The sequence below is a fragment of the Microcebus murinus genome, chromosome 3 (genome assembly GCF_040939455.1).
Source record: "Microcebus murinus isolate Inina chromosome 3, M.murinus_Inina_mat1.0, whole genome shotgun sequence".
Taxonomy (NCBI): domain Eukaryota; kingdom Metazoa; phylum Chordata; class Mammalia; order Primates; family Cheirogaleidae; genus Microcebus; species Microcebus murinus.
The window spans coordinates 72,645,614-72,789,792 of record NC_134106.1 but is presented as its reverse complement, the minus strand read 5'-3'; the positions used below and the strand labels follow the sequence as shown (position 1 = coordinate 72,789,792).

At 40.4% G+C, this 144,179-nt stretch overlaps 2 protein-coding genes and 1 pseudogene across 5 annotated transcripts; 1 reads left to right on the top strand and 2 right to left on the bottom strand.

The window, feature by feature from the left end:
• Positions 1-13,172: 13,172 nt before the first annotated feature.
• Positions 13,173-13,238, bottom strand: LOC142870337 (uncharacterized; annotated as a pseudogene).
• A 9,814-nt stretch (positions 13,239-23,052) lies between these two features.
• Positions 23,053-93,150, top strand: EIF2AK3 (eukaryotic translation initiation factor 2 alpha kinase 3). 2 transcript variants are annotated; one of them, XM_076000962.1, is made up of 18 exons: positions 23,053-23,598; positions 34,526-34,655; positions 54,643-54,837; positions 57,039-57,172; positions 58,862-59,096; positions 59,306-59,468; positions 61,658-61,798; positions 62,426-62,548; positions 64,294-64,514; positions 66,476-66,588; positions 71,455-71,577; positions 74,816-74,965; positions 76,507-76,855; positions 77,132-77,287; positions 81,257-81,424; positions 86,855-86,956; positions 90,893-90,955; positions 91,934-93,150. In XM_076000962.1, the coding sequence occupies exons 1-18, from the start codon at positions 23,279-23,281 to the stop codon at positions 92,132-92,134; spliced, it is 3,087 nt and encodes a 1,028-aa protein (XP_075857077.1). In that variant the 5' UTR covers positions 23,053-23,278; the 3' UTR covers positions 92,135-93,150. The 2 variants fall into 2 exon arrangements, with proteins under 2 accessions (XP_075857077.1, XP_012629806.1); XM_012774352.2 differs by having other exon boundaries at positions 76,507-77,287.
• A 16,058-nt stretch (positions 93,151-109,208) lies between these two features.
• SPMIP9 (sperm microtubule inner protein 9) lies at positions 109,209-113,785 on the bottom strand. Of its 3 annotated transcripts, none has more exons than XM_012774349.3 (4): positions 113,558-113,785; positions 112,682-112,718; positions 111,873-111,965; positions 109,209-109,751 (listed from the first exon to the last, which is right to left on the bottom strand). In XM_012774349.3, the coding sequence occupies exons 2-4, from the start codon at positions 112,706-112,708 to the stop codon at positions 109,329-109,331; spliced, it is 543 nt and encodes a 180-aa protein (XP_012629803.1). In that variant the 5' UTR covers positions 112,709-112,718; positions 113,558-113,785; the 3' UTR covers positions 109,209-109,328. The 3 variants fall into 3 exon arrangements, with proteins under 3 accessions (XP_012629803.1, XP_012629801.1, XP_012629800.1); XM_012774347.2 differs by having other exon boundaries at positions 113,481-113,564; XM_012774346.3 differs by lacking the exon at positions 113,558-113,785 and adding an exon at positions 113,439-113,548.
• Between the last annotated feature and the right edge of the window lie 30,394 nt (positions 113,786-144,179).

Below are 144,179 nucleotides of genomic sequence, written 5' to 3'. Positions count from 1 at the left end.
AGTAGAGTGTGGACCATACCCTGGCTGGGTGCAGCCCTGACCTGTTTCGCTTTTGGTAGAATTGACAGTATTAACCAGTCAACCGTGCTGCCAAGAAGGAACACTGCAGGGGGTAGGGATGCAAATAGATGCACATGTAGAGCCACATGACCTTTGAGTCAAAAGGGGGCTATCAAAATTATCCCTCTGCCCGCCCCCTTCCTTTCCTGATTCCCAGTCCTGGGTTGTTTTTATTATATTGATGAAAATGGCACTACTGACTCATAATCAGTAGCATGTACACTTTGAATGATTTTTCTAGTTCTGGATCAGCACTGATTCAAACTCTTTTCACCAACTGCATTACTTTTTGAGTTCACTAAATGAGAATTATCTGTAATCACAGAACAGTGGGGCAGGTGGGCAAGCCTTTATTTTTCCTACTGTGAACATTCAAAGCTAAGAATTAAACTAATGTCCTTGATACCATCAGTGCTGTGGTCTTGTCAAGATAAATGTAGAAGTGATAGGAACAGAAGAGGTAGGGAGGAAAAGGAGAAAGAAATGGCACTAAAGAAGCCAGGAGCTTGCCACAGTGACTCAGTAGGATTGTGAATAAAGACAGGTTGGAATTGAGAAATGCTGTTTCCTGGGCATCTCATAATGACTGTGCCAAAGGTTTTCTATCTTTCTCAAGACTGCTTAGTAACAATAACAGCCACCCATTATCCAAATCTTAGCAACCAAGCTTCAGAAAGTAAAAGCCAAGAATTATGCAATTGTGGCATCAAAACTATAATTGAAAGGCACATTATATTTTATATTTTTACATTTTGGCTCTTAGAGAATAAAAAAGAGAATAAAAAGCCTTACGACTGGAGGTACCCAGAAAAGCCACCTTGACATTGGTATTTAGCTAGAAATCTATTTTATTGTGTATTTAAAGATATCCAAAAACAAAATTCTAGGCCAGGCGCGGTGGCTCACGCCTGTAATCCTAGCACTCTGGGAGGCCGAGGCGGGAGGATTGCTTGAGCTCAGGAGTTCGACCAGCCTGAACAAGAGCAAGACCCCCGTCTCTACTACAAATAGAAATAAATTAGCCAAACAACTAAAAATAGAAAAAAAAAATTAACCAGGCATGGTGGCATGTGCTTGTAGTCCCAGCTACTTGGGAGGCTGAGGCAGGAGGATTGTTTGAGCCCAGAAATTTGAGGTTGCTGTGAGCTAGGCTGATGCCACGGTACTCCAGCCTGGGCAACACAGTGAGACTCTGTCTCAAAACAAAAACAAAAACAAAACCCAAAAAACAAAATTCTATAGCTTTCTGAATAAATTACTCCAGTGTTGGGTAACTTCTTTCACCTAAGTCTAGCCTCCTGAGTTTCTCCAATACGCTCTGGTTTTATATCAGGAGTGTTACTGTTCTGTATTTTCACAGTCCAGCATCATGGCATGACAACTCTCGAGAGGCAACATGAGCATCTTAAATAGTGGGATTTAGGTGAGCTGGTGGTGCAGGTGGACTGGGAAAGACAAACAACAACAACAAAAACAACAACAACACAACCCTTACAACTCTCTGTAACTGGGCAGATGCATGGAACCTTCTTTGGCAGGAGCAGGTAGCAGAGCTCTTGCACATCTTGCACATCTTCCTGTCTGTCTGAAAGAAACACCTTTCATGGTGTTTATTCTCTTTTATTAGTTTAAAATATATTTTAAATATAGTTTACAAATATTTTAATGTATTAAAATATATTTTTTAATGTCTAGGGAGTTTTAAAATCTCTATTGAACAGGAAAAAGCAGGAGAGTCAAACGCCCTCCATTTCTCTAGAGTGGCCCTTGTGTCTCAGGCTACACCAACTACGAAAATCAAGGGTCTGGGTTACCCTCTAAGGCCCAGCCAGTCTTCCCCCAGCGCCACGGCTGGCCATGATGAGGCCCCGCCCCAGGGTTCTTCCTGTCCTCAGTAGTGAACATCTGTTGTTTTTGTCTGCTCAACATCTATATCCCTATTTAGCTGATAAAAGAACCCTGATTTCCCCACCCACTATGTATAGCCACGAGAAGACTGTTGACCAAGAGGCCCAGCCCTTCCCTAACTGGGAACAGACCCATAATTTAAGCTAGGTAAACTGTACCTTTCTCCAGGGAATGTGAACTTTGACAGTGTGACTCCAGGAAAGAAAACAATTCAGGTGATTCACTCCTGATGTTATATCATTGAAGAGTATGTTCACTGGGTCCTGCTTCCTAGATTACAAAGCTGCCCTGGTTCCTATATTTTCAGAGACTTGGTTGTTTAGCTTTTCTGTTAATTCTGGGAACTATCCTATATTCTTCCAACAAAAATGTATCTTTAAAAAATTTCTCTTAAAATGGTTAGAGTTGGATTCTTGTGGCTTGAAATATTCTTCGAAGCCTTAGGGGCAGTTATCTTAAGATAGCTTAAGTACCACCAGCCACAGAATGAGAACACCATGGAGAGATAGGCCTGTGGTCCCTTGGCTGAGAAATTCACCCCCTCCAGTTTCTCAAAGGCCTGGAGACCCTGGCAGAATAGTGCTGCTGACTCCTGTTCAGTCCACTCCAGACCGATGCTTCTGGACACAGCTCTAAACCCTTGGGTCTCCTGTGGCAATAACAGTCTTCCTCTACTCCACAGTGTGTCCTAGCTCATTTTGCTTCAGTAGGATGTCCTGTAGGAATCACCACATTTTCCACCTGGTCAGGAATGGCCAACAATACAGCCCTTTTATTTTGTGTGTGTGTGTTTCTTTTTTTTTTTTTTTTTTAGCATATTATGGGGGTACAAGTGTTAAGGTTACATATATTGCCCATGCCTCCCCATCCCCTCTCGAGTAAGAGCTTCATGCCTGTCCATCCCCCAAACGTTGCACATCTTACTCACTGTGGTTGTATATACCCATCTCCTCCTCTCCCCTCCCACACTCCCGACACCCGATAAATGTTACTCCTATATGTCCACTTAGGTGTTGATCCGTTAATACCAATTTGCTCGTGAGTATATGTGGTGCTTGTTTTTCCATTCTTGAGATACTTCACTCAGTAGAATGGGTTCCAGCTGTATCCAGGAACATACAAGAGATGCAATATCACTGTTGTTTCTTAAAGCTGAGTAGTACTCCATGGTATACATATACCACATTTTATTAAGCCACTCATGAATTGATGGGCACTTGGGTTGTTTCCACAGCTTTGCATTTGTGAATTGTGCTGCTATAAACATTCGAGTGCAGGTGTCTTTTTCATAAAGTGACTTTTGATCTTTTGGGTAGATGCCCAGTAGTGGAATTGCTGGATCAAATGGTAGATTCACTTGTATCGCTTTAAGGTATCTCCATATTGCTTTCCACAGAGATTGAACTAGTTTGCAGTCCCACCAGCAGTGTAGGAGTGTTCCTCTCTCTCCGCATCCACGCCATCATTTGTTGTTTGGGGACTTTTTGACAAAGGCCATTCTCACACTACAGCCCTTTTAAATTAATATTTATTTTGGTGATTTGGGACAAGCCTCCAGAAGCTCAGCTGAGAAGCGGTTCCAACTGGAGCTGTTCATGACATGAGGGTAAGGTTCTAACCACAGTACCAAAGCAAATCCACATAGGACTGAAACCACCCATACGATGAAATACTCTAATGCAGTGAAAAAAATTGAAGCTTTATGGGCTGAAATTAAAAAATCTCCAAGATACATTCCTTTTAAAAATTTTTTCATTTTGGAAAATTTCAAACATGTACAGAGGAACATAAAATGGTACAATGAAGCCCCATAGCAACACCTCCAGCTTCAACAGCCATTAACTTCTGGCCAGTCTTTTCCCATCTATACCCTCTCTCACTTCCAACCCTTCCCTCCAGATTATTTTGAAGCAAATTTCAGACGTAATGTTATTCTATCCACAAATATTTCAGTACATCTATTAAACATAATCACAATAATATCACACCTAAAATTAATTATAATTCATTGCTATCATTAATATTGCATTCAAATTTCTATGATTCTCTCCTTTTCCTCCCCCCATTAAAAAAATATTTATTTATTTATTTTTCAGACAGAGTCTTGCTCTGTCGCTCTTGCTAGAGTGCCGTGGCGTCAGCCTAGCTCACAGCAACCTCAAACTCCTTGGCTCAAGCAATCCTTCTGTCTCAGTCTCCCAAGTAGCTGGGACTACAGGCACGCACCACCATGCCTGGCTAATTTTTTCTATTTTTGGTAGAGATGGGGTCCCACTCTTGCTCAGGCTAGTTCCAAACTCCTGACCTTGAGTGATCTGTCCGCCTTGGCCTTCCAGAGTGCTAGGATTACAGGAGTGAGCCACCGCGTATGGCCTGATTTTGCTATTTTTAGTAGAGACAGGATCTCACTCTTGCTTAGGTTGGTCTCAAACTCCTGAGCTCAAGCTATACTCCTGCCTCAGACTCCCAGAGTGCTAGGATTGCAGGCGTAAGCCACTGTACCTTGCCCCTCCACCCATTTTTTTTTTCTTTGTCAAATTCCAAATAAGATGCTATGTCCAGAGTCCCCAAGACCATTCTCAGGCTCAGTGATTCACTAGGAGTACTCACAGGACTCAACATATGGTCATACTCATGGCTATGATTTACTACAAAAAAAGGGTACAGAACAAAATCAGCAAAGGGAAAAGGCGTATGGGTGAAGTCTAGCGGAAACCAGATGTAAGCTTCCAAGAGTCCTTTCCCAGTGACACAGTTAATTTCTCCAAGTGTCAAATTATAAAAACAGCATGACGATGAAGTATTGTCCACCTGGGAAGCTCATTAGAGACTCAGTACCCACGGTGTTTACTGGGAGCTGGTCATACAGGCCTAGCATGTCCCTAAATTTCAGATTCTCAGAACAAAAGCAGGTATTCACCATAAACCACGCTGTACAATAGTTTAGGCACAGTGATCCACTCTTATCATTTGGGGGATGGTGAGAACCTTCCTGAAACCCAAGTTTCTAGAGGCCAGCCCAGGGCCAACCTTGCAAGTAAGTAGCCCTCTCCCAGGACAGTCTCAGGCCTGCTGTGTTGACTCTTTTTTTCACAGGTACATTGCAACTGGTTTTTATCTCTTAAATCTCTTTTAATCTATAGAATCCTCTTCCATGTCTTTTTCCTCTTTATAATTAGTTAAGTTTCCATAGTGTGGGTTTTGTTTATGCAGCCTTGTAGAGTCATTTAAAATATTGCCATGTCTCCTGTCTCTCCTGTGAGCTGGTAGTTATATCTACAGGTGTGATCCGATGTGGGTTCTCTTTTTTCCCTTTTCCTGGAGGTAGCAAGATGACTTCTTAAGTAGTGTTGCCTACTTCAAGAGGTATGTCACATCAGGTTGTCTTTCTATTGTGATGCTACTGCCTCAGCTCTAGGCCCTTTCCATTAATTCATGAGGGGTGCAGAGCAGTGATATTTTATCACTCCTTCTTCATTAGATAGAATAGTTCTATAAAGAGAAACTCCCCTCATCATATTTGATTACTAAGTGGTGTAATTTGTACAGAAGTGCTCAATTCACTCACCTCTTATTTTCCAGTTTTAAAAATCATGAGGTTCTCTAGACACCTCCAAAGGCAATGTATTTTTGGGATATCATGAGATTATGGATTTAAACATATTGGATGGTTTTCAATCTGTCAATGCTCACGTTGTTCTATCATTGCCCACAGTAAGCCTCTGCAGTTTGGAACCTGGATCCTGTACATGTGACCCTACTGGTACTTGAGAGCTTTTCTCCTTCCTCATAAGACAAGTTATTCCAGGATCGTCTTGTACATTTTCTGTCCAAATCTGGAAAAGAACAATTTCTCCAAGAATTTCTGGTTCATTTAAGTGAAAATTACTATTTAGTGTTTACAATCTGGGTGCTAGGATGCCTAAATAGTTTAAAAAAATTTTTTTAAAGGTGAAGAATAGAACATGACATTAACATTTGTGCAAAAAAAGTGGAAAAAATAAATATTTTCATTAACTGAATTTGCATAAAAAGCTCTGGAAGAATTCACAATAAACTAATAGAAGTGGTAACTGTATGGGGGTAGGAGGGGGTAATGCATGGATTTTTTAAAATCACCTTTGAAAAATCCCTCAAATACCACAAAGAACAGTATGAAGACATATAAACTCTTAATAAGTCAAACACGGTTGACATTGCAACAGATTGCTTTTTCCTCAGATGAACACCAGAGGAAGTTACATGCTTAAATTTGGGGGTCATTTTGAGTGACCGATATGTGTCTTTGAACACTAGGATTGCACTCAGCAGAACATGAAGTCACACTAGGAACAGTGAATTAGGAAACAAGACCAACTGCAGAGATTCTCAACATGGGCTGCACACTGGAATCACTTTGGGGAGCTTTTGCAATCCTAGTGCCCAGGCCCACCTCTGGGAGTGGGGTCCCCTGGTTATCAAGTGCAGTCAGGCTGAATGCCACCCCACTAAAGGTAAAGTGATATCACTTCTCCCTTCTCAAGCTCATCAAGAGCAACCCTGAGTGGAACGATGGCTAGAACTACCTGCACATTAATAAAAACATAAAAACCTGTATTATTTAAACAGTTCTCTTGGATCTCCTTTTCCTACCCCTTCCACTTTCGATTGTTCCCTTCCTCCTGCCTTCCTTTCTGCCAAGTATATCTAGTTGAGTTTGTGTAAGTTCAATGCTTTGGGATGCTGTCCCGCCTCTGTCCATCCGTCTTCCGAAGCAGAGATTCCTGCCTTCACCGCCTTCCTACTGCCCAGTCTCAAGAGCTAGTTCTAGTCATGATCCTTGCCAACACCCTTTACCCTTCATTCCAGAGGAATGTGACTCTCACCTAAATAATATGCATAAAGACTTGCCTTGGGGCCAGGCATGGTGGCTCACGCCTGAAATCCTGCACTCTGGGAGGCCAAGGTGGGCGGATTGCTCCAGGTCAGGAGTTCGAAACCAGCCTGAGTAAGAGCAAGACCCCGTCTCTACTATAAATAGAAAGAAATTAATTGTCCAACTAATATATATAGAAAAAGTTAGCTGGGCATGGTGGCATGTGCCTGTAGTCCCAGCTACTCCGGAGGCTGAGGCAGGAGGATTGCTTAAGCCCAGGAGTTTGAGGTTGCTGTGAGCTAGGCTAATGCCATGGCACTCACTCTAGCCTGGGCAACAAAGTGAGATTCTGTCTCAAAAAAAAAAGACTTGCCTTGACCTACAGCATTCCTGAGATGGGTATGCCAATCAAGACCCTCTGAAGTCCTCATTTCCTCAGATTCATTGAGCAGTGTGCGGTACTCAGGGCTTAGTAAGGTGTGTCAGTTGGTTGGAGGTAAGAAGCCTTCTTTGATTTCTCTGAGAATAGGTATTGCAGGGTTAGCTGTTGACTGAGTTGGGTGTTAAAGGCAGAAAACTTAGGGGAAACGGGAAGATGAACGCTGTACTGCTGTACCCTAGGCCCCATGCCAGGCCCTAGAGACCAGTTATAAAAGGCATAGCACCTGCACCATAGCACAGTCTAAGGAGGAAACAGGTAATTAAACAGGCGACTGAAATACACTATGGCAAGTGCTCTGCTAGAGGTGAGCATGGGTTTTATACAAATCAAGAGAAAAAAACAAAGCCACCATGGGCATGTGGGGCAGGAGTCAAGGATGGCTTCTATAGGAGGCACCATGAGGAGTGTGTTTTATTTTTAACTTAAAGATACACAGATAATGTACACTCCTTGTAGAAAATTAGAATGAATTAGGAAGAAGATAAAGATTAAAAGCATCAGAAACATTAAGAAATGTTTTGACTTGTGCCAAGTTGGAAGGAGTTATGAGACTAAACATGTAATCACTCTCTTGTACGTGATTCTGTCCTGGAATGCCATGCTTGGTGACAAGTGCCTGAAGATGCTGCCAGAACACTGTGCTAACATCAGTGCTCTGCAAAGAGCCTGGGAAGGAGAAAGGGGAATGACTTGGATCCCAGGCCCTGATCTTTAGTGACACTCCCTTCCCCTGTTGTTGCCAACAAAAGTTACCCAACCAGTGAAAACCTTGAGGGATCCTTGTGTTTGGGGGTATGCCTATCTTATTTTTCACCATAACTATTCCATAAATATCAAATGTGTGTCCCCACTACCTGAGGGGTGCAGAATGCAAAAGGAAATACAGATGAGGTGTACCTCCAAGGAACTGCCAATGTCACTACAAACATGGAAGATGAACACTGTATTGCCCCATGGACAAGGATACTTTCTGCCTGAGTATGAAACTTCAGTGCCTAGCAGGTCAGCCAAGCCTAGGCATTTGAAATATGTGTTGAAGAATCGAATGAATATATGAAACAAGTAGGAAGCACTGAGTCAATTTACAAGCTACTGCCCAATTGCATGATAGACCATAAGGGTAATAGAAACTTCGGTCGCTGTTATTTATTTATTTAAATTGTAGTAGTTGATATGCTATCTTGGTTCCTAATTCCAAAGAGGTAAAAGGATATACAGTGTTCCCACAGCATGCATGGAACCCTCAACTATCCCAAAATCCACAAATACTCAAGTCCTTCAGTTGGCCCTGCAGAACAGCCTATAGGAAAAATCAGCCCTCCTTGTGCTCAAATTTCTCATTTCCCAAATGCTGTATTTTCAATTCAAGTCTGCAGTTGGTTGAAAAAAGTTTGCCTACAAGTGGACCGCACAGTTCAAATTCTTGCTGTTCAAGGGTCAACTGTACATTTAGACATCTCCCTCCTGGTTCAGAAACTCTTTCAATATATTAATATTAAAAACCTTTGAACTGTATACTTTAAATAGTTGAACTGTATACATATGTTATATATCCCAATAAAGCTGTTAAAGAAAGAGAAACTATAAAGAGTAAAAAGATCAATGGTTGTCAGGGGTTGTGGGGAGGGAAGGATGAATAGGTGGAGCACAGAGGATTTTTAGGGCAGTGAAACTACTCTGTATGATACTATAGTGATGGACACATGCCATTATACATTTGTCCAAATCCATAGAATGTACAACACCAAGAGTGAACGCTAATGTAAATGATGGACTTTGGATAATAATGATGTGTCAATGTAGGTTCATCAATTGTAAAAAATGCACCACTCTGGCATGGGATGTTGATAGTGGAGATACTTGTACCTATGTAGAGGGAAGAAGTATATGGAAAATCTTTGTACTTTCAGCTCGATTTTGCTATAAACATGAAACTGCTTTTTAAAAAAGTCTATTAACATTTTAAAAGAGTTATTAAAAAAATCAACTTTGCCAGATATTATTATAGCTACATCAGCTTTCTTTTTGCTATTGTTTGCATGTACATATTTTTGCAGGTACACCTTTACCATTAAGGTATGTCTCTTATCTTTTACTTTTAAAAGAAGTGTTTACCACATACATGTTTAATGTAATTATTGACATTTTGGAGTTTAAATCTACAACTAACTATCCTTTTTGTCTTCTTCCCCCACCTGTTTTTTGTTTTGTCCTTTTTTTCCTCCTTTCTTGACCACTTTGGATAAATCACATTTTTAAAAAATTATTCCATTTTTCCACTCCACTAGCTTGGTAGTTATACAGCCTTTATACAATCTTATTCTTTTTAAGTGATTACCCTAGGATTGTAACATGTATCCTTGACCTATTAGAGTATAAATTAATAGTACTTTACTTTCCTAGGCAATGCAAAGATCTTTGACTACTTTAGCAACATTTGCCTACTCTCACCTTTCGTGCTGTTGCTATGTAATTTAATATTATGCACATTTAATATTACACATATTTAAAAATCCTCAAAGGCATTGTATTGTTTTATAAAACAATATTTTTTCACTTATATTTACCCCCAAATTTATTCTTTTCTATAATAATCTTTAGTTCTCCTGCCCTTTACTTTCAAATTTGCATCTTGGATCATTTTCCCTCTATCTGAAAAGCTCCCTTTAGTTTATGTGATCCTAAATCTGTAGGTCTGTTGGAAACAAGTTCCTTTGTTTGTTTGTTTTTCTTTTAAATGTCTTTTTCTCAATTTCCTTTTTGAAAGACATTTTCACTAAGTATACTATTATAAGTTGCCAGTTAATTTTTTTCCAGTATTTCATTAAAACAATGTCCCTTCTTCGTATATTGGAAAGTCATCTGTCAATCTCCCTACTGCTCCTTTGAAGGCAATGTATATTTTTTCCCCCTATAGCTTCTTCTAAGATTGTCTCTTTGGTCTTTGGGTTTCAGCAGTTTCACTAGATGGGTCTACAGGTGGTTTTGTTTTGTATTTAAGTTGCTTGGGGTTCAAAGAAATCCTTGAGTCTGTTGTTTGATTTTTTTTTTTTTACCAATTTTTGTAAATTATCAGCATTTCTTCAAATATCGCTTCTGCAATCGCTCCTCCTGGAATACTCCAATTACACATATATAGACCTTTTCACAATGTTCCCTGTATCTCTTAGGAGGTCATTTCTATATTTTCCTTTATATTTTTTCTTTGGAATTCAATTTGGATATTTTCTCAGAAGTCTTAGAGTTTGCTAATTCTCTCTTTGATTGTTAAAATCACACACTAAATTCTTAATCTGAATTAATTTTTCTTTTAAATAAATAATAGCTTTATTGAACTGTAATTCACATGCCATAAAATTCACTCCTTTATAGTATACAATTCAGTGGTTTTTAGTATATTTCCAGAGTAGTACAACTACCACCGCTATCTAATTTCAGAACATTTTCATCATCCCCAAAAGAAAGTTCAAACACATTAGCAGTCATTCCCTATTCTCTCCTCCCTCCAGTCCTTGACAACCACTAACCTACTTTCCGTCTCAATGAATTTGCCTAATTCTGGACATTTCATATAATATGTAGTCTTTTATGACTGGCATCTTTCACTTGGTGTAATGTTTTCAAGTTTCATCCATGTTGTAGCTTGTACTGGTACTTCATTCCTTTTTATGGCTGAATAATATTCCCTTATATGGATATATCATAATTTGTGTATCCATTCATAGGGTGATAGAAATTTTGGTTGTTTTGACTTTTTGACTATTATGAATAATGTTGCTATGAACATTTGTGTACAAGTTTTGTGTGGACATATGCTTTCAATTTTTCTGGTTATATACCTAGAAGCGGAATTGTTGGGTCATTTGGTAACTTATGTTTAACATTTTGAGGAACTTCCAAAGTTCCTGCACAATTTTGCACCCTCTAGCAATGTATGAGAGTTTAAATTTTTCTACATCCTGGCCAACATTTGTCATTGCCTATCTATTTTAGACATACTGGTGGGTACAAAGTGGCATCTCATTGTGGTTTTGATTTGCATTTCCACAACGACTAATGATGTTGAGCATTTTTCATGTTTTTATGAGCTATTGGTATAACAATTAATTATCTTTAAGTTCTAAAATTTTCACTTTGATTTTTTTAAAATAGATTCCAGGTCTTTGATAAAATTATCTACTTTTTAAGGATATAAATCATTATTTTATAGGCTATGTTTGATAACATCAACATTTCGATCTCCTGTGGATCTGATCCGTTTCTGTTTTTTTGTTTTGATTTTCTATCACTTGGTTCTGTTTATTGACATGACTTGTAGACTTTTGTTTGACTGTTAGACATTGTATATAAAAACCTGTAGATGGGCCAGGTGCGGTGGCTCACACCTGTAATCCTAGCACTCTGGGAGGCCAAGGCGGGAGGATCGCTCAAGGTCAGGAGTTCGAAACCAGCCTGGGCAAGAGCAAGACCCCGTCTCTACTAAAAATAGAAAGAAATTAATTGGCCAACTAAAAATATATAGAAAAAAAATTAGCCAGGCATGGTGGCACATGCCTGTAGTCCCAGCTACTTGGGAGGCTGAGGCAGGAGGATTGCTTGAGCCCAGGAGTTTGAGGTTGCTGTAAGCTAGGCTGACACCACGCCACTCTAGCCCAGGCAACAGACTAAGACTCTGTCTCAAAAACAACAACAACAAAAACCCATAGATGTTCTATGTGATGTTTTCCTTCTCCAGAGATAATTTTTAATTTTCTTCTGGTAGACAGAGTAGGGCCAGGCAAGTCACTCTAATCCAATTAGGAAATGTGGCACTTTGAGGCTGAATTTTGGGTTTTTCCACTTTTCCCTTACTTTTATCTGTAGTCCATCAGAAATCTCAACTGAAAGCCTGGAGATATTTTTCAGAGCTCTGACTCCTTGCTAGATTTGACCTCTAAATTTTTATTCCTTAGCACAAGAAGACTGTTTCACTTTTTGGCCTCTTATCTGACTCTTTCTACTTGAGTATTTGATCTCTAACCTGCATGGCTTAGGAATCAGCAAATGCCTTGATGAGAAAAGTAGGGTGGAATATCAGCTTTACTTTTCAGCAATTCTTTTTTTTTTTTTTTGAGACAGAGTCTCACTCTGTTGCCCAGGCTAGAGTGCCATGGCATCAGCCTAGCTCATAGCAACCTCAAACTCCTGGGCTCAAGCAATCCTACTGCCTCAGCCTCCCAAGTAGCTGGGACTACAGGCATGTGCCACCATGCCCAGCTAATTTTTTCTATATATATTAGTTGGCCAATTAATTTCTTTCTATTTATAGTAGAGACGGGGTCTTGCTCTTGCTCAGGTTGGTTTCGAACTGTTGACCTCAAGCAATCTGCCCGCCTTGGCCTCCCAGAGTGCTAGGATTACAAGCGTGAGCCACACGCCTGGCCTAAGTTGCACCTTTCTACATGGTCTCTAGACTGTGCACTTCTTGCTTATAATTCAGCAAATGTCTCAAGGGGAAAATGGTCTTATTGCTTTTTCTTTCTTTCTCATTCTTAGCCCCTCAAGTCCTGGATGCCTTGGTTGCTCTTTGACACTTTCAAAGAGTTTTTATTTTAATCTAACTCTACAGTCAATCTCAGTGGGATATGTGGTGTAAAACCAGGTACTATGTCAGAACTGGGAGCAGATGCCCAACAGATAATAATTTAATGAAACTATAAGACAACGCTGGAAGCAAATAGAACATTGACAGCTAAGATACAGGTTGTTTTCAATCTGGCCCAGTTACAAAACTAAATGCTGTGTGAGGACTTTATTCTCCTACCACTTTCTTTATTTGAACCACTATGGAACACTTACTTGCTCTTAGAGGACACCAGTCTTTTGGTATTTATTAGGTAGGAATGAAACTTTTTTTTTTTTTTGCTTGGGGGTCGTCTTCTGGTGAGGACCAGAAAACCTGCTAGACAAATTCTAAAAGAGCTATAAACACCAGGAAGGAATCTTTTCTATATAAATATGTAGCTTATTTTTTTCTCAGCTGCTTGTGATAATTAAAATAGCATTACTTGTCTGGGCATGGTGGCTCACGCCTGTAATCCTAGCACTCTGAGAGGCCCAGGTGGGAGGATCACTTGAGCTCAGGAGTTTGAGAACAGCCTGAGCAAGAGTGAGATCCTGTCTCTACTAAAAATAGAAAAATTAGCAGGGCATAGTGGTGCATGTCTGTGGTCCCAGCTACCTGGGAGGCTGAAGCAGGAGGATCACTTGAGCCCAGGAGTTTGAGGCTGCTGTGAGCTAGGCTGATGCCACGGCACTCTAGCCTCAGTGGCAGAGCGAGACTTTGTCTCAAAAAACCCCCAAAACATTACTTGGTACCAATATGATAGACACAAATGTCAGTTTGGGCCCTGAAATGCCAGATAGATTTAGCCAAATGATTCTATGATCACATTAAATTAAGAAAATTATAATCCAAATAAAAACACAAAAATTTTAGTAACTTTATTCTATACTTGCTGACCATTAATAATATATTAATACTAGTGGCCCCAATGTGAGAAATAATTTTGTCTAATGTTAGTGATATAAAGTAATACCTTGCATTTGTGCTTACTTGCTACTACCTGGTTGTTTGGATTTTTCTGATTATAGAATTATGTGAACTTTCTTTAATAGGGAAAAGAGACATAGCATTATAGACAGATGGAACTGAAGTAATGTAAGAAAGCTCTTGGTGTAAGTGCCCCCTGAAAGCACCTGGAGAAAGTGACGTCAGAGTACACCTGATACAAATGGCCACTGAGAGTCCCTGGTGTAAGTGACCAACACAGTGCCTGGCACAAGATACCACATTAGGCATTGTGAGATTGAGAAGCAGAAGCAGAATGTCCCAAAGCACACAGCATGTTACTTGGCAGTTCAAGGTTAGTGCCACATTGCCTCTACTTCTTCCTGAATTGGAAGAATTGCATGCAATTGGAGGTATAAAATTACCCCCTCCCTTTCCCCTGGATAGAAAAATGAAAGCAATGAAGATGCTGGGTAAGAATTTTCCAGTGGCATTCTCAAAGCTTTGTAAGAGTCTTGGTGCATAGAAGGAAATGAACCAAGGTCCAGAGATCCAGCTCCTGGCTACTTTCTCATTCTTGGCAGGCCCACGGGGTTCCATCATAAAGACCTTAAAGGTAAGGTTGAAGAAAAGGCACCGATGTTTCTCGGCATAATGTGAAGTCCTGATATCATTACGAAGTAGGATTCTTTGCAATTTATAAAGCAGTTAGGAAAATCCTCATCTTTCCACTTAAGAGTTCAGCCTATGAAAATTACTGAAACTAAACTTTTATTCTTAGAAGAAGGGCTTGTATGACTAGACAGGTACACATGTACACAAGCTCGTGTATATATGCATGCATGGGCACACATGCTGGCATTTGCTTCTACATTTATGCATACATGCTTGCAAATCCCCTTATTGGAGCACTCACCAAAATGACCAGAATGGATCATCCACATTGGCCCAGGACTGAACCAGATTATGTAAACTGAGAAGTTGATAATTATCAGTTACTGTCCTGGTGAGGCACCAAGGTACTTCCCTAGTCTTAGTCACTCAGACAGGGAATAAATACTCACAAAGGGTGTGGCAGACTGAGTGAATGGTCACAACGCTTCTCTCTCTTGGGGTAGTAATACACATTCACACTCCATCCATCGCCTTGTGGTGTGTGGAGTGTGCTTTCCAACCCTCTGTACACTTCGGACTTTGCTTTGTGGTGTACTTTGGCAACGGGGATCTTAGCAGACATATAAAAGCAGAGATTTGAAATATGCATGTGTGGTGGGCCTTGCCCTCTTGTGTTTCTATTAGTGCTACGAGAAGAATATGCCCCAGGTAGCCCATTCTCTTAAGGAGGATGAGAGACCAGTAGAGTAGACCTGGATCCACTTTAGTTTGGAGCTTAACGCCAACTGACATGCAGATGTGTGAAGACAAATACATTACTATTGTCAAGCCACTGAGTTTGAGGGTTCCTTGTTATGAAGAATTATTATGTCAATAGCTGACCAAAACAATGGAGGAGGCAGTGAGTCGGGCTGAGACTGATTTCTGTGAGTGAGAAGGTGAAAAGAAGTGACAGTAGGTGTGTCCAGGACAGAGGAATATGAGGGCAGGAGAACCAGGTTAGGAAGAGAGACATACATATGAGGAGTCTTCCTAGGCCAGGTTTAATTTGGGGGGTTCCTTCCTCTCTAATTAGCCCATCATTTTGGCAAAGTTTGATATGCACATGCAGTCTCATGTGGTGGGTATAGAGAATAAAGTCTGGCTAGAAGCTGTGGGTAAGAGCAGTTACCTAATTAGGAGCTGTATCCAGGAGTTCCAGGCAGTGGCTACAGTGAAGTGGCCATGGCCCACAGTTGAGCTTCAGACAGCTGAGATGAACTTGCAATGGCCAGGAAGAATTTTCTAGTACGTTAAAAAGGAGAAATTTAAGCCCTTTTAATTGGAGGGGTTGGTGGGAGGGGTAGTGGATGCTTGAGTAACACTTCAATGTCAAGAATCCCTGATATAAGCTATACACATGTAAATAAATTATAAGTATGCAGAAAAATTGTGAATTTCGCAAAATCCACAATTTAACAAATATACTAACTCCAAGCCACCATGTTTCTCCAACTTTAGTATGCATAAGAATATCCTAGGGAGTTTGTTAAAACTGCAGATTCTTGGACCCAATCCCAGAACTTCTGATTAAGTCAGTCCAGGACCACACTTTATGAAACAGTGATAAACTGCTTCCTCGCTACAGCCTGCAACAACCCGTTGTCTTTAGGCTGGATTTCTCGGAATCCCAGACCTTTTTTACACAGGCCCCCAACTGTAACCATCCTTTTAAAGGTTGAAACAGCTGCCAGAAGAGCAGGCTTGTTGTTATGAGCGCTGCGTTCCCTAATCAGAACCACCTGAGCTCCTCTTGCCATCCTTGTTTTCCAAACAACTGCTAATGCTTAAGAAAGTTGCACCCCCAAACTCTTTATTTACATGTCATATGTCATATCAAACCAAGCCACATATAATTTTGTGTGTCTGTCTTGTCACCTAACTGGCTGAGAATCTTTGAAATTACAGTTTGCAAACAAAATCCCAATTTTCAAATCTTCCTGCCCTTTTCAGGGCAAAGTGGAAGAAAGTCTGTATTGCTTTTTGCTTGTTTGTTTTAAGTCAGGTTTATTAAGGTATGGTTTATATACAGTAAAAGTCACACTTTTTAGTTGTAGAATTCCAAGAGTTTTGACAGACTTATATACTTGCATAACCACCACAACAAATAAGATTTGGAATATTTCCATCACCCTAACAAAGGCCCCTTGTGTCCCTCGGTAGTTAATTTCATCCCCTTCATCACTATAGTTTATTCTTTTACTTTTATTTTTTGTTTGTTTGGGGATTTTTTTGTTGTTGTTTTGGGGTGTTTGTTTCTTTTCTTTTTTTTTTTTTAGTTTGGTTTTTTTGTCATCACTATAGTTTCTTCCAGATGCCATACAGATGGAATCATACAGTATATAGTCTTTTTGTTTCTGGCTTCTTTCACTTAGTGCAATGCTTTTGAAATGTGCCCATGTCATTCATGTTATCAGTAGCTTGTTCTTTCCTATTGGTGAGTAGTATTCCAGCATATGGATACACTACAATTTCTCTATTCACTAGTTGATAGATATTTGTTATAGTATCTCCAGTTCTTGTCAATTATGAAAAAAGCTGCTATGAAGATTTGCATATAGGCCTTTGTGTAGATAAATGTTCTAATCTCTCTTAGGAAAAAAACCTAAGAGTGGGATTGTTGGGTCATATGGTAAGCGTATGTTTAACTGAAATAGAGATTGCCAAACTCTTTCCAAAATATCATTTGTATTTTGGACATGTATGTTGTACCATTTTACCTTTTGACCAGCAATATATAAGAATTCCAACTGCTCTACTATATCCTCATCAGCACTTGATATACTCTAACCGTTATGGAGTGGTGTTTCATTGTGTGCATTGCCTTAAAGCAATTGTTCATGCTAGATTCAGGCACAGATACAACTGATTATTGCCATAGCACTGTGGTAGGTTACATTTTTGGTCCATGCCTTTTGTCATGTGACTTTGCAGCTTCTATCACTAGCTGCAGGACATGCTTGCCTGCCTCATTGATGTTGGTCCTGGTGATGTGCCTAGCTTTAGTCAATAGTGCTCCAGCAGTAAGTAATCCAGTTATGATCATAGTCATAAGACTCCCTGTATGTTTCTACTCAGCTTTCTTGTGTTTCTGCCTTTGCCATAAAAAATCATGCTCTGGCTAGACCAGGCAACTCCCAGGTGAAGGGTGTGAAAGTGTAGATTTTTGTAGTTTAAGCCACTGAATTTTGGGATGGTTTCTTACACAACACTGTACTGCCAATGGCTAACTGATACAACACTACAAATTTCACTGTGTGGTAAACTCTTCAGAGTGCCTTCCCAAAGAAATTCCTCTTTATAAAGACTTGGAATACCCATTTCACAAAAGAAGATATACAAATGTCCGAGAAGCACATTAAAAGATGCTCAAAATCAGGCCGGGCGCGGTGGCTCACGCCTGTAATCCTAGCTCTCTGGGAGGCCGAGGTGGGCGGATTGCTCAAGGTCAGGAGTTCAAAACCAGCCTGAGCAAGAGCGAGACCCCGTCTCTACTATAAATAGAAAGAAACTAATTGGCCAACTGATATATATATAAAAAAAAAATTAGCCGGGCATGGTGGCGCATGCCTGTAGTCCCAGCTACTTGGGAGGCTGAGACAGAAGGATTGCTCGAGCCCAGGAGTTTGAGGTTGCTGTGAGCTAGGCTGACGCCACGGCACTCACTCTAGCCTGGGCAACAAAGCGAGACTCTGTCTCAAAAAAAAAAAAAAAAAAAAAAAAAAAGATGCTCAAAATCAATAGTCATCAGGGAAATGCAAACCAAAACCACAGTGAAATACCATCACATATCTACTTTTATTATTATTGTTATTATTATTATTTGTACAAAGGGAGACTCCCTATGTTACCAGGCTGGTCTCGAATTCCTGCCCTCAAGCCATCCTCTTGCCTTAGCCTCCCAAAGTGCTGGGATTACAGATGTGAGTCACCACACCTGCCTTCACATGCCTACTAAAACAGCTAAAATTAAAAAGACTGACATTTACCAAATGGTGGTGAGGACACAGAACAACTTGAACTCTCGTACACCACTGATGGAAGTGTAAAATGGTGCCTCATTTTGGGAAAATGCTCGGCAGATTCTTACAAAGTTAAACATGCATCTACCATATGAGCCAATTATTCCACTTCTAGGCATTTACCCAAGAGAAATATTAATAAAAACCTACATTTACACAAAGACTTGTACATTAATGTTAGCAGCAGCTTTATTTGTAATAGCCCCAAATTGGAAATATCCTAAATGCACACCACCAAGTGAATGGATAAACTAATATGGCATGTATACAAAAGAATACTACTCTACAGTACAAAGGAACAAAGTACTGCTATGTGCAACAACATGCATGCATTTAAAAACATTATATTGCCAGAAAGAAGCCAGACACAAAAGAGTATATATCGTATGATTACATTTATTAAATATTCTAGAAAATGTAGACTAATCTATTGTGTCAGAAAACAGATCAGCAATTACCCTGGGGCCAAGGGTAGAAGGAAGGATTGACTACAAAGAGACATGAGGAAGCTCTTGGGGTGATGGGAATGTTCTATATCTTGACTATGGTGTATACATCTGTCAAAACTCATCCAGGTGTACACTTTCAATAGGTACAGTTTATTGTACATGTATTACACTTCAATAAAACTGATTATAGATTCTCTCTTTCATCCTCACTAGCAGAACTCCCATTTTGTTTCAAGTGGCAATGTGCTTACCTTGCAGTTTGGAGTGGCTATTTGGCATGGTCTTGCCTGTGAAATGTCAGTGGAAATCTCCTGGTGAGGTTTCTGAGAAAGCTCTTTGAGAGGGGCAAATTCAGGTGGCTGCATGTCCTTCCCCTTTTCCCTATCTGTAATAAAGAAATAATGCTGGAGTTGCCATCCCAAGACTGTGAGATGACAAGCACGAGGAACAAAAGTCATACATGAAGCCTGGAAAAACAGAAGGAGCCTAAGTCTAAATAACACTGTAGAGCTGTCGTGTCAGGAAGAAAAATAAACCTCTTACTTGTTTCAGCCACTGCACGGCAGGTTTTTTTGCTATTTATAATCAAACATAATCCCAACAGACATAGGCTTTTAAGGGGTTGAACCTACTGTTTCTAAATCTCAGACCATTTGCTGCCCTTTTGTGCTAAGCTTAGTTTTAGAACCTTAGTTGTTTGGGGCAGCCTCGGTTCAGGATACCTAAGTGCCAGCTTCTTTCCTGGCCCAGACTCACTGGCTAGGTCTCATGCCTGGTCGCCACTTTCTTACACTTCCCCGAGGCACTCAGATTCCAGAGCTTCCATGAAGATACCATGAAGCTCCATGTTGTCTTAGACAGGCAGACTCTCTTTTCCCTCCTTCAAGTTATTTTCTCAGTCAGCTGCCCTGACTCAGGCATTTTTTTCTTTTTCCAAAATGGAAATATTTGTGTGGTTTTTTTGCTGATCATAAAGTTAGACTCTCCTTGCTGGCATTTTCCACGACTGTGCTCTTCTGCCTGTGCCTTTTTCATCATAGGACTTATCTTAGTTTTAATAATATATGTGTGATTATTAATGTCTGTCTCCCTAACTATAGAGATAGTAAGCTTCAGAAGGCCAGGGACCATATCTGTTTTGTTCACATCTTTAGTCCCGTTACTTGCAGGTGGCCATGTGGTACTCCCTGAATGTTAAGTGAATGAACAAAACTTCCACTTTATTTACAGGTGCTAAGCAGAGTCCTCCTTCATTACCTTAGATCAATAGCCTTGTTCATGCCATGATCACAGTTTGAAAAAGTTACAAAACCATGAAGAGTAGGTCCACTAGAATATATATATTAACTAATTTCAAATGGGCCATTATAGCTAGTCAACAATCATTTTTCATCCCGTGTTAATTTTCTTCTCCCTTTCCTCTAGAAGCTTCTGGGATCTTGCTTTCTTAATCACCCCCTCTGTCTACAGCAATTATGATCCCTTCCCTTCTACTTATGTCTTTTCCTCTGTCCTCAGGTATTCATTCAACAAATATTTATTAGGCTTTTAGAATATATCAATGAGCAAATCCTCACAGAACTTACAAGTGTAGGGAGGCAGATAATAAACAAAACAAATATGTAAATTATAGTATTTAAGGACTTAGAGAAACAAAGCAGGAGCATAGGAAGGGAGGTGGTGGGGGTTTTAGTTTTAAATAAAGTGGTCAGGAGGGACTTCACTAGGAAGGTAACAAAGCCTTGAACAACATCTGTGGGTATCTGGGTATTATGTGCTTAACTGTGTCCTTTCAAAATTTACATGTTGAAGCCCTAACCCTCAACACCTCAGAATATAACTGTATTTGGAGATAAGATCTTTAAAGAAGTGATTAATTTTAAATGAGACCATTAAGGTGGGGCCATAATCCAAATGGTGTTCTTATAAGAACAGGAGACCCTAGGAGCAAGTGTGCACAGAGGGACAGCCATGTGAAGAGGCAGTAAGAGGGTGGCCATCCACAAGCCAAGGAGAGAGGCCTCAGAAGAACTCAACCCTGCCCACACCTTGAATTTGGACTTCTAGCCTCCAGAACTGTGAGAAAATAAACTCCTGTTGTGTAAACTCCCCAGTCTGTGGTAGTTGTTATGGCAGTCCTAGCAAACTAATCTACCCAAGAAGAGTTGCCTTGGCAGGGAAAACGGCAAATGAAAATCCCCCAGGTAGCACTTGCTTGATCTGCTATATCACAGCAAGGAGGCCAATGTCACCAGGATGGAATGAACACAGAACACAGTGGGAAACAAGATCAGAAAAGTCACGGGAGCTAGACGCTATGGCACCCTGTAGTCTATTGTAAGGACTTTGGCTTTTATCCTGAGTGAACTGGGGGACCATCTGAGGGTAATAACCTGCACTCTAGGAAAGTAGGAAAACCAGTGAAAAGTATTTCACACAGGAAAGCCTTGAGTTGCTGGATCAAATATAGCTCATAAAACGAAGACTAAGAATTGTGCTTTGAATTTAGCATCGGTGACCTCAGCAAGAACAGTTTTGGTGGAGTTGAGGGTATGAATGCCTCACTGCTATGCTTGAGAATGGGAGAAGACAAAAACAAAAGAGTTTCAAATATTGTTTTGCTATACAGAAGAGCAAAGAAATGTAGTAGGAACTAGAAGGGGAAGTGGGTTTTTTTTGTTGTTGTGGTTTAAGAGTGGGGGGTTGAGGACGGGTGCTCAGTTTCCTTGTGGTTATTTTGTTCAGACAGAGTCTCACTGTGCTGCTCTGGGTAGAGTGCAGTGGCGTCATCGTAGCTCAATGTAACCTCCAACTCCTGGGCTTCCGGGTAGCTGGGACTGCAGGCATGCACCACTAAGCCCGGCTAATTTTATCTATTTTTAGTGGAAACGGAGGTCTCACTCTTGCTCAGGCTAGTCTCGAACTCCTGAGCCTAAACAATCCTCTCACCTCAGCCTCCCAGAGTGGTAGGATTACTTATGAGTGTGAGCCACAATGACCCCGGCCTGTTTTGTTTGGAGACAAATTAGGACATGTTTGTATGCAGATGGCGGAATTGCCAAAATCTTAAAAAAAAAAAAAAAAATCTTCACCGGTTTGATCAGGTAATAGCCTCCCATCTAGTCTTATCTTTGATACTGTTCTGACTACACTGCTGCGGGATGTATCTTCTCATTGTTTCACTTATCTGCTCAAAAATCTCCTGGGTCTCCTAAACTGCTGTATTTAAATGTAGCAAATGCCTTAGCCGAACATTCAAATCTTCTTCACTTGCGCCTTTTGCAGTTTCATCAGTCTCTTTGGTAGAGCCCTTCAGTGAGGTACAGACCATGCCAGTTCAGAGTCAGAAGGCACGAATTAAAGTAATGATTTTGTGACTAGCTGTACCAATGCAAACTACGTCAATGCACCGGCGCTGGGCTCCTTGCCGTTAAAAAGGAGGCAGGAGGCGTGTCGGGCAGATTAGATTATCTGTAGGTCACTGCCATCTCCAGCTAGCTGTACTTCTCAGCACTGTCACCGCCACAAATACGATCATCTCCTGAACCTGCCTTACCGCTTCCACTTCTGGAAGTCGTGTGGTCACTTAGTTTTCCTGCTCCGCTTTTGCCTTTCCAAATAGACTAGACTTTAGAAGAGCTACAGCAGCAGCTCCTTTAAGGTCTGCCGCCTCCCAGCCACCAGGGACTTGCCTCCCACTTTCCCTTCCTCTTGGGACCGTCTTCACAGTCAGAAACCGCCACGTATTAAGTGCCGCTTCCAACCAATCAAGAAGCAGTTAGCTCAGGTCTTTGAGAGGCATCCAGTTTCGCCAATGATCTTCAAGTTTTCTCCAGCGCCTCGGTTTGAGGGGCGAGGCCAACCACCTCCAGGGCCAATCTGTTCCAGGAAGGGTAGTCCGGGAACTGCAGAGACCACCAATCGAGTAAGAAGGCTTCAGGGAAGGGGATTTCTCATTGGTAACTGTGTCCGGAAGAGGGACGGGCTCCAGACACGAAAGTACGATTTAATTGGTAAGCGTGATGTTGACAACCGGGAAAAGCCCGCCTTCCCCTGCAAGTCCAGCCTGGGACCACGGAGTGGCAGTGGCCGCAGCCAATTGGAGAACAGACGCGCAGAAAGTTTGCTCAATGGGCGATGTCCGAGGGAGGCTGTCACTCAGGTGGCGGCGGCGGAGGCAGGGCTGAGACGTGGCCCGGGGAACGCTGCTGGCTGTCCAGGCCATCGGGGCGGCGGCAGAGTCCTTAGCGCGTCCTCGCCCTGGTGGGGGCTCCGAGCGGCGGGAGAGGCGGGCGCCGGTGGCTGCGCCTCCATGCTCGCGCGCGGGGCGGGCCGCTGATGGAGCGCGCCACCCGCCCGGGGCTGCTAGTGAGGGCGCTGCTAGTGAGGGCGCTGCTGCTGGGGCTGCTGCTGGAGGTCGCCGCGGGGACAGTGGCCGCGGGGCGTGCCCGCGACATCCCCGCGCCGACGGCGGAGGCGGCATTCGGCCTGGGGGCCGCGGCCGCTCCCACCTCAGCGGCGCGGGTACCGGTGGCGGGGCCCGTGGCGCCGGCCGAGGTGACTGTGGAGGATGCTGAGGCACTGCCGGCTGCTGCGGGCGAGCAGGAGCCGCGGGGGCCGGAGCCCATCGACGAAGCCGAGCTGCGGCCGCGCGGCAGGTGAGGGGCTGCGGATGCTGGGATGCGACTTGTTTACGTGCACTAGCCGCGGAGGATCCGAGGGTCAGGGGGCGGAGATCCGGGACCAGAGGCGGGCATCTTCCCGGGCTGCGGCCTTTCGCTGGCGAAGGACAGCTGGTGATCAGGGGGCGAGCGCGGGGCAGCAACGCTCTCCCATCCCCTGGCCACTGATGGCATTGGGCTCAGCTCTCGAGCGCCCGGTCCTTGCTCGGGGGCGATAGCAGCATCCTTGCAGGTGTGAGGGGATACTCGGAGAATGGAGCACCCGGATTGCAAAGAAACATCACTTTCCCTCTTTTGTTATTTCCGGGCTTTATTCATCCTCCAAGAACCTTTTCCCCTCTTTTTTCTTACGTGTATCACCCCATGTCTGTGCTGGTGTGACAGCTGTTTTGAGAAAGGGCTTTCGAAAGAGATGTCTACGTCTTCCTTCAAACACAACTTTAGTGCCCAGACAAGGATTGAGATCGGTATTTCTGTAGTTGAATCTGCAGAACAGCCACATCAAAATAATCACTTAAGTCGTGCTGGTTAAATCCGCCGTTTTTAAGGCCCCACCCCAATTTTACTGAATCAGACCTTCTCTGGGTAAGAACCTGGAATCTACATGTTTAATGAGCACTCGGGACAATCCTTGAACACACTAAAGTTTAAGAGCTATAGTTAAGTTCTTGAATATTGGTTCTTGAACCTAAGAGCTATGGTTAGGTTCTTGAATATTGCTTAGGATCTTGAACAAGGGGGTTACTATATAAACATTTAATATAGGATTATCTTGGTTGAGTTTCTTAGCCTTCTTAAAAATGTTATTTCAAAGTACATGTTTTAACGGACTTTTCAAAGTCTAGATACAAATGTAAGGCATGTTATTGTCAAGGTATTTTGCAGAGACAGCCAATCTTAGTACAGCTGGGGAGAAAGTGATGTCCCACTTAACAAATGGAATGATAAAAGAAGCATTAGGTAAATTAGACCACAGAGAGCTAGAAATTGAATTAGAAAGTATTTTAAGCTTATAATATAGTACCTACTAAATCATAACAAGTTAGTTGTAATTTTCAATTAAATATCAGAACTTTGATTTATATACCCGGAGACTACTATATAGGATAAATACTAAAATTCTCTAGGCACCATTTGAATATTTATATGTAAAAAATATTTTTTTAAGTAACAACTATATAGCAAAATTTTCTTAGGTTTGCTAATGAATCCACTGTCCTTGAAGAGTATTTATCTTAAAGAAACTTCTGAAGCACCTGCTGAAAGTAAATTACATGGAGTAAAATGTTTTGCTTTTCTTAGAATGTTTCTTAGATGCTTTGTTTTTCTTAAGATTCAGCAAGTACTTAGTACTTCAGCAAGTACTTATCCACTGACAGGGGCCCAAGGTACCCTGGAGTGATGGAGGTTAGGCAGATAGTCCCTGCCCTCCAGGAGGAGTATGCAGTCTAGCAGTGAGGATGAAATGAGGAGATCGATAATGGCATTACAGAGCAGAAGCAGTACAAATTAAGGTTCATGTGTGTCCTCAGGTTTTTGTGGTGTTCCCTGGGTGGGGGTGAGGTAGGTGAGAAGGTAAGAAAATTCTGTGGCAGAATGAATTGGTTCCTGAAAAATGGGTAAAATTGGGACAGACAGACACTGTACTTAAGGAAACAGCAAGAGATGCAGAGGCTGGAGATTATGTTTAGAGAACATTTTGCCTCTGTATACATCTATGTGTGTGACCTGTGTGTGTGTGTGTGTGTGTGTGTGTGACCTGTGTGTATGTAAGAGATACAGATGTGCACATATGTATGCTGGGCAGGGAGAAGTAGAAGATGAGGCTAGAAAAATAGGTTGGGGCCACATTGTGTGTGTATACAGTTTTACTCTAGTAGCAGCAGCATCACCTGGGAACATGTTAAAAATCCAGAATCAGGTACCACCACAGACCCACTGAATGAGGATCTGCATTTTAACAAGACCACCATGTGATTGCCATGCACATTAAAGTTTGAGAAATGTTGGATAGAGTATTCTGAATGCCAGGCTTGATCAAAATTACGCTTAAGGAATATTTCTGTACCAACAGTGTGTACTGAAAACTTCGAGTTAAGAATACAAAAAGGAGAGTTATAACAGTTTAGATAAGAGGTAGAGTGTTAAGTGGTATAGAACACAGGGGACAGAGTTGGGAGATATTAGAGGCAAAATCTTGGTTCCTGGCAAATGAATTCATTCTTCCACCCTTGATACCCCTCTCCAAAGATTAAGACTAGGTTGCCAAAAGATGAGAGCACACATAGGAAAATAGAAAGGTTTAGGGGAGCAGGGAAGAAAAGGTAAGGGGTTTGGTGTTGGACATAGTGACTTAGAGGCGCAGACAGGACATCCAGAGGGAGACATTTGGGAGGCAAGTGGAAATGAGTGGGAGCTCTGGAAAGGGCAGGTTAAATAACTGAAGCTGTGAGAAAGAGGAGGCTCATGAGAAAACCTCAGGAAACATCTTATATCTTAGGGAGGAAGATGAGCCAGCAAAGGAGACTGAGTAGGTTGGAGATATAGGATGAGGACTGAGAAGAATGAAAGATCTGGGGATCACACTTGTAAGTAAAGCAGCAGAGTCAATACTCAGATTGCAAGAGGTTAAAGATTCATCCCTTTCTGCCCCACTCCCTCCTTTCCTCACCGACAAAAAGTAATTTTTAAAAGGAACTTCTGAACTTGTTTATAGACTGAGAGAAGGGAGCCTGTGTAGACAGGTTGAAAATGAAAGGAATAGGCAAGGAGGTGAAGGTAATTGGAGAGGATCTACTTGGCAAGCAGGAGGATCACTTCTTTCTCAGAAACTATTAATAGAGTTTTGAAAATGGGAATTTTGCCTGGAAGAGAGTCAGTGAGCTCTGGCAAACAGAATTGGCTAGGAAGAGTTAGGGCCCAGTTTTAGGGTCTGCCTGATAGTGTGAACTTGAGATAGTGTGGAATGTTTGAGAAACATCAGGTAAGTTGATAGTCAACCGGAGAGGAATATGCAAAGTATATAAAAGTTTTTTTTAAGTACTCTTTTAAAAAAGTCAAAGCCCAGAGAATGTCGGTTCCATAATAATAGACCAATAGTCTGTTACAAGGAGTAGGATTAGGGGAACAGATTTTAATTAACCAAGTGTTTATCACAAACAGATGTGAGGAACTGTGGTATTTGCAAAACTTTTAAAAGTAGGGAGATGGGGAATTAAGATCTTTATTTTTGCATATTGTCTTTTGATGCTCAAGAAGCAATATGAGACTTGCCAGTTCATTATTTTTTTTCTCTTGAGAGAATTTTCAGCTTTTCATTGGTTTCATTCTAAATGTTACTCTGCATGTCAAGCATGTGAATGAGAAAATAAGCTATTTTTTTCTTTAAAAGGTAGCTAAGTAGGCCAGGTGTGGTGTCACATGCCTGTAGTCCAAGCTACTCAGGAGGCTAAGGCAGGAGGATCAGTTGAGCCCAGGAGTTGGAGGTTGCAGTGAGCTACGATGATACCACTGTACTTTATGATGATGCCAAGTAGATCCTCCCAGGGAGACAGAGCAGTGAGATTCTGTCTCCAAAAAAAGAAAGAAAGAAAAGAAAAAGTAGCTGAAATAAACTTGTTTTTCTGGTAGCAATCTTTTTGTCCATGTTTCTTCTCTTAAACATTACATTTAATTGAAATTTAAATGTAATGGTCACTGCAGAAAGTTGGAAAGAAAGTTTCAATCTCATCTCACTGTTAGGTTTCATGAACGTTGGCATAATTTATGAATTACTGGTTTTCTGTCTCCAACACAAGTAGCAAATTGCAAAGTGTTATTTGAGATTCTTTCTATAGGTTAAGAGGATGTTCTGACAACCTCAAAAGTGAATAACTAGTCTTTTTTTTTTCACCTCCTGAAGAACTAATCTTAACTATCATGCTAATTTGCAAAGTATATATTCTTTTTTCCTCTGCCTCTAGCTCCTCTCTAAGAAAAATATTACTAAATTTGACATTAATCTCTGGTGCTTCTTTAATTTATTCATCTGTAAACTGAATATTTGGATTAAATGAGATAACATGGAAATATTTGCAAATGTAAGAGGATGTAATTCCTCTTTCTCTTTCCTGTCCTTCCACAAAGTAATCTGATGTGAAACAATCCAGAAATCCTTTAACTACTAGGACCCTTGAATAGTAGCATCTCAGAGTACCATGTTGATAGGAGGGTCAGTTGTCTAATCCCATCATTACTCTTCCAACTCCACTCTCAGAGTTAACTAAAAACTTCACATTTAAAGAAGAATTTACACAGAACTTTCAAAGCAAGTCATAAGCCAGAGTAAATATACTTTGGGCAAGTAATGAACCATCCTTCCTGTCTACAATTGTCCTTAGCTTTATTGGCTATGGGTAGGATAAGTGACAGGGATGGGAGACTGTGTTCTTTATTGGAGCTCAGCTCTCTGTGCTCCTAGGCATTTTGCAGAAGGGATCTGTCTTTATCAATTGCTGTGAGCTATTGCTTCAGTGTGGCTCTTCCATCTCTAAATGTTGCCTGGGAATTCCATTTGCTTTTCTCCTTTTTTGTAACAAAGGAGTTGCTTCTACATTTTTATTATAAATTGTTTTAAAATACTGGGAGAACTTATTATAGAGGTAAATGTAGAGAAGGAGGTTAAATGTGGGTGTTTGTTTTTTAACTCTATTTTCTTTATAAATTACCATTTGATTAAATAGGTTTCATAGAATAAAGTAGAAAAAGTGCTTCCAAAAATGTTTTAATCTAATAGGGAAAGGATATCTATCACTCTCATTTTACCTATAGCATTGAATGAAACCTTAGATTGTATTTCTTTAAGGTCTAACTAATATGTCAAAGCTATAAAGTATAATTGGTAATTTTGGACAATGTTTTGATTTGGGGCATGGCTAGTCTTGTGATATGTTTAAATAAAGGAGGTTTGACTTGAAGATTTACTTAGTAGGTGAGAACAAAGTCCCATTGGTACTAGTTTGTTTCTAAACAAGAACATATGCTTCCTTTAGTGAGAGCATATATTTGGGTAGAGGATTCTTGGCTATATAAAAAAAAAAAAAAAAAAAAAAAAACCAGATTCAATCAAATTACATTTTTGGCTTTGTGAAGTTTTCTTCCGCTATAAGAAAGGAAACTTGAAATTTTATTTTCTTTTTTTTTTTCTTTTTTTTTTAGGACCCTGGCTTAAGCATTAATGAAATTTTAAAACAGGTAGTTGTTAATGTAGAAACTGTTCAATCCGTACAATGTTCTCCTGTCGTCTGCTTCTCTTCTTTCACATGGGAACTTTACATAGGAGATAAGGCTCCCTTAAAATTACTTTATGAAGAAATTTAGCATATACTTCTCAGAATTTGATAAACTTGACTGTAAATAGGCAGGTGTTCTGGGTAACTTAAGGCAGAGCAAACACTTTTTAAAAAATTGCATATTATGGCATAAAGTCATTTCTGCTAAATTGAGGTCATAATCAGTAATTACAGGATAAATGACATCTTGATGAGATTTCTGGGAGGAATAAAAAGCTGCACATTATAGTAATATAGTAGTTGCCACGTATGCAGACTTATAGTTAACAGAATAATAGATTTAGAGTTAGAAAACCTGAATTTCTGCTCCTGTTCAAAACTTACTTGGTACATGACCTTAGGCAAGTCATGTCTTTTTACACCGTTCTCAGGCTCTTTTTTTGTTTTATATGGATATGTTTGTCCTACTAGGGTTTATTCCTTCGACAAACATTTATTGTATTTTATTAGAGGCTAGGGACTGTTAGGTCCTGAGAGTAGATAAATGTCTTTTTCTTAGGAAGCTCCAAGTCTGACAGGGAGACAATTGTGTTAAAGAATTAACTCTCCTAGAATTGATAATAATTGACATACAAGTTCTGTGTGAGTGAAGAGAATGCAAGTGTCAAGTTAGCGAGTCCCGTGAGCAGGAGCACAGAGCGGGGAGTGTGTGCAATGATCATAGGGCAGTGGTCCCTAAGCTAGGGCTCCTGGACCCCAGTGGATCTCCAGAGATAACAATGGGGATCCATGAGGCTGTTGATATTTTAAAATAACTAATGGAAATTGAACGTTTAGTAGGGAGAAGCCTAATTAAAAAGTCAAGTTTCTTTGTTTTGAACTAGAATTACCATATCATACCATACCATACCATATCAAAGCTGATATGGTAATTATTGTTGTTTCTTTCTAGAAATATTGAATATTTTTATTGGTTCTTAAGTATTTCCTCTAAAGATAAGGGAATTAATTATATACAATGTTCATTTGGCAAATGAAATAATTTAAGATGTGGGGCAAAATATAAATGAACAAGGGAACTTTTTTGAAAAGGTTAGAAACCTCCAGGGTATGTGTTTGTGTGTTTGTGGCTGCAGGGTGGGGGAGGTGAAGGAAGAGGGGACTGAGGTTGGCAGGAGAGGCAGAAAGTGAGATTAGGAAAGTACACTGAAGCCAGGTTGTGAAAGGCTTTATGAGCCATACCAAGCGGTGTGGCCTTTCTTCAGTGGGCACAGGGAGCCTTGAGAATTTATCAGATTTCTATTATGGAAACACAGTTTTTGTAAGAGTGTAGGGGAAAGAGACCTGAAGCAGCAAAATGTAATCAGAAAGCCTTTTAAGGTGTTCTGATGAGAACTGGCAATCTGTTCTAGGGCAAGATCAGTGGTGATGAAGAAGAAAGAGATTTAGCAGAAGTTTTAGAAATAGAATCAAGAGTACATGAGAGTGAGGGGGCAGGCAGAGTTGATGTCTGAATCACATGTTCTGTGAGGGGATGGATGGTTATGCTGTTAAGGGGGAAAGGAGGGAAGAAGAATAGGATGTGGGAGATAAGTTAAGTTCTCTGAGCATGTTATGCTGATAACAAGAAGATTCTGTTTAAGATGCAGAACTAGTGTAGTGAGAGAGATGGTGAACTGTATAAATTCTGTATAGGTTTGGAGGCTGTTGTACTTACCATAGAGAGAAGAAGCTGTGGGCATTGACCATCTAGATAGAACATATACAAAAATGGAAAAGTACCTGCTCTAGAGTGATTGAGAGCTATAAGAATGATAGGTGAGGACCCAGGAGGGACTGATCCTGTAGAAACCAGGGAAGAAGAATGTCCAGGTATGAGGAACTGGCCCCGACAGTGCCTTCTGTGAGAACAGACCTAATGAGGGGAATCGATCTGGCTGTTAGGAACCCATTGGAAACTTTCTTGAAAGTAGCTTCAAGGCTGGGTGCGGTGGCTTATGCTTGTAACCCCAACAGTTTTAGACGCCTGTGCAGGAGGATCACCTAAGACCAGAAGCTTGAGAGCAGCCTGGGCAACATAGCAAGATCCTGTCTCTACAAAAAATTTAAAAAAATAAAAATTGCTGAGTATGGTGGTACATGCCTATAGTACCAACTACTTAGGAGGCTAGGGTAGAAGGATCCCTTGAGCCTAGAAGTTCCAGACAACAATAAGCTATGATCATGCCACTGTACTCCATTCTGAGTAACAGAGCAAAACTACCTCTAAAAAAACCACATACACACACAAAAAAAACTTCAAAGAATTGGATCATGTGTGAGAGAACAGTGTTTGCTGTAGAATCAGCCAAACAAATGCCTTTGTAAAACTAAAACAAAGTGTAAGTGAGCAATAGAAGTTTCAAAAGAACTTAACTGATGATGAGTTGTTCAGTATGCTTTCTTCATCCAAGCCACAAGTTATTATTTTTTCTCTGTGGAAATGGCCTTCTGTGGTAAGTCAGTGTTTGCACAACTGATCTTATCATATCCATATAAAACAAACAAAAAAAGAAGCTGAGAATGGTGTAAAAAGATGTGACTTGCCTAAGGTCATACACCAAATAAGTTTTGAACAGGAGCAGAAATTCAGGTTTTCTAACCCTAAATCATTAACAAGCAGAATAGATTGGCCAAAAAGGTTGTTGACTTAGTTAAATGTACCCCCATAATAGGTTTTCAGTGAAACAATAGCTAAATAGTAAACCCCAAATTACCTATTAAAACATGTTCTTGTATATACATGTGACACACATATACATATTTTATTGTTGAATTTTTCTTTGTTGTGAAGATGAGAGCTAGAATTTTGTTATTTTTCTCTGAATATACCTCTGGCACACAAGTAGCAGCCATGTATTTAGGATAAGCATAGGGTTTTTTGGTCATTGTAAATAGAATGCCTGGGGGAATAAACAAACATTGTTGGTTCTTAATTTTAAAAAAATAGTACCTGAAGTGTTTGGTGGCCTTAATTTTTCATGGGTTAACACTGCTTACACTAAGTTTTGTTTCAGTTAAAGTTTTTCATTCAACCATTTATTTGCGCTTAATGATTATTGAACAGAAAAATGAGACAGGACTAGGAAAGAGTTAACTTAGCTCTTAACCCCTGATCTCTAACTTTACCTAGATCTCTAACTTAATAAGATTCTTACTTATTGTAAAATAATTTTCTTACTCAAATTATCCTTCTCTACCAACTCCCAGTAGATTTCTTTAGAAAGCAGAAGGAGAACATGTAGGGAGGAGAGTTGGGTGGTCCCCTTTCGTTTGGTTTATTATATAAAATTACTTGACTTTGTAGCGTGGCAAACTCTTTATTTTCACAAAGTAGACTAAGAGTTACCATTTGAAAAATTGAAAATTAGAGTTAGTGTATAGTTTGGAAACTAAATTAATGATTCTATTTATTCATTTAAGAAATTGTTCTTTGAAAAGTTTGTCTTGGGCTCACGCCTGTAATCCCAGCACTCTGGGAGGCCGAGGCAGGTGGATCGCTCAAGGTCAGAGTTCAAAATCAGCCTGAGCAGGAGTGAGACCCCGTCTGTACTAAAAATAGAAAGAAATTAATTGGCCAACTAAAAATATAGAGAAAAAATTAGCCAGCCATGGTGGCGCATGCCTGTAGTCCTAGCTACTCGGGAGGCTAAGGCAGAAGGATTGCTTGAGCCCAGGAGATTGAGGTTGCTGTGAGCTAGGCTGACACCATGGCACTCTAGCCCAGGCAACAAAGTGAGACTCTGTCTCAAAAAAAAAAAAGAAAAGAAAAGAAAAGTTTGTCTTGGTCAACTTGTGACTTGACTTTGAGTTTTTATACGTTGTGCATCAAGTGAAGTAGAAGAGAGAAAGTTGTATCTTATAATCCTAACCAGGAATATAAGTATACATGCTTAGAATTTACATGGTCCTTAAAGCAGAAATATTGTACCTAACAGATTCCTAGAATAACTGTACGACTCATCCTTTCATTCAATAAATATTTATGGAGAGCTTGCTGTGTATCTGGGAGTGTATGTTCCAGACAGAAGGAACTGTAGCTGCAAAGGCCCTGAAGGAAAATCATGCATGATATGTTTCAAGAATAGGGGAAGTGTGTCTAGGAGTATTGATTTTGGATATGTGAATTTTGAGTAGCCTGTTAAGATGATCTAAATTTGGTAGGTATTTGGATATGTATGTTCAGAGTTTAAGGAAGAGGCCTGGAATCAGAAATATAAATTTGGGACTTACCAGCATATAGATGGTATTTAAAGATATGAGACTGGATGAAATCACCAAAAAAAATTACATGTAGGTAGAGACTACTTTAAGAGATAGGAAAGATGAGGAATCAGAAAATGAAAGTGAGAAAGAATAAGGTAGAACTAAGTTCCAAAAAGGGGAGGGGGGCGGAATCAGGAGGATATGGTGTCCTGGAAGCTGCATATAGTGTATTTCATGAAGGGCAGAAGTAGCTGATCAGGTGCTGCCGATGGTCAAGTGAACTGAGACCTTACTGTGAGATTCATCAATGTGAAGGTCATTGGTGACTCTGACAAGAACCATTTCAGTGGAGAGGTAGAGGCAAAAACTTGGTTAGAGATGTATCTTTGCAATGATGAAAGCCATTAAAGTAGCATATCCTTAAAAAAAAAAAATTGGTTAGAAATGGTTGGACAGAAGGGGAGGAGAGGATTTGGAGACAGTGTATATAACAACTTTTTCAAGGAGTTTTGTTACAAAGAGGGGCAAGAAATAGATTGAAATTTGAAGAGGGGAGAGGGATTCATTTTGTTTGATCTGGTTTGGTTTTTAAATTGGGGGAAATAATAGCAGATTTTTATGCTGCTATTGATATAACAAAATACTGTAGAGTGGGTAGCTTATAGAGAATAGGGATTTATTTCTCACAGTTCTGGAAGTTAGGAAGTCCAAGATCAAGGCGCCAGCAGATTCAGTGTCTGGTGAAGGCCTGTTTCTCACAGATGGCACCTTCTAGCTGTGTCCTCATGTGGTGGAAGGGGTGAGGGGGTCTGTGGCGCTGCTTTTATAGTGACACTAGTATCATAAGTGAGAGCCACACCTTCATGCCCTAATTGCCTCCCAAAGGCCCCATATCCTAATGCCATCATCATCATACTGGGGATTAGCTTTCAACATATGCATTTGGGGGGTGGGTCACAAACATATATTTAGTCTATAGCAAATGCTGATGGGAATGTTCTAGTAGAGAGGGAATAATTGATGATGTGGGAGTGAAAGGAGACACTGCAGGAGCGAGTTCTCACATATGCATCAGGGAGAGCTCTATTTCTTTTTTTTTTCCTAATAATCTATTATTAAATATTTTTTACACTTTTTTTTTCTTTCTGTACACCCAAACGCATAGATCAAAGAGAGCTCTATTTCTTAAGGGGAATTAGTGGTGGATGTGAATATGGACAAACATCTACACTGATCAGGAGGGAAGGTGGAATTCATGGGTCCAGGTGCTGATAAGTGGTTAGAGGTGGTACTCTTTCAATTACTTCTCTTTTCCTGATATATGGAATAAGTCCCCAATATCTTAGATATCTTTTAAATTTTGTCCCTTTTTTTTTTTCAATTTACAGGTCATTATTAATTATCAGCACTTTAGATGGGCGAATTGCTGCTTTGGATCCTGAAAATCATGGTAAAAAGCAGTGGGATTTGGATGTCGGATCCGGCTCTTTGGTTTCATCTAGCCTAAGCAAACCAGAGGTAAGATTTTTCTATTAAATGGTAACTAGAAAGCTTAGTTACAATGAGTAATTTCTGATATTAATGGGCTCAGGGCCTGAGTGCCTAGGTTTGAGGCCTTTCTGCTCTTACAGGCTGTGTCCTTTTAGAGGAATCGTTTAACTTTTCTGTTCTTCAGTTCCCTTCCTGTAAAATAGGATGGAAAATAGGACCTACTTCTTAGGATTGTTTTGAGCATTAAATGAATTAATCATATAAATGAGTAGCTGAGTATACTCTCTGCAATATCAATATAGCACATTATCTGAGTTGTAAATGATCATTTCTTATTATTACAAGAGCCCTAGGAATAATAAGATAAATATAACTAAATACTTCATTGAGTTTTACCAGTTAGAAATCCATGCTGCAAAATACTGTAAATTATTATTCCCTACATTTCCCTCAAGTGTATATCCTAATTGTGAGCATTATTCACTTGCAATTTTTTTAGAATATAGTTCTAGGCAAACTTGATTATTTGCAGAAAATTTATACTTAATAATTCTGAGCTCTGTGATAGAGGGAAAGAACATAGATTCAAAAAGACCTTGCTTCCAAAACCACATTGGCATCTGACTTCAAGACTTGGACAAGTGACTTAGCCCCATAGAGCTTTCCTTAGTGTTTGAAGGTCCCTGCCCACCTTGATGGGATGGAGATGGGGGAGATTAAATGAGGGACGCTTATTCTCCTCACCTTTAGGGTTTTTTTCCTTTGAGACAGAATCTCATTCTATTGCTCGGGCTAGAGTGCTGTGGCATCTAGCTCACAGCAACCTCAAACTCCTGGGTTCAAGCGATCCTTCTGCCTCAGCCTCCCAAGTAGCTGGGACTACAGGCATGCACCACTATGCCTGGTTAATTTATTATATATATATATATATATATATGTGTGTGTGTGTGTGTGTGTATATATATATATATATATATATATATATATATATAGTTTTTTTTTTTAAGTTGGCCAATTAATTTTTTTCTTTTTTTTAGTAGAGATGGGGTCTCGCTCTTGCTCAGGCTGGTTTTGAACTCCTGACCTTGAGCGATCCTCCCTCCCTCCCTCCTCAGCCTCCCAGAGTGCTAGGATTGCAGGCGTGAGCCACTGCGCCTGGCCCTCACCTTTAGTCTTGACTTTGATGGATTACGTCTCTCTCCTTTTCCAGAGCTTTATTCTGTTGTTTAAATAATTTAAAAATAAGTCTGTCTTTTGAGTTGTGACTGCTAACATTGAAGCATTCACCTCTGTTTTCCAGTATGCCCTCAGCCTTCTACCATATCAAGATGTTCCTGTAGGACACTCCCTAAAGTAGTCTTTTTTCTTTCATCGTCGATCTTTTCCTTTTAAAAACTTCCTGGCTGGCATTAAATTTGGAAACGACAAAATTTAACATGACCTGGAGAATGACCTGAATATTGGTGATGGAACTTTCCAATGGGAAAACTGCTTCCAGCAACTAATCTATAATAGCAGACTTCCTTCTGCTTTCCAGTAAACCCAGCCTGAATCTTTTCTGGTGCACCCAAGCTGGTACTTAGGGAAACAGCACTGCCAAATTTCCATATTTGCTGTGTGCTAAGCCCTGACTAGACTTTCAGAGTGCCTAATATTTGTCAGACAGTATATTGAAAATATCTTTTGAGAATAGTGAACTTCTATTGTATTGTGAAGTATTAATGTGGATAGAAATTTGATTGTAAATTACAATAAATGTTTTGAATTGAGTGTAGTGTCCTACTCCAGTTAAACTTACTTATTTTACTTATTTGTGTTCTGCTGGGATTATGCTTGGGTGTGCATGTTTTGCTTTGTTTTTAAACTAGACATAAAAGATGATCAACAAAATGAGAAGATTGTAAGCTGCTTGCATCTGAGGTAATATTGCAGTGTGTTGTAGTGGTGCAAAGCATGTGTGTGTTTTCAGACTGAAATATACACAGGCACAAATAGATAAATTGCATGGTATGGCAAAGTAGAATGCATAATAAGTGTATTTAAGTTATAAGCATACTTGGTTTTCTTACAAATAGCAATTATATTAGCTGCTTGTTAAACTACAGTTCAACTTTCTTACTGTCCCTAGTCCTTACTATTTTCTGTGGTTTATTAGGGCTCTCTTGTTTTAAGTGTCCTCCCCTCCTACCCACCTCTAATCCTAGATTCTTTGGATAGAATCCCTTGAAATATTGAATCACAGCGTATTCAAAAAGTTCACTGTGCACCTTTACTGCAATAAATGAAAAATGTTCACTAGTCACTTTCCACACAGGAGAAGAATCCTGATACCTGTTTGAATTATCTAGATTTAAATATTCTACTTTACAGAATAAAGTGTAGAAAAATCTAAAAGCATTGAACCATCTGTGATAACATAATAAGTTAACTAGATTTTGCTGCTACCCTAAGTTCATGAGACCATTTCTTGAGATTGTATGTTTAGTATGTAGATATGCTAATAACAATAACATTGTTCCCACCATTGTAATATATGCTTCGTGTTCCTTGTACACAGTAATCTTTCTGAGGTTGATATGTTGGTCTCACTTTGTAGAAGAGGAAACTGAAGCTCAAAGAAGTTATTTGGTTGAGGTTGCTGACCAACTATATGATAAAGCTGGGACTAAACCCGGGCTTGACTGACTGTACCCCATTCTGCCGGCTCTGGAGCCCTTTCACCATCTCGTATATACCTTCCCTTTACAAACTCAGGCTGTTCATAGAGTACAGTGGGTCTCAGACTCTTTGGTCTCTGGACCCTTCTATACTCTTAAACATTATTGAAGGCTCCAAAGAGCTTTTCTCCCCGTAGGTTATGACTATTTATACTTATAAAATTAAAAATTAAAATAAGTTTTTAAAAGATTTATTTATTTATTAAAGAAATAACAACAAATCCATTGCATGGTAACATAAATAACATTTTTATGAATAACTATATTTCCCAATAGAAAAAAATTAATGAGAAAAGTAGTGTTTTACATTTTTGCAAGTCTCTTAAATTTCTGTCTTAAAAGGAGACAATTGGATTTTTGTATCTGCCTCTTCACTAAATATGTTGCATTGTTTTTCTAATTATATAAAGAAGAAAATCAAGCCACATACATATGTATTTGGAAAAGGGAGGAGTATTTTAGAAGCCTTTTAAGTAAGTATGATCATTCTTTTTTGATATTGGAACAAGTGGAAGTTTCTTAAAGGTTAGTTGCACTGTGGACTCTGAAACCATATCAGTGAACATTTTGTACTCTGTTACATTAACATCCACTGGTCTGTCTTGCCTTTTACTCATTTCTATCATTTAGAAGATCTTGACTCACTGGGTTATATAGATCTTCCAAATGTTGACATATTTCCTTATAGACTATCAAAAAAATCAAATTTGTAGCTATCACCACTGATCTCATCAGAAGTCTGTAGGTCATGGGAAGCTGTCAAGCACATGCTGGCAGATACACATTTTTCAATATTCTACACTTCCCTTGAAAACTTGAATTTTGTCACAAATACTGTGAGTTGTGTTCTTTGAAGTGAGAAGTCCACTTTGTTTATTTTTGAGACAATGTCTGCCAAATACCCAAGTCTCATAACCATAGTTTTTCTCAGTTAGTTTTCAAGTAAAATTGGATTCCAATGAGCAGAACAGCTCACAGCTCAGTTCTTCAAGTGCTTTACTTCAAGCCTTTAGTATGTGGAAAAGGGCTCAATATGTACTTCCTAATTTGTCATACAGAATAATAAAAAGATGTATACTCAGGGTCAAGATTTAATAAAATTAATCATTTTATTGCTTCATCAAGAATATTCCTAAGTGCAACTGTTTCTTTTCTTCTTTTGCTACAAGTGTATGATAGTGATGAATACAGTGATTACTGGTTTGGTACTTGATTCATGCCAAGGCACTAGCAGTTTTAGTCAGATTGCTTTTACACCATCAGTGCAAATAGCAACTCAGTGAAAACGCAAGTCATACCTTATTATGAAAACTGACTTTCTGTACCCCTGAAAAGAGTCCGCAGACCACACTCTGAGAATTGCTGATCTAATATATGATAGAAATATTTGTGGCCAGGCGTGGTAGCTCATGCCTGTAATCCTAGCACTCTAGGAGGCCAAGGCGGGAGGATTGCTTGAGGTCAGGAGTTTGAGACCCGCCTAAGCAAGAGTGAGACCCCGTCTCTACAAAAAATATGAAGAAATTAGCCGGACAACTAGAAATATATAGAAAAAATTAGCCGAGCATGGTGGTGCATGCCTGTAATCCCAGCTACTTGGGAAGCTGAGTCAGGATTGCTTAAACCCAGGAGTTTGAGGTTGCTATGAGCGAGGCTGATGCCACAGCACACTAGCACGGGCAACAGAGTGAGACTCTGTCCCAAAAAAAGAAAAGAATATTTGTGAGTTTATAAACATATTGGCAAGGATAGAGGAATGTATTGTGAACTTGAGTCATCTGTCATTCAGCAAGGTGTGTGCTGCTGGGCATCCAGCAGTTATGTTCAAAAGTTGGATATCTGTCCAGTTCAGGGTAAGAAAAACAAAATGTTGCACAAAATACCACAATAGGAAGATAATGCCATTTGAAGTGCCCTGAATTGGATGCATAGAGTAATAGCACCTTTCTAAATGCATCTGGTACAATATGTTCTGAAGGTATTTAACGTTCATGATAGTTAATTTTGTGAGAAATAGTTAATTTTCTTTGTCTGAAACTCAGTGTGTTTGCTTCAACAGGATAGTATGAGGAAGAGGGCTAGTTGCAGCAGGCAGAAAGAATTGGCATGAAAATATAACAGGTGCCTCTCAGGTGACAGTAAATAGATCCATGGCTTCATGTGGGGACCCCTACATTAGAATGTCAGTTTTCTCCAAGCTTTCATCAAGAGATATGAAAGCCGAGCATGATGGCACACACCTGTAGTCCCAACTACTAAGGTGGCTGAGGCAGGAGGATTGTTTGAGGCCAGTTGGGCCAGGAGTTAGAGGCAAGCCTGGGCAACATAGTGTAACCCTGTCTCTAAAAGAAAAAATAAGTGATACAAAGATTAAAGTCAGAATACCAGAGAAGAGATATTCTCTCCGTGTAGCAATTGATATACTTATTAGTCTGATGAGGAGAAGCTGAAGGATAAAGAATTCAATAGATTGTATAATAATTTTTAAGTTATTATTAATAGAGGAATTCATTATGGATCACATGTACTTTTTCTGGAATAATAAAAAAAGCAGCACAGGAACTTTTTAGGCTGTGTGGCATTGTGGAGGAGGGACTAGGATTCAGAAGCTTCAGTTCTAGTCATGATTCTTCCATTAACTTGCTGTATAAACTGGTTAAATTATTTAATCCAGTAGAGCTGTAATTCCCTTCTGTGTAAAATTATGAGATTGGACTACATCTCTGAAGATTGTTCTAACTTCAGGAATCAGGTACAGTCAAAAACATGAAACACTCAAAGAAACTATGCAGAGGAATTTTTGAACTTCTCCTTTTACTACATTTAGGATTCTTTTAAAAGTAAGCACAAATTATTAGGAATTATCATTAGGTGAATATCTCATTGCCTCCTGACTTGCTCTGATGTTGTTCTTAACCTTTACTGGTCCAAAAGGCATATAAAATAGTGTAGTATGTTGCTTTGTTGGTATTTTGATTATGTCAACGAAAAATAAGTTCCTGGAGGATAAGGGAGATTGACAGTTCTATCTAGAACAAGCGATTTATATTATATATAGAATGAATTGTGTGCTGCGGGAAGGTTGTCGTACCTTGGGACACACATCCCTTTTGCTGCTCTTTCCTGTCGATGAGATATTTACAAACTTCCTGAAAAGAATAATGATATAAAACCATGAATGTGCATGTGTGCATGTCTGTATGTGTTTTGCATGTGTGTGTTAGAATAAATTATGAAACCAAGGCTCACTCTGTTAGCTTTAACAGACGTGCCCTGGGTTCTAAGCCTAACATTTTTGACAGTTAATAGTAGCTAAGAATCTCGTTTTTAATTTTAAGATGGGCCACCTGAGGTGAAATCTGATTTGCTTTCCTCTGGTAATTTATGTGCAGATTCAACCTTGAAAAAGCTCTAAGGAGATTTGACTGTTATTCCACACTGATTAAAATTTTGTTCTGTAGCATATTAGCTTAGTTTTTTCTTTTGGTCTCCCGCTGGCATTTGGACCAAATCTAAGTAGATACAACATCCTTGAACTGTATATTCCTTTATGTCTTAGAATACATTTATAAATACAAAGAACTTCCTTATCTTTATTTAGATTGGATATTATAATTGTGTCTATATAACTAGTTAGTACTTAGTTGAATACCTTTATCTTTTTTTTATTTAGAGAAACCATATTTTTTTCTGTTCGAATGCCCTTGTTTTCCTCTTAAAAAGAACAAACAACTCTATTATAAGTCTATACTTAGAGTTTGGGGTTTTATCTTATTTTAGGCATGTTTCTCCCCAAGGGTGCTGTTTTCTGTTTCAGACAGGTGCAGAAACAGACAGCTATGATGCTGGTGCTCTCCAGCCTCCCCCCACACCCTGTCTCAGACGGCATTCATCCTGACTCGCTCGAGGGCCTTTGTCAAAAGAGGGGAGTGCCTTTGGAAAGGGTATACCTTTAGTTATTACGGATTTGTTCACAGAGTCCATCAGGAGAACCTTTTGAATATTGCTTTATTAAAAGAAGATCTGTAATTTCTTTTAAAGATTCTCTAACTTATCCTCAAATTTGTCCAAGTCATTTTGCAATTTTTCATTTGTACATAAACGAGCACATTTTGAGTCTGGCTATATCATCTAAGATGGTGGTTTATTTTGAAGAGTGACTGTAAATTATGTAGCAAGCCAATATTTAAATAATTGCTTAGGTTAATTGCTTTTCTTTTAATTATAGGAATGAAACAGTGCTTTGATTTAATTTTGTTTTATTAATCCCTTAGCATGGCTGAAAGCAATGCTGTGAACTAACTTATTCCAGCATGCGTGTTGCCAAATGAGAAACTGATTTGATGCTATTTTATAAAGAAATTGATTCTTCATGAGCATTGTTTATCTACTTCCTGACTGTATATTAATTTAGGTAAAAGCAGAGATAGTTATTAAAATCAGTATTCTTTCAACATGAACGTGAGAAGTAGGCTTAAAAAGCTAGTCTGGTAGTTTTCTTTGAGGCATTTTGTTTTATAGATTAACTAAATTAAGTAAAAAAATAATGAAATGATTATTATCTACTTTGTATTTCTCTGCTCTCGGTATTAATTTGCAATCTTTGAAGATAATAAATACCAAATCATTTCGGGTTTTTTTTTCTACATTTCCTTTTAAGCATGTCACTTGGGATGCATTCTGACTAATAACCCAGATCTGCTGACTGATCTCATTACCCCTCCTGTTAGATCATCTAATGGTGGTGCCCTTTTCCTGTTCTTTGAGGTATGATTCCCAGGGACCCTTGACTTTTAGCAAACAATCTTCCTTTTATTTTCAGGGAAATAAGAAAAAATATTTCCGTAATACAATGTTAGAGCATTTTTTAAGAAAAATCACAAACAGTCAATTCTGCGAGCCTGAGCAAGAACAAGACCCTGTCTCTACAAAAATAGAAAAATTAGCCAGGTGTTGTGGTGCTCACCTGTGGTCCCAGATACTTAGGAGGCTGAGGCAGGAGGATCACTTGAGCCCAGGAGTTTGAGGTTGCAGATGACACCACTGTACTCTACCCAAGCAACAGAGTGAGATTCTGTTTCAAAAAAAGTCAAATCCGGCCGGGCGCTGTGGCTCACGCCTGTAATCCTAGCTCTTGGGAGGCCGAGGCGGGCGGATTGCTCAAGGTCAGGAGTTCAAAACCAGCCTGAGCAAGAGCGAGACCCTGTCTCTACTATAAATAGAAAGAAATTAATTAGCCAACTGATATATATATAAAAAATTAGCTGGGCATGGTGGCGCATGCCTGTAGTCCCAGCTACTCGGGAGGCTGAGGCAGAAGGATCGCTCGAGCCCAGGAGTTTGAGGTTGCTGTGAGCTAGGCTGACGCCACGGCACTCACTCTAGCCTGGACAACAAAGCGAGACTCTGTCTCAAAAAAAAAAAAAAAAAAAAAAAGTCAAATCTGGCATCTGGTAGTATAGTCAGTTGTTCATTTTGTTTAATTAAGAGTTACCATTTTATGTTCCATACATAGTGTATTTCTTTTGAAGAATTAAAATATGTAAAAATATACTTGTTAACTTTTCTTTAATGTTGGTTTTCTTTATTGATTGATAAAGTGCTTTATAATCCTTTAGATCATTTATGTTATAGTCAAAGAAGAATTTTAGCCCTGATAGAGATTTCTGATAAATCAGAAGCTGGTAGCAGTTTGATATATTTCATTCTACATTGAATTAATCTTTATTTGGTTTTGAGACTTTGTTTTTAAATGGATGTTATGAATCCATGCTTGGGAAAGAAATAACTAACCTGGCATAATTAAGCTTTCTGTCTGCTTTTCCCTTGAATTTATTTCTGGAGCAGCTATTTGAATTCTGAAAGTGTTTTGAAGTTTTGTATTAATGAACCATAGTTCTTTTCTGAAGTTTCCTTATAGAGAATAAAACAAGGCTCATGGTTAATTTATAGGTAGTCAGAACTTTCTGGAGTAAAAGTTTATATTTTTGTTTTTAACTTTTTTCTTTAATAAGTATATACATGCTGGGCGTGGTAGCTCATGCCTATAATCTTAGCACTTTGGGAGGCTGAGGCAGAAGGATCACTTGAGGCCAGGAGTTGGAGACCAGCCTGAGCAATGTAGCTAGCCTATCTCTACAAAAATAGAAAAACTAGCTAGACATGGTGGTGTGTGCCTATAGTCCTAGTTACTTGGGAGGCCGAATTAGGAGGATCATTTGAACCTAGGACTTTGAGGTTGCAGTGAGCTATATATGATAAGGGTACTTCTCTCCATCCTGGGTGACAGAAGGAGACCCTGTCTCAAAAAAAAAGAAAGAAAATATACGTCTATATATACATATACATACACACACATGAATTACTTTAGAAGTTCACGTAAACAGCTCTGGATCATTACACCTACATAAACTTTTGTTTGATTAGCATTTTATAGTTTGCAAAGTGATATCAAATCTGTTCTTATTTAATCATTAACATAGCTCTGTGTAGTAAGTATTCTTATTAACCACATTTTTCCATATGAGAAATTAGGCCTTAAGAAGGTTCAGATTTATCTGATGTGGTAAAGCTGACACTCAACCCTAGTTCTTTGTATTTATTTATTTCCCTCTTTCCAACATTTCATGCTTTTTAAAATACCTCATATTTTCTCTACTAATAATTATAATTCTTCATTGCTTTATCAAGATTAATTACTCAAAGATATCATGTGTATAGCATACTTACCGTACTCTTGGGCATATTGTGAGCACTTATCTGCCTCTTAGACAACCCCAGTGAGATAGCCACAGGTACCCAAACTTAACACATACAAAACCAAATACATTATTTTGGGATTGCAGGTTGGGGTCATGTAGGGTCGTGCAATGCCCAGGGCAGATGTGATTCTTGACCTCATAGAACTTACATGGCATTGTGTGCAGCCAGCCAGGGAGACAGATGTGAAAAAAATTAGAGTGTAAATAATATAATTGAGTTTAGTAACTGCCACATGGGTCTGGTGGTCAGAATCTTCTCTTAGAATATTATATATATATTATGGGTGAGAACGAGCTGCTTAGGCAAGAGATGGATAGAGAAAAGGGGAAGGACAGTTCTGGAAGAGGAAATAGACTGTGTCAAGGCCTTGTGATAAAAGTCACCATGGCATGCTCAAGGAACTGAAAGAAATTGAGGATGGTAATGAGAACGAGAGTTGGAGGAGAGTAGCAGAAATGAGCAATTGAGGTAGGCCAGAGATAGGTTATTCAGGGTCTAGTAAGCTCTGTTGGGAATTGGGGATTTTATCCTGAGCCTTGGGAAACCATGGAAGGATTTTAAGTGGGAGAGATCACTTTTACTGTAGAGAACAGACTGGAACAAGAGTGAAATTGGAAGACTGCTTCTAGTCTCCTAGACTAGTTAAGAGACTGCATAACAGTAGTCCAGACAGGGGTGATAATTTGGCCTGGGGTTGGCCAGGCATAGTGGCTCATGCCTGTAATCCTAGCACTCTGGGAGGCCAAGGCAGGAGGATTGCTTGAGCTCAGGAATTTGAGCCCAGCCTGAGCAAGAGTGAGACCCTGTCTCTACTAAAAATAGAAAAAATTAGCCAGACATGGTGGCACACACCTGTAGTCCCAGCTACTTTGAAGACTGAGGCAGGAGGATCGCTTGAGCCCAGGAGTTTGAGGTTGCTGTGAGCTAGGCTGATGCCACAGAACTCTAGTCTGGGGAACAGAGTGAGACTTTGTCTCAAAAAAAAAAAAAAAAAAAAAATTGAACTGATGTAGTGACAGGGGAAATGGAGTGAAGTAAAGTGATATGATGGGTTTAAGAGAAGTTTAAGGAGGAAGAACTTTATGAAATTACAAGACCAAAGGAGAACTTAGTAGTAAATGTAGCACATGAATTTGTGTAGAGATTAGTTTGGAGAGACTATGAGAGCTCTCTAAGCAGAGATGCTAAGGAACCATTTGACTTTATGGGTCTTGTGCTCACAGAGGAAAAGTCTGGGCTGAAGTTAAAATTAAAATTGTTATTGTCATGGAAACTCAGATCAATCAGCTTGAAAGATAGTAGGGTGAGAAGATGACCTATGACCAAACTTTTAGAATCTAACATTTTAAAATTGAGAGAATGATGTGTGAGAGAAAACGGAGAGAAAAATGTTTCAAAGATAGATTGGTTTCAGTAGGATTTTAAGAATTTTCCTGCTTTTTTCAGAATTCCACATCTGCTACCTGGTATGAATACTTCATGAATTTTATAAATATAAATACTTCCACAGTTAGAGATAACTGTCTTATAATGTACATGCCTCCCCGAGATAGCCCTTTTATTTGTTAGAGTCTCATTGAAAGTCTCACAGCAAAAGAGAATGTCAAACCCTTTCCATTTGGATTGTGGAGGAATCAGGGGGAACTTGGAAAGGAGTGGGGAAAGGAAGGAAGCCTATGGATACCCAAAGTGGTAAAAACATTAATAATTTGGGGACCAAAAAGGCATACCTTTTAAGATAGCTGTGGAGAGTGATTATGAGAATTAATAGAAATAAGTTAAAGTGAGAAATTGTGTAAAACAGTAAAGTGTTGGCTGGGTGTGGTGGCTCACATCTGTAATCCTAGCACTTTGGAAGGCTAAGGCAGGATTGCTTGAGGCCAGGAGTTCGAGACCAGCATGAGCAACCCCCTGTCTCTACAAAAAAATAGAAAAATTAGCTGGGTGTGGTGGCACTCGTCTGTAGTCCCAGCTACTCTGGAGGCAGAGGCAGGACTGCTTGAGCCCAGAAGTTTGAGGTTGCAGTGAGCTATGATCGTGCCATTGCACTCTAGCCCTGGGTGACAAAGCGAGACCCTGTCTCAAAAGACAACACAAAACAGTAAAGTGTTAATTTTTATCAAAGATGGCATAGTGAATGAGTGAGTGACAAAGCCACGGCCCCAGGGAATGGGGCCAGATGAAGTGCAGTTGGCTCCCTGTGGATACCTCTTGATTTTGTATTTAGGATGTGTATAGTTGCCTCACCACCTTGAATTGCAAAACAAACTACTAACATGGCTAGGAAGTCATTGTTTGGGCAAGGGATTTCCAGATAATAAATGAGTCAACAATTCAGCACTTTTAATGGAATACTGTTCATGTATTTTACATCTTCCTGATCTCAGTGAGTTTTATCTTTTTATTAATTCCTTGGGATCATCATTGTAAGCATCAGTTACTGAAATATCCTAGAGATGTTCCCTGGAGTTCTTGAGGTGAGGCAGGGATATGTACCCCTTTAATAAACATTCCAGGATAGTTGGTGTTGTTTGCTACCATTTTTCTTCTTGGCGGATGTTTATTCTTCCTCATCTTTATACTGTGAGCCTGGCATCTTGACACACTCTTTTTCTTCCTCTTTTTCTTATACCCCCTCTTCTCCTTTTTAAATCTTATTGCTTCTTAGCTTGCATATGAAACTTGGCTTTTGTAACTATCAGAGTCATTGTGTTCCTTTTCCCTCTTTCCTGGTTAGGGAACATACTGGTCTCATTAAGTCTCCTGAGCCATTTAAAATTTCAATCTTATTGCGGATGAGTTACTTCTGGATACAACTTTTGGGATTTGAGAGGGTTTAATGTCTGAGTCACTAATTGAGAAAATGCTAGTGTATGTAAATCTGGCTTCCAAAGCCACATGAGAGACAGTTCTTTATACAAAAATTGTAGCTAATAAATGCAGAAAGAATGATAAAATTAGAAATTACTTTTTATTCCCCTATTGAAATAGTAGATCATCAAGTATTACTAAAATGTTGAAAAGTTGATGGGATGCTTTAAATGAAGAGATCAGGCCGACTCTGTCAAAACCACTGATTGAGAGTAACATCATTAAAAGTGGAGTAACCAAATACTATGTGCCTCCTAATATGATATAATACAGAGATCAGCAAACTTTGTCTGTAAAGAGCCAGCTAGTAAATATCTTAGGCTTTGAGGGCCATATGGTCTCTAGTTGCAGCTAACAAGTAGTCACAGACAATATGTAAATGAATGAGTATGTGGCTGTGTTCTGATAGAACTTTACAACAATAGGCATCATCAGGCTGGATTTGGCCCATGGCTGTAGTTTGCAGACCCCTAATATGATAGCAAGTACATAGCACCAGATATGAAGTATTCCTGTCAAAAAATTTGAGCCTGCATCAGATCAAAGCTCCAAGTCTAATCATATTTTCTGGGAAATACAAGAGTTAAATGATGTGCAAAATCCTGATTGTGGGACATTCTATCTAGGACAGATAATTTGGTTTCTGAAGTAAATCAATGCATGAAAAAGGTAGTGAAAGGGGCTCTTATGGGGGAAAAAGAATCAAATATAATATGTAGACTTGGAATTGTGTCTCATCATAAAGTAGATCTTTGAAACAATCAGGAAAATTTGAAGAGTGTAATAGATGATTTTACTCTAATACACAAGCATTAGTGGGTAAATGGAGATAGATAAAACAATTGGCAAAATGTTGATAATTATTGAAACTGGATGATAGATACTTGGGCATTTATAATATTACATTTATTATGTAATTTGGCTGGGCACAGTGGCTCACGCCTATAATCCTAGCACTCTGGGAGGCTGAGGCGGGCGGATTGCTCAAGGTCAGGAGTTCGAAACCAGCCTGAGCAAGAGCGAGACCCCGTCTCTACCATAAATAGAAATAAATTAATTGGCCAACTAATATATATAAAAAAAATTAGCCGGGCATGGTGGCACATGCCTGTAGGCCCAGCTACTCGGGAGGCTGAGGCAGCAGGATTGCTTGAGCACAGGAGTTTAAGGTTGCTGTGAGCTAGGCTGACGCCATGGCACTCACTCTACCCTAGGCAACAAAGCAAGACTCTGTTTCCAAAAAAAAATTACATTTATTATGTAATTATACAATTATCTTTATATTTTATATGTTTGAAATGTTCATAGTAAGTTAAAATAAAGTTGAATGTACCACCAAAAAATGTGTGTGTCAATGGGAAAGGGAAGGTTGGCTGCATAGAAAAATAGCAAAGAAGCAAATGAAAAAATATTTTTTATATAGTTAAAGGAATTTTTGTTTTTTATTGCTGGGAGTATTCATTTTGTAGTAGTACTTCCTTTATTTTCTCAATTGAGAGTTATTATTTTCACATTTTAATTTCAGATAGGAGTCCTTAATTATATGTGCCACTGGTATTCATTATGCCATTTAGATTTTGTTCAGAAACCAAAACCAAATTACTTTACTAAACTGCTTTGTGATTACACAGATAAAGACTTCGACTTAATTATTGATACTGAGTCTGCTAGCCATGACAAACTTTTATTTTATAATTATGAACAGGAGAAAACAAATAAAGGAAATAAACACAAGATAACAAGAATTTATATTTTTTAAAATGACTGAAGGGAGAAAGCCAGTCACTACTCAATTAGTTTGAGATGCAGAGCAGCGAATCAGAACAAATAGCAGCTTACATGGACGAATCAGTGGAATGTGAAAATACATCACTGTAACCTACATTTTTTTCTACCAAGAGATTTGCAGCTGACTATCCGGGTGACTCATTCCTATGCTTAGGGGGTGAGGTAATGCTATTGTGAGGGGTGATGTCATCTCTTTACCTGAACTGCATGCATATATCTATCACTTCTCAGGCTATCAAGGAAAAGCTCCATCTGCTTTCACATATGCAGCCTGAAAGACTTGACAGAGATTGGCGGAAAGGTCATCAGCCATGTGTATGACTCATAAGCAGCCAATTAGTGAAGTGCAGCTATTTCAAAGTGAACTTTTAAAATCACAATCCAGAAATATGCCATGATGATTCAGTATTGAATCATAATGCTTTTTTGTTGTTGTTTTGTGTTTTGCACTTACTGAGTTCAAATACTGTTGAAGATGTAACTTTAAAAATAAGGCAATTTTCTTAGTATGATCAATCATATCAAATCATCTTGGTTGTTGAAACCATATTTTTAATTGAAGAGTGATAAGTTTTCTTTTACTTTTGGAGGGGCATAGAGCATCCTTAAAGCACAAATGAGTTTTAATTTATGTTAGTTTGACAGTTGCTTTTTGCACTTAGGAGCCATCGTGTTCCCTAAGGACCTGCTGCTGCTTTAGGACAAAAGAGGCTGTTAATGGAAGAGGAAAAAGTCAAAATAAATGCTGTCTGTTTACTGCAGACCCACTAACTCCCCTTCCTCTTTCTTTTAGTGATGTACACCTGCTTTGCCTGGTTGTACTTTAAGCTGATACTATTGTTGAGATGACCAGACAATTGAAATACCTATTTTTTAACTTTATCATAATTTGAATCTACTGTTAATAGAATATAGAATACTTAACATAATATAGAAGGTATAGAACAGTAAATACTTGATTTTCTATCTGATATGTAATTCAAAATGGGAGATAATATTGGCTAAATACATACTGTCATTGTATTAATAGGGTATGCACACTGTGACTTAATTTGTTCTAATGGCAACTTCAAGTTGGACATTCTACAAAAGAAAAGTTTTAAATTTTTGAAAATAAAATATATTATCGGTTATCAAGAAATAAAAGACAGGAAAGAATAAAATGGTAATGCTAAAACTCTAAGGTAATATTGAGTGGGATATAGTAGGACTGTCTGGAAAGTATCCAGCCATGTAACATGAAAAATTATGAAAATTATGGCTGGATACTATCTGCACAGCCCTCGTATACCAATGTGATTAGAGAATTTATTAAAAATCAAATGTTTTTTGATAAAGAGTAATACTCGGAAATCTTTAAATGTCCAGAATTATGGAGAACATTCAACTTAATGGTATAGTCTTCTGAGCTTAATTATAGAGCTCCTCCAAGAGTTTTTTTTTTTGTTTTTTTTTGAGACAGAGTCTCACTTTGTTGCCCAGGCTAGAGCGAGTGCCACGGCGTCAGCCTACCTCACAGAAACCTCAAACTCCTGGGCTCAAGCAATCCTACTGCTTCAGCCTCCCGAGTAGTTGGGACTACAGGCATGCACCACCATGTCCGGCTAATTTTTTCTATATATATTAGTTGGCCAATTAATTTCTTTCTATTTATAGTAGAGATGGGGTCTTGCTCTTGCTGAGGCTGGTTTCGAACTCCTGACCTTGAGCAATCCGCCTGCCTTGGCCTCCCAGAGTGCTAGGAATACAGGCGTGAGCCACCGCACCTGGCCACCTCCAAGGCTCTTGATTACATTTTTTTTCTTTTAACCTCTTACTTGGAAATAATTTCAAGCTACAAAAATAAATATAAATAATAAACAACACAAAAGTGGTACCAAAAAACCCTTATATACCAAGATTTTACCTACCCCAACCTGGTCATTTGTATTGTCATTTAAATGTGCTTGCCTGTGTTCTTTTGCTCACTATTTTGCTCTCTCTTCTCCCCCACCCCTCATATATACTTTTTTTTTTTTTTAATATCTGAGGATAAGTTAAATATAGACCATGACCCTTTCCTCCTAAATACATCCATGTGTATTTCCTAATAGAGATATTCTCTTACATAATCACAGAACGGCCATTAACGTCATCAATTTATATTGATATACTACTTTATTATCCATATTTGAGTTTTGTCAGTTGAGCTAATAATGTTCTTTCTAGCATCCTCTACCCCTGGGGTAGCATCTAGTCTAGGATCAGGTATTGCATTTCTTTGTCATGTTAGCCTCTTTTAATCTTTTTTTCATAGCCTTTCTTTGTCTTTTATGACATTGACAGTTTTGAAGAGTAAGGTCTCTCCATCCTTTTATTTTTTTAAAAAATTGAAATTTTCTTGCTTCATGCTTGTCTAATGTTTCTTTGTCAGGAGATTCAGGTTGTGCATTCTTGGCTGGAATACTACATAGGCAATGTGTCCTCTCTCAGGGTATCACATCTAACACTCATTGGTGATTTTAATTTTGATCACCCAATCAAGGGATTATCTAAGTTCTCCAGTATATAATTACTATGTTGTTCCTTTTAAAAAAAATTCTTGTAACTAATAAGTAGTCTGTAGGGAGACACTTTAAGACCATGCAAATAGACTACTCTTTATCAAAATTTCCACCTATTTGTGTAGCACAATTGCTGATTCTTGTCTGATCTAGTCTTTACTGTAATGGTTACAAAATGCTAATTTTTCCAACTCTAGCCCTCTTTTCTCCCTCATATATTATTTTATCCATTTGTATAGATTGATGAATTCTTATTTTTTTGATTCAGTACTATTATTTTAGTGCTTAAATTGTCCCAGATTTGGCCAGTAGCACGCCCCTATCCTTTTTGAGCATATCCTTACCCTTTGGAATTATAAGATGGTAAATGCTTATCTTACTTATATCTACCTTGCCCCAGCCCTGGAATCAACCATTTCTCCAAGGGGCCCTGGTTCTTTTTAGTGGGGAATGGAATTAGATAACAGAATCTGGGCACCAGGTGTGAATTCGCTACTTTAGCAGCCAATGTATAAACACAAATGTAAAACATTAGCATACCTGGTAAATATTTCTTATAAATAAATATGTGATAGTGTCTCAGCTTATAGGAAAAAGTAAAGTACAGTATTAAAGAATGGGAAGATTATTTTATTCATTTATTTATTTATTTTGAGACAGAGTTTCTCTTTGTTGCCCAGGCTAGATTGAGTGCCATGGTGTCAGCCTAGCTTACAGCAACCTCAAACTCCTGGGCTCAAGCAATCCTTCTGCCTCAGCCTCCTGAGTAGCAGGGACTACAGGCATGTGCCACCATACCTGGCTAATTTTTTCTTTTTTTGTTTTATTTCTTTTTTATTTTTTTTAGAGACAGAGTCTCACTTTGTTGCCCAGGCTAAGTGAGTGCCGTGGCATCAACCTCGCTCACAGCAACCTCAATCTCCTGGGCTCAAGTGATCCTACTGCCTTAGCCTCCCGAGTAGCTGGGACTACAGGCATGCGCCACCATGCGTGGCTAATTTTTTGTATGTATATTTTTAGTTGGTCAGTTAATTTCTTTCTATTTTTAGTAGAGACAGGGTCTTGCTGTCTCTGGTTTTGAACTCCTGACCTTGAGCAATCCACCAGCCTCGGCCTCCCAGAGTGCTAGGATTACAGGCGTGAGCCACCATGCCCGGCCTAATTTCTTCTATATATTTTTTTAGTCAGCCAATTAATTTCTTTCTATTTTTTTAGTAGAGAAGGGGTCTCGCTCTTGCTCAGGCTGGTTTCAAACTCCTGACCTCGAGCAATCCGCCCGCCTGGGCCTCCCAGAGTGCTAGGATTATAGGCGTGAGCCACTGCGCCCAGCCAGAATGGGAAGATTTTTGTCAACAAACTTACACTGCCAGAATTTTCTTGGATTTCAAAGCAAAGACATAAATGAAGCTATGAAACCCACACATAGGCTTTCGGTGGGTGGAGTTGGTACAGGAGAGTGTTCCAAGGAGAAGAATGATCATGACAATGACATAACTGAACAATAGCAGTGACATTAAATGTTATGTTCAAGTAACCATGCCTGCTTTCTACCCATGTGGGGAAAAGTAAAAGATGGGGTTGAAAAGGTTGTTTGAGGTCAGATTTAGAGGACTTTGAATGTCCTCCACAGGATTTTGGATTTTTAGGCTTTGGGGTCTTTAATAAGAAGATAATAGAGAACTGTTGAAGATCTTTGAATAGTGTCATAACAAGCTTAACTCTGATTAAGGGAGATAAATCTAGAAGATACATAGAGCTTAGGTTGAGGAAATTTCCAGTTAAGAATTGTAAAGAGGCTATTATACTAGTTCAGGCATGAGATAATAAGGATTTGAACTAGAAAATGAGAGAAAGTGAATTAGAATAGTAATGTTTAACCTATCCTTCAGAACCCCAAGGTTTGGGGCAAAGGGGAGGGGGTATGAGTTAAACACCTACTTAGAACTCTCAGTGACTGTATGGGAGTTTTCAAGTAAGTATCCCTTTAAAGAAAGCATTCAGCTGCTTAAGGAACAAAAAAGTGTGTAGAGAAATTATGTTTTAAAAAAAAGTGAAGACCAACATTTGTTTGGAGTTTTCTTAAAACTCATACCTGTTTCATACTGTCTTTTTCCAAAGTTTTGAGTCTAGATGATCAGGAAGAGAGTTTTGTCGTTAATTAAAGTAGATCAAGTTATATATTTTGTTAATGCCAAAGGTCAATATCACAAAAACAAGTACTAAAACTCTTATTCGATAGACAAGATGTTCTTGGCCGAAAACCTTGGAATCACCCTGGACTACTTTCTTTGGCTCATGCCATACTTTACTATGTAATCCTTTTTAGCTTTACCATTCAATTATATACCAAACCTGACCTCCTTCAACACCTCCACTGCTATCAACTAATCTCTTGCCTGCTCTCCCTACCTCCAGCCTTGCCTCTCTGCCTGTTGTTCACTTTCCTTGTGGTTTCTTGAACGTGATGGGTAAGCTTCCACCTAAGGGCCTTTGCAAATCTTTGCAAAGTTTGGCTAACTCTCTTATGTTTAGGTCTTTGCTCAAATGTTGCTTTCTCAGTGGTTCTGTCCTGAGTTCTTTACTGATAAACCCTTCTCCACCTCACGAATATTTTCCAGTCCTCCTTTATCTGGTTCCATTTTTTTCCCTATGGCGTTTATCATCTAATATACTATATTTCTTATTTATTATGTTGTTTGTCTCCTGACACCATTATTTAAGTTCCATAAGGGCAGTGATTTTTTTGTTTGTTTGTTTTGCTTGCTGGTCTATTCTAACCACCAGAATGTGCCTGGCACATAGTTAGGCCCTTGTTAAAGAAGGAAGGGCAATCGAGAACAAAAACCACTAAGCTTAGTTACTAGGCTTCTACCTCATAGCAGATTTGAGAAAACAAGTAAAAGAAGGGATGTGATACTGCTTGAATCAACATCTCCAAACCTATGCGGTGTCTATGATGTAATTGGCCTGTATGAAATAGGCCTAGATTCTGTACTAGAAAATCATATTTTACATTGACATATTAATGTCTACAAAAACTCTTGTAGTAAGCTTTTCTTGACCTCATTTGATCGTGAAACTCTATTTTGATAACTCATCTATCACCTTCTTGGCCCACAGCAAACAAAGTTTGAGAAAAACCTTACTGGAGTATTATGTTATGGGCCCTGGGAGCGATTGGCAGTTCTTTTAAATTACTTTTGGTTGATGGACTGTGCTGCTTCATGTGCTACTTAGAAGGAGGCTGGAATATATCAGGCTCTAGACTCCAGCTCTTAATTACTACTCTTCTTTTAAAGTCATTACCCTTTTAAAAGTCATCTTCTGTTTTAGGTATTTGGGAATAAGATGATAATTCCTTCCCTGGATGGAGACCTCTTCCAGTGGGACCGAGACCGTGAGAGCATGGAAACAGTTCCTTTCACAGTTGAATCACTTCTTGAATCTTCTTATAAATTTGGAGATGACGTGGTTTTGGTTGGAGGAAAATCTCTCACTACATATGGACTCAGTGCATATAGTGGGAAGGTGAGTGAAAATGTTGAATTTATTTGGGGGAAAATCAGAATAAATTGGGGTTAGAAGAAATAATTTCTTTTGAAGCATAATTCACAATTACAAAGATGTAGAATCAACCTAAGTGCCCATCAACTGATGAATGGATAAAGAAAATGTGGTGTGTGTTTATGTCTACATTAGAGATATTTATAATATATAGATACACAAACACACACACCATGGAGTACTACTCAGCCATACAAAGGAATGAAATAATGTCTTTTGAGGCAAATTAGATGGAACAGAAGACCATTATCCTATGTGACATATCTCAGGAATGGAAAAACAAATAATATATGTTCTCACAAGTGGGGGCTTAAATGAGGGATTTATATATAGTCATAAAACAGTGTAATAGAAACTAAGAAGAGTGGAGAGTGGGAAGGGAGTGAGGGATAAAAATCTACCTATTGGTTACAATATACACTATCCTGGTGATGGGTACACTGAACGCCCTGACTTCAGCATGATGCAATTCATCCATGTAACAAAAAAACATTTGTACTTCCTAAATCTACTGAAATTAAAAAAATTTTTTAAAAAAGGAAATAATTTCTTAAACCATACTATTACTAGGTGAGGTTTATTATAATTTTCCCCTGAGGGTATCATTTGTTTTAATAAGAGAACTGTGAAGTAGAAAGAGGAAACTAAATTTATCTAAAATAACAGAATAAATGGCAGAGCCACAAATAGCAGGAGGAAGAGAATTAATAAATATGGTCTACAGTGTCTCAGGTGCTTTTTTTCTTACATTGTTTTGAAATCTTCACACTATTTCTAAGGGTAACATTTTCCCCCTACATTTTGACAGATGAGGAACCCTCCAAAGATTAATAACAATCCTAGTAAGAATAATTGCTGCCACTCATTTATCTAGTTTAATTCTATACTAAGACAGTTCAAGAGGAAAATTTATATTCATTTTACAGATGAGAAAATGGAGGCTTTAAAAGGTTTAGAAGCTTTCATACCTGTAGTATCAGCTATTCGGGAGGCTGAGGCAGGAGGATTGCTTGAGCCCAGGAGTTTGAGGTTGCTGTGAGCGAGGCTGATGCCATGGCACTCCAGCCCAGGCAACAGAGTAAGACTCTGGCTCAATAAAAATAAATAAACAAATAAAAGGTTCAGAAGTTTTCAAAGTCAGATTTGACTTAGATCTATCTGACAACAAAGTCATGCTGTTATTAACAGAGACTTTCTCTACTGGTAGCCCTTGGGATATAATCATAATATAATCTGCTTCTAAGATTGTCTCTTGTAATATATATCCATTATTAGGAGTAGATAATTTGAAACATCCTTTCTAAAAATGTACAAAATCTTTTAACCCCTTGATACCTTGCTATGTAAACATTTTATATATAAATTTAAACTAAAATAAAGAAGAATAGGAACATTTTTTTTTTTTTACCCTTGAGTTTGCAAACTTTAATGATTTCTTACCTAAGTGTTAGGTCCATAGCACCTTCTTGCTCTTGCAGATGCTTTTCTGCCTTCTCCACCAACCTACATCTGCATTGTATTGAGGAGGCCACGGCAGCCTGTCTGGCTGTTTTTTAAGCAAGCACTTCAATTTATGTTTACTTCAATACTCCCGTCTGTAAAACAAGATTGAACCTGATCATCTTGTTCTCTGATTTGATGTGCTGCTACAAAATTCTGGTATTCCAGAAAGTATGCTTCTTTTTGTGAGGATTTTAGTTGGGATCATACTAAGAGTCTGCCTTTTTCTTTTAATAAAGAAAGTGGTATTTTTAAATACAAAAATCTATTAGAAAAGGTCCAGGTTTTTAAAAACCATATACTTCTGTTATATGGAAACTCTGAGGTTGATATTTTTTTTTAACTCATCTAGAATTTTAATGATATTGTTGCTAAGATATCACAACTGGCTATCCATTTCTTCTGGTATATTCCATGGACATCCCCAAAGTAAGACTAAATTTATCTAAGTCCTTAAAAGCATTCCCTGAAATAAATATTCATAGTTCCTTTTCTGGTTCTAAATAACTCATTATAGGAATTAGTAATCTGTAGTAAGAAGTACTTGGGTACTTCTTATACATTTCCTTAATTTCCTTTTACTTTTTAAAAATTATGGAGATTATCTTAATGTCTCTGATCTCTTATGAATTCTATCCTTTACTATTTTATATCTGTCTTTTCAGGTGAGGTATATCTGTTCAGCTTTGGGTTGTCGCCAGTGGGATAGTGACGAAATGGAAGAAGAAGAAGACATACTCCTTCTGCAGCGCACTCAGAAAACCGTGAGAGCTGTTGGACCTCGTAGTGGCAATGAGAAGTGTGTATTCAGATAATGTTGCTGTTCATATTATTTAGAAGTATACCTAAGACTAAAATTCATTAGATTTTTATTTGTGGAGCTTTTGTGAACTATTTTGTTGCCCTAAAAGCATACTTGTTTTTTAAGAGAAATGTGGGTCCTAAATTAAAAATGTCCTCATGATTATTAACAAATCCTGACCAGAACTACTCACCATATGCTTCAGGATATGGTAAACAGAAGGAGTCCCCTATAATGACTATGTATTAGTTTAGTCTTAGGTTAAAGATATTTTTCATAGCAGCCTCACAGCTTGAAGTTCTTTGAATGCAGAATGATCTTAAGACAAAATTAATGTGTTTTCTTTGAGCTAGAGCCTATTTGACTCTTATTCTATCTAGTAGGTAGTTTCATAGTTTGTATGATTACTCTAATTTTAAAATAATAATCATTTAGTTCTATTTTCTTAAAGTATTAAAATATTCATTTGGTTTAATACTTTTCTGTTTCCTTCTTCAAATAATGAACCCCTTATGTAATTTTTACATTTAAATATGTGATTAAAAAGTAAGATACCTAGATTAGATATGCTGATCCTGTCATGTGCTTGATTTTTTTTAAACCTAATATTGAAGTTTTAGATTGCCTATGTAGTACAAATAACTTTAGATCCCATCTTTATCTTTTGAAAATGAACCAGACTTTCAGATTTTGTTCATCTGATGCAATATTTCCTTTTCTGAAAACTGTTTTCTCAAACTCAGTTAAGAATGTATTTATTCTTTCAACTTTCACTGGACTGTGAACAGGGCGTCTGCTGATGACAAGATGACCTTCTTTATTCCGATGGGATTTTGTTTCCTTAAGTGTTGAGTGCTCGCTGGGAGCTCAGCTCCCGTAGGATCTGGGTGTTCAACTTATACAGCATTTTGAGTTACCAGAATAGAAAGGATCTGGGGTTCTAAGAACTACACTCTTTAAGTATGAATTTTTTTTCAACAGATGTCAGAATTCATAGCTACGTCATTTTATATCTAAGTGATAAAGACATTATACTTTTGATAGTTGAGTGATTTTCTATTTACTAATTATAAAGGAGATGTTATGGCTGCCATTTTATGGATAAGGACACTGAAACTTACTTAAGAAAGGGTAAATGACTTGCCACTTCTTGGTCAGTAGAAATCCAAGATTGGAGCTGAGGTGATATGACCTTCAGGTTTGGTATACTAGATCACATTGTTTTCTTGAGGCCATGCTGTCATTTGAATCTAAAATAGATGCATTCATCTTGCCATTTACATTGGTTTATTGGGATATATTAATTTCTCTGCACTTGAATGCAGTGTGCCCAGCCTTTAATTAGGAGGTAAGGCAGATGACATGCTACCTCATTTTAAGGTGACTTTGATGTATTTTGAGAAAATCACTCTGATATGGAAGTGTCAACATTTGTTAACTTTTGAAAGGAAATCTGTCAGTCCACAACTCTTAGAACCATTGTTTCTGAAGGATCAGGACAAAGTTCTTGTGGGCCCTCTTGTGGCATGAATCAGCAGAGCACTCTTTTCTGGAAGATCATGCTGAATTGTTTTTCTCATCACTAAAATAATTTTAGTATTTGCTTCTTCAATCTAAAAGTCTTCTAAATTATTTGGTCCCTTTATTTAAATGTAAATTTCTAAAACACACCTTTATAAATTTAAGGTGGAATTTCAGTGTTGGCCACTTTGAACTTCGGTATATTCCAGACATGGAAACTAGAGCCGGATTTATTGAAAGCACCTTTAAACCCAGTGAGAACAAAGAAGAGTCTAAAATTATTTCAGATGTGGAAGAACAGGAAGCCACCATGATGGACACAGTGATAAAGGTCTCAGTTGCTGATTGGAAGGTTATGGCGTTTAGTAAGAAAGGAGGACATCTGGAGTGGGAATACCAGGTACCTAAAACCACTGAGAATGCATAAATATGTTTCTTCCTCTCCCAGTTTGACTGAACTTATTGGGTGAAGGGAAATAACTGCCATTTGGGATTCTCAGCTTGTTCTTTGTGCCTTAATAAATTTGTGACTTTAAATGGCATTTAATTAGTCGAAACGACATAACTGCTGCTTGAATTATTTAAAATCTTTCTTTTGTTTTTGTTTAGTTTTGTACTCCAATTGCATCTGCCTGGTTACTCAAGGATGGGAAAGTCATTCCCATCAGTCTTTTTGATGATACAAGTTATACAGCTAATAATGAAGTTTTAGAAGATGAAGAAGACATTGTAGAAGCCGCCCGGGGAGCCACAGAAAACAGTGTTTACTTGGGTAAGTAAATGTGTCATATCTAGTGAGAGTACACATTGACATCTGCATTGTATTCTTACATGGTGCCTTCCTACTTCAGGAGTGTCTATAGTAGTTTTGGGGGGGCGGGGTTGTTTGTTTTTTGAGACAGAGTCTTGCTCTGTTGCCCAGGATAGAGTGCAGTGGCATCATCATAGCTCACTGCAACCTCAAACTTCTGGGCTCAAGTGATCCTCCTGCCTCAGCCTCCTGAGTAGCTGGGACTTTAGGCACATGCCACGACACCCGACTAATCTTTCTATTTTTAGTAGAGACGGAGTCTCACTTTTGCTCAGGCTGGTCTCAAACTCATGAGCTCAAGCGATCCACCCACCTCGGCCTCTCAGAGTGCTAAGATTACAGGCGTGAGTCACTTCACCCAGCCTATAGTAGTTCTAATCCTTAAAACATTCTCTGATTTAGGTTGCCTTTAAGATTATACTTTGATACCCATTCCTGCTATGTTCCCATTTGTTCAGTGCTGAAAATTTTAATTACTATAACATGTTCTTTTTCTTGAGACCTATATTAGAAAGGCTTAGAAGTGTTCTCATTATGTAGCATGGTTTAAAATTACTTGTATATCCTCAAAGTCTATATCTTACTACATTTTTATTTACAATTGTATTTGTATTTTCATCCATATCAATTTGTACCCTCCTTTAATGTTGGGTTTATTATATTTTCTGTGCATCTGTACAACTGATCTGAAAAACAAAATTCTGATGTGCTTCTGGGTGACTGAAAACCTTTAATATAATAAATTTGGGGAGCCAAGGCACAATGGCTCATGTCTGTAATCCCAGCTACTTGAGGCTTGGAGTTCAAGACCAGCCTGGGCAACATAACGAGACTCCCATCTCTAAAAAGCAAAATAAAATAAAAATATGTAATACATTTTGAAAACTCTTGAGTCTAATTATGTGAACTAGTTTGGGTCATCAAATACTCATAAAATTCTGTAAGCTCCATCAATGCACCACCCACCTATCAGTCTGAATGAAAAGCAAGAATTTGCAGAAATAGGCTGGGCGTGGTGGCTCATGCCTGTAATCCTAGCTCTCTGGGAGGCCGAGGCGGGAGGATTGTTCAAGGTCAGGAGTTCAAGACCAGCCTGAGCAAGTATGAGACCCTGTCTCTACTAAAAATAGAAAGAAATCAGCCGAACAACTAAAAATATATAGAAAAAATTAACCAGGCATAGTGGCACATGCCTGTAGTCCCAGCTACTCAGGAGGCTGAGGCAGAAGGATTGCTTGAGCCCAGGAGTTTGAGGTTGCTGTGAGCTAGGCTTACGCCAGGGTACTCTAGCCTGGGCAACAGATCAAGACTCTGTCTCAAAAAAAAAAAAAAGAATTTGCAGAAATAACATATCATAAGTGTGTTACGATAGTACTTAACTCAGTTGTTAGCAATATTTCTAGTATTGTAAGTGTTTAGGTAACTTTCTTTAAGGGGAAAGTTATTTCTGCTGGACATGATGACTCATGCCTATAATCCTAGCATTCAGGGAGCCTGAGGCAGGAGGATTGCTTGAGTTCAGGAGTTTTGAGACCAGCCTGAACAAGAGTGAGACCCTGTCTCTACCAAAAAGAAAGAAAAAAACCCAGGTGGGCATGGTGGCATGCGCCTGTAGTCCCAGCTACCTGGGAGGCTGAGGCAGAAGAATCACTTAGAGCCGAGGAGTTGGAGGTTGCAGTGAGCTACAGTGACACCACTACACTCTACCCAGGGTGGCAGAGATGACTCTGTCTCAACAAAAACAAACAAGGCAACTGAACACCCCTCCTTACAACCACCCACAGCTTCATATTAAAAATTTTTTTAAATTTAAAAAAAAGAGTTACTTCATCTGAGTTATTTGTTTCATGACAGTATAATGACTTTCTATCTTTCAGTTTTTCTATTGGAATAATTTTCCTGCAATTATTAAAAATGTGCTATTTATGAGATGAATCATAGGGACCTTGTGTGTAACTTTTCCTCCCTATTTTTGTTGAATAACCATTGAGTTTATTTTTGAGTGCTTTAGGCATGTTTCTTCTTTGAAAAGAGCTAAGTAGCACATGAAGAAATAACTGGAATTAATCTAATTTTAATAAATAAAAAAACCTTTTTAAAGAAATTGCATAATTGACATAATTGACATGGCATAATTCTGGTTGATTCAGGAATGTATAGAGGCCAGCTGTATCTGCAGTCATCAGTCAGAATTTCGGAAAAGTTTCCTACAAGTCCGAAGGCTTTGGAATCTGTCAATAGTGAAAATGCAATTATTCCTTTGCCAACAATCAAATGGAAACCCTTAATTCGTAAGTGAACCATAAACTTTTATAAATATTGTTAAAGTATTCAGAGACCTAATCCTGACTGTGTTTGCCCTAGTTTTGAATATTGCAGAGATAGGAAGTATTATATGCTTTAAATTTTACTGATAAACCATGAAGGTATTTCAGATGTTAATAATGAATTATTATTTACAGCATTATTTTTTGGAAGCAGCAGTTGTTTCTATAAAATTAAACGTTAATAAAATATCTATAGAACTTAGAAAAACTCTTAACCATTCACTGACCATTCCAGAGTAACATTTAGCTCTTACCATATTTAATATTTACATAAAAATTATCTGGTTATATCATATTCTTTGAGACACATGCATTAATTGAAATCAAATACTGGGCCATGTACTTCTTTAATTATCTTTCTGTACCTTGTATGTGTTTTTAACTACGCATTTCATGTCATATTTTAATTGCTTGTTTAAATGATTCATCTTCTCTGTAATATTGCTTGCTTTTCAAAGGCAAGAACTTTGGGTCATTTGTTTGACTTACATGTTTGAACTGGACTATGGTTGACTATCAGTTTATTCAAGGAATGAGAACATGCATTTTTATTAAAGACATAACAGTTAAGATTTTATCGTTTTCTTTTAGATTCTCCTTCCAGAACCCCTATCTTGGTAGGGTCTGATGAATTTGACAAATGTCTTAGTAATGATAAGTTTTCCCATGAAGAATACAGTAATGGTGCACTTTCAATCTTGCAGTACCCATATGGTAAGTGTGATTATTCCTGGCTTAAAAAAATAGTGCATTTTATTTATTTATTTATTTGAAATTAATAGAATTCAAATGAAGGAAAGGTGATTGGAGTATAGAAAATAAAACATCTTGGGAGGCAATATTGTGAATGATGGACAAACATAAAAACTCAAGTCAGATTGCCAGGGTTCCAATCCCAGTTGTGCCATGTACTAGGTTGGGCACACCCTACTTCTCTGTGTCTCAATTCCTTGATCTGATAAAATAAGGATGATAATTCTAATATCTGTCGATTGGGTTGTTTTGAGGTGTAAATGAAATAATGCATGTAAAGTTTCAATTAACACTGTACCTGGCATATAGTAAGTGTCAGTTAACATTAGTTCTTGTTATTAGCTCTCATTTATCAGCCTATATATTATATAATAGCCTGTATAATGAAGAAAACAGGTGTTTCCCATAAAGCTACATGAAAATACTGTAAAATGAGATGTTTTGTCATCTAATTGGCACTAAAAAATGAAAGTGCAAAAAAATAGCAAAGAGGCCGGGCATGGTGGCTCATGCCTGTAATCCTAGCACTCTGGGAGGCTGAGGCGGGCAGATTGCTGGAGGTCAGGAGTTCAAAACCAACCTGAGCAAGAGCAAGACCCTGTCTCTACTATAAATAGAAAGAAATTAATTGGCCAACTAATATATATAGAAAAAATTAGCCGGGCATGGTGGCGCATGCCTGTAGTCCTAGCTACTCTGCCTCTGCCCAGGCTGAGGCAGAAGGATTGCTTGAGCCCAGGAGTTTGAGGTTGCTATGAGCTAGGCTGACACCATGGCACTCACTCTAGGCTAGGCAACAAAGTGAGACTCTGTCTCAAAAAAAAAAAAAAAAAAAAATAGCAAAGAGAAAAAAGAAAAAAAAATTTTTTAAGTGAGGTTATTTTAATTTTGTCCTAAGACAAGGGAAATTAGTATAAAAGTTAAGAACAGGTGAAATTTGACATGAATGCATTCCTGTGTAGTAAACAGCAGTTTTTTAAAATTAGGATATATTGAGATGTTAAAGTCTTAAACAGTTAAGTCCTCAAATCTGCATCTAACAAAAACATAGATTCCCTATCAGTTACCCTAGATGCTAGAACTAGAAAATTACTCTACAACTTAAATTAATATAGAAACAGAAGGCTCTGAACTAGAAACAGCAGCCTTTATCTGACATTGATCAAAAAAGAGAGATTTGATAAGAGAGATTTGTGTTGTCTGCCCATGTAGTGCAAAACAGAAGACAAAAAAAGACAGGTTCTTTTCTGGGACAAACTCATTTTGATAGCCCAAACTGAACCAAAGAGCATGATGGGATGTTTTTCTTTCATCTTATGAAGAATGATTACTGGTAAAATTTGGTATGTTCTTGATACCAAGTAAAAGGAAAGCTTAAAATATCTTGAAGGAAGATTGGGTACTAATTCTTGTATTTAAAGAATTGAACTATTAATGAAGTCATGAATGGGGTGGCCTTTATGATTTTTTTCCTAGTCTTATTATTTAATGTAAAGAAAATGTAAAATGCTTATGGAATAAAAGAAAATTTCTATATTTAAGAAAAAAATAAGGCAAATGAAGGTGTTTGAAATGTGTTTTTTTAAAAAAGGAGCTAAAACTTAGGAATTAGCATTATATAAGAAAATAGGTAATTTTTAGCAATTAAAGATGGGCCTATTTTGGTTTATCTTTTTAAAAAACCTTTTAATGTCTGTTTTTTGAAGATAATGGGTATTATCTACCATACTACAAGAGGGAAAGGAACAAACGGAGCACACAGATCACTGTCAGATTCCTCGACAACCCAAATTACAACAAGAATATCCGCAAAAAGGATCCTGTTCTCCTCTTGCACTGGTGGAAAGAAATAGTTGGAACGATTTTGTTTTGTATCGTAGCAACAACTTTTATTGTGCGCAGACTTTTCCATCCTCATCCTCATAGAGTAAGACATTTTTTAGAATCTAATATATTTCAAAGGGTTGGAAGTATAGAAAACTTGTGTGTACAGTGTGTGTGTAGAGGGTTAAATGTACTTCAGTTTTACCATGAAATCATTGTTGCTTACACTCGTTTCCACTTCCTCACCTCCAGTTCACTACTCAATCCATTACAGTCTGGCTTTCACTCCTACCAGTCCACTGAAGCTGCTTTTGCCAAACTTTTCAATGATCTTCCTTTTGTTAAGTGTAATGGACAGTTTCCAGTTCTTATCTAACCGAACCTCTCTATATTTGACACTGTCAGACACCTCTCTTTGACCTTTCTTAGCTGGCTTCCTTGACACCACGCTCTCCTGGTCTCCTTCTTGGGTGTGGTATGAATGCCTCAGGACCTCATCTTCCTCAGCCTTTCCCGATAACAACGGTGTTCCTCAGGGCTCACTCTTTATCCATCCCACAAACTCTTCTTGGATGGTCTTTCCTACTTTCCCAGCTCCAATCATCTTATATACTAATGGTTCCCAAATCTGTTTCTCTGGGCCCACTATCTAGTAGGTGCTATGCAGGAACCTCAAATGAGCCATATCTCCAAACTGCCCTTGTTTCCACTCCTATTTCCTTCCCTAGCCTGTTCCACTGGCATTTTTCTCTCTCAATGGAATGTACTGCCATACTCAGTCACCAAAGCCAGAAATCATTCTTCTCTCCCTAGTCAGACCAAGTTCTGTTAACATCTTCATCCTAAGTATCTTCACATTTATCATCTCTACATCTCAATTTTTTGTTTCCCTAGCACAAACTCCATCACACCTCTCTTGAGTTGTTAAAGTAGCTTCTAACTGGTCTCCTGCCCCTATTCCTCAGGCTGTCTCCAATCCATTCTCCACACCCTAGCTGTAGCTGCATTTCCTGACTTAAAAACTTTTAATAGCTAACTCTGTATTGTGGTTGGGCTAACATCCAACCTTTTAGAACATGCAAGGTTCTGAATGATTTGTACCCTGCCTGCTCATGACCCATCCTTCACTGTTAACCCTAATCCCTTCCTCCCCCTCCCCAGAATTCATTGAGCTTCTTTCAGCTCTTCCTGTGTAAGTCACCCTGTTGCTGAGCCTGAAAGCACTCATCCCTCTGACCTTGCCTCTGAACCGAGTTCCCCACCTCCTGTCCCTTTCCTCTCATGTGCTTAACTGCTTGATATCTTTTAATTTGAAATTAGTTGTCATGTCCTCTGGGAGTCTTCCTTAACCTCCTGTTTCTGAGTTAGATTCCCTGCTATATCTTAGAACATCCTGTACTCCCCTTACTAAAGTATATACTAGGTCATTCCTAATTTCTCTCTCTGCCACCATACTATACATTCTTAAGGACAAGGACCAGTCTATGTTATTTACTGCCATCTTCCCAGTGCCTTACAGAGTGCCTGACACATAATCAGAGCTCAGTAAAGATTTAGTGAAAGAATCAATGACTAAACAGATGACCCAGAATACCTCATTTGACCATAACAATTATTAATATTCTCTGGAAAATCTTTTAGGGGATGTTGGTGAAGAGACATTGCAAATGAGATGTTAACAAATTTAATTTCCTATTATCGAAAGCATTTTTAAAGCATCTACAAAGTTGGTAGGGAAAAAGTGACTCTAATCTTGCCCAGAGGTTTCCATTAATACTTATCTGTGTGTACTGTCTTTCTCGTTATGTATAGTTATGTATAATACTGTATGTATAACATACCGACATTATAAAGAAACAAAATCCCCTCAAAGATTAGAGGGATGGCAATAGGAAGATAAACTCTATTTCTTTAATAAAGCAAAATTCTTTATTTTGTGTTTTTATAATACTTTTATTTTTCTCAATACTACTTATTTTTCTATGTTATTTTATAGCCTAAGATTGTTAGCTAACTTCAGTTCAGCTCTGTACTGGTAGTGATTTTGTTTTTCCACCTTATCAGCAAAGGAAGGAGTCTGAAACTCAGTGTCAAACTGAAAATAAATATGATTCTGCAAGTGGTGAAGCCAATGACAGTAGCTGGAATGACATAAAAAACTCAGGATATGTATCACGGTAAGAGTCCTATAAAATATAAATATGTGTTACAGCTTCTGATGGTAACCATTTGAATCAAAGAAGAGGTGACATCTAAACCAAGATCTTGTTTACCTGTTTTTTTTTTTTTTTTGATGTATGGCTATCTAGATAAATAAAACATACACTTAACCCTCAAGTAACTTAAATTTATTAAAAGTGGTATATACCCTAAGAGGGATAAAAATAGAGTGTTATACGAGTTAAGAAATTCAATACCAAATTAAGTTCTTATCAGGTAACTTAGCTATTTAGGATCTATTAGATCCTAAATGGGATTGACATCAATAGTATCAAATAATAATTATGTTTATTAGAGTATGATATAAATCTCCACATGTTTCTTAATCCTCAGTTATTTCAGTTTTTGTTCTGTCTGGAATAGAAAGTAGAAATATGGGAAAAAACACCAATAGAAAAGATCATTTTTAAAAGCAGAAGAGGGAAATGGGTTAGCTAAAAGTAGGCAGTTCAAATAATTTGAAAGTAAAATGAAAATAGAGAAACTGTTGGCAATCTCTCAGGTATAAAATATTACCTTTGATGACTTGTAGTGCAGAAAATGGTATTATAAATGGTTTATTTTCATATTACATGGAGTATAGCTACTTTTACTTTTGTCTTGGTAGCATATTTATTATTATTTTAGAGATACAGGGACAAGGAAAAGACATGGAACTTTACTGCTTCATATCTAGGGTAATGGTTTTTTGACAAAAAAGATTGAAAAAAGTAAATGTGTGGTGTGTATTAGTCAGGGCTCTCCAGAGAAATGGAAACAAGGTATGTATATATATATATGAGATTTATTATAAGAAATTGGCTCATGCAATCATAGAGATTTAGAAGCCCCAAGACCTGCAGTCAGCCAGCTGGAGACCCAAGAGAGCTAATAGTGTACTTCTAGTCTGAGTACAAAGGCCTGAGAACCAGGGGAGTAAATGGTGTAAATTCTAGTCCAAAGGCTGAAGACCCAAGAAGAGCTGATAATTTTAGTTCAAGTCTAAAGGCACAAAAAGACCAATGTCCCAACTCAAGGCAGGCAGGAGGATTTCTACTTTCTAGTGGTGAGGGGATTGGAGATGAGGTGTCAGCCTTTCCTATTTAGGCTTTCAGCTGTGATTGGATAAGGGCCACATTAAGGTGGGCAATCTGCTTTACTCAGTCTACCAATTCCAGTGTTAATCTCATCCCAAAACACCCTCACAGACACAATCAGAATAAAATGTCTGGGTACCCTATAGCCCAGTGAAGTTAACATATAAAATTAACCATCACAAGTCCACTCCTTATCAGGTTGGCACCCATATGCATCTTTTTAAACCATATTTAATCTCCAAATAAAGGTAATAACAGGTCATAATTCTGCCTAACATGACCCAACTATTCTTCGTACAATTAAAAATGCTACACTCACCCCATCCCCAGAAGAGGAGATAAAGTTCTTGAACAATGTCTACCCTTATCCTTTATATCCTGTAACTTAAATACTGTGATAAAAAAAATTAACAATACTTAAATACTATGATATAAAGTCAATGCATCTTATGTTATATGATAAGGAATAAGAGAGGGAAGAAAACAAAGATTTGCTCTATCGGTTTTTATATAAGTCCGGGTATGGTGGCTCATGCCTGTAATCCTAGCACTCTAGGAGACTGAGATGGGAGGATTGCTTGAGGTCAGAGGAGTTTGAGACCAGCCTGAGCAAGAGTGAGACCCCATCTCTACAAAGAAAAAAATTAGCCAGGTGTTGTGGCACACGCCTGTAGTCCCAACTACTCGGGAGGCTGAGGCAGGAGGATCACTTGAGCCTAGGGATTTGAGGTTGCTGTGAGCTATGAGGACACCATGGCACTCTAGCCTGGGTGATAGAGCAAGACTGTCTCAAAAAAAAAAATTCTGTATAGATAATAGATACACACATAAACGTATTCACTGTAAAATAAGTAGGAAGTATTCATGACCGTCCTCATTTTTATAACTGGTCATATGGCCACAGCTGGTGTTTATAACTACATTCTTTCCCTACTCATTCCATTTTTTCTTTGCCTTCAGAGAACACATCAGCTGGTTGTAGTTCTTTATATGGTGGGATGACTCAAACCTTCAATCCTGAAGGGTCTGGGCCATTGGTTGTCCTGCCTGGACTGGATTGTCGTAGTTTTCCATTGACCTTAATTACAGGGTATAATAATACTAAGAGTCATCCTAAGGGATCTTTTATATTCCAGACCTACTCTTTCTTACCTCCACTGTGGAGCCTCAGTCCAGTTTCCCCTTGGTCATCAGGATTAGTCACCCAGCTAAAAAGTAACTCTCTTCTTTGCCTGTTGGTTCAGAAGCATGAGAAGTTTAAAGTGCTGGGCAGCAGTCTTAACTTCCAATTCAGTGGAATCACTTTTGTATCTCCTGGTAGAAATATTCCTTCTTCTGGAACTAAGACCTCTAGGCCAGCAGAACATAAGGTCATAGGAACAGCAAGCAAAAATTTTGCTAGTGGGTCACTAGAACTAATGGAGAGCAGTGTCACTCCCATTTTCATCCCTTGATTCCTGGACCTGTGAATCCTGGCTATGAAAGCAATGATGCCATATATTAGACACTAATTCAGAGCATATATATCTTTCTGGAGAACTTTGCCCTAGCCCTCCAATATATTTGTCACCTACTGGTGCTCTAACTGAGTCTTCAAAAGGCCTTCTACTATTCTGTCAAGCCAGATGTTTCAGGGTGATGAGGAACAGTTAAAACCAGAGAATTCCATAAATAAAGCAAAATTTACTAGATGTCTAACAAATAGTAAGGGCTACTTTATCCTGGCTAATAAAGACACTAATACGTCAGTGGCTATCAGGGAGACAGAGGGAAACAACAAGGGATCCAGCAACTCCTACGAGGTAATCCAATACTGAAGTCATTCACTGTTCATTCAACATTTATTCTCAACAGCTGTGTGCAGAATAGTATTTTAGGCTTTGGGAGGAATAAAAAGACTGGGCCTATCCTGGAAGTCTTTGGGAAAGATAATACTGAGAAAAACATAAACATATAAGAAAAAAGCCGTGAACTAAATGATTAAATCTGGTTGTGATGATCTAGGAGGGCATCATAAATGAAGTCACATTTGAATCGAATCTTAAATTGTAAGAGTTAGGTAGAGATGGGGTGGGAGGTAGAGTAAATGGAGTATCATAAATGAAGATATAGTTGCCAGGCTGTTGTTAAGAGAATTAGAATAATATACTCAAAATTGAATTAAACTTGAATCAATTTTCTTTAATTTTATTCAATATGAAGAGTACAGCTGTTGGGTGTTTTTGTTACAAGAGTTCAATAGTAATAATAATAATAACTAATTTTTAGTAGCTACTATGTCCGAGGCACTATTAAGAGCACGAACTCTGGATTCAACCATGAGTTAAAATCTCCACTTGGTCATTTATCAGCTGGGAACTTAGGCAAGACGATACTCATATTCATAGGGTCTATGATCATATATAAACTCTTTTTAGAAGATATATCCATTTTTATATAGATGGTTTTCTTAATATAGAAAGATAATTCAACTAGCATTTCCAGGAGTAGGACCTGAACTTTGTGACCATTTGCATTTGAGGAGATGCATTTGTACTGAGGTCCCTGAACTAGCTATTTTTAGGAATACAGATTATTACTCTGTAGGTAATTGGCCCATGGAGGGTTGGGATCTATTGCTTCTCCTCCTTAACTCCATGCTCTAACCAGCTGAGGCAACTACTTAATTAATATAAGTGTGTAAGTCATAAAGTAATTAACTTACTCTTATAAGGGACACCAAACATCTAATTTATTCATTTATTAATTCATGCATTTATTCAAAGACATTTGTTAGACCTTCAATTTGCCAGGTAGTGCCCAAGTTTTGGAAACACAAAGAGAAACAAGAATGCTTTCCTTCCTGCATTTATGGCCCCCACAATACAGTGGTGGTGGGACAAGGAAACCAAATAACTGAGAAATATTAAGTCTAAATATTTTGAAGTCTTATGTGCACAATGCTGTGGGGTCTAAGAAAGCTTTACAGAGGTGGTAAGATGAGCAGAATAAAGGAAGAATAGGGTTTTTTAAGTGCAAAGAGGAAGGCTGTCCCAGTAGAGCAAATAGCAGAAGCTTGAAGTTGTGAGAGAGCAGGGTGCAAATTGACTGCAATGTACAGTGCAGGTCAGCGAGGTCAGGCACTAAAGGGAGAAACAGGCCGCAAGGTGGAGGCCCCATTGTGAGTGACAGATGGTGAGTTGGCTTGTGTCTGACTGAATACCTTCAGTGGTGAGCACAGACCAGTGATGCAGCCTAGCCGGTGTCAGCTTTGGTTCCTAGGAAGGTTTATGGCCAAAAAAGTACTTGAGTGTAATAGGATTGGTTAAATTGTTTTCACAAATTTTACAGGCAATGGGATAAGATTAAAATGCATTTTCTAAACAAGTATTAAATACCAAAAAAGGAACAAGTTAGAGAATTAAGAATATGATATTTTGGTAGATGATAGGAAGTATTGGATAGTACACATCAGTTGCTGTCATAACCAGTGACTAACAAGTGATTCCCAAGTAGACAAAGCTTTTTTGTTTTTAATTTTCCTAAGAAACTTATAGAAATGTATTTGCTTTATTTATATTATATAAGCAGAAGAACTAAGAATGTTGTTAGAATTCAAATGATACTACTCTTAATTAAAATGAGTTCCATGAGCTTACTGAGTTTATACATTTTTAGGTATCATAATGTTAGGTTGAACCGATTTTTACCTTATGACAAAATTTAAACTATTATAAACTTTTAAAAAATGTATTTATTTTTTTTTAGATATCTAACAGATTTTGAACCAATTCAATGCATGGGTCGCGGCGGCTTTGGAGTTGTCTTTGAAGCTAGAAACAAGGTAGACGACTGCAATTATGCTATCAAGAGGATCCGTCTCCCCAATAGGTAATGGATGGTACTTTCAGTAAACTTGGATTTAACACTGTATAACCTAATTTCATGGGCAGAATGTCTCTCTTGCTATACTCCATAGACACTATAAAAAACATAGTTTCTGACCATCCAAGTCTTTGGTTCTAAGTGCTACAAGATAACTAGCTGTCTAAAATTTGTGATCTGTATAGATTGCTTTATATCTACTTTAAAAATTTGCCCTTGTTTTGATTCTTAACAACTCAAGACTTTGCCCTAGTGACTTATAATAAACTTTCATATTAATAAATCACAGCATTTAAAAATAATCTGTATTTATTGTGTTAAATCAGGAAAAGTATTAAAATAAAAGACATTTGAATTATATTTTCTCTACCCAGTAATAACCACTATTAACACTTCAAAGTATTTCCTTTTTATTTTATTTTTTTCCTCTGGTCATAAATTTACCTAATTGGTAGCATAGTTGCCAATGCTGTACAGTTTTATCTGTTGCTTCCCTCATTGTATCCTCAGCATTTTCCATGCTATTAAGAAAATTTCATTCAAACACTAAAATACATTCAAAGCATTTTATGACTTGGTAATAGTCCATTTAATACATGTGCCATATTTGGTTTAATCATTTCTTATTAATTTGGTTTCTGATTTTTTGAGAATAGAAATAACTTTGCAGTGTTCATCTTTTATTTAAATTTTTTACCACATCTATTTCCTTAGGATAGATTCCTAGAAGTGTAATTTTTGGCTCAGAACAGTGTGATGCTTAAGATCATAGGCTTTCCGCAATACTTTCTTTTTCCATTTATGTGGAAGGCTCTTGTTGATTTGTGATTAAATGTGCACTAATTGCTATGCTGTACTCATATTTGGTAGTTACATTTTTTCTTTTTTTAACTCTACCAGGTCTCAGGAAAGTTACAGTTTACAGGGACGCAGGAATTTGATGGTCTGGGTACTGTGAAGCTAAGTTTTTTCTTTTGGTAAAAAACTTCTGAGTAGTCTAAATATTCATGTGTGCCAGATACCACAAAGGCTATGAAAATTAAGGTTTCTGCCCTCAAGAAGCCTGTAATTTTTTGGTGCTTTTGTATATATACTCAAATAATTACAACGCTAGAAAGATTGTTGCCCGTGCCTTATCTTAGTATCTCATGAAGAAGCAGCAGGTGTAATGGAAAGGAAATCAAGCTTTGTGGACATGGTGACATTTGCTCTGGGTCCTCAAGAGTAGCCTTGCCCTCAGTAGACAAATGTGTAGGGGAGGCAAAAGCTGGATGGCAAAGGCTGTCAGCAAATATGTAGAGATGATGTGGAAAATGTTAAATGTTCTGGAATGGGTGGAGCAAAGGATAACAGGGGCATGTGGAAGAGAGGATGGAAAAAATTGGTCATACCACCTTAAATGCCAAGCAAAGAAGTTGAGATTTTATCCTGTAGACAGTTGGGTCTGTGAGTAGACAAGTGACTGACAAGTGGAGATGACTGTGGTAGCAATGCGTAGATGGCTGATACAAGGAAAGGATAGGAGGCTGGATTGTTCTGTAGGAGATTTTTTGGCAACAGTTGAGTATTAAGATAAGGAATGAGTGTAGGTATTGAAAAGGAGGACTGATTGGATTTGGTGGGGATGAATGTGGGGATCGAGATGTTGGAGAATTAAAAAATGTACCAAGATACTTAGATTAGGAGAGTGGGGAACATGAACAACAGCAAAACAGAGGGAAAAAATCAGAGTAGCTGATATTCTTGGGCTGTTCTGTTGTTTAAATTGATCATGGGGTCCCTAGAAGTGTGGGATTAGATCCATTAGAAAAGCTGTCAAGGCTGGGTGCAGTGGCTCATGCCTGTAATCCTAGCACTCTGGGAGGTCGAGGCGGGTGGATAATTTGAGCTCAGGAGTTTGAGACCAGCCTGAGCAAGAGCAAGACCCCATCTCTACTAAAAATAGAAAGTAATTAATTGGCCAACTAAAAATATATAGAAAAAATTAGCTGGGCATGGTGGGTCATGCCTGTAGTCCCAGCTACTCGGGAGGCTGAGGCAGGAGGATTGCTTGAGCCCAGGAGTTTGAGGTTGCTGTGAGTGAGGCTGACGCCATGGCACTCTAGCCAGGGCAACAAGAGTGAGACTCTGTCTCAAAAAAAAAAAAAGAAAGAAAGAAAAGTAAGGAAAAGCTGTCAAAAATTGGGGTTATAATATGTACCCTTTGGGGTGGTCTTTCTCTGTCCCCCTGAGCTGGGATGCTAAACTGTCTTCTCTTAAGTCATTCATACCTATTTGTCCTCCTACTGAAAACAAATGGTAAGCAATAATCTTTAAGAGTCTGTGGTGATTCCTTTTTAGTCAGCCAAGAAAGCTTTATTTGAATGAGCAATATGTACTTGTAGCACTTATTTCAAAAAAAAAAAAACCGAAAAGAAAAGCTGTCGGGCCGGGCGCTGTGGCTCACGCCTGTAATCCTAGCTCTTGGGAGGCCGAGGCGGGCGGATTGCTCAAGGTCAGGAGTTCAAAACCAGCCTGAGCAAGAGCGAGACCCCGTCTCTACTATAAATAGAAAGAAATTAATTGGCCAAGTGATATATATAGAAAAAATTAGCCGGGCATGGTGGCGCATGCCTGTAGTCCCAGCTACCCGGGAGGCTGAGGCAGAAGGATCACTCGAGCCCAGGAGTTTGAGGTTGCTGTGAGCTAGGCTGACGCCACGGCACTCACTCTAGCCTGGGCAACAAAGCGAGACTCTGTCTCAAAAAAAAAAAAAAAAAAAGAAAAGCTGTCAAAGGTTGAGGTTGTAATATGTACCCAAGAACAGCCCAAGAAGGAAAAATATTAAAATATATATATTTTTTCAAATGCATGTGGCTTACTATATGGCTTTTTAGAATTATACCTATGCTAACTCTTCTGTTCCTAACTTTAGATTCAACGGAGAATTCTATTTTATCATTTTTCTGTTTTCACTATTGGATCTGAGTATTTCCTCAGATATAAAACAACCTTCAGTGTCATCTTGTTTGTTCTTCTCTTTTTTTCCCGGCTAATTTTCTTTTTTAATTTTTAATTTTTTTGGATACATAATAAATATATATTCCCTTTAACAGCATGAGATAAAGGGAGAAAAAAGAGACATAATAGATGTAACATATTTTGGGGGTCGTGTGATAATTTAATACATTCATATAATTTGTAAAGATCAAATCAAAGTAATCGGGATATCCATCACCTTAAATACTTGTTTTCTCTCTTTCAGGGAATTGGCTCGAGAGAAGGTAATGCGAGAAGTGAAAGCCTTAGCCAAGCTGGAACACCCAGGGATTGTTAGATATTTCAATGCCTGGCTGGAAGCACCACCAGAGAAGTGGCAAGAAAAGATGGATGAAATTTGGCTGAAAGATGAAAGGTAACTTTTTTAGACATAGACTTAAAAATTAATATTTTCTTTTAGGCTAGTTTTTGCTTATGTGAACACAATATCATTTCTATAAATTTAGGGATTTATTTATTTATTTATTTTTTGAGACAGAGCCTCACTCTGTTGCCAGGGCTAGAGTACCATGGCGTCAGCCTAGCTCACAGCAACCTCAAACTCCTGGGCTCAAGCAATCCTTCTGCCTCAGCCTCCTGAGTAGCTGGGACTACAGGCATGAGCTATCATGCCCAGCTAATTTTTTCTATATATTTTTTGTTGGCCAATTAATTACTTTCTATTTTTAGTAGAGACGGGGTCTCACTCTTGCTCAGGCTGGTTTCGAACTCCTGACCTTGAGTGATCTGCCCACCTTGGCCTCCCAGAGTGCTAGGATTACAGGCGTGAGCTACCACACAGGCTGGATTTAGGGATTTTTTTTAAAGAAAAAACAGCAGAGTTCTGTTTCTATGTCATGTTTTAGAAAATTCTCTAGCCACTTGCTAAGTGAAATTCTGATTTAGTTTTTAGAAATATAATTTTTAAACTTTTTAAAAATAGGGTTCAATGAATTATGATTAAGCTGTATTTTATAGTGACTTTTCTCATTATCAGGTATTATCTGCTTCTCTTTGTCTCTGTTCTTTTAAAAAAATTTTTATTTAGTTCTTCTCTTAGCAGTTAAAAATTTACAACTCCCTTTTAAGTTATTTTAAACTATTTACATTTAAAAATACATAAATGTAGGTAGTCTGAAAACATTTCCCATATTAACTATGGTGTGCTATAGGAAGGAAGTACCTTTAAAAACTACTGAAGGAAAGAGCAAGACCCCATCTCTACTAAAAATAGAAAAAATTAGCTGGTCATGGTGTCTCATGCCTGTAGTCCCAGCTACTCAGGAGGCTGAGGCAGGAGGACTGCTTGAGCCCAGGAGTTTGAGGTTGCTGTGAGATAGGCTGACTCCACAGCACTCTAGCCCAGGCTACAGAGTGAGACTCTGTCTCAAAAACAAACAAACAAATAAAACTACTAAAGGAAAACAAAAAGAAGCATGTGTGGAGTAAATAACTGGATTAAGCTCCTGTCTACAGGTATCTAAGTAGCATGAGATCCAAGTGAGGTACCCTGTTAAAGTGATGCTTATTATAGACGCAACCAATAGCGAAACCATGGAAGGACCAAATGAAGTGGCCCCTGTCTCAGGGCTGTCTTAATTTGGACAGGGGCCTCAGGATCACTGCTGAGGAATCCTGTCCTTGTTTTGCACGAAAGGCTTTCGCCACTCTGGCATGACAATCCCAGACAATTGTTTTATGTAGAAAATTAAGCTTGTAAGTTTTTTAAAAAGAATAGATGGAATGTGATGTTCTTTACCTCACATAGCATGTTTTTATTTAGTCTGTATGTTGTTTTGTTGTTTGTCACTGCTAACTGGCTTTATTGTAGTTGAAACTTTTTAAACAAAGGGTGCGGTCAAATACTTTTATCAATATATATTCATTCTCATCCGTTTGTCTTTCTCCCACTTGTAGCACAGACTGGCAACTCAGCTCTCCTAGCCCAATGGATGCACCGTCAGTTAAAATATGCACAATGGATCCTTTCTCTACAAAAGAACATATTGAAATCATAGCTCCTTCACCACAAAGAAGCAGATCTTTTTCAGTAGGGATTTCCTGTGGCCAGACAAGTTCATCTGAGAGTCATTTCTCTCCGCTGGAATTCTCAGGAACGGACCACGGAGACATCAGTGGGTCAGAGGATGCAGCGTACAACCTCCAGGACAGTTGTCTCACAGACTGTGATGTGGAAGATGGTACTATGGATGGCAATGACGAGGGGCACTCCTTTGAACTCTGTCCTTCTGAAGCTTCTCCTTATGTAAGATCAAGGGAGAGAACATCTTCTTCTATTGTATTTGAAGATTCTGGTTGTGATAATGCATCCAGTAAAGAAGAGCCCAAAACTAACCGCCTGCATATTGGCAACCATTGTGCTAATAAACTAACTGCTTTCAAGCACAGCAGTAGCAGATCCTCTTCTGAAGCTACTTTGTCTATTTCTCCTCCAAGACCAACCACTTTGAGTTTAGATCTCACTAAAAACACCACGGAAAAACTCCAGCCCAGTTCACCGAAAGTGTATCTTTACATTCAGATGCAGCTATGCAGAAAGGAAAACCTCAAAGACTGGATGAATGGACGATGTACCATAGAGGAGAGAGAGAGGAGCGTGTGCCTGCACATCTTCCTGCAGATCGCAGAGGCGGTGGAGTTTCTGCACAGTAAAGGACTCATGCACAGGGACCTCAAGGTCTGTATTTGTGGAACATCACACGAGGGTTTCAATCTGGTATTTTATGATTCAGAGCAGTACTTGCAGTACTCATCAGTTTTTAACTGAAGGACCCTTAAGAGCAGAGGCATCTGGGAGCAGAGGTCTGAGAAAGTAGCCTGAAGGGGCCTGCCACAGGAACAAGAAGTCTCATGTTGGAAAACATCAGGCAAACCATGCATTCTCTATAATGTGTTTGTGTTCATTTTACTGTGTAGGTTATTCCCAGTAGTCCAGATGAGAAAAAAAAAAAAAAAGAATCCTTAGGTAAAATCTACCATAAGCAGATACACCTTGTCTTTCCTATGGCTTTGAGTACTCTGCCACAAGTACCCCTAGAGCCCTGAAACAGCATGGTGAAAGGGACCCAAATGGAAGGAGAGATGTTAGTTCCTTCATTGGCCAATTCTGAATTGGGGCAGATTTCTATACATTTGCCCCTACTCCTGAACTCTTTGGGCTTTGGGGGAAGAGGTGAAAAAGGTTGTTGGTTAACCAGTTGTCTCTAGGAAATACAGTCCAAATAATTATATATATATGTGTGTATATATATGTATATAAAATTAAAAAATAAATAAAAAAATGGTTAACCAGGTGATTCTACATAAGATTCCTACTAAAACATGACATTCCTTAGTATGTGTTTCTGCAAAATAAGTATATGGAACTTTTATTTAACTAATTTCTACCATATTCCATGTACTCATAGCAATCACTAGTAGATGTGTAATTAATGTATAAATAATTTTTCTGATGAAATTAGCCTAACTTCTTGACAGATGTGGATCCATTTGAAATATTTTCAGTTTTGTTTTATGTAACCACAAACTTTTCTTTCAGGCACCATAGTAGCTATTTAAACAAAAGTTATTTTCTTCTAAAATCAGCATTAGGTTTCTAAATTCTGGAGTATATTTTGAGAGTTTTGGGATAACAGAAATAAGAAATAGAAATAATTCTTATTTCCAATATCACTGTTATTTAGTTATATATAACACTGTGTCTCAGTGATTTTGATGTAGGCCCAACTGATTGCCAAGAATTGTTCTGCACTGAATAAAAAGTTCTGAGATGAATTATTTTTGTTGGAATGGAACAGACAACTTACAGGAGACCAGATGCCCCTAACTTGAGAGAATGCTAGCTGTTTAGGTTTGAATATGGTAAAGGATTATCATTTGATGGAAAACAACTTGCTGATAAACACATTCTTCTTGTACTTAACACTTGCTGTGCACACAGATGCCAAGTTTAAAGGCAATGAATTTATGTTTTCACTAATAATGAATATCTGCTTGCTAATTTATAATATAAATGAGATATTGGTAGATATCTGTTTAATGCTACAATGTTATCTAAAGATTTTTCTGTATTTGTCTATACATCAGAAGAATTCCAAAAGGAAAGTTAATTTCCTCTTTACTTTTTCTAGAAATCAAAAGATTTTATGCTTTTCTAAAGGCAATTCCTTTTAAAGATTTCTAATATACCAAAAAGAAAATACCAGCAAGATTTTTGTTCTTGGTTGCAAAAGCTTTATATTTTGCTACAACCGTCTAGGCCCTCTCCCCCTTTTGTATTTTGGTTACATTTTTGTCATCAGGACTCTCTGGCACCTGCCTCTTCAGACTGACTTCTAGTCTTTTATTCTCTCCAGTCTGGGCTTTTCTCGGTTCCTCTAATACACAGTTCTCACAGAACCTTGTCCTTTCCCCTTCGTCATTCTCAACACACCTGGATTATTTATCCTGTGGTTTCCACGGGGGCACAAACCATTCTGTTGTGTTCACCGACGATAGCCTCAGTACAATGGCTGACATGTTCTAGGTGCTCGTATCATTTTATTTTGAATTTTCTCTTGTTCACAGCCAAAAGCATTATAGTAGTTTAACTAGAAAAGAAAATCTGTTGGCCCATGTGACTAAAGTGTTGAGGATTCAGGTAAAGCTTCAGCTAGGATCAAGTGATTTGGCCAGAACCTGGCTTCTCTCCTCCCCACTTCTCGCTTCCATTTTCAGGCAGGCTCTCCCCTCATAATCTCAGGATGGTTGGTAGAGATTCTTAGGGCCACTTGTTTTTCTTTTATGCCTTTTAGAAGTGGTGGGGTAGAGGGTGGGGAGTAAAGTATTGTTTTTCCCCAGTGATGATCAGAAGTCCTGGGTTTCATTTCTACTTGATAAACCAAGGACACCTACCCACCCCTGAACCAATCTCCTGGCCAGGAAATGGGATTATACAAATTAGCTTAGACAACCTGTAGAGCCAGCATGACTTCCACACAAACAATGAGGTTGTTGCACAGTCAGGAAGGAGGGAGTTTCCAAAGTCAAGTCAGATGGTTCTGGTGAAAGCATGGAGGGTAGGTGCTGGAGAGCCAAACCAGTGTCTATTACAGGGTTCAGTAAATGCCAGCTGCCATCAGAAGGTGGAGAGGAAAGATGACAATTGAGGTCACATAGTCTATCATTGTCTCTGGTACAAGGTTATTTGTGGGAGATCTGCAGATTATTACATAGATTAAGTTATACACAATAACTTCATTGCTTCAAAGTCAAATTATATATTGGTATTTTAGAGCTTGGAAACAAAATGTTATTTCTGGTAGTATTTGAAGCATGATGAAATTCAATTACATGAGCTAAATGGCTTCCTTTTTCCTTATTTCAGAAGCTGCAAATGGTGGTCATATTACCTGCAGGGTAGAGTAGACTCTGAGGGGAAGATTATGTATTTCATGTAGGGTACTTTGGGGTTAAGGAGCCCTGAGACATTTGGTTATATGTATCCTGTAAACAGTTTCACATGAAAGTTTAGAACTCGGGACAGTGGTCTGGGAGTAGATTGTAGTCTTGAGAGCATATGAATTTTAGAAGAGGCAGCATAGATAGTTAAGAACTCTTATTCCTCTTGGTAGTCTATTTCCCCTTCTCAGATGCAAACCAAATGATCAGTCTGTTTCATTAATTCATCAGTAGTGATTAGCTACCATAGAGCAAGAACTGTTCTTAGTTCTGGACACATGGCAGTGAATTCCAAGATCCTTTTCTCGTAGAGCCAGACGACTTGGGCTTGAATCCCTGCTTCACTAATTGCTAACTGGGTAACCTTAAGCAATTCGTTTTAAATTCTGGGCCTCAGTTTCCACATCTGTAAAATGGGGGAATAATAGTACTCATCTAATAGGGTTGTATTATGAGTTAATAGTAGTAAGCTGCTTTGAATAGTGCCTGGCACATGGTAAGTGCTGTATATGCATTTGCTGTTATTGTTACTGTTGTCATTATCATTACTGTGGCTTAAGTCATAAATATAGAGAAGCTTGGAGGAATATATAAAATAATAAGATTGAAGATTAAGTATCGCGGCCCCTAGGGAATGTGGTTCTCTCATGGTTTAAGTAGATGTTCAATAAATGCTAGCTTTCTCTGTTCCCCTTCCATTTTCTTTACTAACAGTCCCTGTCTAGCATAGAAGAATTGTTTTTATTTTCATATTGCATTTTAAAGAGAAGTGTGGGGCTGGGCGCAGTGGCTCATGCCTGTATCCCAGCACTCTAGGAGGCCAAAATGGGAGGATTGCTTGAGGTCAGGAATTCAAGACCTGCCTGAGCAAGAGTGAGACCCCATCTCTCCTAAAAATAGAAAAAAATTAACCAGAGTGGTGGTATGTGCCTGTAGTCCCACATACCTGGAAGGCTGAGGCAGAAGGATCGCTTGAACCTAGGAGTTTGAGGTTGCTGTGAGTGAGGCTGATGCTTCGGCATTCTAGCCCAGGCAACAGAGTGAAAACTTTGTCTCAAAAAAAAAAAAAAAGAGAGAGAGAGAGAGGTATGCTTGAGAATATCTGGTTTCTTATATTTCTTTCCCTATATAGTCATTTAAATAATTATTTACTTTCTCTCCTTCTCCATGTCCAAGACTGTACTTTTGTCTGTTTTATTTTTTCCAGCCTTCTAACATATTCTTTACAATGGATGATGTGGTCAAGGTTGGAGACTTTGGATTAGTGACTGCAATGGACCAGGATGAAGAAGATCAGATGGTTCTGACCCCAATGCCGGCTTATGCCAGACACACAGGACAAGTAGGGACCAAACTATACATGAGCCCAGAGCAGGTGAGTTTTTCAGACTTCTACTTACTTAGCATGGCAGCAAGCTATATGTGCCCGATGAATCTCCTACATTCTCATTAAAATACCCAGTAACATAAAGTCTATAATTATGAAAACTGGCAATAGTGCCCCACAGGCAACACAGTGAGGGTGCAACTTCTATAACCTGAATTGAGGGTGGATTAAGAAAATTAGTTAGAACACATAAAATATGTTCACCCCCGAACCAGACCATGAAAGCAACCAGAAATTTAGAAAGAAACTTTAAATTTCACCCTCCGAAACTTAATTCCAGTTTGCCTTATGTGAACTATGTAGACACTGTTTTCAGAGTGAGCTAGAGGCAGGGTTACCGTACTGAGTATCTGTGGTAATTCACAGGCAGCTTCCAGCACGTACCAGGGCAGGAAATAGAGCTGGGTTGTGTTGCCTTGTGGGATGCTTGGTCCTCAGAGGACAAGCACTGTAATGAAGGCAGGCACTGGAAGAGTCGTGGAAACAGGACATCCTGGGAGCTTCAGATGAGCATCATGCTCAGCCTCCAACAGGCGAATGATCTTTACAAGCTTCTTTATGGGTAGAGCAGCAGGTCTCAAACTTCTTGATCTCAGCACTTATTTACACTTGTAGAAATGATTGAGAACCCAAAAGTTTTTCTTATAAAATTTTGTCTATCAATATTTGTCACATTAGAAATTAAAACAGAAATCTAAAAAGGTTTATTAAATCAATTAAAATAACAATATTAAACTGACTACATCTTAAGATATTTTTATAAAAAATATTTTCTAAAACAAAAAAAATTAGAAGAGGGGCATTTGTTTACATTTTTGCCAGTCTCTTTAATGTCTGACTTATGGAAGAGCTAGATTCTCATATCTGCTTTTGCATTCAGTCCATTGCAGTATGTTATTTTGGCTGAAGTACATGAAGAAAATATGGCCTCACACAGATATATGTAGCTGGAAAAGGGAGCAATATTTCATTTCAAGTAATTGTGGATATTCTTCAATAGTACATTAAAACTCAATAAGTGATCATTATCACTTATTGAAGTCATCTATACTGTGGAATCTTAAACTGTATCAGTGAATATTTTGTACTCTGTTACTTTTTTTTTTTTTTTTTTTTTGAGACAGAATCTTGCTCTGTTGCCTGGGCTAGAGTCCCATGGCGTCAGCCTAGTTCACAGCAACCTCAAACTCCTGGGCTCAAGCAATCCTGCTGCCTCAGCCTCCCGAGTAGCTGGAACTACAGGCATGTGCCACCATGCCCGGCTAATTTTTTCTATATATATTAGTTGTCCAATTAATTTCTTTCTATTTATAGTAGAGATGGTGTCTTGCTCTTGCTCAGGCGTGGTTTCAAACTCCTGACCTTGAGCAATCCACCCGCCTCAGCCTCCCAGAGAGCTAGGATTACAGGCGTGAGCCACTGGGCCTAAAAAGGTTTTGTTTTTTTTTTTTGTTTTTTTTTTGAGACAGAGTCTCACTTTGTTGCCCAGGCTAGAGTGAGTGCCGTGGCGTTAGCCTGGCTCACAGCAACCTCAATCTCCGGGGCTCAGCGATCCTACTGCCTCAGCCTCCCGAGTAGCTGGGACTACAGGCATGCGCCACCATGCCTGGCTAATTTTTTGTATATATATTTTTAGTTGGTCAATTAATTTCTTTCTATTTTTGGTAGAGACGGGGTCTCGCTCAGGCTGGTTTTGAACTCCTGACCTTGAGCAATCCACCCGCCTCGGCCTCCCAAAGTGCTAGGATTACAGGCGTGAGCCACCACGCTCGGCACATAAAAAGGTTTTTAATAGCATCTTTTGGCCAGTCTCGGTGGCTCACGCCTATAATCCTAGCACTCTGGGAGGCTGAGGTGGACGGATTGCTCGAGGTCAGGAGTTCGAGATCAGCCTGAGTGAGACCCTGTCTCTACTATAAATAGAAAGAAATTAATTGGCCAACTAATATATATATATAAAAAATTAGCCGGGCATGGTGGCGCATGCCTGTAGTCACAGGTACTCGGGAGGCTGAGGCAGTAGGATCACTTGAGCCCAGGAGATTGAGGTTGCTGTGAGCTAGGCTGATGCCACAGCACTCACTCTAGCCTGGGCAACAAAGTGAGACTGTGTCTCAAAAAAAATTAAAAAAAAAAAAATAGCATCTTTTAAAAATTCATTATTTAAGAGGCTGGAAATAATACTTTCATATGTTAAGTATTGTGAAAGCAAAATAGGAATGACTAAATAAAGATAATTCTATCTGGATGCTTATTAATGTAGAGCTCACTACATAGGAAGCCCTGTTTAAAGTAGATGACCCACCTTCTACTCCCTTTCAGAGTCTATCCCATTTATACTCTTCTTTTTACAGCATCTTTAACTCTCTGAAATTGTTTTTTCTTTCCCTCTAAAATATAAGCTATCAGAACAGGGACCCAGCTTATTTCTTTTTTTGCTCTAACACCTGAAACAATGCCTAGATTCGGGTTCATAAGTATCTGCTGGATGAGTGAATGGGAATGTCAGTGAAAAAATAAACACCAGGTGGTCCTGGCCACCCAGATACACTGCTGTGATGATGGTACTTTTTTGGCTTGTGACTACAGAGTGTGTGTGTGTGGGGGGGTGTTGGAGGCAAGGCTTGCTATCTGAGAAAGGAAGAGATTGATGACAAGTGATGCTATATGTTTTCTTAGAAAACAGGTTTTTAAATTTTATTTTTATAGATTTAGGGGTACAAGTACAGTTTTGTTACAAGAATGTAGTGCAGAGCTGTGAAGTCTGAGCTTATAGTGTAACTGTCACATGAATAGTGTACCCATGAAATAATTTTTTCGTCTGTTACCCTCCTCTCACTCTCCCGCCCTTCTAAGTCTCCAGTGTCTATTAGTCCACTTTCTATGTCCATGTGTGCATAGTATTTAGTTCCCACTTACAAGTGAAGTGATGCTATATTTGGTATTGTAGAAGATACTAGAAAATCAAGATAGCTATAGAAATTTTGTCATGAAATGTATAGTAGGTAAAATATGTTAATTAAAATGGACAGTGTTAATTTTATTCTTAATAATCCTCTTTAAATATAAAACCTGTCACTTTATAAAATGCCCCTTTAAAGAGTCTCTCAAAATACTTTGGCCGTATGAATTGTCTTACTTAAGACTCAGAAGCTACACTAAGACATTGTTTTACAATATTTATTATTAAAACTCTTAATTTTGTTATCTTCACCATAAATGGGCAGGGCTCACAGTTACTTTGTTCTTGGTTGTAGTTACCAAGAAATATAGGCATATTGCACAATGATAAAACAATTTAAACTCTGAAAGGATATATTATATTATGCCTCCCTTGAGACTTTATACTTAATTCCTTATTTTTAGATATTTTATAAAGATAATTTCAAGGCCGGGCGCGGTGGCTCACGCCTGTAATCCTAGCTCTCTGGGAGGCCGAGGCGGGCGGATTGCTCGAGGTCAGGAGTTCGAAACCAGCCTGAGCAAGAGCAAGACCCTGTCTCTACTATAAATAGAAAGAAACTAATTGGCCAACTAATATATATAGAAAAAATTAGCCGGGCATGGTGGCTCATGCCTGTAGTCCCAGCTACTCAGGAGGCTGGGGCAGGAGGATTGCTTGAGCCCAGGAGTTTGAGGTTGCTGTGAGCTAGGCTGACGCCACGGCACTCACTCTAGCCTAGGCAACAAAGCGAGACTCTGTCTCAAAAAAAAAAAAAAAAAGAAAGATAATTTCATGTGTTCTCGAGGCTACGTTTCTCTTTAAAATATATTTAATAATATTTTTAATAAATTTAATAATTACATATTAATCTGTTCTCTACGTAGGGAATGTAGAAAATTATAGGGATGTGTTAAAAAAGTAAATCACTTACTAAACATCTCTAAAATCTTAAAAGCAGTTAATTATTTCCTTCTTTGTGTCTAATATATATAGATAAACACATACACATCTTCAATTTTTATACTTTATTTAGGAAAACAAAATTGGGATTTCACTCTGTAAAAATTTGGATACAATATTAAAATGTAAGCATTTCCTGTATTTTTAAATATTCTGAGACTTGTGACTACATTGTATATGTTCTACTCAGCAATTTATTCCATATTTGTTTTGGACATTTTAGTTACTTGTATATTTCACTGTTAGGAATATCACTTGGGTAACTATCCCTGTACCCAACTGTCTGTCCACATTTCCATGGATGTGGGGTGGATGAAATTAGATGGGATTATTTAATTAGGAGTCAACATTTATTACCAAGTTATTTCACATGAATTTGAGTCAATTTATATTCTCCAAGTAGTGTGAGGCTGTCCTTTTCACTGTTCCCCTGCAAGCATTTTTTTCGAATGTATTTTCTTTGAATGCTTCCCAAACCCCCGGGATGAGAGGTAAGGGAGGGTTCTGTGTCCCTACAGTCACTTACAAGGAAGGAGGGTGATGCAGCTGACAATGGCCACTGAGCTTTTCCTCTGCTTTTCTGTCAGCATAGAGGCAGGAGCCAGGGAGACAGATGCCAAGTACAGCTAGAAGAGAGGTTGTGGAGGTCTCATAAAACCTGGCACTGTGACCCTCCATCCCCCAATTCAGAAATACCAATGTGGAGCATTTCCAAAGTGATGCCCTCTTCTTTGGCTGTTTGCCAAATGTCAAGTTATATGCTTAAAGAAATTTTCACAAATAAAAGGGTTCTTCTGAGCCTCCAGGAGGTCACTTTTAATTTGAATGAAGCTTTGTTTAATAGGGGAGTTCAGTTGTAATTCATTTGTTCATTTTAACAAATGAGTATTTATTGAGGCCCTTCTCTATACTTAGCCCAGTGCTAGATGATGGCAACACAAAAGCAGCAGTTCCTTCCCTCCAGGACTTTATAATCTAGTTGCGAAGAATAAGAAATATACACATGAAAAATGCAACCAAGAATGCAAAGTAGTCCATAATTAAGTGCTGTAAGGAAGGCTAATCACAGTTGATTAGTGGTTTGGAGTAATGAAGATTTTCTCATAAAAATGGGTGAGGACTAAGATGATTAGAAATGAGAGATTTGCTTTAGATAGTGTTTGCTTTGAAAACCTTCACCTCAGGGGTAGTTGAGCAGCTTTTACTGGCTCCCACCAACCTTTTTTTTTAGCATCATCACAAGGCTCCAGGTTTCTGCTGGGCCTATTTTACTGATGCATATCTCAGAGCTGTACCTGGGCTTTCCTTCTGTAATGCTGAGTACTTTAATTACCCTTAGTGGGGTAAGTTGAAGAAAAGAGGCTTGAGAGATTAACTCTTTGCTAACATTTTTACACATACATTTGAACCAAGAAGTGACTAAGTTAACTCTAGGATTCAATAAGACTGTAATATCAATTGTACTATCTCAGTGTTATTTTTTCTTAATATTTTTTCTTTATATGGGATTTCAGATTCATGGAAACAACTATTCTCATAAAGTGGACATCTTTTCTTTAGGCCTGATTCTATTTGAATTACTGTACCCATTCAGCACTCAGATGGAGAGAGTCAGGGTAAGTACTCCCATCCTCAAAAAAACAATTCTTTTAAAGGTTGAAAAAGAAAATTTACAAAATAAAGAGTTTTAAAAGAATATTATTTTTAATACCAGCGAGCTAGTTAACTAGAAGATGTCATGTGAGCAACACAGGGAGAATTTCTAGACTATTTGCTTCCATTTAAAACTCAGTCTTCAAAAAATTGTTTAGATTGTTTCTTCCTAATTTTTGCTTAAGTTCATCATAATTTAATAATATCTTGTACATAATAAGTTCGTAATAAGAAAAAAGCTAAGGGACCCACAGGGTAAGGGGGCAGGGGCAGGGAGTGGGGAGCACAGGAAAAGGGAGTGATCTTGGTCATTTGGCCAGAGAAGATTTTTCCAGAGGACAGGTGGTCCCACACTCATATAATTAAATACTGACAAATTTAATCCTAGCACTCTGAGAGGCCGAGGCAGGTGGATCGCTCAAGGTCAGGAGTTCGAAACCAGCCTGAGCAAGAATCCTGTCTCTACTAAAAATAGAAAGAAATTAATTGGACAACTAATATATATAAAAAAAATTAACCGGGCATGTGGCATATGCCTGTAGTCCCAGCTACTCAGGAGGCTGAGGCAGCAGGATTGCTTGAGCCCAGGAGTTTGAGGTTGCTGTAAGCTAGGCTGATGCCACGGCACTCTAGCCCAGGCAACAAGAGTGAGACTCTGTGTCAAAAAAATAAATAAATAAATGCTGACAAAGTAAGCATAATTAATTTTTCCTGTCAAAATAAACCATGACCCTAGCTTTTAAGGGAGTAACACTGAAAGTCTTTTTATTTTTTATTTTTATTTTTTTTATTTTTTTTTTACACCATTCGGCAAGCCTTTGGATGAAAGTCTTTTTAAAGTAGGCCTCTGTCACGTCTTTCCCCATCCTTCATAAGTGGTTACCCTCAACTCTTCTAGTGGTTGTCCCTGGTGTTTAACTCCACGTTTCCCATTTATGTTCTTAATCACCATTTCTTAATTTAGCAATTTTAGATCTAACCCACTGATTTATGGCCATGGTGGAAGAAGATATTGTTCTCACATAGAACCAAAGGACTCATATCTCTAATAACTAAAAGGACCTACCAAATGCTCTGTACAATAAATGGAAAAAAGAGGGAAAAAGTAACCAAAATAACTAAAGTTCAGAACACCAGAGATAAAGGCCCTGAAAGCTTCCAGAAAGGAAAATAAAATAGGTCCAACCTAAGTGAAGGATCAGGAATCAGATGGCATCAAAATATATGTAGTTACAAGTTAAAGAACATTATCAAGAATGTGAAAAGATAAGTCAGGTGTGGTGCCTTATAGTCAACTACTCTGGAGGCTGAGGTAGGAGTATCACTTGAGCCAAGAAGTTCAAGACTGGAGTGCACTATGATTGTTACTGTAAATAGCCACTGCACTCCAGGTTGGGCAACATAGCAAAACTCCAGCTCTAAACTCCAGCTCTAAATAAAATAAAGTGAAAAGACAGCCCACAGAATGGGGGAAAATATTTATAAATCCAGTATCTGAAAAGTGTCTCGTATCCAAAATATATAAAGTACTATTACAACTCAACAAAAGACAATTCAATTAAGAAATGGGCAAAGCAATAGACATTTCTCTAAAGAAGATATAAAAAATGACCAATAGGCACATGAAAAGATGTTCAACATCATTAAGCATTAGGGAAATGCAAATCTAAAGCATAGTGAGATAGCACTTTACACCATCTAGAATGTCTGTAACCAAAAAATGAAAACTAGCAAGTGTTGGCTGGGCGCGATGTCTCACGCCTGTAATCCTAGCACTCCGGAAGCTGAGGTGGGAGGATTACTTGAGCTTTGGAGTTCAAGACCAGCCTGAGCAAAAATGAGACCTCATCTCTACTAAAAATAGAAAAATTAGCCAGGTGCCATGGTGCAAACCTGTAGTCCCAGCTATTAGGGAGGCTGAGACAGGAAGATCACTTGAGCCCAGGAATTTAAGGTTGTGGTGAGCTATGATGGCACCACTATACTCTCCCCAGGGTGACAAAGCAAGACTCTGTCTCAACAACAACAAAATAGCAAGTGTTGGCTAGGATGTGGAGGAATTGGAACCCTCTTACTTTGCTGGTGGGTATATAAAATGGAACAGCTGCTGTGGAAAACAGTTTGGCAGTTCCTGAAAATGTTAAACGTAGGGGCCGGGCGCGGTGGCTCACGCCTGTAATCCTAGCTCTCTGGGAGGCCGAGCCGGGCGGATTGCTCAAGGTCAGGAGTTCAAAACCAGCCTGAGCAAGAGCGAGACCCCGTCTCTACTATAAATAGAAAGAAACTAATTGGCCAACTGATATATATATATATAAAAATTAGCCGGGCATGGTGGCGCATGCCTGTAGTCCCAGCTACTCGGGAGGCTGAGACAGAAGGATCGCTCGAGCCCAGGAGTTTGAGGTTGCTGTGAGCTAGGCTGAGGCCACGGCACTCACTCTAGCCTGGGCAACAAAGCAAGACTCTGTCTCAAAAAAAAAAAAAAAAAAAAAAAAAAAAAGTTAAACGTAGAATTGCCATATGATTCAGTAATTCCACTCCTAGATATATGCTCAAGGGAAATGAAAATATAGATAAAAACATGCACACAAATGTTCATAGTAGCATTATTAATAATAGCCAAAGGTTGAAACAACCCATCAACTAATGAGTAGAAAAACAAATTGTGGTATATCCATACAAAGAAATACTATTCAGCCATAAAAGAAGTGAAGTACTAATACATGCTACAACATAGGTGAACCTTGAGTACATTATGCTAAGTGAAAGAAGCCAGACACAAAAGTCTACATGTGTATGATTCCATTTTTATGAAATGTCCAGAATAGGAAAATCCATAGAGACAAAGATTATTAGTTGCCAATATTTTCTCTGTGCGTCAGTATAGCTGTTCTCTATGTGTATATATCCATATATATACACATATATGTATACATTTATGTATATCCATATATACACATATATGTATGTAAATGTATGTGTACACACACATACACAGTTGTTCCTTAGTATCTGCATGGGGATTAGTTCTAGGACCCCCCCACGGTTACGAAAATCTGTGGATGCTCAAGTCTCATATAAAAGGGTGTAGTGGCTGGTCGTGGTGGTTCACGGCAGCAATCCTAGCACTCTGGGAGGCCGAGGTGGGAGGATCGCTCAAGGTCAGGAGTTCAAAACCAACCTGAGCAAGAGCGAGACCCCATCTCTACTAAAAATACAAAGAAATTAATTGGCCAACTAAAATATGTGGAAAAAATTAGCTGGGCATGGTGGCACATGCCTGTAGTCCCAGCTACTTGGGAGGCTGAGGCAGGATTGCTTAAGCCCAGGAGTTTGAGGTTGCTGTGAGCTAGGCTGACACCATGACACTCTAGCCCAGGCAACAGAGTGAGACTCTGCCCCCCCCCCAAAAAGGGTGTAATATTTGTATATAACCTACATACATCCTCCATATACTTTAAATCATCTGTAGATTACTTATAATACCTAATACAATGTAAATAGCTGTGTAAATACTGTATTGTTTATGGAATGACAAGAAAAAATCTGTACCTGTTCAGTACAGATGCAATTGTCAATTTTTTTCCAAATAATTTTGACCTGTGGTTGGTTGAATCGTCTGCCACAGAACCTGTGGATACAGAGGGCCAAAAGTGTGTGTGTGTGTGTGTGTGTGTGTGTGTGTATCCCCCTATATTTTGATGATTTGATGGAGTGAACGTCTGTACACAGGGAGCACTTGTATATAGGTTACCTAGTTAGGAAAAACTCCTGATAAGTTTTCCATCTGGTGAATATACAACCTTTCTTCTTAGTCATTCTGTTAGAATATCAAAAAATATTTTTGTGTTTAAATAGATTCATATGTCAAGATAAATAGCACTTTTCATTTTTTTTAGATCTTAACTGATGTAAGAAATCTCAAATTTCCACCACTATTTACTCAGAAATATCCTCGTGAGGTATGTATAATCCTTATCTTTTTATTTTTTTTCTAATCATATTTAGAACTTAAAGAGTCCTCAGCAGTCTACTCAGTCTCCCCATTTTACAGATGAGGAAGCCAAAGGTCTAGAGAGGAAGGGGCCCTGCTCCCAAGAGCATGCGATTTGTTAAAACCAAAGACTGGAGCGCAGACCTGGCTTCCTCAGCCCAGTATCCTGTGCTTCATGCTGCATGACCTCCTGTGAAATTTATACCTTGATAAATATTGATTTTCTTAAATAATTAAGTGGAAGTAAATAGATAATATGTATGAATTATAAAATTGGAAAAAGTCAAAATTTATCTTTCAGTATTATAAGTATAATGAAGGATTGCATTAAAAATGAACTTTATAATATATACTTAGATATGCTTAAAGGAAATACCTTTTACTGAAAATTGTTATACTTTTGCAAAGTTGATGAGTGTATTCCCAGGAGGGCTCATAAGAGCATATATTACATTTAAAAGGCTTTTTAACAATCAAGAAAAGGTGTTGGTTGCTGATCTCTGGCATGATTTTTTTTAATTGAAATTTTGTTTGAGATAATTGTAGATTTACATGCAGTTGTAAGATGAATTTATTTTTAAAATCTTATGATGTCTGTATTTCAAAGATGTGATTTTATAACCCTTTATTGTATGTTAGAAAATCACCAATTACCCCAAAATGGTCCATATTTGTTTGGAGCAAGGGTTGGCAAACTAGGGCCCACCGGTCAAATCCAGCCTGCTGCCTATTTTTGCAATAAAGTTTTATTAGAACACAGCCATGTCCGTTAGTTTGCATATTGCTTTGGCTGCTTTTGTGTGTCAATGACCAAATTGAGTAGTTGCATCAGAGACCATATGACTCATAAAATATGTACAGAAAAATTTTGCCAGCCCCTAATTTAAAAGATTGTTTAGTGATGTAAACCTGGCCCTTTTGTCATGAAACAATTTTTGTATTTCAGTATGTGATGGTTCAAGATATGCTCTCTCCATCCCCCATGGAGCGGCCAGAAGCTACAAACATCATTGAAAATGCTGTATTTGAGGACTTGGAGTTTACAGGAAAAACAGTGCTCAGACAGAGGTCTCGCTCCATGAGTTCATCAGGAACAAAGCATTCAAGACAGTCCAGCAACTCCCATAGCCCTTTGCCAAGCAATTAGCCTTATGTTGTGCTAGCAACCCCAGTAGGTAACACAGAATAAGCCACCTCTTAGGAATGTGACTTTCCAAAATTGTAGACTTGAAAATTTTGTTTGTTGCTCAATTTTATTTTGGACTGCCTTTCCTAAGTCAGATTTAAACTGGATTTGGGAGCATAACCTAATTTGAGACAACTCCTAATTTTTGCTATACTTAGGAGAGGACTGTCTAAATCACGTGTGTGGTCCTGGTTCTTTGTTTTTGACACTGGCTGGCCAAGCTTTATAGCCCTCACCTTTTGCCTAGGGAGGTAGAAGTAATCCCTAATATATAGAGAGAGAATTAAAATGGAAATATTTTTATAATACAGAAAAATAAAATTCTACCCATGTGATAACTATATTGCTTTAGAAATATGCTTTCTAGAGGTATGATTTTGAAACTGATTTCCAAAAAGGAGATATGATTTTGAAACTGATTTCCAAAAAAGCTGACTCCATTTTGTCCCTGGTGGGTAAATTAGGAATCTGCACTGTTTTGGAGGACAAATAGCACAAATTGTATAACGGTTTATGTCCATGGTTTTATAGTCATATTTGTAGTATTAAATAGCTTTATTCCTTAGATGGTTCTAGGGAGAGTGTAGAGCTTTTTGTACTTTTACTGCCAATAAAGGGAAAATGAAGCTTTTTATGTAAATTGGTCAAAAGTTCTGGTTTGGGGAGGAAAAAAGCTGTAGTAAGAAATGGATTATATATTACAACTAATTTCTTTAATTCTGGACTTTTTAAACCTAATGAAATCTTAAATGTCTTATATGTAATCCCGTAGGTTGATAACTTCCCCCAAACTGATTATAGATAACACTTTAATCATCTAACTTGCTAACATTTTCACTGTAAATATGTTTATTTTTTATTTATAAAAATTTTGAAATCAATCCATTTGGGTTGGTGGTGTACAGAACACACTTAAGTGTGTTAACTATTGTGACTTCTTTCAAGTCTAAATGATTTAATAAAACTTTTTTCAATTATTTGTGGTTGACTCTTATTTTTAAGAGTTAGTCCCAAAATGGTAGATTTTCAAATTTATAAAATGGGATCAGAGGTCTAGGAAGAATTTTAACCCTACCCTCAAGCAAACTTATTCCTCACCTGTTCCAGACAGATGTCTTTTCCATTATTTCCCAAAGACTTGGCAGGACCTCTTCAGAATTCATAGGGTCTGTAGTCAAGGGACATTTGCTCAGTTTCTGCTCTGTGCGAGGGACTGGGAATATAAGGAAGACGCTGCCCTAAAGGGAGACCTCACAGAGAAAAAGGCCTGTGGTGATGCTCGTTGTCTTGATACCATGGTGTATCCAATGGATGCCACATGGAGGCACGTGGCCTGCTGGACTGACTAGGTGCGAATCGGCCAGACATAACCTGTAAAGGGTCAAAGTGCATGAGTATCTCTGTCTTATACATAAATAATGGCTGCCACACAAAGTTATGAGCAATCTATGAGCTGGACAAAAACACTTCCCAGGTATTTGTGGCCGACTATGTATCCAGACTCTCATGTTGTCTTCCTTCCCCAAGTTCTGCTTGGCTCCTGGCCAGCCCAACCCCATTGGCTTCATCTCTTGGCCAGCCAGGCAGGGTGAATGTTGGGGTGGGGGTGCTCAAGTCATGGGATAAGAAAGAATTCTCACACAAAGATTAGATTAGTTTTAAAGAAAGAAAGTTTACTTCTCAAAGGGTGAGAAGGGCAGGACATGAAAAGAAAGGAGACGTGTCAACAGAGAGGATAAGAGGTTTGGAGTTTTTATTAGGAGGTAAAGGGAAAAAAGTAAAAACGTGATTGCTGCCAGCTGATGGCAAAAAGCTGTGAAGCAGCTGTATCTGTTTTTCTCTTTTTTCTTTTCTCTGTGAGGCTGTCTTATAGAGTCCTTAGAATCTGGCCTGGCAGAAACAGGAGCAGGGAGTACACACCCCTGCTGTCCACTTAGGGTTCTTCAAGGCTGTGAAAACAAATTCCTAGAGATAATGAGTTGAGTCCCAGGTGTTTAATCAAACAAAACAAAGGGCAGTTGTGTTGTGAATTTATTCCTCTTTTTGTTTGGTAGTTTATATTTCTCTGTTAGCTAGTTTCTTAACAAGGCCATCCTTTCAGCAAAGATTTGATGATTTCTTCCCAGAACACCCCACTCAGTCACCTGAAGATCCTTTGACCTCCCCAACCCCCCTAGAAGCCAGCTGTGGCAGGCATTACTATTGATATTACCATTCTATTCATGGTCAAGCACAGGCCCAGAAAGTGCTATGACTTGCCCATGGTCACAAAGCCTGCAATGGCAGAACTGAGACTGAAAACAAGGTATTTGGATTCCTAGTTAGTGTTTTATCTACTCCCTTGAACCAAGCTGTCTAAGGATTTGTAAATTCTTACAGGATATAATCAGGCTTTCTTTCATTTTAATACTGGATCTGCCTTTGCTGGTTCCAACAGGGAAGCAGGTATGTGGATGGGGAGGTTACGGGGCTGGGCCGGCAACACTTAGCAAGTCCACAGCAGCAGTTAGGATGGAGCCCTTTCTACCGACTCCAAACTCTATGGCCCCTTGAAGTGCTATTGCTTTCCTGGCATCTTTCCACCACCTGTTACCTGCCCCCCCCCCAACTTGCCTCTGCTTTTAGTACTTTGTACTTAGTAATACTTGTCATTATCAGGTTACAGATAAGCCAGCAACTCTGATTTTAAGTCAGCCTCCCTTGTTCATTTCTAAGGTCCCGGAGAGGAAGGGCACACCTTCTTCCTGTAATCCAGCAACATCTAGCCTAAAGCCTGGTACTACATATTTGCAGAATTGAATTTGAGGAACATAGGTGCAGCCCTCAGGAAACAAATAACCAAATGGGAAGACATGGAATCTACCAATCACTGCAATAAAAATTTGGCAAAAGTGAAGAAGGAAAGATAGTTTAAGAATCCTTCCTAGCACTCTGGGAGGCTGAGGCGGGCGGATTGCTCAAGGTCAGGAGTTCGAAACCAGCTTGAGCAAAAGCGAGACCCCATTTCTACTAAAAATAGAAATAAATTAATTGGCCAACTAAAAATATATAGAAAAAATTAGACGGGCATGGTGGCGCATGCCTGTACTCCCAGCTACTCGTGAGGCTGAGGCAGGAGGATCGCTTGAGCCTAGGAGTTAGAGGTTGCTGTGAGCTAGGCTGACACCACGGCACTCTAGCCCAGGCAACAGAGTGAGACTCTGCTTCAACAACAACAACAAAATCTTGATGCTAAACGTAGATAAAAATCTCAAATCTAGGAAGTTTTCTAAAGGAAGGGGACCTGGTGCTTTAAAGGACAGGAGGAATGAACTTGGATGCTTGTTAACACTCACAGCGCTCTGCCTGGTACTGTCCTCTTTTAGTCTAACTCCCTGTCCTTTATCTTGGGAGGAATACCAAAGGGAGAACCACACATGCCTGTTGCACTATGCCACAAGAAAGCACATACTCAGGGCCAGGAGAGGTGGCTCACGCCTGTAATCTTAGCACTCTAGGAGGCCGAAGTGAACGGATCGCTCAAGCTCAGGAGTTTGAAACCAGCCTGAGCAAGAGTGAGAGCCCGTCTCTACTAAAAAAAATAGAAAGAAATTAATTGGCAAACTAAAAATATTTAGAAAAAATTAGCCGGGCATGGTGGTGCATGCCTGTAGTCCAGCTACTTGGGAGGCCGAGGCAGTAGGATCGCTTGAGCCCAGGAGTTTGAGGTTGCTGTGAGCTAGGCTGATGCCACGGGCACTGTAGCCTGAGCAACAAACTGAGACTCTGTCTCAAAATAAAAAAGAAAGCACGCACTTGTCTTCTGGGTTCTTCAGGGAGGCTATAGGACTGAACAGAGATTTCCTCCTAGGGATTCTAGCCCTGCAACTACAGTAACTGCCACCAGGTGGCTCATTTCTACCTTTTTCCCCAAGTACAACCCTGAGTCATTTAAGGAGGGGACACATTCTGAGAAATGCCTCCTTAGGCAATTTTTTTTTTTTTTTTTTTTTTTTTTTGAGACAGAGTCTCACTTTGTTTCCCAGGCTACAGTGAGTGCCGTGGCGTCAGCCTAGCTCACAGCAACCTCAAACTCCTGGGCTCAAGCAATCCTCCTGCCTCGGCCTCCCAAGTAGCTGGGACTACAGGCATGTGCCACCATGCCCGGCTAATTTTTTCTATATATATTAGTTGGTCAATTAATTTCTTTCTATTTATAGTAGAGACGAGATCTCGCTCTTGCTCAGGCTGGTTTTGAACTCCTGACCTTGAGCAATCCACCCGCCTCAGCCTCCCAGAGAGCTAGGATTACAGGCATGAGCCACCTCGCCCGGCTTAGGCAATTTTGATGTGTGAACATCATAGGGTATATTTACACAAACCTAGACAGTATAGCCTACTGCACATTGAGGCTATGTGGTATAGACTCTTGCTCCCAGGCTACAAACATGTAGAGCACGTGACTGTACTGACTAGGCAATTATAACAATGATATTTGGGTTACATATCTAAAACATAAAAAAGGGACAGTAAAAATATGATATAATCTTATGGGACCACTGTTGTATATGTGGTCCCTCATGGACCAAAATGTCCTTATGCAGTGAATGACTGTGGTCAGTAGGTAAGGGCTGAGATAAAGAACATTCTTCAACCTATAAAGGTATTCCACTCTCCCAAATGTCCCACGCATCATAAGAATGACAAGCATGTCAACAGGTGACTGATATAAACATGCCAAATTTACAAAATCCAACCATACAAAGTCCCATAATGCTTTTGTCATGAACCGCTTTAAATTTCTCATGTGGACGATGGCTTGAAACTAAATATAGGAATGACATATGCCTGGCTACTCCCAATAAGTCTACTTCCAACAATTCTTAGTATCCCTCATCCCTTCCTCAGTGCCTCCCTCTCTGGAGCAGCAGATTCGTCTTCATACTCTGGGAATGAAGAAAAGACTGGGGAAGGGAGAGGGTACGTAGGGAACGGCCCACGTGAAGACTTGGAGGGAGGGTAGGCAAGAGAGCTCTCAGTGCTGAGGGTGGGGAGAAGGAGATCAATTTAAGAATTATTTTTGAGGCACAAAGGCCCTGACACTGGAATTAACTGGATATAGGTGAAAGTGAAGATGGCTCCCAAGTTTCTGGTGCGGAAACTTCAAAAGAATCCAGAAGAAGGAGGCTGTGGTTTGGGTACAAAAGAAATGGCAACTGTTTCCTTTTGAAGATGATGAGTTTCCCAGGACTCTGTGGTAAAAAAAAAAAAAAAAAAAAAAAAAGTTAGGACATTATGAAAAAATCAAAAGCCATAGAAATTTTCTGAGTTGAGGAAGGACATGACAAGAGATTTTAAGATCACATGGTGGCTGAGCGCAGTGGCTCATGCCTATAATCCTAGCACTATGGGAGGCCAATGTGGGAGGATCACTTGAGTCTAGGAGTTCAAGACCAGCCTGAGCAAGAGCCAGACCCCGTCTCTACTAAAAATAGAAAGAAATTAATTGGCCAACTAAAAATATATAGAAAAAAATACCTGGGCATGGTGGTGCATTCCTGTAGTCCCAGCTATTTGGGAGGCTGAGGCAGAAGGATCACTTGAGCCCAGGTGTTTGAGGTTGCTGTGAGCTAGGCTGACACCAGGGCACTCTAGCCCGGGCAACAGAGTGAGACTCTATCTCAAAAAGCAAGAAAAAAAAAAAAAAAAAGATCACATGGCAAGTGAGGAAGAGGGTTGACTAGAGAAAAAAAGTGCTGGAGACAGGGAACCAGGCAAGAGGCCATAACCTTTATCCAGCAAGAGGTCAGAGGGCCTGAGCCAAGGCAGCGGGAGCTGCGAGACATCCCTTCCCTGCCCAGCGACTGACCATGTGCTGGCTGCCAAAAACCAGAGGAGAATCCTCTATCACTGTTCTTCAGTGTTGAGGTTTTTTTTGTTTGTTCGTTTTTTTTTATATATATACAGATCTCAGTTTGTTGCCCAGGCTAGAGTGAGTGCCGTGGCATCAGCCTAGCTCACAGCAACCTCAAACTCCTGGGCTCAAGCAATCTTACTGCCTCAGCCTCCCGAATAGCTGGGACTACAGGCATGCACCACCATGCCCGGCTAATTTTTTTCTATATATTTTTAGTTGGCCAATTAATTTCTTTCTATTTTAGTAGAGACGGGGTCTCGCTCTTGCTCAGGCTGGTTTCGAACTCCTGACCTTGAGCGATCTGCCCACCTCGGCCTCCCAGAGTGCTAGGATTATAGGCGTGGGCCACCTCGCCCAGCCAGTGCTAAGTTTTGAAAGAGTCCAGGGGGTGCCATAGTAAGGATCTGCTGCTTTTCTTAAGTGACGTTAGCTTTTAAAGAGTACCCAGAGAATGTTGTCATAAATGATAACAACTCTGGGACCAGCTCCTCTTTTGCTAGCAGAAGAATATGGGTAGGAAGAGGAGAAGAAACTGCAAGTTTACTGACATAGAGCCCTGCAGCCAGGCAGGAGTAGCCAGGAAGATTTTCACTACCCAGAAAGGTTACAAACCCACCCAGAAAGGTTACAAACCCACCCAGAAAGGTCACACCTGCCCAGAGGGAGTGAGAGGGTTTGACTGAGAAGTAATGAAAAAGAAAGGGTGTTTTCTCCCCAAGGGGTCTTTTGAAGACATATTCAGGAAAGTGGCTGAATAAATGAAGATGCATTCATACTACAGATGTTCTGCAACTATTAAAGCAAATGAGTCAGTTGCATAGGTAGAATTATTAAATGGTTTATTAAGCAGGTAAGTGACAAATCCAAGTTGCAGAGTGTGAATAGTACAATTGAAATGAAGCAAAATAGCATCTATGCCTGTTTCAATGGAATTTTTTCATGGGCATAAAGTTTTGGAAGGATTCACACCAAATGCTACACTAGAATTGGGGGAGGGTGGGAAGAGATTATTAACTTCAATATGCATCTCAATTTGACTTCTTCCCAACAGAAGTTAAGACTCTTGTGATTAATAATATTAAATTAATAATAGAAAAAGCAAACCAATAAATATTTCTAATATCTTACTCGAGCTCATATTTGCATTCTGCTTTCTAGTTAATTTGACATGTTCTCATTTAATTTTACTGGAACCTCTGCAAAGCAAATATTTTCATTGCTATTTTACATGTGAAAAAACAGAATGCAATAATTAAAATAATTACAGTAACATAACAGGAAGCTTGTAATAATCCACTTGTTCCACCACCCTTATTAGCATAACAATTCCCACTGCTCTGAATTCTCTCCAATCCAGGACATTTTAGAGCAGTGACAAGTGACAAGACCCTCTGGGCATTGAAATCACAGCCTGCCACATTGCTTCTTGTTTACAATTTTCCTTCAGCTCTCTAATCTGTTTCCTCAACTGCAAACAGCATAATACGAAGATTAAGCAATAACGTATATAACGTTTATTATAGAATCCAGTAAGTAGTTAGAATTCAATAAATAGAGACAAAATCAAATCACAACTTCAGTTTCCTCAACTCTAAAACAGGCACAATCCAGTGGTAAGGTTACAGTGATACAAAGTGATACAAAACTATGGGCAAAGAGTCATCCAAATCTGTGCATATATGCAAATCTATGATCAAATGGTCAGAGAGCAAGGTAGAGAAAGAACTTCTGGCTGTGTAACTCAAGGTTACTCAAGGAGTAGAAAGGAAGAAAACAGGAGGTGAAGGAGGAAGGAAGAACAATAAGTGCATAGTAAAATATGCAGAATATAAAACGTTGGTATCTTTCTGCAAAATATAGACACTGACATTTGATTGGGTGAGGATAAGGTGTCATGCAAATATGAAAGTATGATTATTATTCTAGTAGTCAAGACCTTTGTTATCTGAGGAGCTTGGGGATCCCATGAGGGGTGAGGCAGAGCTGGGAATGCCTCCTTTCTTCCAGGCCTTTGACCCTAGGCTGCGGGTCAAGGGGGAAGTTAGCCAAGAGTCTTCCCTCCTTTTGACTCGGCGGGGGGAGCCCGGGCACAGCGTAGTAGCCCCGGGGTTTGGAGATGAAAGATAACGGGATGCCCAATGCGTCCTGTCTTGAGAGCAGCCTGCAGCTGCTGCAGGAATTGTTGGTGCAAAGATCCAGCCCGGGAGGAAGAAGAGCTCAGGCTGCCACGTGGGGACGACAGACACCGAGGCAAGGCCAGGGCTCCGCGGGCCCGCGGCGCTCCGGGTTCCCCCGCAAGGACCTTGGGGTTGGAGGGGAACTTGGTGTCACTGAGTCAGTCCGGTGCGGGTGACCGGTCCTTCCGTGGGGCAGGCGCGGGAGGGCGGGCCGGCACGAGTACCTCCGGCGAGGGGAGGGGGCGGAGGAGCGGGTCCACCCCCGGCCGGTAATTACTGCCCACCCGCTGGCCCTCCTGTTGCATGGAGCCGCCCTGGGCGCGGACCCCGCTGGGCGGCTGGAGAGTGGGCTCCAGGGTGGGTTTCAAAGGCAAACGTTTCTGGAACGCCTGATGCACATACCAAGTCACAGAATCTCATTTAATCCCAACAATTTTGGGAGGTACCATGGCCCGCATCTTACAGAGGAGGAAGCTGAGGCTTACCCAGTTTAAAGATTTGTCCCCAATGGGAATAATCAGGCAAATCATAGGTGAACTGTAAATAGTTTAAAAAAAAAAAATGAAAAGAACTCAATCTCGCTATTCATCAGGGAAATAAAAATAAAAACAACAATGAATCCGATTTTTATATTATTATAATAAATGGCAAAAATTTTAAAGATTTACCTGAGCGAAAGTGTGATGAACCAATTCTCTCATACACTGTTGGGAATACAAACTGGAATGCATTTTTATGAATTTCCCCATCAATATGTGTCTAAATTTGAAAGCTAATTTTCCTAGAAGCAGCAATTCTACTTTGGGAATCTATTCTTTAGAAATAATCACACAGGTGTATGTTAACCTTATGGGAAAGGCAAGTAAAGGAATTGTTTCAGGGTTTTTCTTTGTTGTTGTTGTTTTGTTTTTGTTTTTGTTTTGTTTTTTATGTGATTTACCAGCTGGTGTAGGGCTGCCAGGAAATATGAGCCTAGAGATCTAATCAGTTCCATCCAACCCCAATAATCACAGCCCTCAGGCATCTTGGCCATAATCACTGTACTCTTGCATCTTCAGGACCCAGGACCCCTCTTCCAAGTGTGAGTGCTGCCTGCAGCAGAATCTCTGGGGCTACTTTTAGAGATGGGTCTCACTATGATGCCCAGGCTGGAGTTCAGTGGCTGTTCACAGGCATGATCACAGTTCACTGTAGGCTCAAACTCCTGGGCTCAAGTGATCCTCCTGCCTCAGTCTCCCTAGTAGTTGGGACTACAGGCACACTGCAGAGCACCCTGCTACTTCCAAAATTTAGAGAATCAAAAACTTTAAGAACCTAGAAGATACATTTTAAAGACATTTCTTAGGTGATTCTAAGGTGCCCCCTCTCAATCATGACAGCACATTACAATACTGGGAGCTTTTTTTTTTTTTTTGAGACAGAGTCTCACTCTATTGCCCGGGCTAGAGTGCCGTGGCGTCAGCCTAGCTCACAGCAACTTCAAACTCCTGGGCTCAAGCAATCCTACTGCCTCAGCCTCCCGAGTAGCTGAGACTACAGGCATGTGCCACCATGCCCGGCTAATTTTTTCTATATATATATTAGTTGGCCAGTTAATTTCTTTCTATTTATGGTAGAGACAGGTCTCGCTCTTGCTCAGCCTGGTTTCGAACTCCTGACCTCTAGCAATCCGCCCACCTCGGCCTCCCAGAGTGCTAGGATTACAGGCGTGAGCCACCACGCCCGGCCTTTTTTTTTTTTTTTTTTGAGACAGAGTCTCACTCTGTTGCCCGGGCTAGAGTGCTGTAGTGTCAGCCTAGCTCACAGCAACCCAAACTCCTGGGCTCAAACAATCCTTATGCCTCAGCCTCCTGAGTAGATGGGACTACAGGCATGTGCCACCATGCCCTGCTAATTTTTTTTTCCATGTATTTTTAGTTGACCAATTAATTTCTTTCTATTTTTAATAGAGACGGGGTCTTGCTCTTGCTCAGGCTGGTTTCGAACTCCTGACCTTGAGCAATCCACCCCCCCCTGCCTCAGCCTCCCAGAGTGCTAGGATTACAGGCATAAGCCACCACACCCCACCGGATTCTGGGAACTTTTAAAAAACTGCCTCATCTTGTATTGTTAAAGGGGAAAGGAAAAGCAAACAAAAAAAGCCAACCTCTGGGCCACACTCAGCTCTGGATGTGGGGCCTAGGCTTCATGATATTTTAAAGTTCCCAAGTGATTCCAAAGTGCAGTCAAAGCTGAGACCCACAGGCCTTGCTTTTCACAGTGGCAGCAGGACCAGGAGCATCAGCAGAAATGCAGAATCTCAGGTTCCTTTTAACAGGAGTCCCAATGATTCATATGTACATCAAGGTTTGTGCTAGATCGTGGTGAGATTTTAGATTTATTTTAACCCTCCTCTTGTACTAGCCCTAACCTGACTGATTATCAGGGGACAGGCTGGTATTGACAAGACAAAATACACCTGGCCCATGGTTCATTCTATTAATATCTCCTGAGCAATGCCTAAGGGGAAGGGGTTGTTCTAGAGGGACCTGTAACTCTTCCTCCAGACCCCTAAAATCTGGACAGCACAGGCTAAGCAGGAACTGGCTTCAAGTGCAGTATAAGTACAATCAGAACTCTAGATGGATTAAAAACTTAATGTAAATCAATGTGAAACATCTAGCAAAACTTCAGATGCACGCAGGTTGCACTCAGTGGTCCCCACCACCTCTTATGGTATCCCGGAGCTGGTCTCCCCACCTCCAGCCAGTCTTGAACCCATGCATGCTGACAGAGTCTGTTACACAGCATAAATCTGGTCACTGTATTTATTCCCTGCTTAACATCCTCCGAAAGCTCCTGGTCATCCTCAGGTTCAAAGTCACGGGTTTGGCATTCAAGACCCTCCACCAACTGACCCAGCTGAGGCTCATGTGCCCCAAGTTTATTTTGAGAACCTCCATGTGCCCATTCTACTGTTCAGGAGTAACAAAGACCCCCTGGCCTTTCTGCAAGCTGCCACGCTCCCTAGCTTGTCTGTCTGTGACTTCCGCTGCTCCCTCTACCATGTTAGCCCTAACCCCCTGGAAACTCCTCCTTCCAGCTTAAGCCTCAGGATTACAGTCTTGGTGAATCTCCTCCCTCATCCCAATGAAGGACTGAACAATAGGTGCTTAGGAAGAGGCGTGTCACCTGACTTCAGAGTTGAAGACCTGTCCATGAGAGTAGTGTGGCTCTGTTCCCCAAGACACAGCTTCTAAGAGCCAAGACCATCTTAGCCGGGACACATCGGGATACAAGTTTAAGTGTGTATGACAGAAATGCAAATTACCAGTGGCATATACCAATGGTTCTCAACCTTGACTGGGGAGCTTTATAAATATCCAATGCCCAGGCTATACACCAGACCAATTAAATCAGAAATTTAGGAGGAGAGAACAGCCATCAGTATAGTTTTTAAAGCTTTCCAGGTGATTCTAATGTACAGCCAAGGTTAAGAAACATTGGCTTAAACAACTTGTGGTTTATTTCTATTCCACGGGACATTCCAGAGCTGGTGTGACTGCTGTGTACCACTCAGGAATCCAGCTTCCTTCTGCCATTTCACCATCCCCAGGGCATGGCCCTTACCACAAGGTCCAACGTGGCTCACAACTAGTCCAAGCAGCATGAGGGGGATTTAGGAGGGGAAAAGCACAATCCGGGTAAGGTGCACACATAAATTTGCTTATGGCCCATTGGTTGGAATTTAGTCAGATGGCCATGTTTTATGCAAGGGATGCTGGGAATTGTAGTCTTTATTCCAAGTGGCCATGCTCAGCCAAAAAGCTTAGGGATTCTGTTAATATAGAAGAGAAGATGGCTATGGGAAAGCCCTCACTTTCTCCAGGAAATTGTACATAGTGGTGAACACAGTGCCCACTGCATTCTCCTGGCTGTTTCTGACCGGCCTGTGGAGCTGTCATCCAGATAGCAACAGGGCCACCAGCGGGTGCCTCGGCCCATCAATGCAGGGCTGGGAATCTGTGCCTTAACAAGCCCCCAGGTGATGCTGATGCAGCCCAGCCCGGGGCTGGGTGTGAGTACCACTTGGTGAGGTGACTGGACAGTCCTCTCCAACTCTGCATTCTATGACCCCACTGTGTAAGTTTTTATTTTTAATTTAATTCTTCAGACAGAACATGTGTGTGGTTAAAATTTCAACAGTACAAAAGGATAGGAAGTAAAAGGTGCCTCTCCCCGCCTTGAGCCCCAGTCCTCTTCCCCAGGGCAATCGCTATTTTCGGTTTCTTGTGTGTGCTCGCACAGACCTTCCAGACCTGTGCAGTCATGTATGCAGGTGTCCACCTCTGCCACAAACGAGAGGAGATGATGCGCTCAGCTCTGTGCCACACCTTCTTCATTTTCTAACTCATAACGGCCATTCCGCATCCGTACACGTGGCTGTCTGTGTCCTACTTATGGCTGCACAGTGAGGCCAGCTGATGGACATTTGGTTTGCTTCCAGTATTTGGCAATCGTAGTACAATTAACAGTGCTGTGAATATGCTTGTACAAAGTCCTCAAATGATTCTATCCATGGGGACAAATTCCTAGGAGAAGAACTGCCGGGCTGAAGTGAAAGTGCATTCTTACCATCCAGAAAGGTTGTACCACTTTAAAGTCCTGGCAACAGTGGGTGAGAGTTGGCTTCTCCGCCTTTCCCAACACTATAGTATCAATTCTTCAATCTCTCCTGCTCTGATGGGTGTAAAATGACATCTCTTTGTTGTCTACACGTGCATGTACGTGATTATGAAGTTCAGCATCTTTCCATATGTTTGAACACCATGTGTATTTCCTTTTTCTGTTAACTTCCCCCCTTTTTGTCCATTTTTATGCCCCTCTTACTGTAAACTTCTCAATGGTTCTCTCATTCTCTCTAGATCGCCCTCTTCCCTCCCTGATTCAGGCTTCAGCCCCCAGGCACCCTGCAGGTCACCAATAATCTTGCTACATCAGTGCCAAGTCCTCAGGCCCATCCTTCCAGGCCCAGCCAGCAACAGCACCTGACCCCCTGACCTGTTGATCCCTCTCCTTCGGACACCTCTCTCCACGTGCTCTCCAGAACACCACACCCCTGGCTTTCCTCCCACCTCGCAGCTCCTTCCCACCTCCCTGATCTTTCAACCGTGACCTTTTCTAGACCTCAGCCCTTGGACAGCTTCCACCCCTTGGCAAGGGGCCAGATCTCATTTTCAGTATCATCCATATGCTGTTACCTGCCACGAGTCTGTCTCCAGCCAGCCCTGACCTCTCTCCCAATCTCTGCCCTGGGTGGCTGACTGCCTCCTCAATGCCTAGGGACATTTCAATCTTAATGTTTCTAAAAACAAACTGATCTTCCCCCCAAACCCATTTGGACTGTCGTCCTTTCCATCTCAACAAAAAGCAGCTCACCTTTCTGCTTTGAACAAACCAAAAAACAGAGTCATTGTCAATGTCACATATACTCTGCCTATCCCTCAGGAAATTCCCTGGGCTCTGCTTGCAGACACACTCAGAATCTAACCACTTCTCTGCCTTCTCGGCTTCCCAAGTGACCACTCTGGTCCACGCCATTGCCACTTCTTGCCTGGGTGATATCAGTTGACTTCGTCACTTTTCCCTTTGTCCCCTCAGTCTCTACCTGGAGACCAAAGTGATTCTTCTAAAGCAGAAACCAGGTTATGTCACCCCTTTGCTCATTGCTTTCCAGCAGCTCCGAGCTCACTCAAAATAAAAGTCACAGCCTTTATAACAGCTCGCCTGCCGCAAGACAATCCCGAGGAGGGACCCCTGTCACCTCTCAGACCTCACTCTTCTGACACTGCCTCTTGGGCCCTTGCTCAGGGTCTGCACTCCCCGGTCATTAGGTCCCAGTCCTCCTCACGTGAAAGGCTTCCCTTCTTCAAGGCTTTGCTCAAATGTCACCTGCTCTGGGGAACCTGCAGAACCTCTGCCTGGTGTCATAGCTCTCTGAGCTTCCCCACCTGGTTTGTTTTTCTCTGTTTCACTTATTACCTGCCAACATTCTATATGCTTCCCTTATTTAATTTGTTGTCGTTTACCCCAGCTGGAATGGAATCGCCTGGTTATATTATTATTTTTATTTTTGCTGTATTCATAGCACTTCAAATTATGCATGGTACATAAGCATTAATATGTGCTAAATGAATGAATGATTGAATTTTAACAATCACTTTTTCTCAGTACTGTTGTTCTTTTTCTTCAAAGTGTAGAAGGGGGCCCGGCGCCATGGCTCACACCTGTAATCCTAGCACTCTGGGAGGCCTAGGTGGGTGAATTGCTCAAGGTCAGGAGTTCAAAACCAGCCTGAGCAAGAGCGAGACCCCGTCTCTACTATAAATAGAAAGAAATTAATTGGCTAAATAATATATAGAGAAAAAATTAGCCGGGCATGGTGGCACATGCCTGTAGTCCCAGCTACTCAGGGCGCTGAGGCATTAGATTGCTTGAGCCCAGGAGTTTGAGGTTGCTGTGAGCTCGGCTGATGCCAGGCACTCGCCTAGCCTATGCAACAAAGCTAGACTCTGTCTCAAAAAAAAAAAAAAAAAGTGTAGAAGGGACCCAGATAATTTTGTCATTTAAGTTTTCCTACTTTGTTCTTTTTTTTTTGAGACAGAGTCTCACTTTGTTGCCCAGGCTAGAGTGAGTGCCATGGTGTCAGCCTAGCTCACAGCAACCTCAATCTCCTGGGCTCAAGCAATCCTGCTGCCTCAGCCTCCCAAGTAGCTGGGACTACAGGCATGCGCCACCATGCCCAGCTAATTTTATATATATATATATATATATATATATTAGTTGGCCAATTAATTTCTTTCTATTTATAGTAGAGATGGGGTCTCACTCAGGCTGGTTTCGAACTCCTGACCTCGAGCAATCCGCCCGCCTTGGCCTCCCAGAGTGCTAGGATTACAGGCGTGAGCCACCGCGCCTGGCTGTTCTTTTCTTTTTTTTTTTTTTTTTTTTTTTTGAGACAGAGTCTCACTTTGTTGCCCAGGCTAGAGTGAGTGCCGTGGCGTCTGGCTAGCTCACAGCAACCTCAAACTCCTGGGCTCAAGCGATCCTTCTGTCTCAGCCTCCCGAGTAGCTGGGACTACAGGCATGCGCCGCCATGACCGGCTAATTTTTTGTATATATTAGTTGGCCAATTAGTTTCTTTCTATTTATAGTAGAGACGGGGTCTCGCTCTTGCTCAGGCTGGTTTTGAACTCCTGACCTCGAGCAATCCGCCCGCCTCGGCCTCCCAGAGAGCTAGGATTACAGGCGTGAGCCACCGCGCCCGGCCTGTTCTTTTCTTTTTATGATTTTGTTCATGATAATTTTTTTCATAAGGTTAATTTTTTTTCAGAGACAGAGTCTCACTCTATTGCCCAGGCTAGAGTGCCGTGGCATCAGCCTAGCTCACAGCAACCTCAAACTCCTGGGCTCAAGCAATCCTGCTGCCTCAGCCTCCTGAGTTGCCGGGACTACAGCCCTGTGCCACCATGCCCAGCTAATATTTTATATATATATACTTTCAGTTATCCAGCTAATTTTTTTCTATTTTTAGTAGAAACAGGGTCTCGCTCTTGCTCAGGCTGTCCTCAAACTCCTGAGCTCAAACGATCCTCCCGCCTTGGCCTCCCAGAGTGCTAGGATTACAGGCGTGAGCCACCGTGCCCAGACTTGAGATAAATATACTATGGTATGGATATGGTTTGTCCCCACCAAAATTCGTGTTGAAATGTGGTCCCCAGTGTGGGAGTGTTGGGAAGTGGGGCCTAGTGGGAGGTGTTTGGGTCATGGGGGGCAGATCCTTCATGGACGGCTTGGTGCTGTTCCAGATGTAGTAAGTGAGTTCTAGCTCCCAAGAGACTGGATTAGATCTTGTGGGGATGCCTGCAGGAGCAGGCTGTTATAAAGCCAGGATGCCTCTCAGCTTTTCCTTTCTTCCCATGAGCCTGCTTGCCCTTGGATTGTCTCTGCCATGCTGTGATGCAGCACAGAAGCCCTCCCCAGAAGCCAAGGCCATGCCCTTGAACTTCTCAGCCTGCAGAACCATGAGCTAAATCAATCTCTTTTCTTTATAAACTACCCAGTCTCAGGTATTCTTTTATAGAAATATAAAACAGACTAATGCAAGATATTTCAACACATGCATGCTCTGATCTACTCCCCCACCCCCTCCCCCAGTTACAAGCTTCCCTCCAGCAGGGATTTACTGCTGTCTGTCTGAGACTTCAGAAGCTCTGCATCCTCTTCTGCAGAGCACCAAAGACTCAACCTCCAGTGAACTGGATAAAAGTGCAGATTCCTGGAGTTCACTCCAGACCCAGTGAATCTCTAGGTCAGCTGGGTTTTTTCCTTTGGTAGAGATGGGGTCTCACTCTTGCTAAGGTTGGTTTCGAACCCCTGAGCTCAAGCGATCCTCCCACCTAGGCCTCCCAGAGTGCTAGGATTACAGGCAAGAGCCGTTTCACCCAGCCATTTTTTTCCTCTTTTTCTTTCTTTCTTTCTTTTTTTTTTTTGAGATAGGGTCTTACTCTGTTTGCCTGACTAGAGTGCAATGGCATCATCATGGCTCATTGCAGCCTCCAACTCCTAGGCTCAAAGGATCCTCCTGCCTCACCCTCCGGAGTAGCTGGGACTACAGGTGCATGACACCATGCCCAGCTAATTTTTCTATTTTCTTGTGGAGGTGGGGGCAGGGGGTGTATCACAGTATCGCCCAGGGTAATCTCAAACTCCTGACCTCAAGCGATCCTCCTGCCTTGGCCTCCCAAAGTGCTGGGATTACAGGAGTAAGCCACCACACCCGGCCCAGGACTCTTAATTATAATAAAACATGACACAAATTTCAGTTCTGCATACACAGCGATTTTCCCTCCCTCCCTGTGCAGTGAGGATGCCGTGGCCCAGTGCAGGCAGGGGAGTCAGGTGGAATGAGCAGTCCCACTGCTGTGGGAACATCTTTCTGGTTTTATTTTCGGTTCCCTTTTCTGCACACTAAGGGCAGAGCGCAGGACATAGGACTTCCACAAGCCCTTGGAACACCCCTTGGAAGGTGTTCTCATCCTTCCTACTGGTAAAATGGCAGCAAGGGTCCCCATCGGTTCAAGATGGGGACCTTGACTGTAGGGTGATGAGGACAGGGGCAGCCGGGCAGTAGAATATAGCCTTTGCCCTCCTCTGGAGCAGGTTGGCACTCGGGCTCCAGGAGGCACGGAAAGTCGGCGCTCCGGTAGACACGGTAGGGATCGCCGTGGGCCAGGTGCAGGTGGCGGGAAGCCGGGTCTGTGAAACGGCAGGTGCGGGGGAACTTGCACTCGTCCTCCCCAGTGGCCCCGTGGTCCTGTGGCGGGAAGAAGCCAGGGATGCCCAGGTCTTTGGCAGTCATGTGGACTCTTTTGAAGGCAGGGTATCCATCCGCTAGCGTAGGGTTGGGGCTGGGGACGGGCCTATAAAACTCTTTCTGCCGCAGTTGCGCCTGGAGCTTGGCCTGCTGTGGAAACGAGTCACACGTGAGTGCAGGACTGAGCAAGGGGACAGACACCGCAGCTTTTTGGGGAAGCATCCAAGACAGAGCACAGCTTTATTTTTTAAAACTTAAAATTAGTCTTTGAGTGGTAATATATACAGCAGGGGGAAATACTGAAATAATACAAAAGAGCTTATAATAAAGTCTCTTTCCCACTCTCCTCCTCCCTGGAATCCCATCTCCAGGGGCAACCACTGTTATCAGTGTTTTCTGTACCTTTCCAGAAATATTTTATGTACATATAAACGCATGTGTATGTCTCCTTTGCCTGGTTTGTACACACACACGATGCACATTATTATATTTCCTTCTGCATTTTGCTTCCATTAAATGATGTATCTTAGAAATTGCCCTATCTTTCTTTGTATAGATCTTCTTATTTTTAGTGGGGATACTGCAGGATAGGAAAAGATTCCTGGGACTTGAAAAGAGAAAATGATAAAGGGAAAGACTAATAAATCTGACTATGTTAAAAATAGAACTTATTTATTTTTAGAAACAGGGTCCTGCTCTGTCACCTAGGCTGGAGGGCAGTGACACAATCATAGCTCACTGAAGCCTTAAACTCCTGGACTCAAGCAATCTTCCCACCTCAGCCTCCTGAATAGTAGGGACTACAGGGACATATCACCATGCCCAACTAAAGTATTTTTATTTTTTGTAGAGACAAGGTCAGTCTGGATTGAACTCCTGGCCTCAAGTGACCCTCCCACCTTGGCCTCCCAAAATGCTGGGATTACAGGCATGAGCCACCATGCCTGGCCTAAAAATAAGAATTTATATTCACTGAAAAATAGAGTACAAAGACAAACCACAAACCAGAGAAGAGTTTTGCCACATATATAACTGACAAATGAAAGACGCCCAGAATATTAAAGAACTCCTACAATGTAATAAGAAAAAGACACAAGCAATACACTAGAAAAAGGGGCAAAAGACATGAATAACTGAGCACTGGGAGGCCAAGGTGGGAGGATCACTTGAGGCCAGGAATCTGAGACCATCCTAGGCAACAAAGTGAGACTCCGACTCTACGAAAAATTAGCCAGATGTGGTGGTTCACACCTGTAGTCCCAGCTACTCGAGAGGCTGAGGCAGGAGATTTCCTTGAGTCCAGGCGTTTGAAGTTGCAGTGAACTGTGATCATACCACTGCAGTCTAACTCTGGCAACAAAGTGAGACACTTTGTTTTTTCTACAAAAAAAAAAAATCTGACAATACTAAGTAATGGCAAGATTACAGAGCAACAGAAGTGACCATCTGTTGCTGATGGTAATGTAACTTGGTCTTAGCACTTTCGAAAACAGTGATTTCACCTAATACCCTATGACAAGCAATTCCACTCCTGGGATGGATGAATTCTTGCACATTAGGATGTGGATGTGTTCCATCTTCATTGCATTTGGGAGTGAGGAAGAGTGGGAAAAAGTAAGTAACCCAAATGTCCACCAATAGGAGAAGGGGCAAATGTGTTGATGAATATTCATGCAACATCATACAACACAGCAGGAAACGAATAATATGCCATAATGCTTAGCAAAAAGCGAAAGTTATGGAAGAGTACAAATTCAATAAATAATAAAGTTTAAGAGGCAAAACTAAACAATTTGTTTAAAGAGATACATTCGTATGGGAAGAAATGACTTTTTAGAAAAACATATTAAAGATATTAACATTTAGGGGAATGATTAACCCCAAACTCAGAATATTGGCTACCTCTGGAGGTGAGGGGAGAGTTAAGCTTGGGGGGTCCACAGGAGCCCCTAAGGCACTGTAAATGTGCCATGCTTTCAGCTGGCTGATAGTGGTACACTGGTGTTTCTTTTATCAGGTTTATTTCAACTGTAAATGTATATTGTTTACAATCTCTTGTATGCATGATGTATTTGATGTGATTTTAAAATATACACATATACATGCCTGCACACGCGTGCACACACACACTCAAAAGACCTCCAAGTCAGGTCGCCTGGCTTTGGATATTGTTCCAAATAAGTGCCCAATGTCAACACTCATAATAAACATGGAATAAAGATGATTTCAGTGGACCACTGATTAGATGACAGGACCTTCCTGCCTTCCTACCTCTTGCGGTGTGATCCTGGAATATTTGTGCTTCCCATAGGGTTTGTAGTCGATCATGTAGGAGCTTTGGTATGTATCTAAATCCACTGGAGCCTAAAGCACAAAGGAAAATACAAAATGAGATCTTGCCTTGTCATTCTTCCATTTAAAGCCATTCAGTGGCTTCTCGTTGTTTGCTGGACAAAACCCCAAGTTTTGGGCCTGAAATTCAGGGGCTTTACTGATCTGGCTCCTACTGCCTTTACCATCCCACCCCCTCCCTGCCCTCTGTACTCCAGCCTCACTCCCTCCCACTCGCACAGGCCTGGCACCTGCTCTTATCTGGTGGAAACACTAGTTGCCCTCCTCACAGACTAGCAAACTCTATGTGTCCTCCAAGACCCAGAATAACGTCACTTCCCCAAAACATCTTTACCACTCTTTCATTCTCCACCTCCCTAAGGTTAAGTCATTTCTCCTCTGCTTTCATAGCGCGTTTTACATCCCTCCACTATGGCGCTCATCCAGGTGTGCTGTACTGGATTTAATGAAGCACAATACATCAAGACCTTATCTTAGGCATCTCTGGGGCCCCAATGCCCAGGATAGTGCCCAGCACACTGTGGGTGCCTACTAAATGCATGCTGAATAAATACCCAAACCCCTGAAAATTTTAGTTCTACTCTGTTGCAAAAACAAAAACCAAAAAAATGTCATTCCAGACTGACAACCAGAAGGAGCCCCAAAGAGCCTGGCCCTCCCCTGTGGCTGCTTGCTGAGGCTACCCCACCCTGAGTTGGTCACAGGGCACAGAAACCCACATCACTCACCTGTCCGGGGTACACCACACCTGACATGGCCAAGGACCTAGACACAGACAAGTTGCTTAGCCTTGCTCTGCCACAGACTGGGGAAATAGCCACTGTCCCCACAGCTGTGCCAAGTGAGCCCCCTAACCCATCCCCCCCTTCCCTGGGCTCCCACCCTGCACATCGTTCCATCATCCAGGGGCTGGTGGTGACACCAGGGATGAATAGCCTAGTGGACAAGGGGGCTGGAGCAGGACTCAGGAGGAATTAGGCTGTTTAGAACATCACATTTACCTCTCAAAAAGGTAAATCTGATCTCAGGGCAAGCAGTGTACTGGAAAATGTTTAACAACCACTTTGGGGGAGCAAATAAGCCCTGGGTTTATAGCATCTTCCAATTTCTGGGGTGTAAATGCTCCCATCACAACCCATTTCAAACTATCGACGTAATGGTGAGGTATCCAAGGTGAAGAAAGTTGCGAGGCTCTGCATCCTCAGTTGAACAATAGGACCTTGGAGGTCCAACCCCAGCCCTCATCCCCAGCCCTAAAGTCCTAGGGGAGGCCTCACTGCCCTTGTGTGCATGGACTCCCAGGTTACCGACGGGTACTCCACTGCATTCCCCAGAAACCCTGCCCTGAGCCCACCTCCCTTCAGTGGGCTGTGGCCCAGCAGGGGGGTGACCAAACCTCAACCAGCCCCTGTGTCCCCTCCTTTTTGTGCATAGGCAGCTTCTCTCTTAGGTCTAGAGACCTGCTTCAGTGCAGACAGAGCCTACCCCTCATTCTGCCAAGGCAAGACGCCGCTCCTGCCTTCCCACCTGCAGGTGTCCCTGCCACAAGAAACGTCCTGCTGCGGTGTCCCACTGCCACACCTGTCTTTGAGATGAGCCCTGACCTGAGTGTAGGAGGCTGTCTTGGTCACAGGCCCCCATCATTGTGAGGTGGTGGCAGGTCAGGCTGCCTGCGTGCCAGTTCCCCTGTCCCTGGCTCACTCCCTTTCAGTGAGTCGCTGGTGTCTCAGCACACTGGAGCCAACATGAGCCCTGGCAGCACTGGGAGGTGCCAGAGGGAGGTGCTTTCCAATACTCCATAGTATCGATCTGTTTTCAGGAGAGGGGGGTAGACAGAACCCCACGGGGTTTATGACATCAGACCACCTGTGACTGAATCCACCTGATAACAGAACCCCTCCAGGCCTCCGCTGACTGAAAACCTGGCTCAAAATTGTCAAAATCCTACCCTCTTTTCAAACTCATCAGTGACTATAATCAAAACAACAGAAAACGATAAGTTTTGATGAGGACATGGAGAAATTAAAACCATGTGATCCAAAGTTGACATACGATCCAGAATTCCACTTCAAAAATAAATTGAAAACAATTGAAAGCAGGGACTCAGATACCTGTACGCCAGTGTTCATAGCAGCATTACTCACAATAGCCAAAAGGTGAGAACAACCCAGCTGTCCATCATCAAATGAAAGGATGATCAAAGTGTGGTCTATACATACAATAGGATAGCATTAGCCTTTTTAAGAGGAAGGAAATTCTGATACATGCTACAACATGGATGAACTTTGAGGACATCATGCTAAGTGAAATAAACCGGTCAAAAAAAGACAAATACATGATTGTACTTATACAGACCAGTCAAATTCATAGAGACAGAGAGTACAATGGTGGCCGCCAGAGGCTAAGGGGAGGAAGTAACAGGAGTTATTGTTTAATAGGTGTGGAGATTCAGTTTGGGAAGATGAGAAAGTTCTGGAGACGGATGGTGGTGATGGTTGCCCGTCTGAGAACTGTTCTCGTTTCCTTCTCCCACTGTAGCCTGGAGAGAGCTTCGCCCTGGTTTCTGTCTATGCAAATTCAGCATGTTAATATTGTTAAATCACAGGAGGAAATTCTTCTCCCCAACCAGAAGCCCTCGAGTTCCTCCAGGCTTATATTAAAGGGATTACAATCCATTTCCTTCCTAATACGGCTAATGCGCTATGGGAAGCCCTCAGGCCAGGGATTAAAGCATTTACGCCTTTAATTAGGAGCAACCCTTCCCTTAGAGGCTGAGACACAAACAGCCGGGCGACACTACAAAGGCCTCCTCCCCGGCACAGTGGGGATATTGCTGCCTCTCCAGGAGCCTGGAGCCTCCAAGGGCTTAGCAAACACTGCCTTTCTCAAATGAAGTGCAGAAATAGAACCCTCTTCATGTGAAGAACAAACAAACAAACAAAAAACAGATCCCGAGTTAATTCAGGATCAGCCCCTGCGCACAGCAGGGCAGGCGAGAGGAATCCACCCCGTGAAGGGGCCTTGCAGAGTTGCCATCTCCAGGAGGATGGGGGACGCTGATCATCCCACCGCCTCACGTGAGCACACTGGGTCATTAGGTTTCAAGTGGACCGCTCTGAAAATTAATACCTGTTGTGCCTCAGAGAGGTCTGTCCCCAAACGGATACTTTCACGAGCCCCACACACAGGGTCTGTCACCCTTTTCCATTTTCCACTCATAGAAACTAGCTGGTGCACCTAGCGCAGGGTTTCTGCAAGTGCAGCCGAGTGACCCTCTGTTTCAAAATCCCCTGGGATACACATTAAAATCCAGATTCCTGCTGTCTCCTTTCTGTGTCAGAATCTCTGGGAGATGAGCCAATCCTGGAATCCACCTTTAATATTCTCCGTAGGTGATTCGTATGATTCCAATGCACGGATAAGAGGAGACCATGGCTGGACCACCGCCATGGTTTACGGAGTGGGAAGCTGAGGCCCCGGACTCTTCTAGGGACAGACAGAGGCAGACAGCCAATCCGGGCCCGGTGGGGGGGAATTCAGGGCAGGGGGGTGCAGGGTGGTGGGTGTGCACAGCACCTGAGAAGTGATCCCAAAAGAGCCCATGAGATTGTTAAAGTAGGGTGAGAGCTGGGGGCCTTTTGCTTCATTTGTTCAACACGATGTGCATTGACTGCCTTAGGTGAGCAAGGTGTGGTGCTAGATGCTCTGTGTGTGCAGTAGAAAGAAGGGCATTTGTGGGATGACAACCAAAGATGGAAAACACAATGTTCCTGCCATCCAGCACTTTACACACTGGTAAGGGGGAGGGGGAAGGAAGTCCTCAAAGGTAGGCAGGAGCCGACAGGCAGGGGAGGGCCATCTGGTGTTGAGCAGGACTGGAGAAATGGCAGGTGACAGGTGGAGAGGAAATCAAGTCTTAAAGGAGAAGCTTCTTTCTCTTGTCCAAACCTGGCTCTTCACCGAAGTCTCAGCCACTCCCTGACCTCCAGTGGGAAGGACTTCCTGACTGCTCAGGCTCCCCATATTCCTTTTCTCTGAACATACACGACACTTCTATGTCTTTATTTGGTTATGCATTTTTTTAATTCCCAAAAAAAGATTTGAACTGCCTTTTTCCTCTTGAATTTTTCTGAGACTATCAGACTAGACCTGTACATGCCAAACCCTCAATAACGCTCTTTGGTTGTATGGAGGATTTTTAAAGATCAGCCTGGAAAGACAGGCTGGATCTGGGCAATGAAGACCTTCAACGCGGGCACAAGAAGTGGGACTTTCCCAAGGGAGGTGAGTGCAGACGGGAAAGAGTTTTAGAGTCAGATGATTTTGCGCTTTATCTCAGCTCTACCACTTACAAACTGTGTGGTTTTGGGTCAGCTATTTATATTCTATTTTCAATTTCCTTAAAAGTGGGCCAGGTGTGGTGGTTCACACCTATAATTCTAGCACTCTGGGAGGCCAAGGCGGGAGGATCACTTGAGCTCAGGAGTTTGAGACCAGCCTGAGCAAGAGTGAGACTCCGGCTCCACTAAAAATAGAAAAAATTAGCTGAGCAACTAAAAATAAAAACAAAAAATTAGCCAGGCATGGTGGTAAGCACCTGTAGTCCCCAGCTACTTGGGAGGCTGAAGCAGGATCACTGGAGCCCAGGAGTTGAGGTTGCTGTGAGCTAGGCTGACCCCATAGCACTATAGCCCAGGTGATAGAGCAAGACTCTGTCTCAAAAGAAAAACAAAACAAAACAAAAACAAAAAACAATAGATGTTGGCATAGTAAAAAGGGAACACTTACACAGTGTTGGTGAGAATGTAAATTAGTACAAGCTCTATGGCGATCAGTATACAGATTTCTTAAAGAACTAAAATTAGATCTTCTCCCACATCATTTGCTACAAAAAATAAAATAAAATAAAATTAGATCTACCATTTCATCCCACAATCTTATTACTGGATATCTACCCAGAGGAAAGGAAACCATTATGTCAGAAAGATATTCATATGTTTATTGCAGCACAAGTCACAATTGCAAAGATATGGAACCAACCTAAGCGCCTATCAACTGATGAATGGATAAAGAAAATATGATCTATATATGTATGTATACACACACACACCTCCTACAGAGTACTAGTCAGCAATAATAAAGAATGTCTTTGCAGCAACTTGGATGGAACTGGAGGCCATTATACTAAGTAAAGTAACTCAGGAACAGAAAAACAAATGCCACATGTTCTCACTTCTAAGTGGGAGCTAAATTATGGCTACACAAGGGCACACAGAGTGATATAATGGACATAGGTGACTCACAAGGAGGAAGAGTTGGAGGGGATGAGGGATAAAAAATTACCTATGGGGCACAATGTACACTACTTGAGTGATGGGTACACCAAAGCCCAGACTCCACCACTCTACAATATATACATGTAACAGAATTCAACTTATACCCCCTAAATCTATTTTTTAATTAAATTTCACAAAAAGAAGAAAATACCCAATCCTTTGCTAAATATATGAAAATATTAAGAGTCTTTTAAACAGAGGTTTCAGTATCTAATCTGTCTCCCAGACTGCTTCTCCCAGTCAGAAGCTGTACCTAAGTCCTTTGTCAGTCTATGTCCTGGTTGGAGCCTCACAAAGGGTCACTTTGCTTCATTTTTGTGTCTGTTAGATCTCCTCAGCAGAAAGGAGAAAGAATTCTCTGTAAAAGTGAGAATCATACCAACACCAAAGAATTGTTGAGAAGACTCAATAGTAGAACAGTTGCCATGTCTGGCACAGTAAGAGGCTGAGAGATTGTGATTCTTAATTTGTTTTGTTTTATTGTTCAGAAAAGCTTCAGTTATTTCAGCAATGCTCAAAAATCTTTTTAAAAATTCATCCAGATTATCAGCTTCTTTCTATTCCATGACCATAAGGCTTAAATTATGTGACATAAGTGAGAAATGAGGTGTGCGGTGTCCCCACACATTTTCCCAATAAAGGAAGCTTACTATTTTGAAAGTTAAATATGAAAAAAATTAACCCCTGTTTAAGAGAATCTCAATCTTTTCATATGTTTAGCAAAGGATTAGGCCTTTCACAGAATGAAAATACACAAATAGCCAATAAACACATCATTGCAAATCAAAGGCATGCAAATAAACATAAGATGCAATTTTCCACCTATCGGAGTGCCCAAAAAAGTTTAAATTATAATTTCCAGTACTGACATGAGGAAACAGGCACTTGTTTATACACTACTGTAACCTTTTTGAAGGCAATTGAAGGTACCTGTAAAAAATTTAAACAGCTGTATCCTTTGACTTAGCAATTACACTTCTAGGTGTTGGTCTTACATCAGTGATCATTCACTTGTGCAAAGACAGTTGATTAAGCCATTGCTTGAAATAGCAAAAACCTGCAATGACCTAAATCTACAGGACAACCTAAGTCAACAGGAACTAGTTAAAAAAAAACATGGATGCATACAAGCTATGCCTTTTTTTTTCTTTGAGACAGCATCTTTCTCTGTTGCCCAGGCTAGAGTGCAGTGGCATCATCATAGCTCACAGCAACCTCAAACTCCTGGGCTCAAGCGATCCTCCCGCCTCAGCCTCCCAAGTTGCTAGAACTACAGGTGCACACCACTGCACCTGGCTACTTTTTCTATTTTCTGTAGAGACAGCCTAGCTATGTTGCTCAGGCTGTTCTCAAACTCCAGGCCTCCCGCTTTGGTCTCCCAGAGCACTAAGATTGCAGGTGTTAAGCCACCTCGAGGGGCTTCTAGTATATCTTAAAATAATAATAATAATAAGATAGCTCTTCAGATGAACTGAAATGGAAAGATCTCCATGTCCATGAGAGGAAGAAACCATTTCTGTGAAGATATTTTAAAAATGTTGATACCCTTGAAATAGCTGGATAAAATTATTTCGCCCAAAGGCCTGGAAACGGAATGACAAGTGACAGCCCTTAGGGTCTCTTTGTTATAATACCCCTAAAATGCATCCTGAGAGTGCTCAGTATTGATTCCTATTGCTGCTGGTGGTGGTAATGATGATGCTGATGAAGATTCCATGCCGAAAAAGATTGGAAAAAGGATATTGCCCCTAGATGATCTCACTCTGCCTAGCAGTTACTGCAACATATTAGCAGAGCTTATTTTGTCTCCCTGGACCTCTGTCTACTTTCCTAAATTCTTGCAAGTGCCTTTTGGGACATGAGTCCAGGGTCAGTGCTGGGTCAGGCCATTTAGATGTTGAAAGGGCAAGGTGATCAGTAAGTCACACCCTCATTCTCTCCCTGTCTGACCTGGCACTGGAGGCGTAATCTGTGAGGGAATCTCCCTTCATGCCATCACATTGGAATGAAGCGCAGAGAGGAGCATCTTCCCCAGGAATCGCGTTGACAGATCCGTCAGTCATTTTGAGGTCAGCCCCCTCGTACCTCAATGCAAATCTGGCAGCAAGAGGCTGAGAAAAAGACTGACTTTTTGAGTCACAAACACTTTCAAGATAAGTTAGTGGATCTTAAGGTGAGGTCCTTGGACCTCCAGGGGCGAGTGCTAAGAATACAGATGCTCAAGTCCGGACTTCGTATCTTCCGAATCAGAATTTGATGAGGAAGCTGGGGTGAGGCACAGGAATGAGCATTTTCAACAAGTTTTCAAGAGAATTCTGTTGTACCTTGAAGTCTGGGAACAAATGAGGAAGACCTTGGTGATATTTCGCCCGTAGGCGAGTCTTTTGGGATCCCATTATGTCTGATTATACCTTTGTGTGAAGCATTTTTGCAAGCTGCCAAGTGACCCTATATCTATTTCATTAGGCTGGTGTAGCAAATAATTAGAAACAAATGAAAGTTGACTTTAAATGGGCTCCTCTGTGTATATTCTAGCAATATCAGACATAAGGTAACATCGATAATAATAAAATTACGAAAAAAAAATAAGAAAATTTCAAGGCAAATTACATAGATACATGCCATTTATTGATTTACTTTATTAGCAAACATTTACTAAATAGTTCAGAGATTTATATAAATATTTGTCTTTGACTCCCAGAGAGTTCTTCCTTATTTGTATTTGTTTGTAACGGGTAGTATACACAGGTAAAATTTCATTTTCCCTACTCTTCCTAGCAAGATCTTGAATGTAACTGTCATTGCTTAAAACCAATTGATCACCTACATGTAAAAGCTTTTCCTGTTTGTTTCCTTCCTTCCTTCCTTCCTTCCTTCCTTCCTTTCTTCCTTCCTTCCACCCACTATCCACTGAGCACCGGCTATATCCCAGGCATTAGGGATATATTAGTGAACAAAGGACAGGGCCTTATCTTCTGGAATTTTATATATATATATATATACATATATATATATTTACATAAGTATAAATACCGGTGTATAAAGAATTAGAAACAATGCATAAAATCCCCTGACCCACAACCACTCTTAATGGTGACACTGTGTAGGAAACACAGAATTAGCTTTAAACTCAGGGCTCTGCCATTCCTTAGTGTGATTCCTGGGCAAGTTATTTAGTTCTGCACCCTCTTATAGAAAATGCAAATGCAAAAATGCCTACGTTGGAGTATAGTTGAATGAATTACAATTAATACATTTAAAGTACCTGATACACAGTACAAGTTTAATAAATTATAGCTACCCCCACCAACCCAAACCAAATCTATTAAAAAAAAATCACATCTACAGTTCATTGTAATTCTTGACAAATCTATCAGGTCAAAAACTGAACTTCACTCCCTCAAAACTTGTGCTTTCTTATCTTTGTGAAAGGGGGGACCACACATCAGCCCAAACCAGAAAATCAAGGAGCCACCCAATTAATCACCAAGTCCTCAAATATGCTTTTCTCCAAGCCCAATGTCTCTGCCTTTTTCCCAGGCATGGACATTTCTACTGAGGTGGACCCCTGCAGAGGGTTTCTAATTGGCTTTTTAGCCTCTGCTCAATTCTCCACCTTGCCCTCCAGATCATCTCTCTAAAGGCCAAGTTCAATGTATTCATGCCCTGAGTCAGAACCCCTACACTCCCCACTGCCCTTTCAATAAAGTTGAACCTCCTCACTTAGTCCGCAGGGCCCTTCTAGGTCCAGCCCTGCCCACCTCTCAGTCACTCCTCACTTCCCCCCACTCCCAACATCCCATTCAAGTCACAACCCTCAGGCATGCTAACCCAACTCTGGGGGCCAGGCCTTTGCACTCCCTTCCTCCTCCTCTTCACCCATTAGCAAACTCCTCCCCATCTTGTCACTTCCTCCAGGAAGCTTTCCTTGACCCACACTAGAGCATGTTAGGTGCCTCTGCTGCCATGATGCTTATCACGTGTCCTGGTAGCTGGCTGTTTATTAGTACACAGCCTCTGGGGTCAGTTTGCTGCAGTTCAAATTCCAATTCTGACACTAAGCTGCAAGGCCTTAAATAAATTACTTAACTGCACTGGGCCTCAGTTTCCTCAGCTATTGTGGATAATAATAATACCTACCTCACAGGTTTGTGGTGAGAATTAGATGAGAACAGATATGTAAAGCATTCAGCACAGTGAACACAGTGCATAATAAGAATGCAATAAAGGGCCGGGCGCGGTGGCTCACACCTGTAATCCTAGCATTCTGGGAGGCCAAGGCAGGAGGATCGTATGAGCTCAGGAGTTGGAGACAGCCTCAGAAAGAACGAGACCCCATCTCTACTAAAAAAAAAATAGAAAGAAATTAGCTGGACAACTAAATATATATATATATATGTATATATATAAATTAGCCAGGCATGGCAGCGTGTGTCTGTAGTCCCAGCTACTTGGAAGGCTGAGGCAGGAGGATTGCTTGAGCCCAGGAGTTTGAGGTTGCTGCCTCAAAAATATATATATAGCTAGCTGTGAGCTAGGCTGATGCCCCGGTACTCTAACCCAGGCAAGAGAGTGAGACTCTGTCTCAAAAAAAAAAAAAAAGAATGCTATAAATTATGATAGTTGTCTTAATCACCAAGAGTAGTGGCCATTGTGATCTCCTCTCCAATATCCATGCCATCCTTCCACCATTGCACAGCCTTCTACCGTTGCACAGCTGTTATGCAATTTGGGTAAAATAATCTTCACAGGTTAACCAGCTCCACAGATGGGACCTGATTAGTCCAAGAGTAAACCACAGCATGGAACAGAATCACCCAGACAACTTGTTAAGAACCAATTGCTGAGCCCTACCTCAAGTTGCTGATTCAGTTTCTTATCCTAGGATTTGCATTTCTAGCAAATTCTCAGGAGATGCTGATACTGCTGGCCCAGACGCCACACTTTGAGTGACACTGGTCTAAACCAATCAGGGCATCTTGTTTCCTTTGCTTTATGATTGAGTCAAGGATGGGCTTGTATCTATGGATCCAATCTCATGGGTCCATGATTGCAGAAGAATGCTCCCTCCCCTTCTATGCACACACACACACACACACATCAGTGTAAAGCAAGTAGCTGCAGATACTGCTGGTAGCCATCCTGCAACCACGAACGAAAGATTCATGTTCCCCTAGGCTGGAACTGGTACACACAAGAGAGAAGGCCCAACAGAATCACAGAGAAACAAAGCAGAATTCTGGCTGAATGGTGCTGGAAGCCCCAACCCCTGAATAGTTACTGGGAATAAGTTCTTTTTTTTTTTTTTTTATTGTTTAAGTCAATTTATGTCAAGTTTTCTGTTACTTACAATCAAAATATTCCTGATACATTATCACTAGCTCTGTGAGGGTAAGAACTGGATTTGTCCCCTCAATATTCCCTGCCGAGTCTGAGCCTGGCACAAAGTAGGTGCTCAGCAAACATAGGTCAGTCCCCGCAAGGATGCCTGCTCTCTTCTCACAGGGGAGCCAGTGATAGCCTTAGCCAGGGGGAGCAGTGGTGGAGCTGCCTGGGTCTGTTTCTTGCCTGGCCTCTGCCCTGCATCCCGTTCCACCTCCCCTGGGCTGAGATGTGCCTGGCTTGTTTCAGGCCCTGGCATCCCCATCTTAGGCTACTTGCTTGCAAACACTCCAAGTTCACTTGCAAATACTCCAAGTTCACTTCTAGTAATGGGTGCTGATCATTGGATTTCCATAGAAAATTTTGCTTTCCTCCAATAATCTTTGCAAAGTGAGGCTTCCTGCTTCAATTATTAATGGACAGGAGCATGTGTTCTGTAATACTCTGCCCCTCGCCTGCCCTGGGCACTCACTCCCTCATGGAGCTCTCTATCACATTTATTTCTTCTGCCACAACCATCAATCTGTGCATGGTGGTGATGGTCTGTGCAGTTAAACCCCTGGAGTGGGAAGTCCCTTGCATTCATTTCCTAGGGCTGCCAGAACAAATTACCAAAGACTTGGTGGCTTAAAACAACAGAAAATATATTCACTCACAATTCTGGAAGCTAGAAATCAAGTCATGCTCCCTCCGAAGGCTCTAGAGGAGGCTTCCTTGTCTCCTACTTGTCTCTTCCACCCTCTGGTGTCCCTAGATGTTCTTGGGCTTGGGGCAGCATAGCTTCAGCCTCTGCCTACCTCAGTCTTCACATGGCTATCTGCTCTGTGTGTCTCTGTGGGTCCTTTTCTGTCTCCTAGAAGGATACTGTCACTGGATTTACAGCCCACCCAAATCTAGTATGGTCTCATCTTGATCCTTACTTTAATTGCATTTGCAAAGACCCTATTTCCAAATAAGGTCATGATCTGAGGTTCCAGGTGGCCATGAATTTTGAGTGGGCCCTATTCAACCACGTCCCTTTAAATGAGGGAACTCACTAAAAAAAAAACACTCCCCCACTGTCCTGAGCAACACCATTAAATGCCCACTGCCTGGCAACCCCTTCTGGAGCACCCAGGTGATTCTGTTCCAGGTGTTTCCTGAATGCACTTACTGAAGCCATGACATTGAGGAGAGGTACCTTCAAGAGGCAATCCCAATGCAGGAGAATAGGGTGCTGGGGGGACCCCCGAGGAGGGAGTGGGAGGGATGCTGGGGGGTTGATGGTGAAGGAGAGGAAGGCCAGAATCAGAGATGGAGCCTCCAAACACTCATCAGGCAGGCCGTACTTTGCTGACTCACCCCCTCATTGGAGGCTGCCTTTGATATCCATTTGAACTGGATTTAACTGATAAGCAAAGGCTGTCGGGGGTCCACAGGGGCCTATGGTAGTGGCAGTAACAGCTTAGACTCTAACACTTGATTACCCAGAGGGGTGGATGTTGTGGAAAGAAAGTTGGCAATGTTGGCTTGGCCCAGCTTGCTACTAACCTGGTGTTACTGTGAGCAGTTCATTTAATCAAAGGGCAGGACAGAAGTAGAAGCAAAAGGACCTAGTGCTGTGGGAGAAGAGAGACAGAGAGAGAGGGAGGTAGAGATCATCACAGTAGCTGAGACCTGTTTTCCCCAGGACACCGAAAGTCCTAGAGCAGGCGTCCTCAAACTACGGGCCACATGAGGGTGTTTTTGCCTGTTTGTTTTTTTACTTCAAAATAAGATATGTGCAGTGTGCATAGGACTTTGTTCATAGTTTTTTTTTAAACTATAGTCCGGCCCTCCAATGGTCTGAGGGACAGTGAACTGGCCCCCTGTTTAAAAAGTTTGAGGACCCCTGTTCTAGAGGGCAGAGAGGGCCTGTCATTTTCTTCTCTACTATTTCCTTAGGGTCCAACCATAATAGGTGTCAAAAACAATTTAAATATAAACATATTAAGACCCATGGTAAATCTTTCAATTCTTTTCTCTCGATTCCCAGAATCAGAAATAACTCTTTCTTCCAAAAAAAAAAAAAATGGACTTGCTTTTAATTTCATGGACACTGCCAATCATGGGACCATGTTTACCTTTTTTTCTTCATGTCCTTCGTCACAACCGGAGTCGCCTTGCTTGTGTCTTTATTTGCCTGCATCCAGCCGCCAGCACTAGATTGCAGACTGCCCAGGAGTCTGGCCAGCTGCACCCATGGCTGGCTGTGGGCCATCATCAGCCCGCTTCATCTTTTGCTATTCTTATTTTCCCCTCTTTATTATTTTTCATCTTATTGCATCATATGTATTTTTGCAAGCCATTCCAAATCCCTTTTTGGAAGGAGGCGAGGCATAAACAGGTACATTATTAATCCACAGGATCCTCTTACTGCGATGAACTGACTCCTTTATTCAATTCACCCTTTTGTCAGTGTCTGTTGCACAATCGTCACTGCGCTTGGGTCAGGGTGACACATGCTAAACAAGTAGATAAATAAAGAAAATTCTAGAAATGAACTATTGAAGCCAAGAGCCAAAAAAAAAAAAAAAAAAAAGAAAAAGAAAAAGAATAAAAGAAATAAATAAAGAAAATTCATATGAGGTACAATTAGTACAAGGGACAAAATAAACAGGAAACGGGTGGGCTGCAGTGTTTCTGTAGGATGGTGCAGGAAAGGCCTCTCCAAGGAGGTGACATTTAAGCAGGGACCCAGAGGACAAAGAGGGGTGGGGAGATCATCCCAGGTGAACAGCACAGCACTGGAGGAGGTGGCACCAGTCATTGAAGTGGTGAACAACAGAGGAGGACTAGGCTTGTGGGGGTGACAGACCTTTTTGTTATTGTTCATTGTGGAAAACGTCACATAAGGAAACCAGGCTTAAAGTATCCCAATGCAGTTTAATGACATACTGCAACCACCACCCAGGTCAAGAAATAGAACCCTGCCAACCACTCACCCCATGGTTCCTCCTGATCACAAATATCCCATGGAGTAACCACTGCCCCAATTTTTAGAGTCATTGCATCCTTGATTTCCTTTCTAGTTTTATCACCCGACTGTGCATTGGCCATGTTCTGGTTGAATATCCAAGCGGATGTTTGAGTTCAAAGAGCTCTAAACTTCCTTCCAACCCCCTCAGCAGGTTTTCAAATACCACCGATTCTTCACATCCTATAGGCCATTTCTTTCATGAGGCTGGATGTAGAGACGCCCATGACGACATGACGTACAAAGCAACATCACAGACATTTCAAGAAGATGGTGAAAGCTCTGGGGCTTGCTGCAAGATGTCCTTTGTGCCTTGCTATTTCCTTCTCTTCATCCTCTTACTCATGAAGTCTTGAATGTCAGAGTTTATTCTTACACATATTTCCAGAACAATACCTTTTGAGAATAATTCAACAGATCGGAGGGTACACAGGGCATCTATTTCTGCAGATGTGTGTGTCCTTTTACTTCTCCGGACCAGGGATGGGAAGAGCTAAAATGGAACGCTGTTTCTGCCCTGCCTGCCCTGAGCCCTTCCAGTTCTCATGACATTGATCTCATTGGAATGACAAAGCCCACCCATGTGCCAAAGGAAGGGCTCCTTCTCCAGTGAGCACCATCTAAGCTAAGTCATTTACACTGATATTGCCACTAATAACCCTAGAGATAGGATTGTTGGGCTGGGAGTTGTCAGGAACTCAGAGAGCATTGACTGGGTGGAGGAGGCAAAGCCCCGCATATCTGGCTACAGAAAGGGTGGGAAGCCCTGCAATTCGGAGGCTACTCCTTTGAAACTTCCTTCAAACAGTGCCTTAGGCAAACTGTACCACCTGTGAAGCCCAGATGAGAATGTTGCAGGTGAGTTTTGTCCCACAGTGAGTGTTCTGGCCCTCTTACTAGCACAGCTGTTGAAAGCATCGTTCTCCTCCACATTCCTCCAACCTGCTCTGCCTCTAGGAGCCCTCCTGCATTTGTAATCCTTCACCAGTGTCACACTGCAGCAGAGAGTCCCCTGCACAGGGGATATTTCTTAGTGCACAGGCTTGAACCTGCATAATACAAGAACTCCCTCCAATAATAACTTGGTGCCAAAACATTGAATCATCGGTTATTTGGCCCATTAATCATGACATACATGTGCAAATATCCTTTGCATGTATTTCTATGTGCTCACACATGAAGATGCTAGATGAACCTAAGGTATCAGTGTTTCATGTCCATTTTGTACCGGTTGAGATCTGGGTGATCCAGGGGCAGTTTCTGGGTCCAAGAAATTTGCTCCCTCTCTTCCCTCCACCTTGAATATAGAGGGACTTGGGATCCCCAAGGCCAGTGATAGGCACGCAGGACTCTTTTGAGCTAACAACACAGCCTGGAAGTGCAGTGGGTGCAGTGAGGACCCTCAGAGACAATCTGTCCCTCTCTAGCTGCCTGACCTTGGGCAACTTTGTTAAAGGCTTTGTGCCCCAGATTCATTTATAAAAGAGAGATGTACTCACACCTACCTCAAAGGTACTTTACAAGAGCTATGTAGATTTAAAAACAAAACAAAACAAAACAAAAACCTCAGCACAAGACAGTAAGCACATCTTAAATCATGCCACTTAATATCTGTCATTTAACTTTAGGTGACAGATGCTGTGCAAAATGCTGTGCAAGGACTGCGTCCTTTCGTCCTCATGACAGCACTAAGGGGGTCCCATTATCAACCCCATCCTGAAGGTGAGGATGTGGAGGCTCAGAGGGTCCAGTGACTTGCCTAAGCTACACAGCTAGCGAACTGCTGCGCTGCAGGTCTAACCTGGCTGACTTAGCCACTTAGCATCATCAGTGAGTGCATCAGCAACAATATAAACCAATATTATGTTATTTCTCTCTCTTTTCTCTTACAGTATTATATTCAACAGGTGGATTGAAATTTGACCTGAAGGCACAACTCTTATGATACCAAAATTCATTGGACCTTGCATTTAAAATTACAGTGCTCATTGATGAACTATCATGCAAGGGCTAGTCATTAATAAGTAGTAAAAATGCATTTGAAATGTTTTTAAATGCTCGATATTTAAAACAAAAGTTGTTGTCTACCCCCCCACACACTTTTTTTACAAAGCCAAGGACTTTCTCCAGAAATGTAGATACTTTACATGAAAAAAAAAAAAATCATAAAGGCAATTTGTGGTGTGTAAAAAAAAAAGAAAGAAAGAAAGAAAAAACAAGAAAAGAAAAAAACATACGTGCACCTTTAGGTAGTTCCCAGAACCCCTGACGCATATTCGCATATTCGTTGACCCCAGTGATAAGAAGTTCTATGGATTTACAAATAGTGAGATTCTTTGTAAAGCAAGGTCTTCCCTCAATTTGCATTTTATAACTACTTCCCTCCCCTTCTCCCTTTCTCCCTCTCTTACACACATACCTGCTGGTATATTCTCTTAAGAACTGTCTTCTGCCCCACTCCCAGGACTGTTCTGGTTCACAGCATTGGTAGAGGTGGGATTATAATTATGAAATTTTGGGTCTTCAAAGAAGAGGAGAACATTATTTTTTGATGTTGGAGTGCTGTAACGCTTTCATTTTGTTTTCCTATTCGGTTTAAATAAATTTTTAAATTCTTATAAAAAAAAAAGAACTGTCACCCGTCGCCTTTATTTATCAGAGTAGTTTTTCCTTTTTAAATATTCTATATTTCAAACAAATGTCACCATAACAAACCTTTTGGTCTTATAAAACATTAGCACAATTGTAGCTATATCATTTGGCTAATCTGATACTGCAGTTAATGTGCAACCCTTTAATTTTCAAGCCTGAACTTGCCCCTGACCTGATTTGTGTATTTCCTACAGAATGTGCTCAGCATGGCTATGGTCTAGAGCTACAAAACCAGATCAGTTTGAGGGAGCAGCTGGGATAGGTGACACCCTTAGTACAAAAGCAGTCTACTCATTCACCAAAGATACACATTGTTGACATTATTTAGTTATCTCTTTCGGTTACTGTTTGCAAGGGACTTTGAGTTTAAAGAAGTGCTTCATATAACTTCACGTGCAGCATAATATCTAACTGTTGGGACAAAATTGGACTAGAAGGTAAAACTCTATGAACCCCAAGCTCACTGGACTCGCTTTTAAAATTAGGGTGCTCATTGATGAATATGCCCTGAGAACATGCTATTGTTGCAGTCTTCTTTATTCAAAATCACTTAAAAAAAAGTGACCATGCACTGCCTTCTCCATGTTTATTGCCAGTAATCCTCATGACAATCTTGTGATGAATCAGAACTCCAATTTCACAGACAAGGAAACTGAGGACAAGAGAATTTAACTACTTTGCCCAAGGTCACCCCGCTAGGAACTGGCCCATGATCTGTTTAGCTTAGAAATTCACACTTTTCCGGCCATGATGTAGCTTTCCTGGTTTTGGCCTTGATTTGGCTTTAGACTGGTACTTATAGAATGTCCCCACTATAAGTGGAAACATTTACTTCATCCTTGATTAGGGCTGCATTTGCCAAAATTCCTCATGTCCTTAAAGCCTAACACTGACAAAGGGGAAGCCCAAGCAGAACTAGCAGAGAAGGTTGCAGATTAATGTCTTTAACATTGCCATGCAATCTATTTTACAGTAAGGAAAGTATTTACCAATTTAATTTTAGAACTTTAAAAAAAAAAAAAAAAAAAAAAAAAACCTAAGCATGTAGTTAGCATCAGGTCCTAAAATGAAAGTGTTGGGCCTACATTCCATATTCCCAAAAACATTTTTTTGTAAACAAGAATTATTCCAAAATGGATAATTAGTTCCAAGATTTCCTGCCATTGGCTTACTTTTGCTATTAGGTAACATAAACCTGTCCCGGAAAAATAAAAGCCACGGTGCTAAATAACCACCTGCCTAGACTGACAGACAGGCAGAGTAAAACCTGGCCTTTCACATAAAGAGATAATTAAACAAATGGACTGTTTCAGTTTGTGTCAGAAGTCACCCTCTCCCTTTGATCTGTACTTCAGCTAAGGTGCATCCCGGACCTTAGGGGTCATGGGAGAAGAGGGGAAGGGCAAGAGAGAAATTTCAGTCCACCTTGAAGTGTGAAGTGTTTGCTTTTCCCCAGACATCTCATCTCACTTCCTCTGGAGTGAAAATCTACCCTCCATATTCCTTAACGAAACCACCCTGGCATTCTTCAGCTGCTCTTCCCAAAACTTTGAGAAGCTCACAACGAAGTCATTGCTTTCTAAAAGGCTTCTGGTAACTTACACCATGAAATCTGTGGGCTCTGAGACATGCTGTGGGCTTTTTAGAGGCCCCTGCAATTTTTTTTTTTAATGTGGTAAAATTCCGATCTTTTGGGACCAGAATCTAAATGCAACATCTTTATACTAATAAAAATAATCATCATCATAATATTAATTAAAAGTCGCAGCATTTTGTTTAACCCCTCAATTGCAACTTCCCTCTTTGTTCCTTACTCATGAATATCATCACAATTTAGAGACACTACAGATCACATGTATGCAAAAAGAGGGCTCTTATCTGATTTGGGAAGGGTTGATGGAGATGATTTCTACCACTCTTCCTAGTTTTTTAAAGCTTCTTATCTTTTCTTTTGTTCCCTCCCATGACTTCATATCATTGGCAATGTAGTAAAATTTGAAATTCTCTCTTTGTGCATCTTCCTGCCACCCCTATCTGCGAGGCCCTGAGGCCCCATTAATTTCAAAATGATTAGGCAGAGTGGAGATAAGCCGCTGGGAATGGGAGCCAGTATCCAAGGAATCCTTACCCGCCCTTGTTGACTTGATCAAGTCAAAGGTACTCTTATCCTAATTTAACCTAAATCAGAAATCCTAGAAGGAAGCAGAGATGTTTCTAGAATCCTTCCAAAAGCAGCAGCCTGGAGCAGCACTGGTTCTCTAGGACTCAAGCCTTCTAATGCTCACCTTGCACAACCAGAAGTAATAAATCTGCCAATTCGATTTGAAGGTGACACTGATTCAAGCAATTAGCTACTCATTGTAGATCCATCTAACTGACTAAAACGTGGAGATACTGCTCTGTGATTTGCAGATACAGTTCCAGGGAACCTGACAGTGCGATTGGTATTTTCCCCTGCCCTGCCAATACTCAGAGTGGAGGCATTTCTTTTGCCAAAAGCAGAGAGGACATGTTTGAACTCTGGCTTCAACACTTACTGGGCTGTGTGGGCTTGCTGAGGTTTCTGGACTTCTCTGGACTTCAGCTGCCCTCAGTAAATGAGGGAGATATTATCCATGTCCATGGCAAGAGGCAAAAAGAATGAACAATGGACACTGTCCCCTCTTCAGGAGAAGCAGCAGGCTCCTCAGAAGGAAATCCATTCCCCAAGGCTTCCCTCTCTCTGCCACTCACTTTGGCCAGAGGCTGGAGGCGGTGGGCCTAAGGGGGCAGTTTGGCTATGCCGAGGGCCCTTACAGCATGTAATCTGTTATATCTTTGAGCATTAACCACACCTTGTTATTTTTTTGGAAATTGAGAAAAGTATTTAATTTCTCTCCATGGTTTCCACTTATCTTCCAGACTTGGTCATTATCCTGGTCCTCACTCAAATTCTCTGTCAACTGGTGGCTTTGACTAATGAACACCCTGAATTCTAGTCCTTGCAGGCTTGACTCCATGTGTCTTCTCGGTTTCATGTTCACTGACCTAGAACATGTGGTGACTGCTATGTTACCTTGCGCTTAGCACTTGTAAATCCCAAAGGAAGGGTTCAATAAATGCTGGCTGAGTAAAAGCAAAGATCCACTTTTATTTTAAGGATCTTGGATATCATAGAGTTTCTGTAAGTGTATCTAAAAGTTGGAGGACATCAGGCCAAGAGGGTTTTCGCTCATTTTAAGAGTAATTCTCAGCCCAGTGTGGGCGCTCACGCCTGTACTCCTAAGCACTCCAGGAATCCCAGGCAGGAGGATGGCTTGAGGACAGGAGTTCGAGACCAGCCTGAGCAAGAGCAAGACCCTATCTCTACAAAAAATAAAATAAATAGAGTGGCACGCACCAGTAGTCTCAGCTACCCGGGAGGCTGAGGCAGGAGGATCCCTTGAACCCAGGAAGATGAGGTTGCAGTGAGCTATGATGATGCCACTGATCTCTACCTGGGGTGACAGAGTAAGACTCTGTGTCAAAAAAAAAAAAGAGAGAGAGAGACTAATTCTCAGAGATTCCAACTGCTTCTTTGACCCTTTTTCTTTTTTTTTTTTTGAGACAGGGTCTCACTCTGTTGCCCGGGCTAGAGTGCCATGGCGTCAGCCTAGCTCACAGCAACCTCAAACTCATGGGCTGAAGCAATCCTGCCTCAGCTTCCCGAGTAGCTGGGACTACAGACATGTGCCACCATGCCCGGCTAATTTTTTCTATATATTTTTAGTTGGCTAATTAATGTATTTCTATTTTCAGTAGAGATGCTGTCTTGCTCTTGCTCAGGCTGGTTTCGAATTCCTGACCTTGAGTGATCCACTCGCCTCGGCCTCCCAGAGTGCTAGGATTATAGGCGAGAACCACCACGCCCGGCCTCCTTTGACACTTTTGACAGAAGCTTTCTTTCTTTTTATTTAAGATAAATTTCAAAACTATGCATAGGAAAAAAAAAAGTCTGAAAAGAAGTCACCAAAATATTAACAACAACTGTATTAGATTGGTGGAACTATGTGTGCTATTTCTATAATATCCATGTATTTTTTTATAATAGTTTATTTTATAAATTTGAGAAACAATTTACTGATGATTTGACTCAATGTTAATTAAGTATATAAAATATTCAAGCCTCCATTCTGTTCAGTTCTTTCTCCATAGTCTTTCTCATTTTATATTTCTATAAAGAGTATCCTAATGTCAGCTATGGATTTAAATTACCACCATGAGAAGCCTGTGTTTATTGACTATTGAGTGTCTATCCTATTTTTGAGATATATTGAGTTATATGAGAAAAAAAAGAAAAGGGATCTGGGCATGGTTTTGAATGACAGCCAGGGAGAAGCTACAGAGAGGCACATACCAGAAAGTCCGATATCCCTATTTCTCTTCCTGTGTTTGTTCCTGGATTTGAAACTGCCTGGATTATGTTTGGTAGCATGTAAACATCTGTCCAAAGGGATACTTTGAAATGATCTCTGCATTAGTGTTATTCACACGGAAAACTGAGCAGTCCCAGAGCTGCAGAAACATGACAAGGAAAAGAACAAATAAGGTTGAGAGAATGAAGGGAAGCACTGTGACGCGCAGTTGCCTATTCCACCTGACACTTTACCTGTGTCTCCTTTTCCATTACCGCAAGTTGTCGAGATGTTTGTGGATAAACAGAGCCCCTTCTCTCGGTGATCTGTCTTCTCACACTGCTTGATTTGTGCACGGATCACTGCCCACCCCTGGTGAAATGACCTAGAAACCTCAACAGGCTTTTGAAAAATGAATCAAATGCTGATTTAATTGCAGTGCAATGCAAGACACTGTCCACATACCTATATATAATTCCTGTAGACCTTGGATGAGTTCATGGGGTCCCACTGCTGACCAGAAAGACTCTGGTTTCTTACAACTTTTAAACTTTCCTACCCTCTGAATCCAACCTCCCACCCTTCCTGTCTCATCTGCCACCTCCATCCATCCACAAAAATATTTTTTCCTTCCCTGTTGTCATCTTTTTGGGCCTCCATGCTGTTCATTCTGTCACAAACATCCATCCTTCCTTCTGGAGAAGCCACTCTGCTCAAATTCCACCTCCCCAGCAGCCTTCTCTGGGTACCCCAGATTTCTACTGCATAGTCTATGTACGTGCTTGACTCATGTCCCTTAAAGGTTGAGACTCTCCTTGTATGGGGGATGCTAAATGATTCCTTGATTCTAGAATGTTGAATAAAAGCTCACTGAAATTATTTACACATATATTTAATAGCACAAGGCAATTTAAAAAATCTTCAGTGCTTCTGCATTTGGCAGTACTTTTACCTCATACCTGTCTCTCCTCATACCTGTCTCCTCTCTCAGTGCCTGCTTTGGTAGGTGAGATTTCTCACCCATCCCACCAGCCAAGGGACCAATATTTGAGAATTGTTTTTTCCCTTTATGGGCCCAGGATATAATTTCTCCTCTTCATTTGACATCTGACTTCCAAAGTTGATTTGTTGTAATGTTATGTCCCCAGAAGTCCAATTGGCTGAAAACCAATTTACCAAATGACCAATTTGCTGAATCAATTCTAGTTCTATAGTAAGTCTAAAGAGGTAGACTTGTGGGTCTCAAAGATTTGGATAAGCCATTACAGGGGAGAGGCAGGAAGGGACATTCCAGGAGAGACAATCAGCATGAGCAGGAAAAAAAAAAAAGGATTTTTTTTTCTTGGCATTTCTAACCCCTCCCCTGCAAAAGAAGAAAAAAGTAGTCTCAAAATAAATGATTGGCAAATACTGGATACTTTTCTGTGGTTACAGAGGCTCTTACTGCAGATTTACAACTGCATAAATCTTTAGAAGCTTTTGTCTTCATTTGCTTTACACTTTGTTTGAGTAGCTGCCTTCTTTTCTGCCGTTTCTTGGTAACGAAGGTTCTGCTAAAGAATGGAGATCTAGCCCTGAAGAACAAATTTGCCTCCCTAAAGGGCCCGACCTATATGAGTTGGCTTGAGTTTGATGGAAATTGGCTCGTCCTGTCATGTAGCTGGAAGTGGGACAGCAAACTCCAGGATATTTATTTGCTCAGTATTTTTGTTAGCCTCAAAAAAGAAGAATAGGCCGGGCGCTGTGGCTCACGCCTGTAATCCTAGCTCTTGGGAGGCCGAGGCGGGCGGATTGCTCAAGGTCAGGAGTTCAAAACCAGCCTGAGCAAGAGCGAGACCCCGTCTCTACTATAAACAGAAAGAAATTAATTGGCCAACTGATATATATATAAAAAAAAAAATTAGCCGGGCATGGTGGCACATGCCTGTAGTCCCAGCTACTCGGGAGGCTGAGGCAGAAGGATCGCTTGAGCCCAGGAGTTTGAGGTTGCTGTGAGCTAGGCTGACGCCACGGCACTCACTCTAGCCTGGACAACAAAAGTGAGACTCTGTCTCAAAAAAAAAAAAAAAAAAAAAAGAAGAATAAGAAGAAAAGATGATGGTACATCCAGTGGACCTGCTGATTTTCACCGGTTGGGAGACACCCAGTGTTCCTACAGCCATGATCTGAGAACCTCCTGCACAGCTGCTGTGACTTCAGTGATGGTGGAGGAGGGTCATGTATGTCATAAAATGTGGGTCCCAGGACCACACCCAGGCCTATCACAACAGACTCTTTGGGAGTGGGGCCTAGGAACCTGAATTTTAAAACCTGGTGATTTTTATATTCATTCAAGTTTGAGAAGAAATCCAAATAAATAAATAAATACACCAAGAATGAAATGCAGCTTTTGAAACATTTTATTTATTTATTTATTTTATGGTACTCAAGAGTAGCCCTTCTGCTCAATCTATCTGTCTTGGTATTCCTTCTTTCAGGCAAAAGAGCTACTTTAAATGTCTGACATGTGAATACAGAATAAACATCTAAACACCACATTAAAAGTCAGAGATTATCAGATTCAATAAAAAGCAGCTACACGTTGCTGATAAGAAAACCACTTTAAATGTAAAGATGCAATAAATTCAAAGTAAAAGTATGGGGAAATATATACAGCGCTAACACTAAAAAAAGCCCATAATGGATGTATTAATATTACTATCGGCCGGGCGTGGTGGCTCACGCCTGTAATCCTAGCACTTTGGGAGGCCGAGGCGGGCAGATTGCTCAAGGTCTGGAGTTCGAAACCAGCCTGAGCGAGACCCCGTCTCTATCAAAAATAGAAATAAATTAATTGACCAACTAAAAATATATATACAAAAAATTAGCCGGGCATGGTGGCGCATGCCTGTAGTCCCAGCTACTCGGGAGGCTGAGGCAGTAGGATCACTGAGCCCCGGAGATTGAGGTTGCTGTGAGCCAGGCTGACGCCATGGCACTCACTCTAGCCTGGGCAACAAACTGAGACTCTGTCTCAAAAAAAAAAAAAAAAAAAAAAAATATTACTATCAAGGTAGATTTCAGACCAAAGACTATCAATAGAGATAAAGAAGGTCATTACATAACTTTGAAAGGGTCAATTCATTAAGACTTAACAACCCTAAATGTTTATGTACTTAATATCAGTACTTCCAAATATACAAAGCAAAAATTGAGAGAACTATGAAAAGAAATAGTCAAGCCTACATTAAAGTTGGAGATTTCAATATTCTTCTATTAATATTGGATAGGACAAGTAAAATCAGCAAGGACTTAGAAGACTTGATCAAACAACTTGACCGAATTGACATTTATAGAGCACTCCATTCAACAGCCCCAGAATATATGTATTTTTTCAAATCCATATGGAACATTTACCAAGATAGATCATGTTCTAGACCATAAAACAAATTTCAATAAATTTTAAAGGACTCAAATCATACAAACCATCCTCTTTGATCACAATGGAATTAAATTAGAAATAAAATCAATACCTATGTAAAATACCCAAATATTTGAAAACTAAATAATACAACTTCTAAATAACTCAAGAAGAAATCAAAAGAGAAATTGAAAAGTGTTTTAAAGTGAACAAAAATTAAAATATAACATCAAAATTTTTTTTCCTACAAGAGCTTTTAGAATAAAATAAAATATAATATCAAAATTTGTGTGATGGGCCGAGCACAATGGCTCATACCTGTAATCCTAGCACTTTGGGAGGCCGAGACAGGAGGATCACTTGAGACCAGGAGTTTGAGACCAGCTTGAGCAAGAGCAAGACCCTGACTCTACAAAAAATAGAAAATAGGTGTGATGATGTATCCCTATAGTCCCAGCTGCTCGGGAGGCTGAGGCAGGAGGATTGCTTGAGCCTAGGAGTTTGAAGTTGCAGTGAGCTATGATGATGACACTGCACTCTACCCAGGGTGACAGAGAGACACTCTGTTTAACAAAAAAGAAAAGAAAATGACAAATATTAAGAATATCAAGAATAAGAGAGGGAACAGCGCTAGAGATCCTAGAAATATTACAAGATAGTAAGAGAACATGACAACTTTATGCCAGTAAATTTGACAACTTAGATAAAATAGACAAATTCCTTGAAAGATACAACTACTAAGATCCATTCAAGAAGAAATAAATAACTCAAATACCTTTATATTTAAAGAAATTGAATTTCTTGAATTCAATTGAATCTAATTGAATCTAATTAAAAATTCTCTCTCTCTCTCTCTCTCTCTCTCTCTCTCTCTCTCTCTCTCTCTCTCTCTCACACACACACACACACACACACACACACAAATTCCAAGTCCAGATGTCTTCACTGGTGAATTCCACCAAACATTTAAGGAGGAAATAATACCATTCTACACAAAATCTTCCAGAAAATTGAAGAGGAAGGAATGCATCCCAATTTATTCTATTGTGTGAGGTCACATTACCTTTATTGCAAAACTAGATAAAGCCCTTATAGGAAAAGAAAACTTGCTGATATTTCTCATGAACATGTACACAAAAATTCTTACCAAAATTTTAGAAAATCAAATCCCAAAATATGTAACAAATATTTCAGGGGACTAGCTGTACTAGTGCTTTTATCCCAGGAATGCAAAGAATAGCATTTGAAAATCAGTTACTGTGATTCACCATAACAATAGACTAAAGTAGAAAACCCATTTTATCATTTCAATAGATGCAGAAAAAGCAGTTGATAAAATTAAATATGCGGCTGGGGCATGGTGGCTCATGCCTGAAATCTTAGCACTTTGGGAGGCCACGAGGGAGGATTGTTTGAGCTCAGGAGTTCAAGACCAACCTGAGCAAGAGAGAGACTCTGTCTCTCTAGAATAGAGACGGAGTCTCTCTCCATGCCCAGCTAGAAAAAAATTAGCTGGGCACGGTGCTGCATGCCTATAGTCCCAGCTACCTGGGAGGCTGAGGCAGGAGGATTGCCTGAGCCCAGGAGTCTGAGGTTGCTGTGAGCTAGGCTGATGCCACGGCACTCTAGCTTGGGCAACAAGAATTGTTTTCCAATTGTTGCTCTTTCCAGACAACATGATTACCTATGTAGAAAATCCAAAGAATACACAAAAGAGCTTCAAATCTAACAAGTAGGTTTAGTAAGGCTATAGCATATAAGGTTAACACACACAAGTCAATCACATTTTTATGTTTTAGCAATGAACAACTCAAAATTGAAATTTTAAAAAGCATCATTTACAACAGCATCAAAAAACATCAAATAGGTAAAAATTTAACAAAATATGTGCAACGTCTATTTGCTGAAAACCACAAAACGCTAATGAAAAAAAATCAAGGAAAATTGAAATAAATGGAGAACACTATGTTCGTGGGTTGGAAGACTTAATATTGTTAAGATGCCAAATCTCTCTAAATTGATTTATATAGCTTTAGTGAAATTTCTGCTTTCATGAAAATTCTAGCAAGAGTTTTTGTAAAGCTCAATAAGCTAATTCTAAAATGTATATATAAAGGCAAAGAAACTAAAATAATCAAAATAATTTTTGAAATAACAAAGTGGGAGGACTCGCATTGCTTGATTTTAAAGGCCTTATTATAAAGCTACAGTAATCAATACAGATCAAGGAACAAAATTGCAAATACAGAAGTAGAGGCAACACATATATAGTCCATTGATTTTCTACAAAGGTGCAAAGGCAATTCAATGAAGAAAGAAAAGACTTTTCAACAAATGATGCTGAAACAATTGGGCATTCTAATGCAAAAAAATAAAAGGAGAGAGAGAAATGAATCTCAATCTATAACTCACACCCTATGCAAAAATTAACTTGGAATGGATCACCAAATCTAACACTATAAAACTTGCAGAAAAAAATACAGGAAAAAAATCTTTGTGACTTTGGGATAGGCAGATTTATTAGATGTGATACCAAAAGCACACTCCTTGAAGGAATTGTTTTATATCTTGACTGCTTGACTGTGTCAGTGGTTACACATCTGAATGTATCTGTTGAAATTCATGGAAATAGACACTAAGATGATGAGTGTAATGTATGTAACTTAATACAATTTATTTCAATTGATGAAAAAAGAAACAAGACATGTAAATACCAGAGCTGTGTAAATGCCAAGTTGATCAGGAACTGATCATCTTGAAGGTGACAACTGAAATGGCACTGGCTGGGTTTGGAGGCAAAGACAACGGGGAGCTGCTGAAAAAAGGTAAAAACAAGAAATCAGTAAAAGTTTAAACCAGTCAAAGTGGAGTTGGGGAAGAGACAATTTGGACAATCAGCTGGTTTTATGAGAAACGGAAAAGAGAGGCACAGCCTTGAGATCAGAAATGGTGAGTCTGCCGCACCAGCCTTAGCTACTCATTGATGGGCACTGCAGAAGGGCGTGGTCTGGCTGGTGGTGATGGTGGAGGAGCACTCAGGGCAGATCTGGGGAGAGAAGCCCAATGAACAGATCACTGCGCGCTGAGTCCAATACCTTATCATTATGTTGGGATGTGGCGGAAAGAACAAGGACCCAGGAATTGGGATATCTGGGTCCAGGGTGCCACCCAGCCAGTGACAAGCTGTGTGAGCTGTGAAACCAGACAAGCCTCAGACACCACATCTGACATGAGGGCTTAGAAGCACGGGGTCTCAAGTCTCTTCTAACTAACTCTTGGTTGGTTACCTAATTTATATCTTTTTTTTTTTTTTTTTTTTTGAGACAGACTCTCACTTTGTTGCCCAGGCTAGAGTGAGTGCCATGGTGTCAGCCTAGATCACAGCAACACCTCAATCTCCTGGACTCAAGCAATCCTCTGCCTCAGCTTCCCAAGTAGGAGCACCATGCCCGGCTAATTTTTTTTTTTTTTTTGTATATATATTTTTTAGTTGGTCAATTAATTTCTTTCTATTTTTAGTGGAGTTGGGGTCTCACTCTTGCTCAGGCTGGTTTCGAACTCCTGACCTCAAGCTATCCGCCTGCCTCGGCCTCCCAGAGTGCTAGGATTACAGGCGTGAGCCACCACACCTGGCCTCCTAATTTATATCTTAAAAGGAGTTCTCTGGAATATACATTCACACAGTCTTTCTCAGTTTATAAAGCACTCTTAATACCAACCTCATTCACTTCTCAAGGCAGTGTGGAGTGTTTTTTTTGCCGGGGAGGGATTGGGTTTTGAGATAGAGTCTTACTCTGTTGCCCAGGCTAGCATGCAGTGGCACGATTATAGTTCACTGCAGCCTCCAACTCCTGGGTTCAAGCCATCCTCCTGCCCCTGCCTCCTGAGTAGCTAGAAAGGCGCATACCACCATGTTAGCTAATTTTTTATTTTTTGTAGAGACGGGATCTCTTTTTTTTTTTTTTTTTTTTTTTTTTTTTTTTTTTTTTTTTTTTTTTTTTTACCTCCAAGGTTCTGCTTGAGAGACGGGATCTCAATATGTTGCCCAGAGTGGTCTCAAACTGCTGGCCTCAAGCAATTCTCCCACCTCAGCTTCCCAAAGTGCTAGGATTATAGATATGAGCAACTATGCCCGGCCTATTTTCTTAATAATTATTGAGCATCAGCTATATAGGCTAGTGTGGACTGTTTTATTCCTTTTATACACAAGAGGAAACTGTGCCTTGAAGGGGTTAATTAGTCTTGCATAAAGTGACTCCATTCCATGTGTCCCTACAGACCTACTGCTACTCCTGCTAAGGTTTGCGTACTGCTCCCTACCTCCCTCTCAGCCTCAGAGTCACATGTTGGATAGTAGTGTGTCCCTAAAGTGACTCGAGTCCAATGTCCTTTCAATCATCCTACAGCAAGGGGCAGGCAGCTCCTTCTATTTCTTTTCTTTTCTTTTCTTTTCTTTTCTTTTCTTTTCTTTTCTTTTCTTTTCTTTTCTTTTCTCTTCTCTTCTCTTCTCTTCTCTTCTCTTCTCTTCTCTTCTCTTCTCTTTTCTTTCTTTCTTTCTTTCTTTTTCTTTTCTTTTTTTTTTTGTGAGAGAGAGTCTCACTCTGTTACCCGGGGTAGAGTGCCGTGGCATCAGCCTAGCTCACGGCAACCTCAAACTCCTGGGCTCAAGAGATCCTCCTGTCTCAGCCTCCCAAGTAGCTGGGACTACAGAGCTCCTTCTTTTTCTAAGACCAGACCCAGGGATGACCCTCTGGGGAAAAGGCTTAGGGCCAAGGTCAGACAGAAACACTCATTCCTGGAAAGTGCTACAGTGAGAACACTCCAGGTATGCAAACACTTCTTCCTCTGCATCTCAGCGATTGCTTACAGAGGACTTCCTTTGGGTTAACAGGTTTTTAAATACTTGCAGTAGTAGATGTGGCAGGCTGAACCATGCAACCCCCAGAGATGCCTCCATCCTAATCCAGGAAGCTGTGACTATGCTACCTCACAAGTGGTAAGGGGATTTTGCAGACGAGATAAAGTTAAAGGATCTTGAGATGGAAGATGATCCCGGGTTATCTGGGTGAGCCCCACATAATCAGCGCCATTCTAAGAGGGAGGCAGGAGGGTGATGGTCAGAAAAAGCCGTGGGGACGGAAGCAGAGGTTGGGGTGATGTGCTTTGAAGATGGAGGAGGGGCCACAGGCCTAGAAACCCCGGCAGCCTCTACACGCTGGGAAAGGCAAGGAGGTGGATTCTCCCTGACACCTTCAGAAGGAACGCAGCACTTTTGACACCCTGATTCTAGACCTTTGGCCTCCAGCGCTGTAAGAGGATACATTGTGTTGCTTAAGCCACTAAGTGTGTGGTAACTTATCACAGCAGCGATAAGAAACTAAGACGCTGGGTGAGAAGATCACAGACATTTTGGAATTAGGTATATTCAGAAAATGTAAAGCCAAAGATTCATTTAATTATTTTACCACATGTAAAACCAAGCAAATGAGCCCAGGAGTTAGAGGTTCCAGTGAGCTAGGATCGTGCCACTGCACTCCAGACTGAGCAACAGAGTGAGACCCTGTATCTAAAAAAGCTAAATAAATAAAACCAAGCAAAATGTACACACACAAACCTTTGTCCATGGCATAATCCATAGAGTCCATCTGTCCTATAACAAAATGATCACAATTTCCCTGTGTTTAGGAGATACTGTTTAACACAAAGAGTTGCTACAACATTCCAGAACCCCAAATAAGTTGGAAACAAAAGATACTTAGAACACTTTTTTACCCAGATCAACAAATTGCAGAGAGTAACTTTTATTAATGCAAACATATTTCAGGGGAGAAGACACTGGATTGAGAAAAATATATGATTTAAAATTCAACCGGAAGTTTGAAATGATTATGTCTCTGATTTTCTGCCCCAATTTCAAATTTGCCACCATTATCTCCTTAAATACACTTCGACTTCTCAGGCGCAGATTTTTGTTCCAGAAAATCCACTCTTAGTTCTCTGAAAACAAGTATTAAAATATCTTAGGAGGCCAGGCACAGTGGCTCACGCTTGTAATCCTAGCACTCTGGGAGGCCGAGGCGGGCGGATTGCTCAAGGTCAGGAGTTCAAAACCACCCTGAGCAAGACCCTGTCTCTACTATAAAAATAGAAAGAAATTAATTGGCCAACTAATATATATATATATATATATATATATATATATATATATATATATAAATTAGCCGGGCATGGTGGTGCATGCCTGTAGTCCCAGCCACTCGGGAGGCTGAGGCAGCAGGATTGTTTGAGCCCAGGAGTTTGAGGTTGCTGTGAGCTAGGCTGACGCCATGGCGCTCACTCTAGCCTGGGCAACAAAGTGAGACTCTGTCTCAAAAAAAAAAAAAAAAAAAAAAAAATCTTAGGGATTTATAAAAAGATGTATGGGAATAAAGCTTCCTTTTTAGTTTGAAAATTCTTATGATATTTGCTTTAACCCAGCTCTGGCTTTGAGAGTGATCTACGGCTCTGTCCCCCTAAGCGTGAGTTTAGTGGTCATTCCAGTATGTGTTAACAGACGGTGACATCATCTGCAGGCAGGAAGTGGCTCTCAGGTTACCATATAAATTGACTTAAGCTTTGGAGAGGATTATGCCATTACAGCTAAATCAAAGGTAACTGTGAGGTCTGGCAGGCACCTGTCAACAGGTAAGGGAAGGAGAAGCCCACGAAGGAGCCTTGAGTCAGGATTACATTCTCCAAGCTTTATTTTTATTTCAGGTTAAAGGGTCAGACAGAGAAGCCATTCGCAGTGGTCTTTATTTATGGTTCTCAGGGGCCCGGCTTGTGAAGCGTCATGAGGAAGAGGGATGGTTCAGGAGGGATCCCCATCTCCCGGCCCGGCTGATGACAGACGGAGAGCCTGCAGCTTTGTGAGAGCCTTGCTTTTTATGCATGTGCATTAATGTTTGCAGGCAAACATGAGAACTCATCCTTCTCTGTTACTTACCCTGCGGGGAGAGGTATGTGTTTTCCAAGCCCCCTTACTCCTCAGCCGCCTGAAAAGACTTGTTTCCACCACCTGTCGATGGCCTTTGAAGGACAGGTGACGAGGTACATGAGTCCCCTGACTGGCAAGTTTGGCTAGGGGACATTCTCCCATACTATCTGCTTGCTAATCCTGAGTCAGGTATAACTGATGTCTTAGAAATAAAGTATACCCATTCCAAAAGACACTTGCATTTAGTCTGATGACTCTTGAAAACAGGAGATTTTTGCACCCAAAACAACAAAGATTATAATGGTCAAATGAGTAGAAGTAATATTTTGGAACAAGGAATGGACCCAATAATCCAGGTGAGAACATTATCCTCTCCCCAGGAAGAAACTCTGTATGCATGAGCAGTTACCACTCATTCCCCCCACCATCCACTAATCACTGATCCCCACTGGCAACCACTGGTCTATTTTCTGTCTCTATGGATTTGCCTATTCTGGACATTACATGCCAATGGAGTCCTACGATATGTGGTCTTCTGTGACTGGCTTCTTAGCGTTGTGTTTTCAAGGTCCGTCCATGTCGTATCGTGTACCAGAATTTCATCCCTTTTTACTGCCAAGTAATATTTCTTTGCATGGCTATGCCCCTTTTATTTATCCATTGATCAGCTAATGAACTGGGTTGTTTCCCCTTTGGGGCAAGCCCTCTGAATTTTAAAAATGTTTCTGTGTTTTTGTGTTTCTGTCTCTGCTATACAGAGTTATTGTAGTCTGAAGCGATCCTTCATGTGTGTCATTTGACTTTTACTCTACCCATTGTCTTTCAGAATATTCTCTCCATTCCTAGAGCTGAAATTTCATGATGATGCGCCTTGGTGGGCTGTTTATCATTCAGTGTGCTGGCCTCTCAAGAGACTCTTTTAATTTAGATACTTGAAACTTCAAAGTCAGGAAATTTTCTTGTATTTTTTTTTTTTTTTTTTGAGACAGAGTCTCGCTTTCTTGCCTAGGTTAGAGTGAGTGCCATGGCGTCAGCCTAGCTCACAGCAACCTCAATCTCCTGGGCTTAAGCAATCCTACTGCCTCAGCCTCCCGAGTTGCTGGGACTACAGG

Bases quoted from the DNA above. Each gene is read 5' to 3' on its own strand.
- EIF2AK3 (XM_012774352.2), top strand. From the start codon at position 23,279: ATGGAGCGCGCCACCCGCCCGGGGCTGCTAGTGAGGGCGCTGCTAGTG. The intron at 64,515-66,475 runs GTAAGACATTTT...CCACCTTATCAG, and splicing joins TCCATCCTCATCCTCATAGA to CAAAGGAAGGAGTCTGAAAC. The intron at 74,966-76,506 runs GTAACTTTTTTA...TCCCACTTGTAG, and splicing joins ATTTGGCTGAAAGATGAAAG to CACAGACTGGCAACTCAGCT.
- SPMIP9 (XM_012774349.3), bottom strand. From the start codon at position 112,708: ATGTCAGGTGTGGTGTACCCCGGACAG. The intron at 111,966-112,681 runs GTGAGTGATGTG...TTTGTGCTTTAG, and splicing joins GTGTGGTGTACCCCGGACAG to GCTCCAGTGGATTTAGATAC. The intron at 109,752-111,872 runs GTAGGAAGGCAG...TCGTTTCCACAG, and splicing joins CCAGGATCACACCGCAAGAG to CAGGCCAAGCTCCAGGCGCA.